General features: G+C 41.1%; 3 protein-coding genes across 3 annotated transcripts; 2 read left to right on the top strand and 1 right to left on the bottom strand.

Annotated features, from left to right (window-relative positions):
- The first annotated feature begins 18966 nt into the window (after positions 1–18966).
- MNS1 (meiosis specific nuclear structural 1) lies at positions 18967–29797 on the top strand. The gene is made up of 10 exons (XM_084293151.1): positions 18967–19050; positions 21281–21376; positions 21486–21613; positions 23047–23149; positions 24061–24290; positions 25094–25310; positions 25389–25496; positions 27385–27642; positions 28560–28685; positions 29675–29797. The coding sequence occupies exons 3-10, from the start codon at positions 21588–21590 to the stop codon at positions 29771–29773; spliced, it is 1167 nt and encodes a 388-aa protein (XP_084149277.1). The 5' UTR covers positions 18967–19050; positions 21281–21376; positions 21486–21587; the 3' UTR covers positions 29774–29797.
- A 1376-nt stretch (positions 29798–31173) lies between these two features.
- Positions 31174–51113, bottom strand: TEX9 (testis expressed 9; the record flags this gene model as incomplete). The annotated part of the gene is made up of 12 exons (XM_084293716.1): positions 31174–31251; positions 34948–35082; positions 35513–35647; positions 38319–38492; positions 40831–40913; positions 41772–41947; positions 43453–43538; positions 44563–44611; positions 48227–48297; positions 49806–49869; positions 50856–50941; positions 51057–51113. The coding sequence occupies 12 exons, from the start codon at positions 51111–51113 to the stop codon at positions 31174–31176; spliced, it is 1194 nt and encodes a 397-aa protein (XP_084149842.1).
- Positions 51114–77148: 26035 nt separating this feature from the next.
- Positions 77149–131377, top strand: RFX7 (regulatory factor X7). Its single transcript, XM_084293365.1, has 9 exons — positions 77149–77461; positions 100767–100800; positions 108738–108820; positions 109599–109721; positions 116842–116958; positions 119101–119185; positions 119877–120084; positions 122943–123238; positions 124194–131377. The coding sequence occupies exons 1-9, from the start codon at positions 77316–77318 to the stop codon at positions 127497–127499; spliced, it is 4398 nt and encodes a 1465-aa protein (XP_084149491.1). The 5' UTR covers positions 77149–77315; the 3' UTR covers positions 127500–131377.
- Positions 131378–133585: the final 2208 nt, after the last annotated feature.

The raw sequence follows: 133585 nt of genomic DNA, 5'->3' as shown, positions 1-133585 counted from the left end.
TTTAGTGGTTGATTATGGGGTCATCCATATACATCTTCTAAATTGATGTGGGTAATCCAGATAACGCTTGTTTACAGACCACTGGATAAGCATCTCCGCCCATGATTGGTTTTGTGGGTTACAGCTGCTTATAGAACACGCTAAAAAAGCTACATCTCTCTTATGTATTTCTTTTGCTTCTTTTAATTTCCTCTATTTTGTTACTATTCCAGTATTTGTCCTTGTATGTGTACAGTAGGAGCATAGAGGAGTTGTACTGGAAGGACACTGAATATTCTGTGTGGCAGTAGAACTGCTCATCGGTTGTCCTGGGATTATGATCTATTGAAGACAATAGACAAGGCCTGTCATAGGCTGCTGTGTCCTAGGGTTTTCTGTTATCTTTAATATCTTCATTTAGGTAGTGATGACTAGATATGTACTTTGATTCTTGATTCTTGTTGTGGAGGACAAGAAAGCCCCCACTCACCCTGAGCTTTGAGTGATGAGTGGGTATGTGAACACGTACATAGTAAGCAATTAAAATGCAACTATATACTACACTACATTATTCTTACGATGTTTTTGTGTAGTATAGGGATAGACAATGACAAATAATGTGTGTATACATGGCTGGTGTTTTGTAATCTTTCTGTACAGCCTGGTTTGCTTAATTTTATAACTTGATTGTTGTTTTGTCTCTTTCAGTGGTAAAACATTGTATTTTGAAGAAGGGTTACTGAGGTATGAGATCATTTACATTTATTCTAGACTTCCTTGTGCTTGAGTGCTTTGCAGAGGGAGCTGTGTGTGCCTGCCAGCCTGCCTCTCAGACCTTTCTCTTTCACCTCTTGTGTAGCCAGGACAGCCAATGGAAGGAGCAACTCCAGGCCAATCCTACTGCAGATGTCTTTGTTTCATTTCTAGTAATCTTAGCATAAAGACTGCTCCTTTCATAGTAGTGGGGATAATTTCTATAAACAAGGTGAATATGTGGTTCTCTACAAGGGCTTCCTTTTTTTGTAATTAACAAACAAACAAAAAAGCTGATTCAATAGATTTCATACATTTTATTATGAACCTAACTAACCCTTCTAGTTCGATAACTAGAAATAAATGGACAGCAAGCTGCCAGTGTATATGGCTACTTCAAATCTCTTACAGTTTAAGTCCTGCTTGTGCTACATTTAAGAGTGAGATGACTTCTAGTCCTCTGGCTGCATCTGTTGGTCTGAATACTCAAAAGGCTGAAATACTACATCTTACTCTGCTTCTACAAAAGAGAGATTTCTCAGAGTGAATGACAGAAATTTATTCTGCATGATGAAAATGAGAATTGCCAGAATACAAAATTATCCTAAACTCATTGGCTGAGATTAAAACTTGCTTCATTATTTTCAGCCCTCTGTGGATGCACAGGCCAAACATCAGTAACCTGCAAGATTTGTTAAAGGCTTTAATATTCTAATTCCCACTGGGGTATTTTAATGACAGCTGTTAAAATTCTCAGACTGGAGCTTCACATCCGTATTCCCTTCCTCACAGACACCTGTAATGGGTTTCATCTGTTTTCTTTGTTATTCCCTCTGCTCATTTAAATGTAATGTGCATTTCTCATCACACCACTGGATTAACTTTTATATAAATTACTGAAATGCACAGATACACACACACACATGCTTATCCCAGACGAGCAGAGGATAGGATTTTAGGCTTGAGTATTAAGCTGGCTAAAGAAAAATACTGTAGTAAAATCCTCATGCCTTTCTTTAAAACAAAAGAAAATTTGTATTATGTAGCCAGTAAGGTGAGGCCTTTTGAAGCTTCTCCTGAAGTTATCTTCCCTGTCCCCTCAGAAATGAATGCCAGGAATGAAGAAACTCACTCCCTTTATACTTCTGCCGTGTTACTACCAGTCACATGGTCTTTCTACCTCTTCCCTCCAGTCCCTCTTTCTCATTTATATTGGGTAGAATCATGGCTTTGCTATCTTTTTCTTGGGATGAGTTGGCCAGATATTGGGAAGGTGTTGTATTGCCTCAAGGATTATTCATTTCTAGGACCTTTATTCTGCAAATGATGTATTAATGGGATGTACTAATAGGTGTTTTAACCTGATACCTGATAGAAATTCCGATTGAACCTGCCTTGGTTTATCTGTGACATAGCAAGTCAGGGTGCCAGCCTTGCATTTGCACCTGAGTTAACTCAAAGATAGCTTGTGTACAGTGGTTGTCAAAGCAGAGGCGGGGTTGCTGAACAGTCTGAGACAGAGACGTTAAACTATAAGCTTTCTGCTGCCACAACTGTTCTTTGCAACGCCTCACTCAGCACTTTGAAGTCATGTGGGTGAGTCTCCACTACTGGAGTCCCAACAGGGATCACAGAATAGATACAGCTCATGAATTAAAGGTACGAGATCAGCTGAGATGTAGTCATTAAGAATCTAATCTGCAGAAGGTGCATGCTGCAATGCTGGTCAAATTCAGTTTTAGTAGGAGGCCAGGCTTGAATGCATCTTATTTAATTCCCTTACTGAATGAGCAGGGAGCAAAAAAAAAACACTTAATCTAGATGAGTCAGTGTTATCTACCTCTTTGCAAACACTCTTCCCAAACGAGCAGTGTTGCCCACTTAGCTGGAAGAAAGGCCTGCTGTGATGCCTCTGCTATCGTACTCCCTTTTACAAACTGTATATGAGGCTGGCAGGCTGTTCTTCAGTCAGGCATTGCTCTTGGGATAAAGTAATATTATGGACGTGGATGAAGATGTGGTCCTTGTTGCTGTTGACAAGGATGGGAATTACATGAGACTGGTAAATGGTGTAGTGGTCTTGGGAGGAAAAATGCTAGTGCAAAAATGTGAATTAGTTTGTTTGAACAAAACCAGTTCTCCTTTGCCCTGATTTTTTGGTTTTAGACTTAAGGAACTAGAAATAAAATCCTGCTATTATAACTATGCAACTTTGGCATTTTAACTCCCAACAGTTACTGTTGTTGTTCATTTGCACTACAACTGCATGCAGAGGCCCAACCCAGGTTTATAGTTATTTTATATGCCTAGCTAACAACAACAACAACAAAAAATCCTGTCAGAAGTTTGCAGTGGGAGGTTGGAGAAATATTTTAAAGGAACAAAATCAGAAACATGGAGAGCAAGCAACCTCCTAAAATTCATCCCCAATGAAAATCAGATGAAGTCAAGCTTACATGGTACTTCTAGCAGAGCTTTTATTTGGATGTTGTAAAATTCAATCATATGTGCATATTTAAGGAGGAAAAAAATGGTATCTTATAGAAGGTCTTTATCTGTCATACCTTAAAAGCAAAGAGAAGAGTATCTAATAATAAAAAATGCTATTTTTAATAGACAGACTACTATAAAGTTGTTACCTGTGCGTAAAGCATAAAGAATGCATGTAATGCTATCTTGTTATAATGTGTCAAAATAGTCTTTAATGAGGAAAGGTATATAAAATGCACAGAGCAGGGTACAACAGCTACTAATACCTTCATTATTGTCTGTCAAAAAATGACAGTGCTATCAGTAAATGAATGAGCTCGAAGGAATAAACAGACAGCTTGTAGAAATTGCTTTCGCAGTGATCTCTAAACACAGAAGATGCAGTTTAAGCCTTCAAATTTCAGCGTGGTCATTTTGGCAATAGCAACGTATGAGTATGTTAGGTGTCAAAAATGTTTTTCTCTGTTTTCTGTAGTTAGCGACTTGGAGTGTTTTTTTTTGGATTTAAATAATGTTCATGAAATATAAGTACATTCTGCCCACTAAAAAATGGCTTAACCACTAGCATTATTCTGGACTGCAGAATTCAACCGACTAATTACACTTTAAACAAGTACACTTGTGGGGTTTTGTCCTTTCAGAATTAATGGAGCTCTTTGTCTTGCTTGAGGCATATCAGAGCAATACCATGAACAAACTGCTAATCTGACCCTTGGTTCCAGGACATGGTTCTGGGGCTTCAGCATAATATTTTTGAGGCTCGTTTCAATAATAAATTACAGTTTTAATATGGTTCTGCTAACATATGGCAAATATAAAACACTTTCAATAGTTTAAGCAACATAGCTTCCATTAAACCTTTGCAGGGACTGAAGAACAGTAAATTAACAGCCCAATTATTCATTCGTTGTTCCTTGCTGAATTATTTAACACCTTTCTCTTTCCCACTTTAGTGAATAATCTATGTTAGAAATACTATTACTAATCCAGTTACCAAATCTTCAACTATATTTACTGCTCCATTTATTTTACATCTGTACGTGATGTTTACCTGAGAAGCAATGAAGGCGGACTCAATTTCTTATAAATTTTTTCAAGCGCCTGCCCAAACTGATGTTTAAACCAGGACAATTTAAAAAGATGAAGTAAGAAACTCATGAAAATTTCTATAGAGGAGTAGTTTTTTTTCTGACTTCTAACAACCTAATTATTTATGAATTTAAAAGTAAAGTTTACTTACTGCCAATACTTCTTCTTGAGTTTAATGTTCTTGGCTGTGCTTCAGATCTTGTGGTTAGCTTGTGCTCTTAAGAGAAGACTCACTGCTGTACAGAGCACAGCAAAGGCTGAAAGCATGACAACTCTGGTAACAAGGATATGTATCTGTAGTATCCCTTGGTAGTAAGACTCTGGCTAAAGTATCTGATTTTTCTGTACACACTTTGAAAGACAAAATCTTTGCTTAATGGTTAAAGATTGAAGTCTGAGACATGGGGGAAGAGAGAGCAGGGGAAAGGTGACAGTTTATTTTAAAAAGGCACATTCCAACCTTTACTTAGTTTATGTCTATTTTATACAGTTTAAACTAGCTAAATTTTGGTACGTTTGTTTTAATGTACTTATCCAAGCCATCTGTCAGTTACCTAGTAGTGTTTATTTACAGATTGAATTCTGGTGCCATCATCTGTTGAGAACGTATAATTGCAACATGGGCAGACTGGGATCCTAAAACACCTAGATTACATTTATATTGCTTGTTTCACATCTAACTTCAATTCTTGTACTTGCAGAAGGACATTCCATATGCTATTTAAAAAAAAAAAAAAAGTTGCCTATGCAATGGAGCAGCCATTTTCTGTTGGGTTGGATATCATGTGTGAATACTAGTAACGACAAAGCAGAAGTTTTGCAAGGAGATGAACTACACAATGTGAACTTCATAAGTGTGTGTGTAAAGTCGACTTCACGGAGCCACTTTGTCAAAAACTACTGTCCCTGAAATTTTACAGCAAGAGTATGTGTTGCAGTTATTCTGTTTGGAAACTGTTACTCTTTGGAATATTTTTTGGAAACTGTTTTGTTTTGGTAAAGAGTTTCTGACCTGCAAGAACAAAGCTATTTGAAAGTAGTAAAAACTGCTTGAATTCTGCGGCTCTAGATACTGGAGCTCAAGCCCTCATTCTCTTTCCTGGGAATAAACTATCCCAGCAGTATTCTGTGTTTTCTCCAATACCAGCATCTGCAGAATGGAGTGTGACTGGTTTATTTGCTTTAGCAAAAAGTGTGTATTTAAATTCAGAAGATCATCCAGTGGCAAGAAGATTCAACGGGTCTTACTTGCTGGTAATAGATGCCTGCAGTGTATCAGACATCTCTAGTTGTGAGGTGTGGTCGTAGGAAGGTTCCTTTCTACATTTGTGGCTTATTGCCACTGAATGGTAAATTTTTCTTTATTCATAGGTTCAGTCTCAGGCTCAGTTTACCAAGTTAATGTTTATCAGAGTGCAGCAAAAGAAATGAGTATGCAAATGGTGGAGAGATGTCTGGGGTCACATGTATTAGAACAAAGACCAACACGTGGTTATACCTCAGGCCTAAGTGCCTGAGGTTTGTGGGTGAAAGTCACCTGTCCAAAGATGCCTGCATCTGTGCTGAGCCTTTTCTGGTAACAGCCAGTGAAGAGAGGTGCTGCCATGCCCTCACCCTCCGGTAGACATAGCAGGCAGGTGGATCTGCTGCTCTGTCATGGCAGGAGCAGGAGCTCTGACAGCTTCAGCCGGAGATGCTGCCTTAATGGTCTGAACTTTGCTAGAAACGTATCCCATATAATACATCCATGCTGTTGCCAGATTGCTGCTGTAGAGAAAGAAACTCCATGATGAATATCCACAAAATCCTTAGCAACAAAATATTTATGTATCAGTTATAATTCAGTGAAAGATGTGTGCTGCACTTTAAGCTACCCAGGTGTACTCAAAACTTGTCGCTGATTTTTGCAGTCTCTTAATCTTCCTGTTTATTCCGTGCTTCATTAAAGTCAATCTCTGCTGGACAAACTGTCACTCAGGCTAGGCCTGTCCTGCTGTCTGCAGTCTCTGGAGAGCACCCTTCATCCTGATAAATGGTCTATTAGGAGAGCACGTCAAAGAGAAACCCTCCTTGAAGCTAAATAGATTACAGCCTCTTCCTTCTGAACAATCTCAGCGGAATGGGGTAGGCACAATCATTAAAGAGGATTTAGAATAAGACACTTTTTCTTCAGGATGGGAAATTGCTCTGAATTTACAAAGATACAGATTAATTCTAGTAAATGTATAAAGGGGAAATTCACAGCATTAAGCTCTTGCCACCGGAATGGGCGGAGTGTGTTGTCCCAGAAACTGCTGAACTTGACTTGTTCTTGTTTTTTTTCATGGAGTCAGGGAAATGTTAGGGAGAGGAGGATCAGCTCAGTTATCTTCCTCTGAGATGAGCGGACTTGTAGCAGAGGTTGGCTCAGCTCTCTTTCAGGTCCTTGGAAGCAATCCCAAGCTCTTGAGGCTGGTCCTGGCCTCCAGGCACTGTGTTGCAGAGATTGAGTGTAGAGCCCAGGGTCCCTACACATGCATGCACCGAGGCTCTGACTGGGTAAGCAGAGATTTAGTTGAGCCCCAGGATCCAAAGTGTTGTGTGCCTTGTAAACTTAATTAAAAAGATGTTAGGTGCAAAAGCTTGGCTGAGGGGGAGATTTACTGTGTACATGTATTTATGAAAGTATGGAAAGCTTGGTTCACTGTAAGCCTTAGCTGGTGGTGGTGTTTTTCCATAATAGACTGCTGTTCCTGTAACCCATGTTTTTGTTTTTTTCCTCTCACTTTCTTTTCTGCTGGTGCCTGGGGGAGGGCTGGCCAGGTGCTGAGCAGCCAAATGTTACCAGTGACCAAAAGTCAGTCCCTGCAGGTGGGCATTTGAAAAGTATGCACTGCTCAAAAATGCCTTTTTACTGTTCCTAAACGCTCTTAGAGTCTCTCTCCTTTCCTTTTGTAGGGTTCTTGAGTCTTTTTTTTTTTGTAAGAGCTATTTAAAAAAGAGAGAGCATTTATATTCATACATATGTATTTTTTTTTGGTTCACTGGGAATCGGGATGCCCTCAATGATTTTACAATACTGGCTCAGATTTTTCTTCTAGTACACACAAAAATGATGCTTTTGGTCAAAAAAATATTCCTTTTGTTAGGGTAAGCTTAGCCTGACCTCTCAAATTTTAAATATTAATAATTTTACTACCACATCCCTTTCTCTGTATTACTGAGTAGGGATGAGGAGGAAAACCATTCAGAACTTTTCCCCGCGTATATTTGTGTCCTGAACATCCTTTTCTGTTGGCAGCACAAGTCTGCATTTATCTGGTCTTGAGATTATTCACTGTTCTGTGGGTGTTTGATATGTTGCAAGGGTGTGCACGGGAAAGGAAGAAGCCTGTGTGAAGAGGAGGCAGAGGAGATCACGGTGCTTTGGTTTTGGTCCTTGTAGGAATTAATGTTCCGAAGTTCTGATTTTCACCCCTGCTGGACCCAAGAGAAGTCCAACAAAACTGTCCCACTTCTGTCAGCACCGAAGAGGGTGGCAAGTCCTTCTTGGTGGTGCTTGTGCGAAAATGGGGCTGAGGGGGATTCTGCCAGACTCTTGAGAGGCGAGTGGCTATTTTCCTGAGAGAAGATAGAAAAGGATTATTCTGAGTGATGTTAATTTTAAACAAATTAAATGCATATCAGTTTGCTTTTTTCTGGTAGAGCATCTTCATGAAAGAAGGAAAATAATAAAATAACAAAAAAGCAGTAAACAGCAAATGCAACATTACTTTTAGTGAAAGGCTAAGCAAATATAATAGATTTTTTTATAAGAGTAATAAAAAAGCATGTTGAAAACTCGTGTAATCGCACGATGTTATTGTTTCTGAATTGCATCTTGTTTCTTGCAGCATTAATGTATGCTCTGTCTGCCTGGGAATATTTGGCAGACAATGACTGCAATGATAGTACAAAAGTTGAAAGAGGTAACACAAGGGAAAGGGTGTTCTGGAAGACTCTTTTCAACTCTTTCTTTTGTTGTTATTTATTTAAATGCAAATCTTTCAGGAAAAAAAAAAAGGCCCCAAATCTGATAAATATTCAGTAGCTTTGGTGGATTCATGAATGTGAAGCTGTATGGAAACCGCGAGTCACACAGGAAGTCGTCCAGGAAAACAGATCACTTTTCCTATTTTTAAATTAAAGGAGGAGCAGCCTTATGAAATAAGCCAAGGCCTATAGCATATTTTTAGAATCTTTTAAGAATAAATTGTGTGGGAAAAAAATCCCTTTGGTTATCTTCAGGCAGACCTAAGCGGTACTGAAGCCAGACAGCTATAATTAGTGCAGCCTTCTGCTTTGAGATCTGTGAGTGACAAGGGCCTGGTATCTTATTGTTAAAAAGCGGGTTGTTGTGAGGTCTGGGACCAGGTCATCACGCACAACTGAAGTGGTGAGCATGGTGTCTAGCACAGCCATTCTGCTGTGAATGTACGATTTCACGTTCAGTGGAAATAGCCCTCTCTTGGCTGAGATCATCTCCCAGTACTGGACGTGGTCTGATGCAAATAGGTGGAAAAGCTCATCTTCCCTTTCTGTCCCTCGGTAAGACAGTGCTTGTACAGGGTGGCTTTCACTCCCCAAGCAAAGCACAGTAAAGTTGTGGCTTCTCCAAGTGACTCGTGAAAAAGGAATTAAAACTTCCTGCAGTGCTGGGGTCCTCAGGAGTCTCTCAACTTTCCTGTATTGGTCATGAACAGGGTATGAGACTCAGCTCCTTCACCTGAACAACATGATGGCATGCTCTAAATATGGTGATTCTTTAATACATTAAGGTTAAAACTTACTCAACCTATTTAAAATTGTCACTGTTTCCAAGGTATCAACAACAAAAATATTTCATGAAAGAGACCTACAGAAAAGCTTGGATGCATTTTTGCTGCAAGTGTCATGAATGTCATGTTATTTCACAGCTTTATTTTTAAGCATCTTAATTACTGCTTCTACTTACACTTAGAAGATTACCAACTAGCAAGGATTCTAAACTTTGTTCAAGTGAAATTGACATAGCATAAAAAGAACTCACAGAAAACATCTTTGGGATGTAGATATAACAAAAATATGTGCTTAAGCATTTATTGTGTCTTGGTATTTTTATCTTTTTTTCATGTTTCTACCCTATCTCATTATGAGTTTATTACAAGGGTTTTGCATACTCACAGTACACTACAAGTAACTTTGTTTAACATTATTGTTATTATATAACTTGTAAGTTCTGCTTATTTTATTATTAGATTATAAATTTTGAGCAATATTTTTTAGAAAAAGTGTTGACAAATGCCAAGGATTTTTTACGTTTTTACTCACATTAGTTTTCTGTATACTATCTTAACAGTCATTATATAGCACAGACTAGACTGGCCAGAAAATTTGTACTAAAGGAAGGAAGTATTCGTGCCATTTTGGTATGAAATACATCTTATTTTTTCACTACTGCTATAGGAAAAAGAAACGAATTCTCTGATGCAGCTGAGGGCAGAGAAGGTAGATTTTCTACATTTAGGACAGATGGGTATTGGATTTATTTAAGATCATGTACTGTTTATGACATCTAACTTTATAGTCTCAACTCTCATATCCCATTTTGAAAGCACGTTTTGAGTATTGTTGTTTGTTTTCCTGCTTACAGTTGGGGACAAACCGCTGCAAAGCTCCTTGACATTATGCCCAAGCTCAAGGTGTCCAGAGGAGGACTTGTACAGGCATCTCCTGTGTTATGTACACCTTGCACCTGGACTGGCTTGGACACCATTCTCTTCTGACTGTGCGCAGAGTAACAGGGTCCTCTCCCATGACTCACTAATCCAGCTTGGGAGCCAAGCAAGGTGGGTATTTGCTTGACAAGCTGCCTGGAGGGCTAAGATAGTCTAATTTTTATTTTATTTATTGGGGGGAGGAAGGGAAGATCCATATTTTCAAATACTGACATTTGTAAGAAGATCTTTCTTCTTTCTTTCTTTCTCCTTCCCTAAACTAGGTAAAAAAAATATACAGATTTATAGTCCTTCAGGAAACTGGCACATTGCATAACAAGTAGACGAGAATGAATTGTTCATTTAAAGTTAGTTTTAAAAAAGGAAGAAAGGACTTTTTAAAAAAGAGTGAATATTGCAGTCTAGGTAACAGCAATTTTGTTTTATGCAGCTGTTAGGGAGGAGTCTGATGTCAAAATGCACTGGTACGTATAAGTAGAAATCAATAAATATGAATTATTTAGGAGACAGGATAAAAATGGGTAAGTATTAAAACAGAATCAATTCACTCTATAAGCACTGAGGAACGTGTTTGAATTCCTAGCAATTTTGCAGCAAATCCATTTAGAAGCTCAATTTATGTGCATACAACCGGCGTGTAAGTGAATATTTCATTATCTAAATGTAAATGAATTATCTATAAATTTCAACTAAACTGCATGAACTAATTGTTAAAGATCGAGTATCTTAAGTTAGAATACCTCTGGTGTATAAACGCAGAAGTATCTAGCCAGAAGGTGTGAGAATAAGGAGCAGCTGTATTTCAAATAACAAGCATGTACAAACTGTGTGGGGTCAGTCAAGGAGCAGAGGGATTTGACTGACTAACAAAGTTTAAAACTACCTGGGAGGAAGAGGTGAGACAGTTTAGGAGTGACAGCTTTCCCTGTGCAACTGGTAGAAGGTTTTAACATTGCTTCAAGGTGGAAAAAAAAAAATCTTTAGTAGAAATGGTAGCAAACAAGACAGACTGAGTCAGGCAATTTACTCTGCTAGACACCAAATGCTTTTCTGAAGCCGTTCCAACCCAAGCCATTCTCTGATATGATTCCGTGATTTCAAAAATGATCTCAGAACAAGCGCCAATGGCCAAAGAAAACCAGAAGAAAGTTTCTGTGTTGGTGGGGCAAAGAGAAGGTCCCGTTTAACTGAATTGAATTGCCTAAACTGCTTTTAGGGAGGATGCTTATATACATATATACAGCTTATAGACAGCCAGAGACACGACTAAGGCTTCTGCCTTGCAGCACAGCACTCTGGCTGGGAGCATGGTGTCTCCTCCCTCTGCTCGGGGTATCCCTAAGAGCCCAGACTGCCCTGGGGCCCTCCAAGAAAAATGGCCCATCATCTTAGAAAGGTTATGGCAGTCAGACCATGAGAACAGAACTGCTTGGTGATAAGCAGAGAGGCAGATGAGAATAATGGCAATTAGGTACCTGGGGAGGTGTGTTCAGTGATAGCCTTTAGGAGGTGGTGGTGTACCCATTCAAGTGCAGTACAGGTATAAACACACTAATCTGCCTGATGTTCCTGCTGTCCAAGTATAACAAGCATTGGAGCAAAGCAGTAAGGTAAAATAGCTTTCTGAATGCCATGCAGCAAATTACAGACAAAGCCAGAATTTAGGCACACCTAATCCTTAGTCTGTCCAATTCTACTAATTGCTCAAAGTCTGTGTTGTTGTCACATACAAAAGGTAATTACATATCTGAAAATGTTCCCTGCTAGTTGCTTGGAGAGCTATTAAAGAACCCACATGTGAGGGATGAACGAGACTAAATTTTTCCATTGTTCAGCAGAAATGCAGGATGGGCAAACTGTGTACAGAAATAGTGCTCTGAATAGCAGAAGAAAGATTTTAGAACCAGCTTTTACAGTGGAATTGACAAATGTGAGGATTATTAGTCCACAGAATGTAAGAAAATGACTGTGGATGTTCCAGGCCTTCAGGTGTTTAAAATCTCCATTATTTTTGGAGTCTGCAGTATTAGCCCCTGGTTTGCAAAGGAAAAGCCTTACCTGCTAGGCTTTCAAGGAACGTTCCTCTTTGAAGAAATAATTCAAACCATCAGTTCATTCTAGAGCGTTATTAGAGACCTTCATCACTGTGCTGCAGATATTGGTTTCCTTGTGCATGGAGTGAATTAGTGCTATGTTTCAGCTGGATTTCATGACCGTATTATCCAGTCAGTATTAAAATCCATTCATGCCAATCCTTTGAAATACCAACCTGTTGTGAATGCAATGTCATGCTTCTTGGGAGCTAGTTACATTATGAAAGAAACAAAATGTTTGTACGGTAGGCTGCTTAGCTCTTCTTTGAAATGCTATACCCCTAGATGAGCAGGAGGGGGTAAAAAGGAAAGAAAATCTGAAAATCTCTGGGTAGGTTAAGTAGCAAATTACTGATTTCTTAGCCATATTATTCCCTCAAAGATGAAAACATCCTGTCTTCATTCTGCTGATGGAGTTGATCAATTTAACAAAGCTGTCCAAGCAAAGAATTAAAACTACTGTATGACTCTCACCACTGGGCACTGAGAATTGTGCAGGCAAAGAATGCATATTTCTGCCTCTTCTGCCTGTCTGGTTCTTGCCCTGATTCACCACAGCCTTGTGCTCATATGTACATGTTCTGCAGCATCATCAAAGTATGTACTTATTATCATTTTCTAGCTCCACTAAAGTTTAAATTCAAAATCTCAAAGTTCCTTCTCCTGCTATTTCCTTTGCTTCCTCTCTTGTGATACAGTTAAAACATCTCTTGTCCTATAATCACAGGTAAACGAAGCACATTGACACTGCTTCCAGACACATGTGCTATCTAAAAGGCAAGCCTATGTGAAATATTTTTCAAGTAAACTTGGTTAAAATTTCAGAAGTATAGATGTATGTGAGATGGGGATTTCCTGTATATCCAACAATAGCAGAAAAGTAGAAACTGTAATTACATACCCTATAAAATTCTTTGGGTCATCAACTTCAGGTGACGCGCCCTTATTAAAGCACCAAAATGTTTCTGGACTCATTGCAGTGAAAACAAAGTTGTCAACAGCAGTGTTCATCTACTAGGACAGCAACCTGATCACCAATTCCTACATGAGTAACAGAAAGGTTAAGAAAAAGGTTTCAACAGGAGGACTTTTTTTTAGTCACAAGGGACAAAGGAGGAGAAAAAAAGACTAAAGAAAGTTATATACAGAGAAGCCATTTAATGCAGATTTACCATAAGGCAAGATAACCATGCTTGAATGTTATGGACTGTAGAAACTCTGTGAACGCATTGTATTTTAAGCACTTAATCTGTTTTACAAACTATGTACATTCTTCTGCTAAATAAGATGAATTGGGATTCAAGAAGCAGCACATCCTGACAAATCTCCTCCTAAAGGCATCCATTAATATAAATCAACAGTAGCAATTTTGTTTGATCATTTATTTGCGAGAATCATTAAGGTTTATTAGCATAATTATTCCCTGTGGGACTTCATGCCACATAAATGAGAAATGGCATTATCAATATTTAAAAGATAAGTGTGTAATGTTCAGAGTACTTAAACAGTACTCTGCAGGTGGTGTCCAGCTGTAGCAAATTAGAATAGGTTTGATTTTTAAATTGTAGAAATACAATTTCAACTTAACCATTCATTTCAGAAAGTACTAAGTTTGCATATTGTACAAACCATAAATGCACAACCAAACTGTAGTTACTGCTTACATCAAGTGTGTGTACATTGTCTGCTGATGTCAAGTGGCCAACTTGTCTTAATACACCAAATGGGAAGCAAACATCTCTTACTGGTTGAAGTCCTTTTGTTATTTTCTTTTTTCCTTTTTACAGTTCTATGTGATAACCTTTCTCAGTGAAGGAAGAGAAGAACTTGCTGCCTCATCCTCCTATCTCCTTCCAAACCAAAGAGCAGTTATGGCACTGTCATATCTCCTCATCCCTACAGACAGCGCAGGGCCCTGCGTTCCTGCCGTAGCTTTGTGACCAAACCCAGCTGGTGCCTCTGCACAGCTCTGTGATCATCTCAGTACTAGGAAAGAGATGGTTTATGTGAGCATTTTTTGAGGCAGACAGAAGGGACTGACTGCTCAGCGAAGCCGCTTGGGTGAGATTGTCCCAGTCCTGCCCCTGAGCCGACTGCTGCCTGAGGCATGGCGTGGGCTCCAAGCTCACAGCCTGTGGGGCAGGTGCTTTCAGGCTTTTGAAGGATGTCAGGATGAAGGAGGTCAGAGTCAAGAAAAGACTATGTGGGAATAACAGTCAGATTTGAGAGAGGTCAGATGAGTGAACTGACTCCTTGTGATCTGATCAGGGGGAAAACTGTGTCTTTTGTTCCTCTTGCTGCTGCTAGAGCAAGTGCCAAACAGCAGGCACAAGCCTAGAGTGCCTGTTGCTTTCAGGAAGAGTTGCCAAAGGTTCCTGCACAGACCAGCTACCATCTCGGTTCTGTTCCGTGTGAGATCTGTGCCCTGAGGGAAGGGACAGCTCAGAGACCAAAAGTGGGTTGGGAAAGGACAGCTTTTGGGGCTGGGTGAGCCCCACGTTTTGTGGCATACCTTCAGGGTGTGAGGTGGGGAGCGTGGCACTGAGCTGCAGCCACCTAAGGAGGCCTCTCAGGCCCTCTCCATGGCTGCAGGCAGTGCCGCAGTCCCCCCAGCTATGCAGCCACCAGCACCAGTGTGTTCCTTCCAGGGACCCAGCAATCGAGTCGGGCTGCGAGGCAGAGGGCTGGGGACACCTGGCAGCCAGGCCTCTGGGGCTTCGTGTGGTCCATAGCAGCACGGAGCGATTCACCAGTTCACTGGTGATTTATTTTTTTCTTTGAGCACAAAGTTGCTGTTTTATCAGCAGTGAGATGTGTCATTAACTATTGTGCCCTCTTCTTTTCTCTGGAGGCTTTTGAATAAAACATCAGGGAGCCTACTAAAGATGCCCCAGGACTCCTGCAGACGTCCCCACACGGGGCAAGGAAGGCAGAGCCTTCACCAGCCCAGGGCTTTTTACAGAACTCTGCTGAGCTGACTGGCAGGATGAAATGCCAGAGCAGGAGATGGACACAGGCTTTCACATTGCTCTCAGCCCTTTCTGGTGTTGTTTTTTGTTTTCTGTTCATAGCCCTTCGGTTGCCCTTCCCATTGTTTTAGTGATGTTGTGGCTTAGGGTTACAGTTACAGACTAGCTTGTTAAATACTTTGTTAGATGCTGAATTTTGAAAATGTCAGTTTTCTCCTGTTTTCCCCTCTCTGCTAAACTCCCCTTTAGAGTTCCTCAGCTTTTAATTATACACAAATGTTAAAATGAACTCTTTGGAATTACTGTGTTTGGTGTGTCTTGCAGGAAGGAGGGGGGTTCTGCTTTCTTCTAAGCACTTTTCTTGGTGCTCTTTTGCACGCAAATTAGAAATATATACAAACACCTGGGCTTGGTGCTTCCAAGGAATTAGGCAGTCCAGGGAGCATGTGCCATCCCACCCTTTTACTGGGTACACACTTTACTATTGGGGCTAATACAGGGAGGATGGGGAAGAGTAAAGCTCAGCATTTGACAGATTTTTCTCAATATTGTTTTCAGTCATGAAAAGGATAAATATTCCTTCCAGAGATGTGCTTTCTGATGGTAGTGCATTAAAAATGCTGGAAATGGAAAACATGACCAGGTAGAGTGCTTAAGAGGCAGGCAGAAGCTGAAGTGCAGGATGATGGCTGGGTTGAAGGCAATGACTGGTTTTCCTCTGCCAGTCCCTTTCCCCATCTTGGCAGATGAGCTGGTTGCAGGATGGTCACTCAAATGTTTCTTCTGAACCCCATGCAGAAAAGACAATGAAGGATAAGAAAATGTAGCATAAATGCAAGTTTGTTACTTAATCTCTGTTTCCAAATTAAATGCTACAAAAAATGGATCTTGTTATCCTGAAGGGCACTTCTTAACAGATAAACAGATCAAAGCGCTCACATAGAAGTCTGAGTAAGCTTCATAAAACTTTCTTGATGAGCTTTTGTAAGCAGAATTGTCATACCATAAACATTTAGATTCTCAACTAAACATCACTGCTCATTGTCATTAAAAAGAAATTGGTCCTTTTGCTTGAACTCGTGATCTCAATTCTTTTTCAGTTTAACTGGGGGAACAAAAGTTTGAATTGAAGTGGATAAAGCTCTTGCTGCACAAACAAGAATGTCATAGTGGTTTTATGATCATCTTGACACAGAACTCTGTTCTGCCTAGGACATTTGCTTAAAAAAAAATATGATTACAGGTAAAGCAGAAAGCCTGGAAATTGCATCTTGTATTTTCCCCTGCGTTTGCTAGTTGGATTAAAAAGAGCGTGGTGGACATGGCTTTCAAATTATTTTTTAATCACTGAATGCTAGGAAAGTTGTGCCAAATACACTTGAGAAATTCTCTGCTCCATAACCTCAGCAGATCTACTAGCCAGGCAGCCAGTTGGCAGGAAAGTTCAGACTGTTGTGTGCTGTAAAAGCTCATTTCCCAGCTCACTGAATGGAACACAATCCTGTTGGCTGTTGTACAAAACTTGGCTGATGTTGATGGTATAGGTAACCTGAAAAAAGACAGCTACTATAAGAAGCAGTTGAACTCTGTAGTATAGATTAAAATAATAAGAAACTATAGAATATATAGGACACTTATAAAAGTACTAAGCAATGTAAATAATGTTGGTTGAATGAAGGGTTGCAGAAAGCCACAAACTTAGTTTGGTAGGAGTAATAGAAATAGGACAGAAACTGCAAAGACAGAGGCACCCAGAGAAGGTACAAAAGAAAACAGCCAGTGAGTCTAAGGCAGCCTCCCATCGTAACCCTGAACAAAGCCTGACGGGTTGAATGAAGTTTGGAAAGAGACTTGAAACTTAGTGAAGAAATAGTGTCTTGATTCCCTGCTTTTGTTCACAGTGTCCAAATGAGTTTGGTCTGCATGTTTCAAGAAGCACTTGCTTATTATGGCACTGCTGATGTGGAAACAAAGAATTGACAAGGATATTATGGAGGTAAGACACCGTGGGATGAAGAATGGTTTTGTCAACATGTAAGCCTGGAAGGGACTATCTGATCATCTACCTGCGTGAAAGCAGGATCAAGTGTCGTTGCACTACCTTACTGGTTTTATTTTTAAAGGTCCTCTCTACAAAATAGCTAATGACTCTGTTTTAATGTAAGTCTGCCCTTTTAATTAAAATAATAATTATTTTGTGTCCAACCAGCAAAAATCCCCTTTATAAGAAACATTGGAGTGTAATGTTATCACTGTGGAGTAAAATTCATCTGTAGTCTTCGGAATTTATGTATTCAGTTTTTTAGAAACTCTGTGCTTCCTCAGAAGAGCGGGTGGGTGCTTTAAGAACTTAAATAAGCCAGTAATAAATATTAATAGGAAATATTAAGAACTCCGAGTTTACTTGGCAATATATGCTGTGTATGATGCTGTGGATATACATTCTAATTGGCTTTGCTACATCAGCCTTTAGATGCTCGCAACATTTACTTTTGACTAGTACAGCTGAGCAGAGATGGAAACCTGAAACTGAAGCAAAGAGCATACTGCCCCTGTAAGACTAATTGCTGTTCATGTCCTTTTCACAAACATCCTTTCTGGCCTGAGACTCCGTTTATTCTCTTTATTCTTTGAAAATTATATAGCTAAATATTTATTAAAACCACATTTTCTCATCAGGAGCAGCTGTATTTTTGCTGAACGAATTTGAAGCACAGAATATTTTTGTTCCTTGTAATATTTTTGTTTACAATCTATAATGTCATAAGTAAAAGATCACTTCTGCCTGCTGCTGCCCTGGGACATATTTTCCCTTCTACTGCAGAATAATCCTCCCCCCCCAAAAAAAAATAATAATAATAAAAAAAAAAAAAATGTAGTATTAGTGCTCAGATTTTCGTGACAGTGATAGCCCCTTAGCTGCTAAATCTGCTATCCCATCCATCACTAACATCAAGGAGAGCAAGCATTAGTTTCTCTGTGACTTATCTAGGTCTTTAGTAGATCAATACCACTGCTCAGATGTTTCAGACTCTTCCCTGTTAATTCACATTTATCTTTTCATCTGAAGAAGGTAAATTGTCTCACAGAGACACCATGTTATCCCCAGTAGTGGCTTATACTGTTGCAAAGTCAGCATGACCCACATATCTTATCTCAGCTGGAATGCATTTGTCACTGTCACATGGTATGATCATCTGGTAAAATGCCCTAGAAAAGAGGTAAACCTGCAAAATGGCATCACTTTTTTCATTTAATGACCTTATCTGCTTTGTGCTCCTGCATAACCTTTGATTTAAACCCCTAAAGTAAAGGAAACCTTCTCTTTCCCTTTAATGCTCCATTTTGTCATTTTTATCATGAGCAAAATTGTTGTTCCTCCGCAGTCTTCCTTTCTGCAGTGGTAGGTTGATCAGTAGGTGGTGATACTGAGGCTGAGAACTGAATGGTTTATTAATATGCTCTGTTAACCCTGAGAAAGGGCTGCTGAATTTAACGCTTCACTTGTACAGTTGGCTGCTGGTTTACCTGATGCTTTTCAGGCCCTGGGAGTTTTTAGTGGTGTTAGGGAAAAGGAATGAGAAGCAGGTTGCTGACCAGTAAGCTATAAACAGACTACTGCAAGAAGAAGTGCTGTATGAAACAAGGGTTTGATGGTAATTACACAGCTGGGACTCCTTCCTTTCCAAACTGTAGTGAAGTAGACATTTCACTATCTGTTATTCTAAAAACTTGGTAATTTATATTATGGAAAGAAAACGTAAGTATAAACACACTTGACAGTAAGGAGTCTGATGTAGCCGGCTGCAAAATGACTATGTTTTCACTCTGTTCTTTCAGATGTGTTGAGCAACTCTGTCCAAGACTACCAGTGTGGCCTTTAACTGAGAAATTAGCTGGTGCCATCCATCAAGGAGGGCTGCTTTTTGACATAAGGAAAAGGTAGGTCCACTTTAAACACAGGGCTAGACTTGTTTGCAAATAAGAATCTACCACAGAGGCCTCTGCTAGGAGCAGTGACCTGCTGTGACCGCACAGCTGGGAGGAGCAGCAAAAGCAGATGCTTCCCGCAGGTGGAAATGGATCATCCAACGGAGACAACCTTCCTGGGGAGAAGGGGAAGTGCTAGGGCAGAGGAGAGAAGTGCTTGCTCAGATGCAGGTGTGCTACCCACATGCCTGCATGGCCAGCAAGTTTGTAGATTACCACAATGAGGGGTGCAGTCAGTTCTTTGGTTGGGGGGGGACAAGACGACTGAGCAGCAGCCTCCCAGAAGCTACAGGGAACGTATAGTGGGAGACTGAGACACTAATGAAAGAAGGGGAAGTTCTGGATATAAAGGGGGAAAAAAAAAAAAAAACAACACAGACAACCAAGCTTTAGGACAGGAGCCTAAGTATTCTCTAAGTATTTAATTTAATAAAAGGAGTAGGGTAAGGGTTGTTTTTGTGAGGCTTCTAGAGTATTTTCCTCTCAATAATACACTGGGTGATTGTAATGGCTGAAAGGTTACTTTCTGTTTGGAGATCTGTGCACACAGTATGTTTCTTGAACTTCACCATGCTTAAGTTATGTTGGAGAAAACTATGATGGCATTAAAGGTAAGAGTTTCTGAACACAAGCTGCCATAAGATTTGAGGATAAAAGAATTCTCTGGTTGGATTTTTTTTTTCTTTACATTATAAAGTCACTGGAGCAAGTCTAAAATGTATGGGAAATCAAAGAAAAATGAGGCACTGAGGACTGTAAACCTTCAAGTATTTTCCATACTGGATGTTAGTGCTGTGGTCTGTCCCTTCTGTGAAAGAAACACTGCTCATGAATACTGTTGATACACAAATGCAAGCCACCTCTTAATTTTAAGAAGGACTCTGTGAACTGACTTGCTGGTTTCTTGTATGTTTTTCAAACACTTTCAATCCCAGTTTTCTCTCCGAATGCCTTGCTCTCCTGGAGACTGAACCTAGGTATACTTAATGTGCTTTTCTTTAGTGTTGCTGTTCCAAATTAAGGACATGTGTGCAAAAATTAAATTTTACATCTGAAGGCTATTTACTGTTGTTTCCAGAAGTAAGGTGAGGGGAGCTGGTTTTATTTTCTTTGGCAAGAAAGAAAATTCCATTTAACTGAGGCATATAGCTGTTCACTCAGGGAGCAGCAGCGAATGCTCATGGTGTTTCTTGCTGCCCCAGCTCAAGCCCCTGCTCGCAGCAGTTCGGTTCAAGGTGGCCTATAGCTTTTGGGGCAGCTTGTTCTTCTCAAGCGTTGTGGGAGAACGTTTTTCTCTTGAAAGTGTGAAGAATACCCATAGCTTCAGAACGTATTACACTAATCTTGGGCATTCTAATAAAATATTGGAAATTGATTTAAAATAATGAGCATTCCCATCCCACGTATATACAGATTGAAGCATACCTAGTACAGAGTCAATAGAAACAGGCAAACTTTTTGTTTTACCTGTTTCTGAAAGGTTTTTGTCTTAAGGTTAATTGTTTTAATTATCAAATAGGTGACAATGAATTTTAAATACTATTTTAAATGAGCTTAAATGCCTTTAATCTCTCACTCTGTAGAAAGGAGAATAAAGATGAGAGAAGTGGCAAGAGGTAGTTAAGTAGAGTCTGCGTTGATTTCCCTCCAGCAGCAAAGCCATTCGGGAGAAATTCACGGAGTGAGCAGCTGTGTGCTGCATAAGGTGTCTGTGGAGGAGTTAGGGTCAGATTCTCCTTCCTTTTTGCCTGTCGGGTTGGAGCGAGGCGCACTGAGGAGCCTTGCCGGGACTCCCCTCTTGTGGCGAGGGCCATGGCTAACGCTCCGCCACTGCTTCCCCTTGGGCAATCGCCACGAAGGACAGAAATTCCTAATTAAGTGCTGCCATCTAGTTCGTGTGCCTAGAGATGCGTGAAGCGAAGTGGTGCTTCAAGTAACACTTCGGGGGGGAATCGCTCTGGGAGCCCTTCTGGAAGCCCCCTCCCGGCCACCATTTTCCCGAGGCCGCCCCGGAAGGCGAGGCCGGTGCCGCCGGTTGCCATGGCGGCGCGGGCGGCCGCGGGCGGGCCCGGCGGGAGGGATGGTGAGCGGGGATGGCGGGCGGCCGGCGGGCTCCGTCAGGGCGGTGTCAGGGCTGTGTCGGGACGGCCCGGCGCCACCGCCTGTCTCTTGTCGCCCGCAGGACGCGGCGGCGGAGGAGCGCGGCGGGCGGCGGCGGGCGGCCCGGCTGTGGGCTGCGGTGGAGCAGGAGCGGCGGCTGGACGAGGCCGTGCGGAGGGTGAGGCCGCGGGGCCGGGGCGGGCGGGAAGCGGGTGTCGCCTGAGGTGGCTGTGGCAGCGCGCCCCGAGGGGGGGGACGAGGTGTGACGGGAGCTCTGCCCCGGCCAGGGCGAGGAGAGGCAGCAGCAGAGGGAGCGGCAGCTGCAGCAGGAGGAGCGGCTGGCGGCTGAGCTGGCCCGGCTCAAGCACGAGAAGCTGAAGGACGAAAAGATGCGGCAGCAAGTGCGGGAGAACAGGTAAACGGGAGAACAACAGGTAACGCCGCCTGGGAAACCCCCACCTATCAGCTGTGCCTGTAAATCAGCCCCAGCCTTGATAACGGTACTGTAGCGTTCAGCCTGTTGCATCTCTCAGGTTTGTTTTTCCTCCTTTAAGTTTGGACTGAGCCTCAGATGCAGCAGGGTTACACTGTGGGATGGTTTCTAGCAATGGAGAGGAGCTCTCAGTATGTTCAAATCCAATACACACAATTTACTATTTTAGAACAGGCTTTAGCTTTTTGAACTTCAAAACTTTTCTTTTTCTGGTCTCATATTTGACCAATTTTTTTTTTAATCTAAAGTCAGGCTTTTCCCCTGAGAAATAAAACAAATGTTTTGTTATATATTCCTTTTATTGTTTGTATCACTGGCTTTCCATGTTCTGTATCTGTTAAATTCCCGGTGTATCCTTGTAATATTACTGAAAAAACAGTAAATACAGTATCGTGCTCAGATTTCTTATTTGTACAGATGTCATGGGTGAAAATGTTTATGAAGATAAAAGAAAACCTAAACAAAACTAAAACCATTTTCCTTTTCTGTAATACATTCTAAAGAAACTTTCCCAAGGAATTACTTATTTAAGTTTATTTTAAAAGGTATTACCTTGACTTGTTTCAGAATAGTTAGGAGTCTAAGGTAATCCTTGAATGTATCAGTGGAAGAAAGAAGTTCTGTGACTCTTGCAGTGATTACTCTGGGTTATGGGCAGGTTATATATTCCATTAAAATGTTTTGGGAACATTCTGGTAACAGTCCTTGTGTCTTTCCTGACTATTGTAGCTTTTGTCTCTGGGCTCTGCAGATTTCAGCTTCCTGAGTTGCTGCACGTGCAGACACCGATGCTCTCCAGTGGTTTGGCTGGCTGGTTCATGTCAACACTCATTTTAACTTTGTTTTCTGTTACTGTGGGCTGAGACTTCACACAAGAAATTTTGTTCTTGACCTCAACGGGATGAGAGATTTAGCATGTATATTTAGAAATCTTTCATGAAAATCCTTCTTTTTCCTTCCCTTTGTTGTACATATGCATGATATGCAATAACATATCTCTAATTTATTTGCACAGCTGAAGAGCATTATCTAATTTCTAGTGAGCTGTTGTGTTACTTAACCTTTATTGTGGATACCATAACAATGATCTACAGTATGAAACAATAATATTCAGTAGCAAATGTTCATCAGTTTATAATTCTTGTTGTAGTATTATTTCAAACCAGTTGGTATTTGTGGTTTAGTTTTATTGCCTGTTCAGTGGTTGTCTCATTGTTTCTTTCTGTTTGACAATTTGCGTCATTTCAACTCCTGTAAAGAGATTTGATCTCTCACTATGCTTTCAGTGGTGGAAATTTCTTTTTTTTTCCTATAGATACCTTGTAATAGGATAAACTTCTTTTTTTTCCCCCTAGTCTTGAACTTCGAGAGTTAGAAAAAAAACTGAAATCTGCTTATATGAATAAGGAGCGAGCTGCACAGATTGCTGAAAAAGAAGCTATACAGTATGAGAAAATGGTAATTAGTTTCAGTGTATCCTAGCATGTGGTTTTCAACCAAGTCCTATTTTGTTCTCAGAAGCCACCAGAGTGCTTTAACTTTTTGTGTACATTGTATTAAAAATTCTCTTTGAGACTGGCCTTTTTATCTAGGTTATTGCTAAGTTTAAGAATTCAGTGTATACTGAAATCTGTTTTTTGCTGTGGAGAACTAACTAGCCATAGGCTAGTTAGGCTTGCTAGTTAGGCTTGCATACTAGGCTTGCTTTGCCACGACAGCTGAAGTAGTAGTGAATTAAGCTGTGTGAAGGGATATAGTTTTCATTTCACTGTTTTTGTAATGTTTACTGAAGTTGAAACTATTATACACAGTTTTGTGGTGAATCCTTATCTCAGAAGCAGATGGTTGAAAATGCTTTTTACTATTATTAAACATAAACACGTCTGAGTAACTTCAAAAAAGAACTGTGAGCTTTTATATACATACAGGGTAATGCTGGTGGTCAGGCAGGTGATTCTAATTAAATTTTGCATCAAACATTAATGTAAGTAAATTGAGTAATTAAGTAAATCCTCACTTTATTGAGGATGTTCTGCATAGTTCTATTACATGCTGGTCAATATGCCATTGTGAGCTAGTTTCACTCATTGTGAACGCTCTACTTGGTCTTAGTAAAATATATGGCTTCCTTGAAGTATTGTTAGTTCTTCTCAAGTTGTTTCAATAATGGGGATTCACTTCAAGGGTTCTACTTAAGGCATGAAGCATGTTAAGGCACTATATGTGTTTGTGTAGAGGGAGAGAGAAAGATTAAGGTGGAAAACATTCTATATCTGTAATGCAATATAATTCTTTTTATATGCGATGTAATTTTGCACTGCAAGTGGAAGCAAAAATGAATCTTAATTGCTTTTTTTTTCCCCTTGTAGAAACGTGATGCTGAAATAGCCCAAAAGATGAAGGAAGAGTATGAAAGGGTAGCAAAAGAAGAAAGTTCTGCAGAACTGAGGCGAAACAAGGAGAAAATAATGTATCAGCAAGAACTGGAGAAACAGCTTGAGGAACAAGAGAGGAAGAGGCAGGATGATTATGAAGAGTTTCTAAAAGAGAAACTCATGATTGATGAAATCGTAAGGAAGATCTATGAGGAAGACCAAATGTTAGTTACTTTGAATTTTTATTATTTTTTAATTTAAACTTAAAACTGTGTATAATTCTATGTAGAAAAATTAACTTGTATATGCCTATTTCACAGGCCAAGGGCCACTTCAACAAATTACTCCTATTCAAGAAAGATTCTCTTGGTCCCACTTTAGTAACAAGAGAGACACTTGCATAGATTTTGCGATTTTGCTGTGTAAGATTCTTGTCATTTCAGTCAATCTTGTCTTGTTCCCCAGATACAAAATATTTTTTTTTTTTTTTTTTTTTTCAAGGAGCGCTTCCATTAGGGCTGTCATGCTGGAAATGGCTGCGTATCACAGATTTCTACCTTGCCTTGTGTCCTGACCTTTTCGTGATACCTGTTAAAAATGAAATATGTTGTGTGCCATGTCTTAGGGCCATGGATAAGAAAGGAGTTTTCTGAGGGCATGATGGTAGTGGGGTGAGAGTTTAGTATAAATGAATAAAAAGGTTCAGGGCTTCTGAGGCATTTGGGCTATTGGGCTTCCTTCTCTCTGTTGTTTGGATGGAGCATGTATAAAATAAAGTAGTAGTGAGCACCTGTGTGTTCAGTCTGTCCTGAAGGAAAGGTATTAAACATGAAATTCCCTTTCCGGGGTAGTTCATTAATTAGCATTTATAATTCAGGCATCTGATTTCCTGCTGAATGGGTGAGGAGAGTCATCTAAATCTTCATCTCTGGAATATATTGTTAATGATGAGCATACGGTGTGTTTAATGTCACTGCGGTATGTTAGATGGCTATTTATGCACTCTTACTTTTTTTACCTTATACAGGGAAAAACAACTAAAATTAGAAAAAATGAGAGCAACTCAGATGTATATCGATGAATTTAAAAAAGAACAAGCTATCTGGAGGCAGAGGAAACGGGAAGAAATGGAAGAAGAAAATAAGAAAATCATGGAGTTTGCCAACCGTCAGCAACAAAGAGAAGAAGATCGGATGGCTAAAGTTCGAGACATGGAGGAGAAAAAGCAAAGACTTCAAGCCATGGTATTGAAATTTGATATCATAAAAGAGTACTTTGTATATTCTTGTCTTCTGTTGAGAAGTCCTTCCTTCTTGTAATAGATTGCCCAGAATCTACAGAGAGAACAACAGAAGCGTGAAGAACTGGAACAACTACGACAAGAGCTGTATATGGAAGAACAAGCCGAGACAGAGAGGAAGAAGGAGATGGTAAGTGTTGGCAGGTAGCTGCAGTAGTACCTCTGTACTGCGTGGGGGGAGATTCGCTTTGCCTGGACTTCTGCAGATACTCGTATGGATGTTTTGGCACTTGGCAGGTAACACTTTTTTACATGTAGTACATGTCCTCTGTGCATAAACTGTTTAAGGGAGAATGCAAGTGGAGAGGAGTACTGCAACTTTGCCGTTATTCCTGTAGAAGATTCAGGTTAGTAGAGCTGGTCTGGATGAAACTTCAATAAAATAAAAGTGTATATGCAGAAAAGTGTAATATGCAGAAGTGTATATGCAGATATAAAGTGTATATGCAGAAGTGTATATGCAGAAAAATATAAAATGTATGTATTACTTACGGGTAAACTAACCTGATTTAAACAGACAGGATATGGAAATTTTAAGAGAAAGTAAAACCACTCAAATTGCTGATCTGAAAAATAAGTAATAAGGTGAAAGCTGGGGGACAGTATTTTACCCAGTATTCCTCTGTCTGTTCATTTCTGATGTCTGTGTGATGGAGCAGCTCTCCTTTAGTCTCCACGAATTGTCACTACAGCCACAACGCTTACAGAAACATTTTTGTGAAAGTATATCCCATATGCAGTTCCTTCTGCATCTGAGGATGCTCTTCAAAGGCCAAGTAACTCCTGTTTCCAAAATTTTTCTTCTAACAATGCTGGCAGGGTAATTCATGGATTTTTTTTTACTTTTTTTTTTTTACACTTTGGATTTTCATCGTGACTTTGGGATGGTTTTGAGGGACTTCCTTAGGCCCATTTTAGTATGTGAGCTGCCTCAAAGCAAAAGCTCAGTTCTGACAGGTTTATTAAATTAACTGAATTTTATAGAATCATAGAATGCTTTGGGTTGGAAGAGACCTTAAGGATCATCCGGTACCACCTCCCTGCCATGGACAGGGACATCTCCCACCAAACCAGGCTGCTCAAAGCCTGTCCAGCCTGGTTTGGGGCACTGCCAGGGTTGGGGCAGCCACAGCTCCTCTGGGCAGCCTGTGCCAGTGCCTCACCACCCTCACAGGAAAGAGTTTCTTCCTTATAGCTAATCTAAATCTCCCCTCTTTTAGTTTAGGGCTGCCACCCCTTGTCCTGTCACTACACCTCCTGACAGAGTCCCCCTGCAGCCCCCTGTAGGTACTTGCAGGCTGCGGTAAGGTCTCCCCAGAGCCTTCTCTTCTCCAGGCTGAATGACCCCAGCTCTCATTCTGTTGTTTCTTCTTTCTGTTCTGGCACAAAGTGTTTCTTTCCAGCAGACTGTATTTCCTAAATGTACTGTGCCAGACAAGCAGTTTGTATGTAAACTCTAGTTTTTGGAGGAAAAATTCCATCTTTTGAATTTCCTTTGCCATCCCTAAGGTATTTGTTTTTCTTTGAACCAGGAAGACAACTGAAGGTTTAGGATACTCTCATGGTCCCCTTTATACATTGATTTTATCTTAAGAAGAAGCATGACAGTAACTTGCAAGTTCAGGTTTAAGCAAAGCAGTTTAACTGCTTGCTTTTTGCACATCTGTTTGCTTTTTCCTGCCTACTCTGACTCTCATCAGATTTTAGATAAAATCCAACACAGATAATACGTGACGCTGTTATTCCCAGGGAGCTTGCAGGAGGAATGTCTTGTTGACCCACTTCATGCTTGTGGAAATTTTTTTTTTTTTTGACTTAATTTTGACAGTCTTAAGACACTTGCCAAATTGGTTAATACTGGAGACCACTGTTAAATATGGAATGCTTGCTCCACTCACGTATGCTAGAAGGTAGCAGCTACAGTAATTTTTATCTGAGACAAATCAGGTAGATTGGCTGAAGTTTAAATTTTCCAAAGTATTTTCAATAAAAAGCATTTTATTGAATTTCCTTTATAGGCAGAAATTGAAAAGAAAATAAGGCAACGTCTAGACTTAAAGCAAACATATGAAGAGCAATTTGCTTTAAAGAAGATAGCGCGACAAGCTATGCAAGAAGAGGAAGAAGCCTTCAGACAACAGATGTTGGCCAAGCTTGCAGAGGATGATCGCATTGAACAGATGAATGCTCAGAAACGAAGAATGAAACAGCTTGAACACAAAAGGGCTGTGGAAAAACTTATTGAAGACCGTCGCAGGCAATTTATTGCAGATAAAGTAAGTGAAATGTTCAGTTTTGCTCTTGGTCTGAGCCAAAACATTTTAATATGAGAATACTTTCTCTATCCTATCTTTCTCTATCCTTAACAAGGCTGTTGTTAAGGGAAAGGTGACAAGGGAATTACAGAGAAATGGCTGAGGGCAGAAGGTGGAAAGCAGGCCTTTGTTTTAGTTTGCTGACAAGAAAGAAGTCTTTAGAGACAACTTATTACAGCTGAAAAGGTTAAAGCCTTTAACAGCTGTAGATCCTGGTGTACTTGACATGCTCTGCAAATAGCTCTTCAAGAGCCATATGATCAGTGACACAACTGTTGCCCATTTCAGCCTCCTTCATCAGGCAGTACTGCTCATGATATGTAAGAAGGGGAAAACTCAGCCTTGATTTCAGATTAAGTATTTCCAGGTAGCATCTGAGGAAGAAAAAGCTTGGCATAAACTAAAAACCACGCATGGAATGCTACGCTGTAGTTTTCAGACTGCACGCACAATATGAACTGCAATTTCTAGTCATCGGCATAAGAACACAGGCCTGGTTTTCCTTTTCCTGGACTAGAGCAGTGAGACAGGAACGGACTAAATCAGCTGAGAGTCCACAAGGAACCAGACCTTGCCTTACCAAACTTTTTCAAAGGACTTTTAAATAATTTAATTATAGCCCAAATCTTGGTATTCACTCTTCTATTTTGTCTGAGACTTTTCTTGTAGTTATCACTTATTGTTTAAATAGTCCCTTTTTACGTATGCTTTTTCATCACTTTCAAACTAGTTTTCCCATGATCAGGAGTTAAAATTAATTAAAAGAACTAAATTTACTTCATAAAAAAAGTCTCCATAAGTATAGTATATATTGGTGGGAAATAAATGTTGACAGAGCTGACACTCAGTGGTTAAGAAAATTTACTGCTTTATTGTAGGAACGTGAACTCGAAGAAAGGCAGTTAGAGGAGAAAAGACAAGAAAACATTCGTCTAATTGTTGAAGAAGAGAGACAGAAACTCTTGAAAGAGCACGCATCTAAATTACTGGGTTATCTTCCTAGAGTAAGTAAACTGTATCTGAAACGCTTTAAATGATTTTTTTCTATAAATCACTTTTCTCTGGGCTAGTTCAAGGTAAGGTTGTACAACTGTATAAATTACCTGGAGTCAGTGGGTGTCCTTCTTGTGTCAGCTCTCACGTGTTCACCTTTTCTGAATTAGGCAGCAATGAAAAATACTCCTTATTGCCATATCACTGCTTGCCATATTGATGCATACGGAGTTTGTTGAAAGCTTCCCCAGCCCTTTTTGCACATACAAAGCTTTTTTTGGGATATGGAATGTAAGTTTTTAAGTAGGGCTCTTCCAGCTAGAAACGTGTCCACTGTATCTAAAAGCTGGTATGATTCAAAATGCCCGTTTCACTCAAAATGGATAAACACCGAAGTTCTGCCTCATTTTGAAGCCTCTGATACAGCTGTAATTTGTAATGTTTTTTGAAATACTGCAAGATACATTCTGTGGGTCATGTGCATTTTGAGAAAAGGAAAAAGCTGCTTTTTTAGAAAAAAACAATTTTATCAAAAACTTCAATAAGATTTAATTAATGTTTCATGTATTGGTGTTAACTTTTTTTCTTCAGTATGACCACTAGAATTAGGGTTAGAGATTTTAATTTCTGGGTTCCAGTCCTTCCCTTCCCCAAAACACACTTAGTCTTCCAAAGTATAATTCCTGTTCAAGTTGTTCAAGTATCACCTGATTTCCGAAATAATTTCTTTGTGTAGGCTAATTTCAACACAACGCGATAAAGACACATCTTACCCAGTGCCTCTTTTCAATGTAGTTGCTCGGCAGCTCCAGGTTAGCACCGAGTGCAGCAATTAGAAACTCATCCAGTGAAGTTTGTTGATGGTTTTCAGAGCTGTTTGTTTTTAAAGAGAGTGCTGGCACTATGGATAGATAAAAGCTTTACAACTTACACAAAAAGATTCATAATCATCTTTTTAATTTGTTTATCTTCTACGTGTGTTTCTTTCCCCTTATTGCAGGGAATACTCCAAGGTGAAGATGACATTAACATGCTTGGTGAGGAATTCAGGCTGGCTTACCAAAAGAGAAGAGATAATGCATTTTCTGAAGAGGGATGAAATTTCCACCATCTCCTCTCCTGGTTTGCCACTAGATGTCATCTGACTTCTAATGAAAATTTCTGTTGATGTTAACAGTGAGGAGCTCCTTTTTATTGTCAAAAAGCCTCCATTTTAAGACTGGAAGATCTGAGGGACAGCGACTTTCATTTAAATGTGTATTGTACTTGCATTTTTCACCAATAAACTGTTAGGAAGTTGAGTTATTATTTGTCAGTTACATTGGACAATTGAGTTTGGGGGTGAAGCAATGTTTAAAGATGTTTTCTCTAGCAACTGAACAGAAACTTAAGACCCTGTAAATTCAGATGGATATTTCATAATAGACTATAACATCCTGATGCACTATTTTTGGCTTTAATTTAAATATTTATCTATATTGGCATATAACACTATTAAAACACTACTCTAAATGTTTCTCCTTAGAAATGGTACATCTGAATTACGTGTTCAGTGCTAGCTCATGTTATTTTACTAGTACAACCTAAGGAGAGAGAAGTCTCATCGTGAGGTCAGAATCACCTTATACTATTACTTGTGCACATAAATTTACTGTTTGTTTGTTGTGTTCCTATTAGGTTGCTGTGTAGGAGGAATACATTGAAATAGCTGAGATTTGACAAAGATTCATGCAGCCAGGACTGACCTTTATTACTCCCATTCATTAAGGCACACAGCTCATCTACACTCACATTTTTATCTAGTTCTTGATTATAACGATGACATAATAAAATCTTCAAGGAGATAATGCCAGTAGGGCGCCTGTGAGTATGGAGCCATCACTCCTGACAGTATCCATAAGCAGCAGCTGATGGCCAGGGAAAGAGGCAAGTTTTTTTACTTTGACTAAATCAAGTAGAAATTTTGAGCAATACAATTCTTTCAGATCTATAGAATCACTCTGGACATTGAGGGGCAATTCTCAGGTATGTTTTTGCCACTCAGGCTGTAAGATGAACAACTAAAACAAGTTATGAATGTTTTCACAGAAGAGCTGTGAATGCTTGAAAAGGATGTGACAGTTTTGTTAACTTGTTTCTATTGCAATAAGGAATTTTCTAAGACTAAACGCTGACTTCTCTTTGGACTGAGCATTACCTTATCTAACAAACATTTCTGAATACTAAAACAAACAAAAATGATAACAGTTCCCTTGTTGGAATCTTGCTTGCATTCTCAGTGCCTCTGCTCACCACAGAATGGACAGTTTGACTTGAAGCTTAGCAATTTGTATTTCAAGTGATACTGCAACATAAGCTAGCAGGCTTCTAAGAGTTAAATAATTTCAACATAAGCAGAATCAACAAAAAACAAATCACTGTGATTTATTAACAAACATTTTTAGTGCCAAAAGGTTGTCTCATCTGACTTGTATTTCAAACTTTTTTTTTTTTATTGAATCAGTAATTTCCCCACTCAAGAGCTTTCATGAATTCCTCTTCAGTAAAAGAAAGCATCTTAGCAGCTTCAATGTGCATCTCGAAAGAAATAAAAGAAATCAGGATCAGAAGACATGCTAGTGCGAATGACAAATATAAAGTCCTGTGTAACTGAGATAGCTGAAAGGGGCTTCAAATTTGTTCATATTTCCTGCAAAATTCTCAGTTTTTAGTGTAAGGATATTGCGGTTAATTTTATGCTAAATAATGCAACCTCACCTCTAGTCAAGTGGGATCAGTAGTTTTTCTTAGTTCTTTGTATTACTTTAAAAATACGTTTTAACAGGGCATGGAAATTACCAGAAAATTGACACCTCCCGTGACCCCCAAAAAAACATCTGAGAAACTGTGTATTCATTCTTTCAAGCTGATCAATATTCAGCTAACTTTAAAGCTAAACACGTCATTGATTCATTCACAGTACTAATGCTTCTACTAATGCTTCTAAAATGCATGATTTAATGTTGAGTATTTTAGCAAAGGAATACAGTACCAGTAACAAAGAGCATAATCAGCATAAAACAAAGCATAACATTAATACACCTTGAGAGGTATCTGGAGCAGACTACTCTGTTATATTGCCCTGTATCTGGGGTTCATTATGGCATGTCTATATAGGATATAGCATATTATATAGGATACTTTAAACAGAACCTTGAGTGGAACAAACTGAACTTTAAAACTTATTACAACGCTATTTTCTGTTTAAAAAAAAAATGTAATTGCTTGGAAGAACATCATCCAGGTGATTGCGGAGAGAACAAGTACTCAATGGCTCGCACATTTGCACAGAGCTGCCAATCAGAAAGGCACAGCAGCCAGGAAGCCCTGCAAGCTCACTGGGTTGCAGCTGCTGTCAGCATCTAGCACAAATATGCCACATCCCCACACTGCAACAGCCTCTCTTTACTTACCAACACTGCAAGTGGCAAGGACCATGTCCTATCTAAGCAGTTCTCATTCAGAATGCCCTTTTTAATAGAATGGCTATGTTCTAAAGAACAGGAAACAGGTCTGGGCTACAAGGTATCTGATTTTTTTCTCACTATACAGACACATGGTCAGTTCCAAACAACAACAAAGAAGCCTAAGCAATTCCCACTGATAGTGTAGCGCCCTCCAGCTCTGTAAAACCTAGACGAACTCCCTAATTTCCTTTTAAAACTAGGATTTTCTATGAGTTTCTCTCTTTCAAGGCAAGCAGAGAATGGTCTAAAGAGTCCAGTTTGGACACCAACACCTCCTTGCTGCCAGCTGCAACTCATCCTACTACTTTGTGTAGTTTTTCCTTTATTTTTCTTCATGTGGTAGCAGCATATCGTAGCATATCCTCACCTCCAGACTATCTGTACCTGCTTTGTGCATCTCACTACACATGAATACTACACCAATGACCCAAACTAGGTTTTCCTCATTAATTCAACAAGAGGTTGATGTAAAATCAACCTGAAGGTCTTCTGGTGATTATGCATATCGGCCTCAGGTGAGTGTTAGTGCACTTCCCAGCTCCTTCTGCTGCCAGGTATAAAAGGCAGTGTCAGCACCATTTTCATTCAGGTTTTTCTACTTGTTGCCTGTTCAGAAAGGTCAACAATTAACAACATCCTTTTTCTGTGAGTACATAATGTTTTTAATAACAGAAGATAAGTTGCTTTCTCTACTATCTGCAGTTCTCTTATGGTATTCATATTTTTTTAAAAATGTGTTAAGTTTTGTTTCTTAAGTATTTTAAACTATTTTTTTTAAATGTATGGTTTATCTGATACTATGTTTCTGGCTCAGTCAAACAGAAACACTGTCCCTGGACACATGTTTCCGTGAGACATGCATTTCATGTTCCAGAGGACAGTGAGCTAGCTCATGGAAATGATCTTTTGAGTGAATGCTACATTTTGTTGTTGTTGTTCTCAAAATAACATTAAAGAGCTAGAGAGGCCAGACAAGGCTAAGCTAGTAGTATTTCTGTTAGATGAACTCCCAAGATTTCCTCTTAATTCTGCCAGAAAAACTCTTCTACTGGAAGTACATGAGCAGTCCCAGTTGTTCTTATTCCAACTCTCTGTTCTCCTTTGTCCCGTGTTGGAGATGTATTCCAAATTCAAGGGTGTATTTCCCCACTGCAGTTCTCCGTTCTTGGGATAAGTATGTGCCTGTTGTTTTATGAAGTTGCCACTTCATACAGGGCTGTTCTTTCTCTCTGGAGGCTCAACAACTTCACAAGTGTTTACGAAGTGTCTGGTGATCACTGCAGCACTCTGAAGGGCACATGTTCTACTTTCTTACTGTAAAGGCTAGTCCTTCTAAGATCCTTCTGCTCAACAAGTCGCCATTACTTGCTTTCTTTAGCTGACAGCTGTGGTTTGAGTGCAAAAAGCAGAGCCTTAACTCTATCACTGATACTTTCTTCCTACTACACTCTGCAGTTACTGGGATTGATAAAGATTCAGCAGTGAGCAGGAGTGAACCGCTCTACCAGGTTAAGAGCCTATCTAGAGAACTCTGAAGTACAGAGCTCTGCAAACCTTCCATGCAACATCAGAAGGAAAACCGATACAAGTAACAGCACGTGAACGTAACGCAGTCCTTTGAGGGAGAAGTGTGAACTCTGAGACCTACATGCATTGACAGTAAGGGGAGAGACTTTCTGATTTGGGCAACATCTCTTAATGTATCTTCCTTTCCCTGTAATTTGCTTTCATGAAAACCTACAGGTTCTTTCAATTTGCTCCATGAAAGCTCATTTGATAGATGTATGCTGAAAATGTATTTGGTATTTGGACACTGCAGAGTAGGTAAACGCATTTTTCAAAGTGTTTCAGGAACAGTCTTTACCAGTGATTCCATTCAAAATGAATTTTTAGCAAGTATTTTACTACCTACTCTATATTCAATTTCAGCTTCACATACTAAAGAAAGCTGAAAGCAGAAGCCCCTGTCCTTCTTTCTATGCCCTCAGAGAGGAAGTGAAGGAGATATTAAACGAATATACAAACAAATGACTTTCAAAATAAGGCTAGGTGCCAGTGCCATGTAGATAGGGAACCCACACGGCCATGTAGATGTCATTGTGACTCCAAGAATGCATGACATTCCAGGAGTTAGAAAAGGACGTAGATCAACTCCCATCCTTGACTCTAGTAAATTCACACCTAGGCTAAATACTCTTCCCCTCACCCACTCTTTTTTTTTCCATGACACACAGGGAGATCTGCACTTAGGCAGATTTGTACATGTGTACAAAGAAGCAGGATTAATTGCAAAGGATGCACTTTGAGAATCCAGGAACAATGCGAGTCTGAAATGTAATGCCTTAATCCTGGGAGGGTGCTATATTATAGCTGATGAGATACAAGTAATATGCTGGAGGAAAAAACAAAACAAAAAAAACCTCACATGCTAAAATGGATTCTATTGATACAGCACTGCAGGGAGCTGCTGTTACAACCTGAACAATATTTATTCTTGAACATATATTCTTTGTCTCGAAGCTCGTCAGTAGTAATCTTTTACCATAACAGGATATGTTCCAAATTAGGAATGGAGTCAATTCAAAAGAGGAGCAGCTTTTACTTTAAAGAAAAACGTTAGCAACATGTGCTAATAAAAGCTGCTGTTCCTTTGTATTCCAACTTCCTGGTCTTGGGGCTCTAGCTTACATGTATGTGAGTACGTAACTTGACAACAGACAAATTCAGTTAAGAGTTATCTGAAATACAACAGCATTTGTGTCCTTACCTTTTGTCTCTTTAAAATATCAATTAACTTGAGCTGCTTTTTGAAACCTGCAATTAGCTCTCCTTTTTCTTTCTGCAGTTTCTTGTTTTCTGTTTTTAATTCTTCAATTGCTTTGAGTTCTTGGTTAACTACATCCTACCATGGGAAAAAAATGAGAAATAGATTAGTCAAGTGAAGCTTTAAACAGAGAAACTTGGCATAACATAACAAAATGACAAATAGTAGCCACAAATGACATTTCAGACAAGCAAATGGATGCATCAAAATTAATAATGTGGTTTGCCTGTGTTTTTATTAGTTGTGTATGTGTACTTTCCCCCCTTTCTAGGGACATCTATTATCCAAAAAAAAAAAAAAAGGCAAAAAAAATGAGAGGCTATCATTTTCTTCTATGCATTTCTTCCTAAGGCACTATCATCAGAGATAAGTTATCAAGCCCCTTGATGACTTGCTGTTAGTAACTTCTGGGACAGTCTGTAAAGGACACCGTACTTCCAAAGCTATTTGTCTCACGTCAGCAATATTGAGTAATCACAAATTGAAACTTTCTTCTGAACCACTGTACCTTGTTACTTTGCTTCAGTTTATTAAGCTCCACTTTATACCTTTCTGCTTCTTCCAAGGCCCTATTTAAGCGAACCTCTGTTGCACTCTGACTGGTTGCAGCCTGCTTTTGTACACGCTTTAAATGCTCTAGTTCCTATGTAGGAAGAAAAGGTTAAAAACAAACGTTATGAATCATGGTACTTTAATGAATACCATACAACCAAGACATTTGCAGCAATGCTCATCCCTGAGAACTTAACAGACTTCTGTGGCCTGTGAATAGAATCCAAGACCATTAATACCACTGTTATCCCCTTTTTCCCTCCTCCTTTTAAATCCTGAAAAGTCTTTCTAAGCTCTCTTTTAGCATTCTCTTAGAGTATTGTGGAGCTGATCATGGAAGTCCACAGGACTGATACAGAAGACCACTGCTATGCCCAGTCTGAAAAATGGGGAAAAGTGCTGCCATGTTCAGGCTGTGGCAGACTTCAGAGCAGTGGCTAGTATTCGCAACTGCTTCTTTACCTCTTTTTCTCACAGCTTATCACATGTAATTACAAACTAGAAGTTAAAACAACCTACCCTAATGCCTCAGGGTAGTAACTATTTCATCTAGCAGAAAATAGTTCATCCAGTGTTTATGGCAACAATCAAAACAGTTCCCTCTTATCTCTGATGAGGGTATTTCATAGTGCTGTAAGTGGGGAAATAAGAAAAAGAGACCAAGCTGAGAAACAGAGTAATGAGATTAAAGATCAGAGCATACAGATAAAAGACAAAGTAGAAGAAATAAACAATTCTGGCAGAAAGAGCACATCTTGTCATTTGTGAAAAAGAAATAGACTTTTTTTAAAAAAAAAAAAAAAGTATCAAATTTTGTGTACAGAAAGATTATTTTAAACAAACTGAGGTTGGGGGAGCATCTTATTTTTAACCCTTTACTCTTAGGCTCTCATGTTCTGAGCAGTTGTTCCATTTCCTTAATTCCACACAAGCTCTTGTGGTGGTTACTTTAAGTAACCATCAGTTATCCAAGAAATACACTTTAGTATGCTTATATCGCACCCAGGTACACATCTAATTGACAAGTATAACCAAAAAAAAAAAAAAAAAAAAAGGTAAATTATGACTGGACTGGGTCTTTCTGGGAAGCTGGAAATCTTCTCCAAAATGGATGAAGAGGAGAGCAAGCTGCATCTCACTAACTCTTCAAAATGGTATTGGTGAATCTACCTCCCCAGCAGCTGGCAAAGATGTTGCTTCAACTTTTTTTTTTTTTTGGTGCTACCCCCATCCCCCATAAAACACTTGAGAGAAGATGTTTAACATTGATTTTCTTCAAGACAAGCCATAAAATCCCTGCACAAAGTCTTGAAAGGATTAAGAGCAAAAGTTTGATGTTTCCCTAAACTTTATATGACATTATAACTAATTTGAGTTAACAAGTGGGAGAGAACATAGAGGAAATAATATTCTTCCAACCAGGCAGCAAACAGAAAATGGTGATAACGCTTATTAGATCACCTAGATGAGGGCAGATGCTTAGAAGAAGATAAGAGTCAGGGAGACCAAAAAGCAGAAGAATGAAACATAGAAATAAATTAATTACGATGTTTCAGGTAAATTGCGAAAACTTGGTGAAACTCTTTGCCTAGGTGCGTACAAAAAAAGCAACTGGGAGATTAATGAAGTTGCTTAAATTGCTGAGAATCTAAGTAAACTTGGAATAGAGACCATATTTTGGATATGGTAGCCGTACAGCAGATGTGAATCAAATTTTAATTGCAATGGATGCATCTTAAATGGTGGGATAAATTTTCTAATTGTGAATATGCAAGAACCAACATACATTTTCCTGACAGAATCAACAATCAAGGTACGTACCTGAGTGAACTCAAAATCTCCAAGTATCCGCGCAGAAACTACACACAAACTTAGCACATTTTAGTTTTAAAATGCCAGGACTTCGTAACACTAAGATGAAAGAACACCTATACAGTTGCATAGTACAATACAGTGGAGGTATAATGAGGCTTTGTTAAGCTACAGGTTGCGTTCTGCTTTCCCCACATTCCTGACTAACATTCCTGGTTACATTACATCCATTATACACTACTATATGTAGTGCAGGATTTTGATGTCAACCTCTCTAGCTCTCAGTAATTAAAGAAAAACACATGCTGCTCTTCGATGAAGTTCCAAACAAACAAAGCTGGGTATAGAGGCCATCTGCTGTAACTAGGCACGTATACAATTCTGCACATGCGGCCTGCAGGAGGAGCCAGGTTAATTTTGATACATCCAAATTGGAGTGGCTGATTTTCAGATAGTCCATTTCAAAGAATAAAGAGACATCCTTTCCTCTACCTGCAGAGGATACTAAAATGACCTGCAGTTTTGTTGTTGTTTTTTTTTATTTATTTTTTAAAAACTTCCACCAGGTTCTGCAATTTACCACAAAAGCATCATTAATTTTTAGCAACTACAATTAAAACCAGAAAAATACAATTTCCCTGTATTTTCAAGATTTCTTTATGGCTTTGACAGCAGTCACAAAAGGTGGCTTTGTCTCCTGCAGATCTTTCACACAATTTTAAAATACAGAATATACGATAGTAGAAACAGAAGAAAAACAATTAACAAAATGTCATTTCTTCTTTCTACAAAGTGATTAGACCATATTAAGATACATTTTCTAAGACTGTTACCAAAGATTGAAATGCTAATGAGATCGTTGGATACTAATCTGCAAAACCAGCCTGAAGAGGGTGATTTGATGCTTTTTTCCCCTTTCATGAGATAAATTAGACTAATATTTGCAATACCTTTCCTAGTGCAATGACCTCTTGTTGTAATCCTTCACTTTTTTTGTTTGCTTCTTGTGACAACATTTTGTACTTTTCATTCTGTGACTGTTGCACACTGATTGTTCGTTGCAGCCTAGTCTTTTCTTCCTCAGTATCCTTAAGCCGAGACTTTAAACTCTGATTTTCATCATCCTGTTTGACAGCAATTAGCAAAAACAAAAAACAAATTAAAATGTTGCAAGGAAGCAGTAGAATATTGTGATAGTAATATTTCGTAAATAAAACTACAAGTCTATATATTGTAGATATAATCATTTTTTAAATGCTGTTATTTTAAAATTTTTAGATGGTGATAGATTTCACAATGCTTTGTAGACAAACTAAAGAAACAGATCATGAGTTTACCAGAGCAGTACTTCAAAAAATATTTTTCTGCTCATCTAATTTTCTGCAGTCTTTAAGTTGGGACTGCCTTGTAGTAATACCTAAAACATGTGGTTTCCTGTAACACAAAGGCTGTGAGAACCATCAGAATGTTACGGAATTATACAAATAACAATGGCACATAGATATTTCATGACATTTTTCTGAGAATAGCTAAATGCACACAATTAGGAAAAAAATCTAGCAAAAAGAAGGGCATATAATTACTGATAATCCATCCTTTATGTTTTAAAGGATTACCTGGTTTTGACTTAAAAGCAAGCTAATGTTCCAGGATGCATCAAGTATTCAAATCCAGGTTTCTCTCAACATAAAGTGAATCCTGTACTAGCTTCATGACCTACTGGCAATTATATCCCACATTAAGCCTTATAATTTAAAGGCATTTTACATTTATAACCTTTTAAACACTGCTTGTGAATACTAACGTAGGTTATTTCAGAGCTACATTATGCCCTTCACTTCTTTATCAAAAACATAAGAAGGCATGCACAGAAAGTGGAGTTTCTATTAAAAAAAAAAAAAAAAACAAAAAAACAAAAAAAAAAACACAACAGGAGTCTCTCCTACCCTCCCAGCCCACAGCAATACATGCTTCTCACATAGGAAATGGGTTCTTAATATTGAGTGCTTGGTGACCATATGCACCTCAGATATTCCCATTCTTTATATTTAAAACAGGTTTCCTTATAATAATTGTACTGTGAATTGAAGCAAAACTCACAGTCTGTCTCGAGGCTTTGCAAGTATGTTCTTCCTGAGGCCTTCAGAATGTAATAAAGCTATTTTCACACCACAGAAACTACATACAGAGTCGTATGGAAGCAGAAGTAGGTACGAGGTTTTCTCCTGTCATCTGCTAGAGTAACTGAACTCCATAGTATTTTTGTCATGGAATGCTGAAGTTCTATAGCTACTGACAAAATGGTGTTTAATCTGAAAGTGAAAGTGTCTTGAAAAGCTGATGTTACAGCCTTTTTCTGATCACAGCATAGATATATAGAAATGCAGAAGTAACCACATTGATAAATATTAAATACGGTCTCAAGTACAGATATAAAATATCAAAATCTAATTCCTTCTACAGATTTTCTCTAGGTACCTATCTCCAAAACAATTTTAATATCGTCCTGCTTCTTAACTCTCAATCAAAACTTTGAGAGAAAAAAACATGGGTGGTTTAGCATATGTTCTGAATGTCATCATAAATTTGGGCCTGGGGAAAAGGAGGAAAAAAAAACATTCTGAAGTTAAGAGACCACAGTCAACAATAACGTAATTATAAAAAAAAAAAAAAGGCAGTTCAAAATCCTTGCTTGGTTCCAAATGCATGAAAAAGTGATCCCTCTGGCAGACAGACAAGAACTATTTCAGGTTTTACCTTTCTAGAGGTGTTCTGAGCATCACCTGAAAGTATACTGCCAGACAGTATAGATCAAAAAACTCTTTCGTAGTACACTGTAGCAGAAAGATACCAGTATAGTCTCCCCTTTCCTTAAATTCATAACGTGACTCACTAAACATGTAGTCCCAAAACCTTCACAGCAAGAATGGTGTCCTGAGAATGGGAAAGCCTGATTTCCATTTTGATTACAATATTCCACTGAAAGTGGATCACAAATGAGCTGTTTCCACTTTTTTTTTTTCCTACCAAGGACCCCCAGAGTACCTGACTAAATTTCACAAACTTGATTTACTTCTCATTCCATCCCTCTCCTTCTATTACCCATCTCTGGGTACTACTCATCTTCCCTCTGTATGTATCATGGGTCTGTATTTTGACTCCTCCTCACTGCAGCACCACAGTGTCCCTACAGCTGGGGCACATCTTCAGTACTAATCATTCATTTCTGTCTCAAATTCTTTTTCATGAAGTATGCTTTAAAAGCTTATAGTTTAAGATTATGTTTATACAGAAATTACTATTCTTGATTTTTTTTTTTTAATAGAACCTTAGTTCTTTACTAACTGAAGAGAAAAAAAAGGAAAAATAGAAAGCCTAATTAAAGATAAAGGGATTCTATTCTGATTATTTGTAAAAGGGGGATATACTCTATTTCTACAGATAAGAAAACTCAGATCTTACCTTTTTCCTGCATTCACTCGCTAACCTGTCCAGCTCTTCCTGCATAACATGTAGCTTGGCCTTAAGAAACCTGATTTGAGCTTCTGTGAACATAAAAATTTATTATTTAATACCCACAAGTACTCATGACTCAATGCAGAGAAGAGGCAAGACCAACACAAGAACAATTCAGTTTCATCATCTTGTTTTCAAAAACACACAATATTGACTGTTTATTAAGAGAAATAGGCAAGATAAAAGTAAGGTTTATAGATAAATGTTTCAAGTTTCTCATTCTTAGAGTTGCTTTAGATAGATTTTTCTTTTTTAATGACTGAACACAGCATATTCAAACTGCAAGAGGCTCTTCTCAAAACAGAAAATTACTGGAAGCTCTTGTCATACTGTACATTATAGTATGTTTTGAGTTTAAAATCAAGGAAACTATATTGCAGGGCATGCCTACATTGCAATCAATCTGTAGCTGTAATTTGTGTAGTTACACAAAAAGTAATTTCATGCTGCTCACAACAAGGAATTACATGTAGACTGCACAACCCTCCTAATAGATTAATACCACTCCTACGCACTAGTGCACTTTCTGTGTACACATAAACACAAGTTTAGCATCATAGGATCATGCATTTTCATTTCCTGAGTGAAATGAATCAAGTTGTATCCACAAATCAACATATGTAAACATTCAAATGTCAACTCAGAAAGGAGGAGATGAGGATAAAAAAAAAATAAATCAGTTTTTCCCGTGGTTATTCCTATGTGATCTCATCTTTCTTTAGGACTGTATGAGAAAACAAACCTTTTTGTTTTACCATAATATAAATTAAGGACTTCAGAACTTTCCCTGTAATGTCTACTTCCCCACCCCACCCCACCCCCTAAAGAAACCATTACTAACAGTCAGGAAGTAAGAATAAAGTATGAAACCATATGAAGAAACCTACCTGCTCCGATTTCGTTTCCAATGTTTGGAATAATGTCATCATCTAGACAATCTGGCAAGCATCCTTTATCTAGTTTTTCTTCAATTTCACTTATTGTTTTTGCTAAAGAAAAATCTATGCAATCCTCCAGTACTGCAACATGATCAGCATTTTGTGCTTCCAGACTTATTTCTGCACTAAAAAAATAAATAAATAAATAAATAAATACACAAGCCCTAGATGTTAAATTTATAATTAAAAAAATACAAAAATATAGTATTTGCTATACCTAAAGCAACTTTGTTGCCATTGATGCATCTTAATATGAAAGAAAGCAACTTGCCATTTTCATTATGTAAAATACCTTTGTTGTATTCCACATAATAACATCAGTTCATGTATTAGACCATGGGGGGCAGAGAAACAATACCACTTTCTGCTAAGCTTTTAGTATGGTGTTTTTCTCATCTGACAATTTCAAAACTAAATCAGAGTAAGAGAAATAAACAGAAGAATGTTCTTTTGGTCTAAACTGCTATCTTCAGCCTTAAATTTGACTATATCTTCTCCATGCTGTTAAACTTCTCCAACTTGGTTCTCTCTACCTACATTCCCACCTTACTGCCACAACTCATGTATCATTATGCCTGGGTAGGAAACTTCGTTAATCCTTACAGTTGGATTTACAGTTGGATCCAGAGCCTGTAATGACATTGATGAACACAACATACATGACAGCTGCTACAGAGGCCATCTCCTCAGCTTTCTTTTATAAAACAATGACATTAGTTCCCACATCATCTGAAGCTCCTAAATCTTACTCAAATGTATCCTTATTACAACGCAGCCTCAAAACCCATGCCAGTTCACTTCTCCCACAACTTTGCGTTCATCTTAAAGGTTCTCCCTGCACAGCTCTGTTTCTAAACCTCATGAGATGGTGCCATCACGACAGCCTCACCTGAGCCAAAGAGGAACAAACGATCCACAAGTGACTTCTAAATCCTAAAAGATAATACTGGCCTGTGCTAATTTCACATTGTGCCATCTTGTAGACAGTTTCCATCCTATTTTCTAAGTCTGTATGTTCTCTTGTAGCCGCTTTCATTTGCCCCCAAGATTTCTGTCATGACTTTTCTACTCTTCTTTTGTCCAGATCTCGAATTTTTGGTTATATGACCTCAAATTTGCTGTCTACAGAGCTGAAGCTTTTCAGCACTCGGTGAAAAACCCTGAAAGCTGTGATACTATTACCAACTCTTGTCCCGTAAGCCCATGATTCACAAAAATAGCAGGGACCCTAGATAGCATCACGTATCTGATCACTAATCAGCCTGCAGCACCAAAGTGTGCTCTCTCTCTAGTTGCCCCAGATCTATCTCCCACAAGCATGCTCATTAGGCATGCATTCACTGAAGGAGTTAGCAGCTTAACTGTTAGCCTTGAGAAGTGCTTGGGCAGAAAGCAACAGTTCAATTGTCATAATCAGCTGTTTGGGAATGATTTCAGGTGCTCCATGCAAGTAAACAGAGACAGCTACACGGTGGAGCTGACTACAGAGGAAACAGTTTGGTGCCTCTGTGTGATAAACCTATACACAGCAGCATATATGAATAAAAATAACCTGCAAGACAAAAACAGCAATTAAATATTTTATTATAAGCAAAAAAAAAAAAAAAAAAAAAAGAGATACATAATATACCTTGAAGTTGTTCTGTTCCCCTTACTTCCAGAATATGGTCTCTTGTGAGCCATGGGCGCGGAAGCACATTTCTTCTTGTTTAGTGGCTACAAAATTTTCCAGAAAGCAGTGATTTTAATCAGAAATTACTACTTGCTAGTATGTTTTTGTTTGTTTTCCCCTCCTTTTTCATATAGAAAAGTATCCCTGAATTTGAGTAAGAACGATTTTCAAAGCCTCACAATCTCAGGAGAGCACCAAATCTCTTCAGTTTTATTTGTACGAGTGCTTATCTTGCATGTTTTATGTCCATATGCCCAAATTATAACACGTCCAATAGTTACTTGCCTGTGGGACCTCTTTCAGACATACTCATAATCAATGAATGCATAAGCAAGGCTTTCAGATATTATTGAAACATTATTTGTCAACAGACTGCATTTCTTTGGACAGTGCTTATTATGGTTTCAATTTTTTTTTAGAAGTATTATTTTAATGTTATAAATTCCCTGTAGAAAAAAAAACAAACAAAAAAACCCAACACAATATTTTCTTACTTTCGTCCAAGCAACTAATCTTCCAAAATTAGTTTTCTCTACTGTATTCTGATAAATGACGGAAAACAACGTTTTGGAAACTTTAGCTCACCTCCTAAAAGACTCAATGTAAATTGGAGGCTTTTGAGTTTTTACAGTTTGTTCCTAATCTCAATCCCCTTTTTCCACTTTATTTCCCTTGCTTTAAGTTATTTTGACTATTAGTTTATTAGTACAACTAGAAAACTGCAGCACTGCCTCTAATACTATCCTGAGCAAGGAAGACATGAAATTAGGTTCTGATATTTTGCACTTAGAATTGTTAAATTGATGTTCAAAGCACTGAACACTTCCATGAAGTGACAGATATGCTTTACAGAAGAGAAACTTAAAGAAATTAAATGTGATAGAAGTCCACCTAGCTACAAGTGGCACTGCAGAAAAAAATATTGGTCCATCTGTCCCTGCAGCACTCAGGTTTGAACACCATTTTTCTTCGGCTTCCCACCCATTTAAGTCCCCTGTGTTGCACAATCTCAAAAACATAACTGATACGTGGAAGAGAAATTAACCAGGATAATTTTGACATTGATACCTTGGTATGTGAGTGTGTAAGACATGAAACTTCAGGAAAGAGTGGATCTCTGCAGGAACAAAAAAAGGAAATACACTGAATGCGTATATAAAACCATTTTAGGATAAAACTCCACCACCACCTGAATGAGGAGAGTAATGTTTTATATACCTACAATCAGCAATACGTAGGAACATCTACCAAGTTCAATCATCAGCTCACTTGCGTTCTGTCATTCCATTCTGTCTCACTTGCCACGTAAATCACCTGGCGAGCCTGAGATGTTTATTCCAGTATGGTCTCCAACATAAGAGTTTATTTATGTACTGCAATCTGAATCTCATCTCTTGCCATTCAGGTGACTGCAGCAAACACCGGGTTGTTTGATCCATGATTCCCTGCACCAGGGAGTACTTTGCCAGCTTGTGGAGCGTTAACAGCTTCAACAGCTGGACTGACAAACCATTATCAAAGATCACCAACAGTTCAGTGACTCACACACTTACCTGACATTCAAGCTTCTGAATTAAAGCAAAGAAAATGATGATATAAATCAGTGTCCTCTACATCCTAGGAGAGAGTGCCATAGTATGCTTAGATTGACTGTTGTTAAGTCAATGGACAGCAACTGTCAAGTGAATACGAGATGGGAGTAATTTATACCAAAAAAAAAAAAAAAAAAAGCCTCAGAATTTTGTCTGAAATGCATATTACAAATACTGTATCCATTTTACAGATAAAAACCAGGAATGAAAGAGCAGCTTTCTTATCTGCTTATTTGGCTGGAAACCATACTTCTTAGCAACTAAACTTCAGGTTAAATGATTATTTTAAAATCTCTTGGAAGCAAGAAGAAAGTATTAGCATGCTATATGCTATTAACTTCAAGTTTCTTGTCATACATATAATTTATTTTTAGCATCTGAGTTCTGTAGATCTGTATTAATGTACTGAAAGATGACTTTTTAACCACCTTTTACAACTTCTAGCTATTCATTTAACATGCAAGCTTATAAAAATATAAATAAAAATATATGTAACAAAACTTAAAATCTAGGCACATCAGGTCACCTCAATGATTTGGCTCAGCAGATTTGAGCAAATATTTACGTCTTGTCTTTACAAATTTTAGACACCCATCAGTCATCAGCAAGAATTATCTGCACAAAGCTCCAGATTAATCAAAAAATCATCTGTGCGGTTGGCAACAGACTTCAAGAATAGGCTGATTAGTTTTTGTCTGTTTACCCTATTTTCCTCATGCCTCCCTCCTATTGGCTAGTTTCAGGAGCGTGTGGAAGGTGAGGATTTTCTGCCACAGAAATAAGTTGCATCTTATTCTGAAAAATATGAAAATCCAGCACTTGACGCTGAGGCAAACAATATTCTTCTTTCCATCCATAGACTAATTTGATCCTACCATTTCTGCTGTCTCACGGCTGCCTTCACAAGACAAAAATGTAAAACAAAAGCCTCATTGTTCACTGAATTGCTCAAACTCATTTAATATTTTTTTTTCTTTTTGCACACAGATGACAATACATTTTTAAAGCCTTGTAATACATTTCTATAGTTGGTAAGTGAAATTAATGTTTAAAACCTGAAAAGATATACTAGTAAACAGCCGGGCGATTGTGGTGACACTGAAACAGAAGCTAATGGTTAACAATTCCATCTCGGCATGTAAATACGAGGTGCATGTGCATGAGCAAACCCTTTGTTTGCTAATCCTATTCCAAGCCTATAGCGTGCCTGCCCATGCGCATACAGATCCCAGCGCCATGAGCCTGGCAATGCGCTGAAGAGTGAAAGTGTAAACAAGAGCTGATTTCAATGCAGTGTCACTGGAGCGGCTTTGTCTCCATGTTATTCGAGTTTCTCTGCAAAAATTAAGCTATAAAATCCTGAATGACTTATTTTTAAAACACATGCTGACTTAGAGAGTGGCTTAAATATTTTTACCTTTTCTTTTTAACTTTTCTTACTATTTTTTTTTTGCACTTAACCTGTCTTTTTTTTTTTCCTGATTCTATTTCCTTCTTTGCTTCAACGTTTGCCCCTCTTTCCAGTTGCTTTATCATTCATTCTCCATAAAGCAAACAATGAAAATGGTTTCAAAATCATCTTAAGTGCTTCCTTTAGATTTGTGGCATATTTGCTTGCATAATTTTGGAAAAAAATATATTAAATACTTGGAGCTAATCTAATTGAATGGCCTCAATGTTCACTCATGGATGATCAGCGTGCTCAATTCTTTGCACACATTTCTTTTTTTTTTTTTTTTTCCCCCACTACACCATGGGATTTCAATTCTTCTCTTACAAAAATGTTTACTAGAACACAGACTGTGGTTGTTTTAAGACCTATTAATTTACGTAAGTAATTGGTAGATTAGCTGCTACTCTGATGTGCTAATTGCCAACATTTTCCTAATTATTTCAGCACTTCCATTTATTTCAAATGCATACAATCATAGCTGTTAGCTCTCTTTGTCAGGCTGATTCCTCTGATCACATTACCTTGTAAAACAGCCCTATAACCAAACTCTGGTTTGAAGTTCCTAAAAATCTTCTGTCTAGTAGTCAAAATCCATCCAGCAGAACACAAAACTAAAGAAAGATCTAGAGTAAATTCGCAAAGCACAGCTCTACTGATAATACATGTGGTTTTTGTTTTCTTCCTCACCTCCACAGCTGACGCACACAGCCTCAAAACGGCTCAGGAATAATCATAATTACAGCAGTGAAGTTTTTTGCTGGTGTAGTCAGGCTTCCATCACAGACTTGTAGTCATTCATTTTTTGCGTACTGAAAAGCTTTTTTATGGTCATTGAAAACTTTTTTTCACTTTTACTTTGCACAAAAGTAATTACTTGATCATCTCTAGAAGACTTTCATATATACTACTTCAAAACCATTTCCCAACTGCAGCTTAACATTTGAAACAGCTTGTAGTCTGACCCTTGTATCTTTTTAGGAATCTGCCAGCTCAGATCTTTGATTAAACTGCATATTAGTGTATCTCAAATCCACCCACTTTGTGTGTTATCAATATACAGTCCCTTGAACAACTGAGTAAATAATAATGCCCCTGAACATCTAAGTAAATATTGTCAGGTATCCAGTCTAGAGGTAACAAATTTGAACATACAGGCCAAAACCTCCAGCTGTGCCCAATTCCGACAGACCAAAGGCATGTGGGCCTCAGAAGTGTAATGATAACCAAATACCAGAGGGTGGCAGCTGAAGGTTTGTCTATCTTCATTTTTTGTGTTGTTTTTTATCACACACTTCCTGTCCCACAAGCATTTAAGCCAAGTTAAATTAGAACGAAGAGAACCAGCATTTCTTTGTTTTATCAGCTGAACTGGTTACAAAATATCTACTGCTCAGTGTCTACTGGTTTGTATTGTAAAGAAAACTGCTACTTTTGCTCCTACTTTTACAGATGTCAGAGCTACTTAGCCTCCTAGATAGAGTATTTCAGCAAAATTAAGACTTCCTTGAAAACACAACAAATAGTTGTTTAGTATCAATTATTTCAAATAGCATAAAATCCAGACTCCAATAATACAGTATGCTGCAAAAATAAGACAAAACTGGAGCACAAATAGGGCAAGTCAAGGTGTGCAGATCATGGCCAAAGATTCGCCATGAATTATACAAAGCAATTGTAAAGCACATACCTCTGTCTGTCATCTTCATGTAACTGAGTTTGTACTGAAATTGGTCTAGATAGTGTCTCCTGTTGGCTTTTCTTTATTAAAAAGAAAAAAAAAAAAGACAGTATAAATCATTAAAGATTAAATATATATTCTTAAATCACAGATCACAACTATAGTCTATGGAAAAAAGGGAAACTTTAATCTACCATAGAAACGAATTTTTCAAACATAGGAAAAGATAGCTAGAAATTAAAATACCGCTGATACCCCCAAGCATTTATTTCTGTTCCACAACATGTAATTACCGCCTTTTTACCATAAAACTTTTGCCCAACTTATCATCTGAGATGCTGTTACCCTTTCTTATTTTTTTCTGAAATGGAAAAGCAAATGCAGAGCAGGTGAAACAAATTTTCAATTTTATTTATTTTAGAGTAACCCTTAAAAATAAATCTTTGTTTTATTTTATGCAATACAGCCATAATTTGGACACTGATATGCTTTATGTACTTAAGGAAACAATTTAGTCTATCTAACACTGCACATTCAGCTAGCTTATGTTTCTAAGTTACAGTTAGAAAACATAACTAAATGCAGTTGTCCTGTTTAGTTTTTCTTTTTTAAACTTAGACTTGTTTTTCTTTTGTTGTTATATCTGTGCAGTCGGGCAGTGCTATGTGGTATATTAAGTGTCCCAAGAATATCTGATCTGCTGCTGCATTTAGAGGAGGGGAAAAAAGTGGTTTTGTTGTTGCTGTTTTTCTAAATGGAAGAAACTAGATGCTATTTTGGATGTTTCACCTGCTTCTGCTCAAATGCCAAGCAGTTAACCTCAGTTTATCAGAACTCAAGAGGGCAACATGTTTTCATAGGACACAAAAACGAAGTTTCAACAGTAGACAAACTACATGTACCTTTCCAGAATATTTAAGGATTTGGGTTCTAGGCCTTTTCTGAAGTGTGACATTATAATAAATATTTCTAATATTCAGAGCACCTTCTCTGAACTGTTTTGGGTATAAACCAGACCACCCCTGCTCCCTTTTTCATAGTTTGCACAATTTTAATATAAAAATTGGTATACAGCCAAAACAATTTTAAAAGATACTACCAACAAACAGGAAATTTTTCTGTTTTAAGAAAGCTTCCTTTTAACTAACTACATATTTTCTCTTTGTTATTCTTTATATTCCTTTCAGCTTGAACAATGTAGATCTTATTTCACTAGGATTATTGTAGAAGTATCTGGTTTTCAAATACTAAAATAACATTTTATTTAAGACATGGAAACATCTGCAGACACTTTACTTAAACTTCATAAAATGTTTTTATGTGATTTTATGTATAAATCTGCGCAAGTGCTCTATGCATCTGTGAACATCTACCTACCTGATGAACTTACACAGAAATTATTCCTGCATGTGTCTTTAGTAGACGTTCACAATTTTGAAGGAAGAAGAGAATAGGAAGTAAAGTATAGACTGAATTTGAAACCAAAATACCTTTAGTTGTCATGGTCTAAATAATTTCTTTTGAAACTTGAACCTGTGTGCATGTGAACCAAGGCTACGTTATGTAACAGTCTGCATAGCGTACTCACCATTACTTCTTCAGCCTGACGCACAAGTTTTTCTGTTTTTGCTTCTAATTCTGCATTCAGTCGCCTGAAAGTACAAATGCTTGTCAATGACTTTCTGAAAGATTTGAGATATAAATGTAATTATGACAGTATCCGTCTTAACTAAATGAAATTGTAATAACTCCTACAAATGAACTACCAAATATACTTCAGGATATTATTAAAATTGATTCAGTTTCCTGGGTTTCTGTCAAATCTATAATAAAATACCATATACATATTTAACAGTAAGGTTTAGACTATGATTCTGAGAGGGAGAGGGAGCCCCTTACTTTCTGTTATGTCATTGCTTAATACACATTTAGGTCTTAAATTCCTCAACACTTTTGTTTTTACTTATAATGCTTATCTTACATGTACTTAGCAGCAGGGGTTGGGTCAGGATTCACATACCTTTTAATTATATATTCATTTAATTGTATCACCATACATATACACAGATTAAAATATGCTCATGTTTTTGCATGTGTCATTTTATGGCTTTTCACGTAGTGTAACGGGACATTGGATCACCTCCCTGCTTACAGGAGCTGGGAACTGAGAGGAAGGAGTGTGTGTGTTTTTACACCAGGGCAGCAAGGTGTTTACTGGTCTCTAATTGGGGCTGCCTTTCGGGATCCTTGCGTCTCTCTGAAGCTTCAGAACTTTTAAGCCTTTTTTAAAACAGTCTTAAGCACTTAGATCTTCCTAACTTAAAAGTAATACCTCTTTTATTATTATTTTTAAGCAGAAAAATCTAATGCCCATGAGTGATTTAAGGCCTAGCGCAGCACGCAGTCAACCCCGATGCTCCTGTGCAAAACGGCGGTAGGAAGGCTGCACTGCAGCAGCAGGAGGAAAAAAAAAAAAAAAAAAAGTTCCAACCCCACTTTTAGTACTCTCATCCGTGCATTTGGTAAAAGCGGTTGAGAGATCCCGACGCCGGGGATGAACCGCAAGCCCTGCTGAGCGAGCGGGGTCCGGCGAGGCGCTGAGGGACCGCCGCCCCCCCGCCGCCCCCCGCCTCCTTACTTGTACTCCGCCTCCTTGGCCAGCAGCGCGCCGCTCAGCACGCTGCTCCCAGCGGGCGGCGAGGGGCCGCCGGGCGCTCTCCGCACCTGCAGCGAGGATGAGTCAGAAAACGGGACGGGACGGGACGGGGCCCAGCTGAGGCCGCCTGCCCCTCGCCGTGCCCGCCGCCCCGCGCCCGAGCCCGAGCCGCCGCCGCCTCACCCCGGGCATGCCGCTGCCGCTGCCCCGCCGGACCCCGCTCTTGCCGCCCGCCGCCATTTTGTTCGCGCGGCGGCTGCTGCGCGGCGTCGCCCTCGCCCGGGCAACCGGCGGGCGCCGCTCCTTCTCCGGCCCCGCCGCCGGTGTTTTTGTCGGGCCGTAGGCCTTGGCGAGTCTCTTCTGGCGCCGCTGGGTCCCGGGGGCGGGGGCAGTGCCCGTTGCGGCACGTTAGGGCCACTGCTGCGGGCGCGGGCAGCCACGTTTCGGCCCCGGCTGCCAGGCGGCTGGGAGCGCTTGGTCGGCCGTTTCCTCACACACACCGTGTCCGGAGCCCCCTGACAGAGCCTGCGGCCTAAGGGGGGCCGGCTCCCTGAGCAGAGGACAGGGATCAAGCGGCTCCCAGCATCGCTGGGCTGCCAAGAGTTTGGGTGAGGGAGAAGCGATGAGGTCTGAGGTGGCATTACACCCGTCGTTGCACTAAATAGTTATTAGAACTCTCCCCTTAAGCCTTTTGGCTTCACGTATCATCCGTCATCACCTTTTCAATATGGCAATTGTTCCACTCCTACCCCATTTACTGCACTCGTGCTCTCTCATCTGTGCATTTTCTGTTCTTAGTTTTCTGTGATTGTTGTCTCTTTTTAGCCTTGTCCTCTGCTATGTTTTTGAATCTTTCCATTATTTTTGTCCCTCACACCCACGCTGTTTGATTTTGATGCATTTCTCCCTCCCAGTCAGCTACTGGCTCGTTCCCCTTTTCACACGTGGTTTGTACTCCCACTCACCTGCTCATTCAGCTGTTTTCCTTTCACATGTTTCTAGATGATGATGCCCTACTGTTGATTTCCCTCCCTGGCAGTTTCTGAACCCTGCACCTTTGAGGAAGGATCAGAAAAGCAACAGTCTGAGCTGCATTGAGCCTAAGGGTCAGAGATCTGGATCTGGATGGCCTTGATGGGGTTAGTTCATTAACATTTCTGTCTCTGCAACACATGTACAGTCACATATGTATACCTGGATGTCTATACAGTAACAATAGTATACCCTGAATTATATAGACTATGCTTTTAATGAAGAGATATGCACAGAAGAAATCACAGGGACTTAACTGACTAAACACAGAGGGTCCATATAGTTGAAGAATACTTCTGATTTCTGATATATAATACTTCTGAATACTTCTGATTTCTGCAGAAGTATTAGTTGCAAAACAGAAGAAATGCTTGGAGATTAACTTTGAGCACCAAGACATGAATTGTAATGGGATAAATGGCGATGAAATGAAAGACGGGACAAATGTGATTAGCGGAAGGCAAAAAATACAAATATCAATATAGAAAATGAAAGTACTTAATGTTAACATTGGTATTGATACAAAGGGGAAAGGGATGAGCCTATGAAAAAGAAATTACAGAGCTTTTGGAAAAAACAATCAGACAAGAATTCAGTCCGTTACAGGCTTTTTTTTTTTTTTTTTTTGGTCAGTGAGAATGGCAAGAGGTTAATGGGTGGTGGCCTTTGAAAAACAAGATGCAGAGTTTAACTCTAATGGTTAGGCTTTTGATTTGGAGAAACAAGGAAGAGAGTGGTCAGTAGACGAAACTGGAGCTACACCAAGGGAAAGACAGGTTTTGTTAAGTAATAAATTGTCTATTCCAAGAGAGATTAAAGCATCATAACCAAAATGAGGTTTTGGGGGACTTTAAGAGAAACAGAAAAGCTAGAGAATACCAACAAGGTGAAAGCTATAATGCCGGTATGAAAGCTATAAGGTTGAACATGCTTGTTCCAAATGGTAATTTTTTTTTTTTTTTTCAAAAGAAAAGTATTTTTTATTCTTTTTGCAGACAAATATTTTGGTAATATACCCACTGTTTTTGAAGTTTTCATCCAATATAACTGTAAAAGATCATGACGTTAAAAATGGCATAAACATTAGCTAGAGGATCTCTGCTAGTTAGGTATGCAGGCAACAAGACCACTGGTTGAGATTAGAGAGATTAGAGCCACTTTTTTTAGCCAGCTTTTAGCTAACTTGATAAACAAAAGTGGGGTAATTTATTGTATCATAAATGATTAAATATGTTAACAAACACAGCAACACAGTTCTTTTTGTGTAGAGCCCTCTGGGAATGATAACATACATACGTATTAGGATTGCAGATTTGCACATTTCTCTATGATCCACAACATGATTTATTTAATATGATTTATTTTATTGAAATATTTAAATCCAGTTGTACTGGATTTAAAATTCAACTACCTACATTTAAAATAATATGAAAAGATGAATATGTTTAGATAAGTATTTCTTGGTGAACTTTAAAGTATTTCTCCAGAGATGCAGAAAACAGAAATAAAGAGATTGTTATATTCTTTATCCCTTACTCCATTAAGGTTTTACCACTTTGATGTTGACTTGATGTGACCTTAACAGTTGTGGTTAATTCTATAATACTTAGTTGGTAACTGGGTAGAGAATAGGCTTGTATTAGAAGGGACAACCAATAGCGAGATACTTACAGAGCTAGCAGAATTTATTTAATTTATCTGAAAAAAGCACTTGAAAACAAAACATTGGTATGGTCTGAGATTTATCTGACATTATTTGTTAGCAGATTCCCAGTTTCCCTTTAATCATTTCTAAAACGTTAACCTAAAAATCATGATTATAATACCACGTTTTTGTCATTTTGAAACAGAGTGCAGATTTCAAATGGATCAATATTTGTGATCATTTTGAGCAATAGTTGAGATCTATTGCTAGTATCCCTCCATGATTAGTGGTTGTAAATCTTCATTCTTCTGTAGCTTCCAAGTACTGCATTATTTTTAATTTTATAAGGTTTCTTCAGGATGATGTTGTTCTCATAACCCAATGGCTCTAACAAAAATGCATGCATTCCAAGTTAAGTGGTTCACTGCATTGCCATTGTTGATCTTTCAGCAAAGGAGGAGGCAGATCATAGAACAAAAGAGCTCGATCAGTATAGCTGGTAGGAGTGGTTCAGGACAGAAGGGTATGTGTTGCTGATATGCTGTTAGAATAGTTTATTGCAGAAGACAGCTGAGGATCAATATACAGTGTTTGCTTTTGATTAGATCAAAGAACATGCATTATTTGTTACCTATGGCCCTCTTCTTTCTGCAGGCACAAGTGTGGACTACTTTCCTTTTCAAAATAAAAATATAAAAACTTGAGTTTTATATATTAACCTGTTCTTTTTACAAGTTTAGATTTATTTTTTTTTTCCTCCTAGTATATTCTTATTGGCTTAGTGTCTTCAACATTCATTATATAGAATTTTCCATGCCTCTCATAAAAGTTGTGACATTTAGTAGAAACTTGAATACCATCCATAGCTAACAGTGTAGGAAAGCACAGGATTTCCATGCATGTGCATACTACTTGTCAGAAACAGAGGAACAATAGTGTTTAGGAGAAGATGTTCCTCCATAAAAATCCTTGCAAATACATCAGGTCAAAGAGACAGCAACTGATACCATTGCTGAGGATGTGTTTTGTTTATTTTTAGGCCCGTGATAAACAAATAGCCTAAATAGCATCACATATATGCAAAAGGCTTACCATTTTTAGATCAACAATCATATTAAGGGTTGTATATTGTCCTTGGTAATGTGGTAGAGCTAAATTCAATTAAACTCGCATATATGAGAGAGGCCTGTGATAAAATATTACCTGAGTACAACTCTAGAAGGAAATGGCTTTTACAGGACTTACTGCAGCCTGTTGAACCCTCCATACTAGGAAAGAGGGATGCTTTACAGAGGCAAACTGTGTCATTCTTACATGTACGCAAGTTTCTTTGACCAGTACAGTCTGTACTGCTTAGATTACCCAGCTCTGGGTTGAGCAGTCATGAATAGACTGTTTACTGCACTATGTTTACATTCTCAGCTCTGAATACTGGTACTTTTCACAGAATCACAGAATCACAGAATTTCTAGGTTGGAAGAGACCTCAAGGTCATCGAGTCCAACCTCCAACCTAACGCTAACAGCCCTCCACTAAACCATATCCCTAAGCTCTACATCTAAACGTCTTTTGAAGACTTCTAGGGATGGTGACTCCACCACTTCCCTGGGCAGCCTGTTCCAGTGCCTCACAACCCTTTCAGTGAAGAAGTTCTTCCTAACATCTAACCTAAAACTCCCCTGGCTCAACTTAAGCCCATTCCCCCTCGTCCTGTCACCAGGCACATGGGAGAACAGGCCAACCCCCACCTCGCTACAGCCTCCCTTGAGGTACCTAAAAAGAGCGATAACACCCACGTTTTTAGGCAAGTGAATCCAAAGCAATCCAATCCACTCTCAAAGGAGGTCTGTGTTACTGGGGCTGCCTCTGTTGCAGCAGTGTGCCACACAACGCTGCCATATCTCGTGGTCCACGTGACATAAGCTGCCGTTCACACCATGCCTCTTATCTGCTTGCTTCACAAGCAGGGCATGCACAGGGAGCCTCACACAGAACAAAAACCACAGCCTGTGCAGGCTGAACCAAGCAACGAGGAAGTAAACTAGAGACAGGCTGACTGTAGCACATGCAGACAGGCAAGGAATGTAAAGCTAACAGGCAATGTTCGTTCATCCATCTATCTATCTATCTATCTATCTATCTATCTATCTATCTATCTATCTATCTATCTATCATTCTATCCTAAACGTACCACAGAGGATGTCAAACTTGCATCCAATCACATCATTGTAACATAAGCCACTGCAACACTTGCACCCACCCACTTCACACTAGAATAGTTTCCCTACCTTAAATTTTTGTTTCATTTTTTCTAGTTCCAATTTCCTGGAGGGGCAAGGAGGAAGAGCAGAATTTTGGAATGAATTGTATGTGAAATTTCATATTTAGCAGTTTTCTGAAAAGTCAGGGGGGTTGGCTGCACTGACCCATCTTAGTTTTTACTTTAAAAGATAGAATTGGTATTTTGTACATACTGTGTGGAGTACTTTAGGAGTAGTAACAGCCAATCTCATCCCCAAATCAGGCTAATTTTAATAAAATACATAATTTTGTGCAATTACAGAGAAAATAGTGCAAACTTGTTTACCAACAATCATTTTCAAACATTAGTGGAGTGGTAGGATCTAGACAACGTTAAGCTATTTAATCAATAATCCAGACACTGAGGGAATTCCCAGACAGCTGTTGGATTTTTCTCCCAAAATCAGTAACAATAATCCAGTGGTGTTTGAAATGGCGTGATTGCATATTGTACTGTATTAAAATACCTTTTGTAATGTATAAAAATACATGCTGATATTTCCTCGTGGCTCTCTAATTCCTCCACAAGTATTATTAATAGCCACGTATTTCTTATGGAAAAGCTGCTAACTGCTTGGGCATAGGAAGTCTGCAAAAAAATCTTTTGATTTTACCAGCAAATACCCTAAAACGGCTTACTGTCAGTATAGACTGTTATCACATGTTTTTTAGTGTACTGACACTGATGGATGTTAGTTGTTATGCATCAAGTTTGTGTGGCAGAAGCAGAGGAGGTGTGCGTGAACCGACCACATGGATTTCGAGGGACAACAGGCCTGGGGGATGGGCAAGCTGACCTAGTAAGTCTTTTCCATATCCAGTGCCTCCAGTTCTGCTTTCATACGGGTTTCGGTTTGATGGAAATACTTGTCTTGTTTCCAGTAGCTACGTAGACACATACAACATCTAGTTGCTATGTTGTTCTAGATGATGATTATATAGCTGTAACTAGCTTGCTTAGGGTGTTCAGAATGCTGTTTACAAATACAAACATTTTTCTTCTTCTCTGCTTTGCTATTGGAGCTTACGTATTTCTGTGTCATCCTTTCTAACCTAATCCAAACAATAACCTTGGCTCAACAATTTAAACATATTGAATCCCCAAACAGAGTAGTTTTTCCTAGTAATACTCTGATTACAGCAGCTTTTATGTCTGAACAGGAAAGGACCTTAAACACTAAATCTCATCAGAACTGTAAAAAATAAGTGGTGAGCATCAGTCACATTTTCTTGAAATACCACAAGTCTTTCTTGAGGCCTAATCCTTTAATCTCTGGATTTTGGGCACTTCTGTTCTGATTACTAGGGATCAAAAGGTTTGGCAAATACTCTTCAGACCGTTCTTCAAAGTGGCCACTGTAATGTTACCAGGTTATGACAAGTTTATGATTTTTTTGTTGTAGTAGTAGCTGGTGGATTTTTTTTTTTTTTTGGGGGGGGGGGGGGCAAAAACAAGCAAACCAAAGCCAAGAAAAACAAGATAATCAGTCTGTCTCACTGAAAATTAATAATAATTAAAAAGCACGTGGTCCTCCAGTGTGGTGGTTCAGAAGATTCCAGAAGACAGCAACATTAAAGTAAGAGAACTATCTTTCACTGATGATGGAAATTCCTCCTATTGCGTAAGACATAACATTTTCTAGTTGATGGTACCCCTAAAGAGCTGCCAGGATGTATACAAACATTTTTCCTAGCTTGTTCCCAAAGCAACAATTCATTTTACTTAAATTAGAAATCTTACACTATTTCCTATCTGAAATGCTGTCATGTGTGAAGTTGCATTTAAAAAAAAGTGTTTTGCAACCTTAGACCGCAATCAGTCCCTTAGACCTGGCCCTTAGATAATTCTGTCGAATGTTCTCTGGAAAAGTACACCTTTTTTTTTTTTTTTCTCTCCAAATCAGGTTATTTCTTCATCCTATTTCAAACAAAGGCTACATAAGTTGAAATAAATCAGTGATTCCTTCTTCCAAAATTTAATTTTCATTATAGAAAACCAGAAGTAACATAGGGCTAAATATTTTCCCAAATATTTCTTACTTAATCATTGGAACTAAGACTGCCAGTTTATATGTTAGTTTCTCTGTCTAAAGAACACAATTCCATCTCCCTTAATTTTAAGGGAGGCAACAAGCTGCTATGAAGCAGAAATCACCTTTCAAAAGAACGGCATGCTACTGACATGGTAAACTTTGAAAAAGAAACCATCTTGTCACCCAGTGCAGAGCCCTGCAGTCACTACAGGAGCAAATGCAAATCTGGCCATGCTGTTCTTGCTGATCCCATTCATCATCATTAACCTGCATTTATTTTACTGTCCATGCTGTTGTCAGTGAGAAATATAATCATGTATTTAGTACCAACAACCATATAATCTGAAAGAGCCAAATACTCTTCTGTTCTTTTAATGCATATTTTATTTGCATAGGTGTGTTGTGACTTGTATCCAATTCTTTTCCACTTGGAAGTGTATGTTCTGCGCATGCTATGCGGCATAAAAGTTATTTAGAAAACACATTTTTTTATCGTTGCTTTTATGAGACTTGCCACGTTGTATATTTGAGTGTGCATATCAAGGATGAATGCAGATGAAGTCTTAAAATCGCTATGCCATGTTGACAACAGCAAACCAGGTCTGCCTTTTACTACTAACTTGCGTATTTTTATTAACTTTTCATTCGGTGCAGAGTAAGATGTAATCTAAAATATTTGGTGACTATAGTGTGGCATCACCGAGCAAATTAGTATTATCTAACAAGTACAAACAAGTTCTAACGTTTTAAAAGTGTCAGTGTTAGCATTCACAAATAATATATTCTCAGTGTAGCCTTAAACTAGAATAACACGTTTTGGTATTTGCTCATTCTACGTTGCTCGATAAAAGAAATGCTAATTCAGTCTGCATTGTCAGTTCAGCCCTTGGCTCCTCTGTTAATTCCCTCTCTGCGATAGAAAACCCATAACAGTGTAATAAAATGAAGTGAAAGTCCACCTGCATGCTCCTGTGTAAAACTGCCAGTGTGAATGCATGTGACTCGTTAGTGCATTAAACTGCTTTGGGAAATTATTTCAGCTTAGGTGAGGCACAAACGTTTTCACTGAATATAACTATATGTATAGTTCAGTGTGGGGCAGAGCAGAGAATATTCGTTTGTTATTTTTTTTACCTGTTTTCATAAACAAATGCCAACAGTGATTGTTATTATTTGCAGAGCCAGCAAAAATTCATTTGATTTTTTTCTTCTTCTGCCACACAAAAAAGAGATGTTATTTTAACAACACAGTGTTTGATAGCTTTTAAAAATACATGGCCTAATTTTTAGGCATGCTGAGCACCCACAATTGCAATTGAAGTCAGCTCTAGCTGAAGATGCCCCACAGCACTCTGAGGCAGTCCCTCCGATTTGAGATCCAAGTACAACATTAATGAACGTCTCTGATGTGAGGGTAGCTTCCAGGAAAAGCACGAGGGGGTTTGTTTTCAGTTCATGGACTAAACTTCGGCTGAGTCTTTTGAGAAATACATATATTGAGCACGTCCAAAAGCTTGGCCAAGGTATCATCGCAGCAATCTAACTTAGCAGTAATTTGTAAGTTAGCTTAAACTGAATCAGGACTTCAGTAATGGGAATTACTTTGTGAGGGGAAATGCATAGATCAGGATCTGGACATCTACCGTGGGACAGTAAGGCACAGCTAAGCATCTGTCTTTCAAAGAAACTACCTTGCCATGGCAAAAATAACCTTGGACTGAATACTGTACTGAATTTGCAGGCTAGGACCATTTGGCAGGGATTTAAAGGTTTTTGTTGTATAGTCACCACTTTTTTTTTCCTTAGAGCAGCTACGATTTTCCCAGGATTCATGCTTCAGCAGGCAACAGCAGATAACTGGGAAGGCCTCCCAGAAAAATAAATGACACAAAAAAATTCAAATCCCTGACAAAAACAAATACATAAATACAAACTTTCCTAGATGTAAATGCAACAAAGTGGAAAAACGTCCTTGCTTCTGTCTCATCACTCCTTACAGTCCTCTTTTCCAAGCGGAGTTGAATCCCTGCTGTCATTTAGGTATTGTACATGTATTGAGTGCCACAGGACAGATGTACAAGCAGTATAGTGGCAAGTGAAAGGCTGTACGTTCCTTTAAAATTTATTGTCAAATAACTTATTAGCATTATTAAATGAACTGCTGTGTTCACATGCTCTGAACTTTTGGTTAACAGAGTAGTGGGAGAGGAGAAAAACTGGCTAACGTTAATTTTGAATGAATCAGCTTTTATGCCTTTGGCTGTCCTGAGTAAAAAGAGCACTCCAAAGGCATTTAAGTTCAAAGGCTGCATTGTGGGTTCTTTTCCCTAAAACCTGATCAAAAGAAAAAGATCCATTGGAACAGCTATTTTGTTTACTTAGATTTAAACAATCTTCTCCAGTGTTTGCAACTCAGATTTTGCAAGATCGTGCCACTGCATAAGGAACACAAAGGGGAATGTAGAGATGAAAGCAATTGTTATCAAAGAAAAGTTGAATCCTCACTGTAAACATATAGCTCGAATAGTGAAAATATTCATTGTAAAATTATTTCTGGTTTCAATAAATTAAGCAGTTCACACTTAAACATTAGGTGTAAAGTTAAACTTAATCCATTTTAAATGATATAAATCAACATATTAAGTGTCTGTGGTTATAACCATGTAGTGCTGCCTTTCACTTACATTGAGTCTTAAAATGTATTTAAATAGAATTAAAAGTCAAAATAATAAAATTCTGCTCTGAGATGGACATAAGCTTTTGTCATACCTCCCGCATGGTGACCTCACTTCTGTGAAGATCACTTGCCTGTCATTGCTTAAACAGAACTAACAGCTGTATTGTAAATGATAGTTTTAGAACAAAAAGAAAGTCCAAAATTGCACTAAGCCAAAATAACGGATACTGTTCACCATGAAAACTTTCTGTATTCATTGTGAAAACACTGTTTGTAGAGGAGGCCATTATCACTGGCATGAGCTTTAATGTATTCCGTCACAAATGTATTTGAGATTCCTCACTTAGGGACGCTCTCATTAAAAGTAATGTGTCACGCTGGTCATGTAAAGTTGCTGAGGTCTCTTTATTAATCTTTCAAACCTCAGAAGAGAACTTTATAGTTTAAATTTGAAATCTTATTAAGAAGATATTGAATACAGTAAAATCATCTTAATAGTTTTTAATAAACTAACTCTTGTCAGAGGATTTGAGCAAACCCCCAAATAACCAGGTGTTTGCTCTCGTACAACATTGCATGTGAAAGAGAAAAAAAGCAGCTTATGACAATGAAAAATAAGTTCTTTTTTCCTTTATCTTTGAAGTCAGTACAGCATGAACAATCATGGGTCCTTTCCCTGTGTTGCTGTGGCGCCATGACTAAGTGTTGGCCTCCATAAAGGTTGTGCTTTATTTTCCATGCAGCTTTTCCAACGGTGTTGACATTAGCAGTAAAGCTGCAAATGATGTTATTCCATGCCATGGGTAGCTGTGTTCCTTATGCAGTCAGCAGACCAATAGGAAACGAACATAAACTGCCCCTTTCCTGGGTCGTGTTGAACAACCATGAGATAACTGCTGGCCTCTTGTGTCTGCGCATTGAGCGCTTTGTGGAGGAGTGTCCAGGTTTGTGCCAGCGGAATTCTACAAAGCTACCTATGTGACAATGATGGTTGGTGCTCTGCTAGAGCTACAGGAGGCTCTGCTCAGGGAACAACTGAAAACCTATTCTTCCCTACCTGCCTACCATTTTTGTAGATCTCCTCTGAAAAGATCTGAGTTTTGTTGGAGATTTATGTCAAACTGGAATACTTTTTCAGGAAAGTGGTTAAGCTCATATATAGTGTTAAGCATGTGAGCTGTTATCTAACTGCAGTACTGAATCAGATTTCTAAATTTGTTTCATCTCCTTTTGAATGGAAATTGATCCATCTTTTTAAATATTGCTCATGCTAACCAAAACATATCTTTGTTTCCAGAAAGACATGCTAGTTGAGTTAATATTTGCCTTTAAAGTTTGGTTTGTCTAACCAAACTTTGGGGAATAGTTTAAATTATGTCTGGGTTACAGTAGAACAAATTTCATAATGAATACATAAGAAATGGGGAGAACCAAATCTAGCATTCCTGCAAGAAATATGAAGTGCCCTATTTTATTGTTTGATCTATAGTTGTGCAGTGCTGTTTGAGATTAATAAATTTACTTCTTTCACTTCAAATCTTTTCTTAATGTTTTAATCCCACAAAGTATTTATTCTTTAAATTAGTAATATAGTATGAAACCCAAATGTCTCTTTCCAAATTCTTTTAGAATTTAATTTCATATGTTTAGCTCATTTTTAAGACGTCACGTAAGCCCTTTGCAACCTGTACTCTTGCATTTGCTGCATCTGTTTTTCACGTTTTTCTATCCTGTATGTTATCTTTATGGCAGAGACCACCTTTCGTACTGATCCTGTGCAGACTGGAGTCTTTGCAATGTGTTTTGCAGGAGTTGTAGACACAGAGTAGACCCGAGCTCATTACCTCAGCTTTCCACCCTTGCAGTGATACTTGTGGCTAGGTGGCTTTAACCTTAATCTGAAAATACCTCGGTGTTACTGCTGCTGGTTCAGCTCCCTGAGACCCCTACTCTGGAGACAGTTCATGTGAAAGCTTTTGTGTTTTAGGTCAGCTAGTACCCAGACATTCATCACAAAAGCAGGTAGAGTAGTGGGAGAAATTGTAAGAAATGACTCCTTTGGTTGAGGGAGAACAGCTGAAGAGCAGAACCCACGTTTCCTTGTCAAACACCAAAGAAGGCTGACAATGCAAATCTGTTCCCACATAAGCACTGTTTGAGAGTAACAGCTATCATGCCCAAATGTCAATGGCATATATTCAGGATAGCCTCTCCTCAGCAGAAAAGCAACATTTTGATGCTCTTTCTAAATTTGATACCTGCTGCAAATGTTGGATCTTAAAAGCCGGATGTGGCTGAACTCTCTGGCTAAGGCCTATTCTTTTATTTGTTCGTACTTTGACCAAAGGATTACACTGACAGTTTCACAGGATCCAAAATTGCATTTAATCTGTTTACAGAGCTACATACCTGATTTGAATGTGAAAGAAGGAAATAAAAGTGACTATTTCTATGTCATCTGATATCTGTTCACAGGGAGCAGAAATTACTGTCTAGCCTTCTTCCCCAGGAAAGCCTACCCGACTGTGCCGTGTAACTGTGTGGTGCTCGAACATGCAGTATAGCCACACAAAATACCGAAAAAAGCACTAGCGAGCAGTAAAAGGACTAATGCACACAAGTAGAGTTACAGGAATTAGAATAATCCCTGCATGACCATAACTGAAGGTAATTTCACTTGCAGTTGTCAAACTGAGCTAAACTGGCAACCAAAGGAATGTGTATTTGTAATCCCTAGCGGTGCACTTGCAGTAAAAGAGACTCAGGCATGGCACACTCAGACAATATCACCTCTTCCAAATTCACTCAGCCTGTGCAGTACCCTGCACTTTTTCTCTTTGCTTTTTTTGGTCGCAGCTCACACATCTGTGAATCATTCAAGGGGAAATTTTGAGAGATGCTATGTGTCAGGTCAATCCAGGTTCATTCACTGTATGTCCTTAGAAAGCCAGAAATTCTGGTGTGTAAACAACGGGGGAGGGGAGGGGAAGGTTTAATAAGACAGCCAGAGTTGATTTTTTCTCTAAATATTGCGTATAATTTGGTTTTCTGATTATGCACTAAACTACAGTTGTATTTTCTTTAATTCAGTTATACAAATGCAGAAGTCAATTAATATTCCTGCACTGTGTGTTATGAAGAATGCACAGAGAAAACCTTTGTTATTTTTCTGCTGCTAAAGGAGCTGTTCAAGTTAAACCATATTCCTCTACACAGCAACAGCAAAGTAAATGACAGCATTAATTCAATCCAGAGTGCTTGATAAATTGAGAGGGGTTGTTTACCTAGTGTATTAAAAAGTCTCTTGGGATGGATTTTATTGTGATCTGCATAGTCATCCATCTTCCTATACTGTCTGTGCTCATGTTTGTGAGTAAAACATATACAGTAATTTAGCATGCAGATAATCCCACAGCTATAATCCAGACAGAGTTAGCTCAAATTTTTCCAGGATTTCTATTATCTAGATTTAGCAGCGTGGTGTTGACTGGATATTTTAAATTGCCGCAAATGCTTTTTTCTGCAATAAACAACATATTTTGATGATCTCATAATTGAAGCTGTGGATTCTTCCTGGCATTAACCACATGAGAAAAAAAAAAAAAAAAAAAAAGGTATCTTTGTGAGGACTGTGATTGCACAGCTGGAGCATGGTTTTAATGGATTCCAGCTATTTGACTACATACTATATAAGATCATACAATGTTTATGCGAAAATCAATGTAAAATGTTCTTTCCCTGTAGTAGTGCAGGTAATCTGAAGAATGTTCATCTCCACAGATCATCTATTTGAAAATGAACTCAACTGCTTCAATTTTAATAATGTTTTGCTACACTATATTTTACAACATAATAATACAGAGCCTGGCTCTTTTATAGCACTTTCAATAAACAGATTGGAGAGCTTTTATTGTTTTCAGTTTCCTCAGACAGAACTTCTACTTTTTCTCATTCAGCAGTTCCTAGGAAACAAGGGAGTCCAGGAGGAGGGAAAGCATCATTATCTGAATGAAATAAGGGTATATTGAAGTCCAAGTGCACTGGATACCTTTCGCAGTAGACCACCCTTTGTAGTAGGTTCCTCTGATTAATTGCAAATGTATTCAAGGGAGCAGAGCAGACATTGTTGAGAGAGTCCAAATATGCTTGTACCAAAAATGCCAGACCTCCCACACTTGCTAGCATTGGTGGAGCTGCAGGAGTAAGAATGCTTTCTTATGTGGGAGATTTTGGGGAGGGAAGTGTACTGTGGAGAAAATTTTAACGCTGCTGTTTTTACCAGAGTAGAGCATCTGAACTGAGCAGGACAGGGCAGTGCATGCAGTGTGCTGTGCCTAGCAATTCTGTTGTAAATGTGAAAAGTACATTATTAACCCTAAGGACAGATCTTTTGGGAAGCGGCTTGTGCGCACCTGGCAATACTTTGATGCTAAGATTGTCTATAAGTGTCTGAGAAATTCAAAAAAAGCAAACTATATGAAACCCTTTGTGAGATTTGGGATGCCCTGAGTCATACTATTGCTCCCCAGACTGGAGGATTCAGATGCAAGTTCACTGGGTAAATTCAGGTATGCTCCTCCTGAAACCATTGTGCTGTGTTTCAGATACCTTCTCTGACCATACACTATTGCCAGTCCTAAAAACTTTAAAAATCTTAAAAGGGGTTTTAAATGTGAAAAGAGAGAGAGGATGCTCATGTAATTGCTTGTGATAAAGCTGTTGAAGATACAATACTTTGCTTAGTCCCCAGACTTCAGGTTTGCCAAAACTATGGAAAAAAAAGAAAAAAAAAAAAAAAGAGAGAGAGAGAGAAATACACCACATATATGTGGCAATACTTTTGGTTTCGTACTTGCTGTGAGTTATTCTTTGCTGTAAATGCTATAGTAATTGGGTTTCAGATGCAGCAGTGCTTACGTACTTGCAACGAAAAAGAAACTAACAGACCATTCACTCGCCTCACCCATCTGCTGCCCCTGGTAAAGCAGTGGGACTTCTGCTGTTGCGCTAAAGAGAAAGCCCCGACTTCTGGTGAGAGAAATATTTATGCTCAAATATCTATCGATATCCAAGTTGCATCCCCAGTAAGTCAGAACTATGAAACTGTAAAGCCGGTAAGATGGAAAAGCAACCCGATAGCTCTTAAACTGCTCTTTCTTCCTGGCAGTGCCTGGGACACCAGTTGTTGTCCCGGTTGAAACAGTGGTTGGGAGTTTTCAAGCCCCAATTCTTTCCTGAAAATAATTTCCTTAGACCCCTAAAAAGTGGTGTCAAAACCATAGATGAGCAGATTTAAAAATAGCTCTGATATTCTTATGTCATAACTGCATCTTGATTTGAACAGAAATTCAAAACGATCTTAAATTTTACAATCAGAGTCTAAGGAAGTTGCAGATGTACCCACAGGCCTTCTTGTTGCTACACATAGGGGATTTTTTTTCTACCCTATTATATCCTGATCCCTCTTTCAGCAATTACTTTGAACCATGCTAAGGACACTTTTTCTTACTCCATTTAGATTCTCACTTGCTAACGCAAATGCATCTTAAAATATCATCTTCCCAAGTTATTAGATCCAGAGCTTGATGCTGCATACTGGACTAAGTTGAAGCATCAGACTAGCAAAGAAAGACCAAGACATGAAAGAACATCATGTAAATATTGACATATTGTTTTTATGACTAACCTATGATTATTCTTTAACTTGCCTATGCTTTCAGAACTAAAGGGAGGAAATTTGTATAGCAGAGCAATATTTTTCTACAAATAGTGACTAAATACTATGAGTATAAAACTTTCTGTTCAAGCAATCCTTCAAAAAAAAAGTTTAGAACAACAACAAAAAAATCTTACAGTGGGGTGGATCTGCTATGTTTAAATGTCACATCACTATTTTCTGTCTGCATATGCCATTTGAGATTAAGTACATTGTGAACAAAATTTAAAACATCGTATTTTCTAACTATCTACCAAGCCTTTTACAGTATTTTGTTTCCTTTTTAACAGATTGGTAGTAACGAAGCTCTGTATCTCTGTTTTGATGGTGTTTGTCCTCAGAGATGGTTGTGCCACTATATCATACGCTATAAGCTGCAGCAGCACAAATAGGGCAGAATTTGGGCCTGTAGCATCTAGTTAATTGCTCTGCATGCCTTCAGCTGAACTGATACCGTTCTGCCCCCTCCCCTGCCTCAGTGCCGGAAGAATAAAGCAACTCAAAGTCAAACTAGTCAGTTGCTGTAATTCTGGAAAGATTTTTTGTGCAAGAAGTTGCCAATTGCACAATCATCCATTTTCTCATCAAGTTGCAAACAGCCAGAAGGTACCAAGCCCCTCTCCCTGCATTGCAGAGTGAGGAATCTCAAACATCGCTTTGGTAGCTGTGCCCTGCTGTTTTAACCCATTGAGGTATTTTCTAAAGATGCTCTTATTTCCATGTGCTTGGCTGGTGTTATGGTGACCATGAGTGCATAGATCAAGTTACTGGTATGGGAGCAGCCTTGCCAGGAAGCCAGAGGGCATATTCAGTGCAAACTGTTTTTAGAAGCCTAAATAGGCACAGCTCTAAGTTGGGTGCCTGCTATGTTAATAAAAGGACTAGACATTATTTCTGGCCAACCTACCTCCTGAATGTGGATAAAACACAGCCTGTATTTGGGAAAAGGATTGGTCCTGGGCTGATATCACATTTAGCTATCTGGCCCTCACAGGACTGTGTAAATGGCAGTATCTTAAACTTGGCTTAAACGGTTGGATTCCTCAGCTTGAGTTCTGCCAGAATTCAGGGAGAGGACTTTGTTAAAACCTGAAAGGAGAAGTAAACAAACCTCAACCAAACAAAACTGCCTAACATGGGAAATTTTAATTAACAGAATGTGATCAACTCACTCTACAGGTTAAAGTGAAAATGAAGAGCAGAGGGAAAGCTGCCCCTGATCCCTCTCTTACTGATGTTGAAAGAGATCTCTATTCCTTACTTCCTAAAGGAAAGAAAATGATCTGCTGCAGGAAAATGAAGTTAGCAAGGTGACCTGATTTATTTATTTTCTCGTTCTTGTTTGTAATGGTAGTGGTAATAAAACACCCAGATCTGAAATGCGCTGGTTTGTAAACTGAGCTGCTCCCGTAGAGCTTATTCAGATTAAAACTGCTGAAAATCTCTGAGTGCTATCCCAAAGAGTAAAATCCATGATTTTATCCATTTTAATCCCCACACTTTGCTCCTATGCTCAAATTATATCAGTTGTAAACTGGGAGCTTTTATCTGAATTTCTATAATTTCACACATAACGTTAATTAAAAAGCTATTTAAATATATCAGCCGTCTCTTGGGTTCACTTTAAAAATAACAGAGGACATGAAGTCCTCTCTCATATTGATGTTTATACTTTGGTCTATTTTTCTTTTGAATTGTTAGAGAAATGTTAGAAGCCTGAGAGTCTGAGAACGGCTGTTTCTTGGCTGTATGTGGTATTGATTTGTAAGAGCAGTGACATTGTAACTGTTAAACTAATTAGAAGTTTTGGCAATAAACTGTTAAGACATTGATAAAGCATCTTGATAAAGGATGCCATTCTTCTCCTATCTAAACTGATTTGCTATTGATTTTTTTGCTAGGTTGAGGATCCAACCCAAACACATTGGTTACGACTGCAAAGATTGTTGTGAGTACCGAGAAGTCTGTGACCACCGCTGCTGACTCATTCACTGCCACACTCATCTGACATGGGAGCCCATGCCTCCCCTCCCACCTCCATTCACAAATTATCTGCTCATGGACTGGGTTCCCTCAAAAGCTATCTGGCTTCATCCCCATCTCAGTGGTACCTTTCTGATACCTTGATTTTGACTCTGAGCTAAACCCATTGCCTAGGAAGGATAAGTGTGAGTTCAGCCAGATGAATTATGAGCAACATTTTCTTTTCAATTTTCTTGTCTCCAATCCCACAGAAGATCATTTTAGTCCAACAGAATACGATCCTGTCCTTCAGGTAGATGAGCCAGTCATTTTACATCAGCATGCAGTGTAATTATCCTGTGTGTTCCCTATAACAGGTATTCTACTCAGAGTTTTTTTCCACCTGAAATCTGGATGTGCTGCTGACTTCAGGATCACATAGTGTGAACTTTCTGCAAAAGTAGGTGAAGGCATTAAGAATCTAGACCTCTGTATAATGTCATAAACAGAATTAAACAGTCTCTCATTTCTTACATTGCACCCTGATAAGAAAAAATAATGTGCATGCTCCATTGAGCTCTATGCTGGGAGGAGAACTCCGTGTGAAGTTTATAAACACATTCAATCCAAGTAGATAACATGACTATTTTTTCCCAACTTGATTCAGATTATTAGTCCCCAAGTCCTCACTGAGTAATACGGCATTTTTAATTTATGCTGAGGAAGACTTTTCAGTGGGATTATTTGCAAAATAAGACTTTGTCAGCTATTAGAGATGGGATCATTGCAGAGTTACTAACGTTTTGTTGCTACTTACCACAGGCAGCACAAATCTGCCTAGCATCTCTGCTAATTATTTAGATTGTAGCAGACAGAAAGTTAATAGAATTGCTATTGGAAGAATTTGTTGTCTATTATGTAGTGAAAGTGATTTTGATCTATGAGCAGTGTTGGAAGGAATCATCAGTGCAAAAACTCAACCCGGATCTGTGTGCACAATATTCTTGTCTTGCAGGAAGTAGTGGGAGTTCACATGTGAAAAAGAACTGTTCACAAATCAGTATCCCTGGGAGCTCTCTGAATGACTTTCCCTGCACTTTGTGGTATTCTGCAAAGAGAAATATCCCCTTTCTTCTTCATGTGCCTTTTTACGGCACAAACCATTCACAGAAAGCCACATGTGTAGCAGTTCACACTGGTTCGTCTGCAGAGGATGCAGATTAGGATCAGGTACAAAACAAAGGTTCTAGTCCATAGCGGTGACTACAACTACTATCCTTAAAGCAAAGGTATTCTCAAAACAGTCTTCATTGTTAAGTGATAGGACATGAGGAAATGGTCTCAAGTTGTGCCAAGGGAGTTTTAGATCAAGAAGAATTGTTCACAGAGAGGGTGATCAAGTGTTGGAACAGTCTGCCTAGGAAAGTGGTGAAATCCCCATCCTTGGAGATGTTTAAGAGGTGTGTGGACATGGCACTAAGTGACATGGTTAGCATTGAGACTTAGTAGGTCAGGCTAATGGTTGGACTTAAAGATCTTGAAGGTCTTTTCCAACCTAAATGGTTCTATGATTCTATGATTAAAGTCTTTCCAAATTATAGTGTGATGAATGCTTGGGAAGCTTTTGCCTTGCCTTTAATCACAGCTTAACTGGAATCATGAACAGTTTTCATAATGAAGTCCACAGCTTGCAAAAGATTTGTATACCAAGTGTATGTGTAGACCTTGTTGTTCCAGATAGTACTTCTTCCTTGAAGCATGCAGTGACAAGCTCTTCAGTATGTTTATTACTGTACAACACCGTGAGCCAACTAGTGTTTATTACGGGCTGTGCATTGGGTCAGTGCAGAGTTTCACCACAAGAAGGTACATTCTAGATGGATTGTGCCTGAAGGGCACTATCCCTTATGGATCAACCCAGTGGGGCGAAGAACCTCTATCTTAATAACGATGCACCGAGCTCCCACCTCTGCCTCAGGGGAGAGTAGGTAGAGTGACAAGTCCTGTCTGTGTACTTCCCAAGCACAACCAGTCTTGATTTGTACTTGGTCTTTTTCCAGAGCTCTGGGATGGAGAAAATCCTACTCATGTCATGTCTTACTCCATATGGCTGCGCTAAAGCCAACTTCAATTACTGCTGTGAGTATTACGTTGAGTAATTAAGTCTATGTAATGCCATTATATATGCGTGCATTGTACCTATGTTCCCAGAGCAAAGGTGCATCCATAAATATAGGTACCAGACTGCTACATACGTAGAAGAGAAATGGTATTTATTCTACATTAATTAATGTTGCATGCAGAATTTCCCACCTTTTTAAACATCTTGAATGCCCATTTTTAGACTCTAAATGTACACATTGCTTTGACAACTGACCATTGTAATCTATCTTCTTTCAACATATGTAGCCATACTTTGTTAATGTAAGTACTATCTTGTGCATCCTCAATCTAAGTGCCATTATTGTATTTCTGTTTCTACTTAAATAAAAATAATCAATTGATTTAATCAATTTCAATATGGAAAGCAAGTAGTGGTACTCCCAGGACTCCAGGGAGTTAATAGGTCAAGTTTGACAGGAGTCAGGTGTGCAGGTGTTGGCTTTATTGGTCATCGCCTTCATTTATAGTTTGTTTTTTCTTAGCTGCTTGTTTCAGATTAACATTACACATTAAGGATAAAATGTGGCCACTGCTGGGATTTTACTGTTCAGAGTAACTTGTTCAGAAACATTGCCTGAGATACGCAGTCTTTGCCATTGTATTCTTCCGCTTGAACATTTCTGCCTTAAGACTACAGTTATACACAGACATAGCTAAAAACAAAAATGCAATGGCACTATCATGGATATTAAACCCTGTTGCTTTAAGGGGCACCCTCAACAAAACTAGGCCAAAAACTTGACCTATTTTAAAATACATGGCAATCTGTTCTTTTAAAAAATCATTCACACTTCATTGAGTCCTTCTCTCTCTCTTATGCCATGAAAAATACCATACAGTAGCAACATTCAGAACTCTTCTGTCTGTACAGTTTCCCAAACATGTATTGCAAGCTTAATTCTCCAGTTTGACAATTTAATTTTTCTCCATCACTGATCTTGAGAAAGAAACCATCTTAAATACTAGCAAATGCGTAAATTGAACTAATTAGCCGAGCAAAATGGCTACATCAGTACACTCTCTCCCTGTTATTTACTGTGATGAACCCATTTGGCAACCAAGGTCTTAGGATCCATACAAGATTTTTGCTTCTAGGGGCTTCCATGTCTTGAATTTGAAAACTGGGAGCAGCGAGCCATATTTCTCAGTTATTTTGTAGTTTGAAATCTGGCTGTGAAACTCTATTTACTTTGTGTTGGACTCCTGCCAGAGGAGGCCTGGTTTTAGCAGATGGTCGTGGAGTGGATGCCAGACGTTTCCTGCTGCATCCTGACCAGGCACCGACAGCAACGCTCCTGGGCCCAGGCAGTGCTGCCTTCAGCAGCCACCGATGCTGAAGTTACAGTGACTGCTGGCACAAATGCTGTGAAGAGTTGCATGATGCAGGCCTTCGGGCTAAAGGCTGTGTGGAGGAGAGGGTCCTGACAGCTTGGAGTGTGCGCACGAATAGACATGGTGCTTGGAGGTGGTGGAGCTGTGCGCCAGAAGACAAGCAGGAGGAGAGCTGAAGTTTTGACCAAAAAGAACCGAAGTGTTAAAAACAGATGGACAAGAACCAGTAGCGATGAGATGGGTACTTAGATCTTAGGCAAGACACATTACTGTCTTGTTGGGAACTTGAAGAAGAAAGAGATGAGATGAAACACGAGGCTATGGCATCACAGCGATGTGTGAGGTTATCTGTCTGCTCTGTGAGCACAATGTGCAGGTAGTAGTTTCCTTTCCCTTAGTTTCTGGGGAGCAACTTCTCTGAGAACAAAAATCTTGAATGTGTCCTCAGGCTGGTGTTTGATCTTTGAAGACACTTCCTGCTCACCAGATGGGGAATCAAAGGACAACTGTTGTAATCACAAGCACTTGGGTTTCGCTGGATCACTGTCTTGTCCATTTACATACAGGAGAAAATGCAAACAAATTTCTCAGGAGGCTGTAGGACTTGGAAATCCTCCAGAATTCCTTCAGGCAGCAATTAAGGACATCCATCGTTTATTTATTATTGCAGCTCTTGGCCCAACATAACTGAAATTGATGGTTTCTTGGGCTAGGGCCTGTGCCACATGGCTCTGAGTCTGGGGATTTGGTGCTCTCCCATCCTCTCCTATCCCGTCTGGAATTACTGTATTACCATGTTATGCAGTGAGCTTCTCTGGGTCACATTTCTGTGCAGGTGGCCACCACTGCATGCAGCAAGGCAATTCGCAGGAGGTGCTGAGCCCCCGCAGACAGGGGCCAACCCAGTCCTTGCGGTCAAGCCATTTCAGGCAGGCAACATTTACTATTGAATCCTCCTGCCTTTCCAGGTTACTACTGAATCTCAAGAGGAAAAGAATTAAAGACTGAGGTGTTGTTTGCTTTGTTGCATGAAACTTGCATGCATTTCTCTCTCCTTGTCTTTGATTTTGTTAGTCTCCCTAAAACTGAGCTTCTGGGTCAGCATGAAAGACAGCTGACAAGACTGTCACCCCCCCATCTGCATAGGGGTCTGACTAAAAATATTTTCACCCCTAACTTTTACCAGCAAGGTTATCAAATATTCAACATAACTGAAAATGGAAAGATGTCAGTGCAGAACCTGATTCAGTTAAGTATCAAACTCTGGTATTTCTGTCAGTGACAACCTCCCTTCCTACTTATCAGCCTTGCTGTAAAGGACAGTCCGAATCATTACTTTCATGACCCACTGTCCCTTTTTAAGTAGTTTTCTTAGGCTGCAGTAGTTAGTGCCTATTTCTTCTTTATTGATGCCTCGCAGCCTGAAGACAGCTATGCGATACATAGGAACACCATACTCATAACTTTCTCAAACTCAGCACCTGATCCCATTTGAAATTAAATTGAGACAAAGATTTGCCCCAGAAAACTTTACAGATGAGGCAGTCTATGGAAACAAAAAGTTTCAAACTGTCTGTATCACTGAAGAACTTGGACGGACCTTGGGAATTTCATCAGGTTATCGTGACTTCCAGGATGTGAGTGATCTGTATGGTATCCCAGCAAGACACCACACTCCTTGTCTGGCCTGTCATGGTAAGCTATAGCCAGGCCTGTGTGAACCTAGACCCTCGGTATCTTGCTTCTGATGATCATCTTAATCTGCATGGAGTAAGGGCTGCACAACCGTTCCATTAACATCTTACACACACTGCTCAGATGCTGCAAGAACCAGGACAGTTTGGCAAACTCCTGGCCAAGCGGGCTATCCTTCAAATTCAGATAGCCCCTTTGTCACGGTGAGGTTTGAGCGCAGCCCAGTTTCTCCTGTCAGTTGATGTGACAAGAGTTTGAAGATTTTCTAGGTAAATTAGATTTTTTAAAATAATTGAAAACATAAAAGCTAAATTACAGATGAAAATTGGTTAGGTGAACTATTAGTTATTGCACTCTCATTTTACTAGTGCTACACATGAATAGAGATAAGAAAACAGTCAGAACCGGGGGGAGATGTCTTGGGCATAGCTCAGGAGACCTGGAGACAGACAACTTTAGAGAGGAAGAGTTGCAAAGAAGGCATCAAAATGGGGTTCAGTTGAACCAGTGTTTAAAGCTTTTAGGAAGTGCCTTTTTTTAGCAAGGTTTTAAAGGCAGTTATCCTCACAGAATTTGTTTTATGCTTGTCTTGAGGATGAAGATAGCAATATTCAGTTATTTATCTGCCTCTTACCCTCAGTGTAGTCTCTGAATGTGCAGGCCTCTCCTTGGCCCTGCGTTGGACACAAGATGGCAGATCTGTCGCTATTGACAGGAAAAAGGGAAGAGCACTCGCCCCTTGGTGCTGGCTGCTCAGCAAGGGCAGCAAGACGTTACTCCTTGAGAGCACGAGACAGTACATTCCCCAGCTGGCAGAGACAATAGGCTCCAGCACTTCTGAGTTAGAAAAGACAGGAATTTTAGCACTAATACAAAAACATCCCTTTCTAGTTGAGCAAAAACTGTCTGCAGAAAGGGAATGTCTGGAAACAGAGGCACAAGACCAGAAATCCTACCTTGTCTGAGTTCAGCTGCTGCACTCCTTGAAAGACATTTGGGAAATGGGAAAGTAAAAGTAAGATTCCAGTCCTGCAAATACTGGTCAGGTTTCTGACATGCTTAAACTTAACCACGTGCTTTTGTTTACAATAAAGGGACCTAAAATTAACCTCTTTATGTTTTTATTATTATTTATTTTTGTTTTTTATTGTACTGACCAGGAGCCTCAATCTACATGTCCAACAAAACTATTCAAAGCCAGAAAGTACAAGGGCTGCAGTAGAGGGTTGCAGTGGTCCTAGGTGGATATTCCTGGAAGGTCTTCAGTGCTCTGTCAGCTCATCTGAGAACAGGTTAGTCTCTTAGCAGTTAAATAATCCTCCTCGGTGTCTTCAAGTTAATTGTGTCAGCACAAGCTCCTCTTTGTTTAAACAATTATTCTGGATCTATTTCTTCTTTGTTTTAGTTGTATATTACCATGTAAACTGCATATAAGAAGCTGCCATTTTTCTTTCATGCATTTTGCAGAGGTACAAAGGCCGTATGAAATACAAGGCAAGTTCAGCTGGTTGTGCAGGAGCCAGCTAAGTGGCCTCCATTTATTGGCCTACCTAATACATAAAGGGAAGAAGCCCTCATCCAGGGTTAATACAGGTGTATAAAAAACCTGGGGCAAACCTTGTGCTTTATGGGAATGTGAGAAAAACACTGCAGTAGAGTTATTCCTAACATAAAAAAAAGCTTTTGAAGAGCAGAGCACAGCCCTCTGTGCCGATGCTATTCTATTCTATAACAGACCTCTCTGGATTTTGTCCTTTAAATCTTTAGCAGCAGTAACTCCCATCGGCTGAATCAGTCATGGGGGAGGCTCCAAGCAGGCCAAACAACCTGAAAGATAGTTTATGCTCAGGTAGCACAGGGGGCAGTTTGGTGTGGCCGTGTGCCCCGGGCAGCTCTCTGGGGCACCTCTCCTACCCAATGTGTGCTGTGCAGTCCCTCTGGTCATGCCACCAGCCACCGGTGACCTTGCTGGAGCTGGAGCATGCCCCCTTTCTTTCAAGATCTGGCTGAAAAAAACTGTTACATTTTTCTTTACTGCTAGGTCTAAAAAGGAAGTATTTTCTTTACACCCAATTTTATTTGGGGCCTCTGCGTGTTCCATCAGAACTACTCAAACCCAGCAAGCAACAGAAATGGACTTATAGCTGAAAGGCTTCACATCAAAAAAGCACAGGAAAAAGTATTTAAAAAAAAGGTGAACTGATGGTGAGATATGGGAGTACAGAAGTAGCTTTTGAAGCCTAGTGACCAGTTCCACCACAAAAATGCAAGCTGGGAGTCTGGCCCACTTAATTAATTTGGTGCCAATTTAATCACATTCTGCCCTAAAACACCAGGTGTGATTACAGGGTGGCAGTGGTGGTGCTGTGGTGCCTGTGTGTGTCCAGCACAGCAGATTTTACAGAGTAGATGTGACTAATTTCTTTTTTGGTCATCTGACGCCAATACAGCTATAAATAAGTATGATCACAATTTGACGTTGCTGGGAACTAAATTCTCAAGGAACTAAATAATAAATATGTCTTCCAACTGTTGTTTTAGGCTGAAAGCAACACTGAAATTACATATATTTTTTTCAGTTTATTGTAATAGTCTCTGGTCCTGCAACCATGATGCACATCTGTTGAACCTTATTCTGACGTGTGGGCCCATCGATTTCAATTAAGGGGAGATATGCATTTGCTCGAATCTTTTTAGGGCTGGGATCCAAGTAGGTTAAGCTCCGGCTCAGATTTCACGGGGTCAAACAAAAGATCTCAACAGAGGCAACCCCGACCCTGTTGATACAATTTGTATTAAGTGGAAACCAAACTAGAAAACATCACCAGGAACACCTTTGTTTCATTTTACCAGCTTACAAGTGTGTTGCTGTAGTTTTCCTTGCAAAAAGCATAATAGGTAGGGATTTTGAATCGATTGCCTTTTTGTTTACTTCTGATTACAATTTTTTATCTTTCTTCTCTTCTTGGATGCCCTTCAGAAATTTCCAATTAAAGTTTAAAAAAAAAAAAAATGCTTTTAGTAGAAGGGAGGAACAAGAGAAAGTCGTTTTCGTAATTCTGAGGAGAGGTTTTACGAGGAGCAGAAAATCGCCATCCTTGGCACAGCCGCTGATGACCTTACTTCGCAGCAGTGGGAATGGGAGCGGAGATGCACTTTTTGAAACACTTGCTTTGGGTGGTGACACCGGCATTTTCCAATACCGGCCTCCTAAATCGCACAATGCCGTGTGTAGGTAGCGCTTTACCAGCTGCGTTCAGGCCTGCATTTTCTGGGACCGGCGTGAGCCGGGCAGTCACCCGCTCACCCTCAGGGGCAGGGAGCGCGAGCACCCATCCCTCAGCCCCGGGCCGAGCACCCGCACCCGTCCGGCGCTCCCTGGGGACGGCACCGGGGCTGGGGCTCCCCTGGGGCCCCCCCGAGCCCCGTCCCCGTCCCCGTCCCAGCCCCCCCCGGCCGCGGCCCGCCCGCTGAGGCAGCGCCGAGCCTGCGCACTGCGCGCCCGGCCGGGCAGGGCGGCCGCGGGGCGAGGAGCGGCGGCGGCGGCGGCGCGGGGCGGGCCGGGCCAGGTGCTGCGGGGCGGGGGAAGCGCCCGGGCGCCCTGCGCCGAGCGGCAGCGGGAGGAGGAACGGCAGCAGGAGGAGGAGGAGGAGGAGGAGGAGGAGGCCGGGCCGCCATGCGCCGTGCCGCGGGCCGGGCTCGCCATCCTGCGGCGTAGCGGCGGGACGCGGCTCGGCTCCCCGCCCGTGATGTCCCCCGGGCGGCGGGGGAAGGCGACTGACGCGAGGGCTGCGGCAGAGGCCTAGTGCCCGCAGCGGGCAGCGCCGCGCCGCCACCCCGCCCGCCCGGCCCGGCCCCCCCCGGCCCCCGCCGCCGCCTCGCCCCCATGGCGGAGGAGCAGCAGGCGGAGGGGCAGCCCCCGCGGCGGCCGCCCGGCACCCCCGCGCCCCCCGGGGCCCTGCCGGCCCTGGTGCCCGGGCTGCAGGGCGGCGAGGCCAGCGCGCTGCAGCACAAGATCCGCAGCTCCATCTGGTAAGGGAAGGGCCGGGGGGCGCCGCGATGGGGGCGAGGGGAGGGGAAGGGAAGGGAGGGGGGGGGGGGGCGCGGCCGCTTTGTGCTCCCCCCCCCCAAAACACAGGTGTGCCCCTGCCCGGCTGCCAGCCCCGCGCCTCGTCACGTTTTGGTGGTGTTTATTTCTTTGATTTCTGCCCCCCCACCCCCCACGGACGGCCCCGTGCACTGAGGGGCTGCCGGGCTCTGGGCTCACCTGCTGAAGGCGTTTCGCTGAGGCGGCGCCTGGCGCAGCCCCTGTGCTCGCACGGCCACCGCTCGCTTTGGGGCTCGCCCCCCGGCGCGGCGCGGTGCTGCATTGCTCGCTGCAGAGCCTTGCAGCACGAGGGCATTTTTCCAGCCTCCTCGTGCACCCCTGCTCGCTGAGTTTTTCCAGGCTGGCGATCAAAATGCAGTTTTGGCCGAAACTTGTCACGATGGCTCGCACGTTACTGCCCGGTAACCCGTCCCTCCCACCCCCCAATTAAATAAAAACTCACAGAAAACCAGCGTTTCGCTTAAAAATATTAATTCTGCATGCGTTTGGGGTGAAGAGATGAATTGAGTTTAACTTGCTCTGCAGAGGAAATATTTTGTCATTCTCCCCCCAGCCCCAATCCACAAGAGGCTACCACCTGCAGTATTTACATTTTCTGTATGCTTTTAAAAGCTGCTTTTGGCTGAGGGGGCTGATACAGTATTGTGAAACTGGGGAATTGTAAATATAGGTTACTCATCATAGATCATACTTTCCATATATACGCACCGTGTATATAATATGGCTAAATACGTGTGTTCATCCTAATAAAAACATACTGATGTAGCGTGCATCTCAATTGATACTATAGTTAGCTTTTATGTTTTGAATCTGTGTGTCTGTCAAAGAAAAAAAATCCAAATATAATTTTCCCTTCAGGTTATTTTACTGAATGGCATACTGAAATTGTGTCTATTGTTTGGTGGTTGGTTTTTTTTTAGAATTGAAACAGTAAGCGATAATTCACCCGTCCTTAATCAACACTTGCTACCTTTTGTTTTGTTTTGTTTTTTTTCTGCAACATGACCTAGAGAAGAAATACACACTGCAGAATTTCCTGTCTGTTTAGATCATGAAATCTTCACGCTGTCCTAATTTATTACGGTATTTTGTGACGTCCTTTTTAGATTTTCTTCTCTTTCCATGAACGTGCTGTTTGGAAATGAGCCTTAGAGAGCATGTTTACATTACATTCAGATTAGGTATCATGTCCAAGTTGAAGACAAAATGGCTACTAAGCAAAACCTCCCCTTTTATTCTGGGCTTTCTTTTCAAGGAAAAAGAGCGCATACGTTAGCATTTTAAATGAAGATTGCTTATTTGATTCAGGTACACTTGATGAATGGCCTGCCTGCCTGTTCGGTACAAAGGAATGCAGAGTTTTACCCGATGTGAGTGGCTCGCCTGGTGCCAAGTGCCTGTGACCAGCAGAGGTTTTGCCAGCACCTTGCAGCCCTGTCTCCTGGGGTAGTTTCACAGACATTCCTCCCATGAGCGTGACCTTTCCTCCCTGGCTACCTGACAGCTCTCTGCATGGGGCTGGAACTTCCCTGCCACTTTCAGACAGAGTCAGTTCCTCGCAGGTTTTGCTGCGGAAATGCAGTATTTGGAGATCAGGTCATTTCTGCAACACAACCTGTTCTCTGGCATCTCCAGAGCTTTTGTCTGTGACTGCTCCGAGTTGTGTGTGTTTCCCTATTTCTGTATTGTTGTCAGCCAGACCTCGTTTGGAGCTCGAGTTCTGTGTCAATTCGCGCTGTAGTGTAGATGCAGTTGTTGTTTTTGAGGAGCAAGGCTGAGGAGCATTGCCAGGGACGTCGTGCATCCTGCACCCAGAGAAAAGAGTGGCAAGTCGCCTCTCCTGCAGTTGCAGTCCAGGATCTGTTGTCCTGTTCGGTAGGAGCCATGTGCTGGTAATGAATACACAGTGTGAGAGACTGTGGGGAGGGCTTGTGAAAATGGCAGAGCTCTGCTGCTACCAGAGCTAGGTGCAACGTGCAGAAGAGCTTCCTCTTTTCTGCTTTCCCTTCTCTTCCTCCCCTCCTCCTGTGCCTTGCCAGTTGTGTGTGCTGGCCAGTTGGCATGCCGGAGTCCTCGTTTCCTTCCCCAAGGATTTAGCACACCTAGATAAGCACTCGTCTGGATTTATTTTTGCCTCTTTTCTCACAGGCGTTTGTGTGCACCGAAGGGATATTTTTAGTTTTGTTTTGTTTCTTTAAAAAAAGGTTTTAGTCTTCAAAATGTATTGTCAATGAAAATAGTGGAGCAAAATATAGCAGCTACTGAGCTACTGGACTTGAGGCTCACAAACAAGTCTGTGCATGTCCTTCCACCGTACAGACAAATATAAATATAGTATGTGATGTAGGCCTCAAGGGGGACAATGAGTTATTCAGCATTTCAACTCATACTTAATTTATTCTGTTTATTAGATTAAAATGGAGTTTGACAAAAGTAGCTCCAGTAATTGTGAACATGCAAAGTCCCTTAAAATCAAACAATAGGTTAAGTCCTGCTGGTTAAAACTGAAGGCCCAGTCAGCATATGTGCTGAAGATTTTAAAATGTGCTTGGTAGGAGTCCAGTCTGGGCTTTGTTTTGTTTTCCCTTCTATATAAAGCGACTATGAGTGTGGACTGAGGAAGGGGAGAGAAGGAGTGTCTTAGCTGTGCATAAGAACAGATCGGGAAGCATTTGTTCACGTTACAGCACCGTGCGCAGATGAGAGCGGGTGTGCTGCACGCTTGCCGCCGATGAATTATTTGTAGCCAAACCCAAGTGAAAAGTTCATCGCTGCCTCGCTGTGTTTTTCCTAGCTGCCCCACTCGAGCACATCCAACCCCGCCGTGTCTGTTTTTGTTCGCGTTAAGCGTGTGACTTGCTCAGACAGTCGGACGTGTTCTTACGGTGTCGATGAAAAGGACAGAAATAATATTAGATGTCTTTTCCCACTGACGGATTAGAAGTCTAGACTAAGAAGAATACGTCTTTGCGGAGCCCAGACGACCTGATTAATGTCAGTTTGGGCGGGTTCGTGAGTTGCCCTGGTCTTCCCTGGACACTGGGCCTTAATCTGCCTGTTTGTATTTCCCTTAGATTCATTTTCGAGCTTTTATATTTATTAATAGCGTTTTGTGCAGACGTTGGAGCCCGAGGCGGGAGAACCTCCCCAGTCAGCTGTCTGAGCATATAGACTAATGGGGTTTCAATTATTTTCTTGGGGTGAGGGTACTGTATTTACAAACATGTGATGTTTGTATGGGATATTTCTGTACCCAGACAGATGCTGGTGAAGACCGAGTCTACTCCTTATCACATTAAGGTGCCAAAAAACATCCTGTAGCTGAAGGCAGCTGGTAACGTACCTAAAGGAGCGTGGCACGAGGACTGGGACAAGGAGATCCCCGGGGAGAAAGGTGGTGGCTGAGGTTCTCTGCTCCTGCTGGGGGGCATGAAAAGGACCAACAGCTTCAGGCAATTTCATCCTTTTGCTCACTGCATTAATCACAAATTCAGTCCATAGCTACGAGAACGGAAGAAATGGATGGGTTTGTTTTCTTGATCACCATTGCAAATAACTGGTGATGGCTCTTAAATGAGTACTTGTTTACTGGTGTACATAGTAATCTGGTGCTTGTGTCTGTGTGCAAGCTGGTCCCGCTTGCTTTCACTTAGCCAGGATCTCAGCTCTTTGTCCTAAAGGCATCTGTTGGGATTTGAGTGTCGTAATTCTGCCCCAGAGATTAATTTCTCACCTCCCCGTCCCCAATATCTCCTGTGTGAACCGTGCTGAGGACTGGGCAGCAGAGTCGCAAACTCCAAGCATTGCTTTTCTGGACTTTTGAACTGGATGTGGGTGTAGGCTTCAGATCTGTAATTTTTGTCTTCAAATCCCTCCCCTAGCTAGAAGTTGTACTGGAAAACCACGTGAGCTGGGCCACATAGTGCTAAATTACGTGGGTCTAAGGCCCAGTTTGTCTCCTGTTGAAGGGGCAGGAGGAGGGAAATTGTGCCTCGGTGAGTTCTGGGCTTTTTGTATTGAGCTGGAAAACCAGGTTGGCTGAATTGAATATCACTATTTTCTAATCTTTGGAAAGTGCCATTCTTTGTCATGACTTAGGTCACTCCTGCTCCCGCAGTTGCATCTCTCACTCCTCGTTAGTTCTTGTCGGCAAGGGTACGTCGCCACTGAGGCTGCTGGCTTAGTAAATGCTCCCCAGTTTGGGAAATGCCATTGAGGGTTTTCGTAATAGGAATTACTACTTATTTGTGTGGTTGGGTGAGTGGAAAAAATGATTGACAGTCTTAATATTTTTAACAAGATACCTGACAATGAAGAGGGAAGCTGAGAGGGTGTTCCAGGCTTTGAGAAAATGTGGCTGCAAACACCTTTTTGGTAGTTTTCTTCTACAGTTGAATTTCCCATATAACCCCTTATGTATATTTTTTAAGATTTTTCTTTTTTTGAGCCAGGTTGGATTCATCTATAGACTAATCCATCTGCTTGTACAATTTTTCAGTTTTCTGTAGCTTGAGAGAGGAAGACGGGGAATAAAAGCAAAAGCAAAAAAAAAAAAAAAAGCCTCTACATTTTGTTGAACGGTCTATTGAAATTGTGTGGAGAGCTGGAGTTCCTGTAAGTGATTACAGGCTCTTCCTGGTTATTCTGTGCCCCCAGCCCAGAGAGCACCAAGCCCTCCTTCCTTCTGGCCAGTTCATTGCTGAGGATGTAAAACAAAGTTTTTATAAGTCTTTAATAATAAAAAAATCTTTAATAAAAGGTTATTGGTGAGTTTGAGGAAGAGCTAAAATAGTTGTTGACAAATGTACAGGCTACGCTTACTCCAGTAAGTCTAAGTAACATCAGAGGTGTGTTTAGCCCCTTGGAAAAAGTAATTCCAGCTCCTCAACTGAGAGGTGTTGTGAAACTCCAAATATTTCTTGTCACTAACTCAGTTTTCCCTGTCCTTATGGTCTGTTGTTTGCAGGTGATTGTGAGACTTCCCTGTCCTGAATGTATTTCCCAACGTAGTATATAAGCAGTGAAATACACAGGCAAAAACTGAGCTATGGACCCATATTTTAGAGTAGTTCATGGTGATTTCAGGAGAGGTTGGCCTTCGTGGACAGAGCACCTAGCAGCATCTCATTCTTCTTCATGCTCTGCTTCCTCAAATGGGGAGGGACGGGCTGCGGGGTTTGTTACACTCGACTCCTGTTTCCATGTGCATTGCTCGAGGTCGCTCCCGTGTTGCTGTTGCAGAGAAAACCACGCTTGGAAGGTGAGAGCCATCTCCTAGGGACGCTGTTGCCATAAACCCATTTGTCTGATCATTTTCTGGGCCTGTTTCTCTTCGACCATAAGCAAATCCTGAACAGTGCCAGCGCGTAACCATCTGTGGTGCAGATCTCTTGAGGTGGGCTAAATAAAACCTGCACCTTTTGGGGGGAAACCTTCCTTTTGGGGGAAGCTCTGCTGGAAGAATCCCTTCTCCCTGCAGGGGCTTGAAGGAAGAGTTGCCCTCTGCTGCAACGCTCCCCTTGCTGTGGAGAAACCCTTCCTCCCTCCCCAGCCCGCCGGGCACGCGGCGCTCGGTGCCAGGGCGCTGTGGGAGGAGCAGCAGCTTGCCAGAACGGGGCACGGCCACCATGCTGCTGGAGTTTCTAGGTCAGCAGGTGTGGAAGCCAATTTGGTCTGCAGGCATTTTTACAAGGTTAGAAAATAAACCCGAATAAAATGAATGCTGACCTTTCGGTAACCTTTGGAGAATGGAGTTGAGGTTTTATTGAATATCCTGGCTCTGAGTTGGGTGGAACGGCTTTGCGGAGAGACGAGCTCTGTAAAGCTGCCTTTAGGAAGAGTGGGGTTTTCACCCTTGTTCGTGGGCTTTGTTTTTCTTTGTTCCTTGAAACAATAGGATCTAATAAAGTATGTGGGGAGAAAAGCAGTATTCAAATAGTAAGACTCGGCTAAGTTCTACTGCTGTTCATTTAAAATGCATAGGAGCACGTGAAATTGTTGACTTCACAGGACCAAACATACGCAATTCCTTGTTTCAGCAGCGTTTTCCTTACCACCACAGGATGTCTCGCTGTTGAAGCAAGTCAGACAGTGTGACATTGTGGTTTTCAGGGTGGCATTTCTAATGAGTTCTTAATAAGCACAGAGTTGCAGGTCTGTTACCTCAGGCCTCTGCAGGTGGGTTGATTGCAGTTTGAAGCAATTGTGTGTGATTTGCACGTGTGTACACCATGGCAGGTAGGAATCCACACTCAGAGCCATACCCCAAGTTTTCTGAATGCTCTTTAAAGGAAAAATAAAAATTAAAACAATACAACTGGTTAAGATGTCAGTATTTCTCAGGTTTGGGTGATCAGATTCATACTGAAGCTCTGATTAATCTTTTTATTAATTGGGGCTTGGGGTGTTTTGTGTGTGTATGTGGTTGAGCACAGGGGTTGAGCTTAATGTTTTTATACAGATCCCATAACTTATGTATGTTGCCTTCTCTTGTTACTCCACTCTGCAGCTTGCCAAACAGAAGTATTTGGAGAAGGGCCAGAGCTGCAAAATTCAGATCACGATCCAAATTTGGATTTTTGGTTCAAGCCTTTCTAATATCTAATATTGCAAAGCTTCATATATAAAGAAGAATCTCATTATTTCAAAATTCAAAGTAGGAAATGGATGTCACTTCATAGCATTCCTCTAGAGCAGTCCAGATAGAGTGCTGGACTGCATGTTTGAAAGATTATTGTTGGATGATTTAAAAGGTAAATTAAGTAGATAAAATTGCAATGATCTGTCATCCAGAAAGAGCCCAGACAGAAGGCTGGCACAAATCGGTTCTTTCAAGCCAGTGAGAAAAATCCCCTAAATACATCTAAAAATTCCAGAGTTGTTGGAATGCTGTCTTGTGCTCCTCAGATCTATGGGAATTTTAAGATTTGGTTTTGTTTTGAGTGGAGTTAGCCAGTATCTCAATTTTAATGCTTTCTTGATTTAATGGAAAAAGGATTATCTGTCATCAGGTAGGGCGCTTGTTATCGGTTGCTGTACCATCAACAGGCTCTCAGTAAGCTGCCAAGTATTTTCTGGTTTTGAATATTTAATCATTAAGACAGTGGAAGAACATTCAAAACTTCCTGAATATTTTCCCTGTTGCTTGTTTTTAATTGCTCCTGGTTGATGCGGTGACATTGTAGCAGTGGAAGGGCAGGGAGGCTCAGCTTTCTTGCAGCCCTGGTAGCTGGGGGTGGTCTCTGCTGGTGACCCCCGCTGCAGGAAGCCAGGCAGAGGGGACCTGAGTGGGTGAGAGACGTGCGCAGCTCTCCTTGTACAGCCGCTTGGGATCACACCTAGTGAGTGGTGCAGGTTTTCAGCTGAGAGCAGGAGGGATAGGCTTAGGGTACACAACCTATTTGTAGTGTAAAATGAATTGCATGTGGTGTTTAACAGCCTTACAATACCCAAGTCTTGCTTGCTGCGTAACATGTAGTATTAGTTGGAGTTGGGTTAGTTGGCGGGGCTGGGGGGCTGTTGCTGTATGTCATTCAGTAAGAGCTGGAAATGACCCTGAAGACAGGGTGGATTCTGGTGGATTTCTCCTGAGGCTCCCCACCCCCAAAGTGGCCATTTAGAGAGGGATAATTTTAAGTCTGTTCTTCAGTACAGAAATTCAATATAATGTGCTCTCAGCGCTGTAGGAGCAGGTGAGGATGGGAACCTTTTGCCTGTATTGCTTTAAATATTTTTTCTTTCCCTTTCCCAATTCCTAAAAATTCCCAAGTCACTTAGGAAACAAACAATCCCTAGTAGCTGGGATTAGGTTTAAAAATCTGCCTGAATAACTAGCTTACTTTTTTTTTCATACGAACCAAGTTCTCTTTTTTAACATAAACAGGTATATTTCTGTGCTTCATCGCCTGCATTAGTTCTAGAAAATTGAGGTGTTTTGGTTCCACCTGTCAACATCAGACTGTGGCTTGGGGCTGCGTATGGGCTGGCTGAGTGCTTACGGTGGGCTGTAGATGTATTAACGTGAGCTGGAGCGCCCGTGCCACCTTCATCATCTTGGGTAACAGCACATTTTAAGCACATCTTCTGTATTTAATGATCCTCCAGTACAGCTGCAGGAGAAGGAGCTTTTTATTTTGGTTTTAGTTGAACCCTGTATGGTAGCTATGGTCAGGAGCAACTTCCTGCTTGCTGAGAGTGCGTCGGCTGCCTGCTCGCTGAGCTGAGGCCGTCACGAAATTCAGCTCGGGGATGAACTTGGGGTACTTTTGGTGTGTTGAGAGTGACAGTCTCCTGGTGTGGCTTCTGTGTAAAGGAGGTTGACGCAGTGGACACTGTCCAGGGTTTACAACGTGGCATCCTTTCAGGTTTTTATCTTGTCCTTACATATTGCTGAGGTTGCATCAGCTGTTACCTTTTTCTAGCAGCAGCCTGTAAGCGTATTGCGTGGTGAAAGGCGGGGCTGTTGCAGAGTGGGGGGATGCATCTAAGGAGGTGTGTTTCTCAGGATGCACCCGTGCTCCTCCAGAACGACAGATCCTGCAAAGCTTTTCCCCGGAGCTGGACGTGGACGGTGTCGCCTACTGCTTGTCAGGTACTTCAAGTCTGGGAAGAAAATCTTGTTACTGGGGAGAACTCGTTTATTGAGGCATCTTTGTATCTCCCCTTAGAGGAAATTTGTGGTTTAATGTCAACGTCCGTAATGTATGGCTGTCCTTTTTGATGGATAGTCTCACGGGCATGGAGGCAATCCATATTTTGTAGTCAAAAATTCCTAAGTGCCAGTAAAAAGGTTGTTGGGACTTTTGCCAGTGGAAAAGTTGGATTGCATTGGACAGGAGGAATTCCAGTTCATTACTTTGGTTGCCTATAAAAGAGTGAATTAACTTATTTTTAAAGCTGTCAGCAATACAGACAAACTGTTGGAACTTTTTTCTTAATATGAGGTTGCCTGCAAGTGTCTGCCTCAAGAACATCTCTTAGACAAAAAAGAATTAGCTTGTGACTGAGGTGTGCTGGATTATAGGATGGGCAATTTGTTCTGCATTTTCCTCTGCAGCTTCTTGCCCTTGCTTGGAAGTCACCTGGAAACACTTGGAGTATATAATAGTCTTTGTGACTTCTGTGTGCTTTCTCCATTCCTCTCCAGAAACATTGCCACACGGAAATACAGAAGGCAGTTTTTCAGTACCAGAAGTTAACAAGTTTTAAGGTATATTTAATGCAGTGTTTCTGTGGATGGAATTTTAACTCCTGTTTTGAAAAACAGTGAATCCCCCCGCCTCTAGTACCACGTGCTGTTTTTATTGCCAATTCCATCAAGCAGCTTGGGCGTGCATTAAGGTTGTGGGAGAGCTGGGCACAGTGCTGCTGGCTGGATGCTGACGAGCAGGGCCTGAGGTGTGTGGAGGCAATCTGAAAGTGGGACTTGAGGTTTCAGCTTCAGGGTCAGACAGACGGCCATTACACGGGACCTTTTGATCTTTGGTGACATCGATGTGCAGGGTGTAGTTCCTCTGGCAGAGCATGCAGGCATCTGGTGCTGCCCCGTGAGAGGCCCCCCTGCAGGACGGGTACCTAGCTGAAGCAACCTGTCTTGATTCTGACCCAGCATCATCATCCACCTACTCCTGCAGTCTCCTACGCTGTGGATTTTGTTGTTTCATCCTTCTGGCAGTGTTTCTCAACAAAAGGTAAACAACCACTCTGCAATTCTGGGGCTGGGTTATAGGAAAGCCCATAGCTGCGGGTAGGGCCCTGTGACGTCTCCTGCTTCCCGTGTATGGAAGCTGCAGCTCTTTCTACTGAGATGAGAGGGTCTGAAACAAAGGCCAAAAATCATTTAACCTTGTATCCAAGCTCTGAAATACATCCTTCCTTTTATAAAGGATACATAAAAAGCTTGCCTGTTTCCTTTGTTTTTATTTATTTTTATTAAGTCTGCATTTTAAATGAGAAGCTGTGTTAGGGACTACAGTTGCTATTAGTAGTCATGTAAACTTATTAGGTGGTTGATATTTAAGAGTCAAATTAACTTGCTGTCAGTAATTGCTAGCAGCACACCTGGCACCCCAGCGTGCTTAAGCATTGGGGCAGCTTTTGGCTCCAGGAGCCTGTTCGGCAAAGGTACATTTGTTATGCTTGACTCTGATGGTCCTGTTCAGTGATGAACTTGTGAAAAGTTGAGAAATTAATTGGCAGCTGAGAGAAGAGTGTTTGTCTCTTCCATTCAACAGGTGAGTGAAGTGGGATTGTCACATCTAGTTCCAAACACGTGAATAGGGATATTCTGAGCAGAAACCATTAATTGAATTCAACAACTAGAGAGAGCTTACTGACTGAGTCAAACTGGGAAAAAAAAAAAAGGTATCAACAAATGTGCTTAAGGCATAAGAAGAAAGACTTTCTTTTTACAGCAATTTGGAAATGTTGGCTTCTGTGTGCTACATTGGGCAAAAGTTTGTCTAAATGCACTTTATAGTGAATTATCAATTAAAAAAACCTATCTTGTAAATTATCATTTTCTTATGCAAAAAGTGCTAGAAGCTGACCGTGAAGATTTATTAACCTATGTAATTAAGTTCCTGATCCATGAATATATTCAGACAGCTATCTCTGTACACTATAAATAGTCAGTTTTCCTGGTTAATGAAGGCAAAAAAAAACTGTTGTACCATTTACAAGAAAAATGAAATCCACAATTTTTTGTTCTTCTATTCAGTGCCATTGAGTTTAAGCTGTCCCTCTCCAGCTTTCATTGCACATATTCCCACGGACTGCATCTCTCTTTTCCATTCTTTAAGCTTACTTCTCTTGGAGGGATTAAGAACAAGGTCCCTGTACCATCGTGGTTGTACTTGTTGAAGTTGGTGAAACTTGCAGCTAAAATAAACTAAGAAGTTCAATTGCTTGAACAAGTGGAAGCCCTGTTGCTGTAATCCCAGACACATGCCTATGGACTTGGATCTTGCCTGGCAGTAGCTCCAGATGTTCAGGGTGAAAATATTTACCGCGGGGAAGTGTTTTCAGTGCAGAATCTAGTAATTGTTATTTGTCAATTCAGAGTGATTCTTGGCACTTCAGAGAATTTCATAGTTACCACTGAATACTTTAAATACCAGTAGCTCTGTGTCAAATTTGGCTCAAGGTAGGAGCAGGAGATAGCTCAAGTGCATTCTTCTGGAAGACATGGGCCTACCTAAATTTGTCAAACTCAGGTGAGGTTGTCTCGATTAGTTCAGCTACTCAGTAAAGGAGTGGAAAAGCAGCAAATAGCTTGCCTTAAAAATTGAAGTCAAACTGCTAATGATTGGGAAAAGACGTTTTCATTCCTTTAGTGCAGACATCTGCTCTCCTGCTGGCATGTTTACACATTGTGGCTCACAGGAATGAAAATCCAGACCAATGAATTCTGTAGTGTTGTTAGACCACGTCTTTCTGGAGGGATCCATCAGACAAGACATGGTGGTTCACATTAGTGTGGGAACAAACGTAGCTCAGCAGGTTGTTAGATGCTCAGAGGTGTTAGCCAGTTGTGTGCTGCAGCCTACAGGTGAATTTCAACAGTGCGGTTGTCTCAGTGAGTATTGCTTCAGTAACTTTCTATATCCAACCTACGCTTAATTTTCTGGTGCACTGATTTGGGGAAATTCAGAAACTTAATGTAGTTTTTCTTAAATCTGTAAATCTGCTTCAGATTTAATCGAGGACAACCTTTTTTTCTTTCTGACTAAATAAGCTGTGGTATAACTGTGCAGGTCTTTGGGACGTTTGGCATGGCCGTATTGTGAGTAATGACTCCATGGAACTGTTCTGCATTCACAACATCTGCAGTTGTCCTAGGAGGGTGCTGAACTCAGTTTCTGACCTGCAAGGCTGCGGTTTCAGTACTTCAAACAAGGGCAGGTCACATGCCCTCTGTTTTTAAAAGAAAAATATAACAAAACGAGAAATTTTAAAATAGATACCAGAGTGCTTATGGAGCAACAAGCCCCAACGGGGAATACTGAGTTCTGGTTAGTTGCCTGCTGTCCATGCTACCCATTTAGAAGTTACGTGCTAGAAGAAATAAATCATCTGATAAACTTGTTTGTTCATTCATTGCAGTTGCAGTGAAGGAGGCTGTGGGTGGAGTGAGGGTGACTTGAATGAATGATGCCCGCCTGCCCTGCGCTTGCAGTCTGAGCCAGTGCAGCTGTCCAGGCTGAGCTCTGTAGGTACAAATTGAAATAGATGTGTGCAGGTATGAACTTACATGGCTTTAGCTTAATTAAATTTTGTGCAGCTTTAATTTTAATCAAGTGCAGCTTGCAGGTTTAGACAAGCTCTTGAGTCTGCAAGTAAACTAAAGTTCACCTGGGCTGCAGGCTAAGGGAGCTCAAACTTTCCAAACCAAACCCTTGAGATGTGGAGTAGCCTGTGTTTGTTACTCTTCTTAAGATCTTGGTTTTGGAATTAAATAGTAGGGTGGAAAGCTTACAGGATGTACTGCTGTGGTGTTCAGTGAAATGACGTTTGAGGTAGGCAAGAGACTTCTGGCTGCTTGTGACTTTTTGTACCACGCAGTTCCTGTGTCTGGAGTGCGCTGAAGCCTGGAAGTGGAGGTGAGAGAAACACCCCCGGGTGCAAGTGTGAGGCTGAAGGATGGAGGCTGGAAGGAACCCGTGGCTCTTGAACAGCAACGAGGAACTGAGAGGGGTGTATGGCTGCTGCTGCAGGCAGTGGTGCTGTGGTAATCCTGCATGTAGTCAGTTTTTAAATTTTGACCCCTACAAAAACGCCAGGGGTAGGAGCAGGGTTACAGGATGTGCCAGCAAACGGCGTGGCCCACGGCAGGGAGAGGCCTTGCTTTTCCCATGGTCGAGCACCCATGCCCACCTAGCCCGAAAGAAGTGTAGGCAGATGCGTGGAGAACACTCCCTATATCCTGGGGCAGTCAGGACTCCTTCCCAGGTGGGTGACGGGAAGCCTGCAGTTGTTGATCCTGCTGGGTTTGGAGTGGGGACGGGTGTGTGGGGCACCCGAGCTCTGTGGGATCCATCCAGTGGCGGTGGCGGTGCCCAGCGCTGGGGCTCGCTCAGGATAGAGCTGGGGTACAGCACTGCTCAGCAGGTGGTAACCATCCTGGCTGCCAAATTAATAGGATAAAGAAGAGGTACAACCAGGAGCCAACCTGTCTGATACCAACAAGCAGCTAGGGTGGCTGCAGGTTGTGGAAACGTCTAAAGGAACTATGAGAAATGAACAAAAACTCAGCTGTTACCAGCAGGCGTAGATACGCTGTCCTGTGCCAGCACTGGAAAACGTGTGCTCCCAGTCTGGAGCCCTTGTGGTAGCACTGGTAACGCTGGGGGCTTGGATGTGTTTGTGTAACTCTGCACAATAACCATAACCCTGTACACACTCACACGTTTCTGGTTGTGCGTTAGGTGTAAGCAGTGTGCACCATTCCCTGTTTCTCGTGTGTGTATGCACACCACGGCACCTTGTCACCAGCCTTTTGTGGCCGTGCTTTGTGGAGGAGAAGGTGGGGAGGCAGGGCTGCATCCTGCGTTACGCTGCGCCCTGTCCTGGTGCTCCGCAGGCAGGTGATGTGCTTTTGTCTTTCTCAAGCTGATGGTACGGAGGGGTCTGTGCACCTCTGTTTTGTGGCTGCGTTTCCTTGTTTCTGTTCTTTCAAGTGCTGCCACCCCTTCGGTTTCCCTAGGCATCCTTTCGTGGAGCCATGTGGGAGAAAGGCTTGAGACAAACCTCGTAGTGCTTCCTAGCATCTCCCAGTCAGGCCCTTTAGAAATACAAGCCCTGAGGAATCAAGTTGTACCTGGATTGGGCTCCTGCTGACCGGGGCTGGAACTGCAGCAGCAGATCTCACAGCTATCTATGACTGAATTCAGGAACAACAATGGTTGGTTGGTTTCTCATTAGTTTTAAAGGCAGTTTTCATTGTGAAATCTGTGACCCGTTGTGATAGGTGATTTGCCATTTAGCCACAAACCTTTCTGCTTTTAGCAGGACATGCTGCAGACACAAAGACTTGATTCATGTAGTTTTCAGGAGGACTTGGTTCATGTAGTTTTATGTAGATCACCCTGTGCTTTCTGTGTTGGGGCTTTCCAGGCAATTGATCCACGCAGACTGATCTTGGAATACCCTGCAGTGCCTCATATGGGTTGTCAGCAATAAATACAGGATGCAGCTCCTCTGAAGGCGTTATCATCTGCCCACATAATGTGCAGAGGGCATCACAGCTTTGGTACAGAGTCCTGCCTGAAAGTAACAATATACACTGACTTTAATTTAGATCAGTGCTGAAAAAAACAGAGGTGAGAAACGTATAAGACCATTTTCTTGTTTCTTCTAAGAGTTCATTCAAGTAGTTTGTAGCCAAAAAGTGTATTTTAGTAATTTAAAAGAGAAATACAAAACAGGAACTTCAGTGACTGTTGTGTTGCTGGAATAGAGCACCTGGCATGCTGTGGCTGTGGCAGGCTTTTCCCAGTTATTTTAAGAATTGTGGAAATGAGTCTTCAGCATTTGCATAGAGCTAGAGTTCCTCGGAAAGCTAAAAGAGATATTAATATATTTAATTTTCAGGCCCAGGTATTCTCATGTCTGCCAACTGATTATTTCTCAGCAGTTCTTACTTGGCAGTTCATTGTAAGGGGCTACATGGCAGATGGGTATTTCATTAGCAGCCTTACCTTCCTTCTTTGTTCAGCTGTTTGCATCGTTGGCATTATTAAATAATGTATAAAATAATCATAGTCTCAGGAATTAGTAGGGATTAAATAATTTTTATCCTATATGCAATATTTTTCTTGCATTTATATTAGTAACAAGTGTTGAAGTCATGTGTTTGACTAATTTTAACCTGCAGTAACTTAAAATGTAGTGGCATGCTGATCTAGTGGTTTTTTCAGCTGCGTGGTCCAGTGTTGCCCCTTTTTGTGTCTAATTTAAACCCGACCTTGGGTTTTCTCTTCTGCAAGTGGAAGGACGTAGATTAGGTTACATGGAAGATCAGTTGGTCGCAGCTCGGCTTGGCCCACTCTTTTATCAGTTTGGTGTTTCTCTTGCTTCCTTATATTGCAAAGAAGAGTGTTTTGGCTTGGATTAAAGGAGTCTGCCTTCAAGCTGAAGAGCCAATATTTACAAATTGGTGGCAGCTTTCTGTATTTACTTTTTTGAGGCCTTAGTTAGATACTTTGGTACATTTCCAGCGGACAGAACTCTGGCTATTTTTACATGTATGCTTTAGGGAAATAACAATACTTCATGTGCTTCCAAGACAGAGTTACAGTCCCTGTACCTTCTATCTGAAATGAGAATATACTTGCTTTTGAGTACTGGGAGATTTAATTTGTCTCGTATTAAATGTTTTGGTTGTGTTGGCTTGTGTTTGTGCTAGGTTCAAGTAGTTTAATTGAATAGATTGAGGTACGTTCGCTGTTACTGGCAGTTCTCTTGTTTACAGATCTGGGTCTGTTCACGTCCAAATCTGTCTTCCTTTGTGACAGTTTCATGATACGACAGCGCAAATTGGCATTTGAGAAGTCAGCTGTGCGAGCTTAAAGGTGAAATGCGTGGCAGGGGACAAGGTACAACCAGATTTGATAGAAGACTGCTATTGCACATAAGGTACATTTGTAGGATTCATTTCAAGATTAACATCCTTATTGAAGAAAATCTTTCCAAAAAGTTGTTGAGAGAACCTGGGAGAGAACATAAAATAGGATAATGGCATCTTTCCTGCAAATAAGTCGAGCTCTGTGCCTGGAAAGACTTGTCACTTGTCTGATGGAGATCGTAATTCCCTGTTTTAAAGGAGTCTTCAAATACAGGCAGAAGAGTTAAGTCCCTGTCTTCAAAACTTGTCATCTGAATCTCACTGCTCAGTTGCTGTTTTTTGTTGTTGGTGGTTTTAAGTGTTTGAAATAGTGTCAGACCTAATCACTGTCTCCTCTGATAGCTCGCTGTGGCATCACTAGGAGGGTACTGGGATGTTACGCTGCCAACGAGCTGGTTGTGAGCCATCGCCGAAATGCTGGAACCTGCAGCTCTGCGGGCTCTGCCTCCCGTTGGATCCCGGGGTTGTGGGATGAGCTGCTTCAGTTAATTGATTCGGTGGGAAGCTCGTCTGCATTAATGAGATGATAAATTTTCTGTTGGATCAGCAAACGGATCCGACTCAATGAAATCCAGCTCAGCTCAGGCTGTACAATTTGCATGGTCTGACATAAAGGCACTGGCACAGAAAGGAAAATGAACTGGTCAGCTGAGAAACAGCTTGCAGTTCAGCTGGGTGCTGCTGCTTGAAATGGCCTCTACAGGTGAACACGGAGGCTGTGACTTCATCTTTATACTGCCGTGGGCTGTTTTTCCCAGGGCTTTGGTCCCTCGGTTGCTTTTTTAAGTAGGCACTTGGAAAAGCTCAGCTTTTGTGGTGGGTTCAGCCCTCCCATGGCACACTGTCACCTAAGGCACTGAGAGCTGCAGGATTTTACAGGTCCCCAAAACAGCCCGTAGTATTTTGTACTTTGCCTTTAAGACATCAAGTTGAATTATCTGCAGGAGAGAAAGTGCAGGCAGGGAGAGAGCCCCTAGGTGGCATCAGAAGCCCTGCTTTTTGGCTCTTCCATGCCTCACTGTGAGAGGTGAGGGTGGGAGGGGATGCAGTGACGGTGATGCCAAGGTTGCCTTGTGGAAATGCCCTGCTTGGGTGTGCTTTCCTTTCACAAGAGCTGTTCCGTACTGGCCTGTGCTAGCGAAAGCTCTGCCTCCGTTAGCTAAGCGGTGTAGTCATCAGTGCAGTAATTGAAACAGATTTCAGCCTTCTGCAGCTCTGCTTTCTAAATATTTAGTTGAAATGCTTTTACAACCATTTTACTTCTTTATCAATATGAGCCAAGCCAGACAACGTAACATGGCATATGTTAAGATGTTAATTGAGTAGCAACAGACATAGGCGGCTGTTTTCATAATTTTCTCCTTAGATGATCCTTGGCTCCAGTTTAACATTTCTTTGTGCTTCTGAATGGAAGGTTCTATAAAGATATTTTTAGAGCTGTTACTCGAAGAGAAGCATTAATTCAGTCAGCCTAAGAATTAAGGGCCGAATCCCGCAGGCAGGCAGTGTGATGATAATACCTCTCTGAGGGTGCCACTTGCTGTCGTGTGGTTGGTGGGCCTGTTGCTGGGTGCTTCCTCGCAGCATTCAAAATAAATGGACTTCTGTGAAATGTCGTCTGATGTCCCCAGCGTCCTGGAAGAGAGATCTGAGTCTTTTGGAAAGGGTGGGTGTTCAGTTTTTAATAATTACTTTAATTAATTAATTTAATAATTATGTGTTTTGACATGGCTTTCAGAAAAATGACTTGCCCTGAATTGGCACGGTTGGTATTTAGTAACGGAGGCTGACTTGTCCTTGGGAAGTAACGAGGTTTTTGGAAGAGGCAAAGAGGCAGCAGGAAACTGAACAGGAAGAACTCTGGGTTGCTGCCAACGCTGAAATACCTGTGCCTGGGAGACAGCAAGAGGGGCTGCTGCTCGCTTGGTGCTGTTCCTCCACAGAAGGAACAAGACTACCTGCAGACCCTGTCGTTGAGTAGTTTGGCAGACAACCCTTGAAGATGGTACAAGGGAAGGCTTGGTGCAGTGAGAAATGGAGACTTTGCGTAGCCGGATAATTTGTAAGGGGCCATGTGACCAAAATAACTCTTCCTTGGCAGCCAGCTCTCTTACCTAGGTACCTTCCACTTTCACACAGAAGGCTTATTTTCAGGTATCTGCCTAAAAATATTGGGGTAGCAGCATGTTGCCGTACACGTGGGCTACAGGTGACTTTCTGGGAGATCTCCTGGTGGCTGCTGAGCAGCCTCTGGAGCTGCACCACGTTGGTGCTGGTTTTGTGCTGAGCTCTCCAGAGAAAAAGCTTGTGGTCATCCCCCCACTTCTCCAAAGGAAGCTTATTTTAGAGCTTTATAAACCTCCCTCTTGGCATAATTTGTCTGAACTGGTAACTGCTTTATCATCTCTGATGGTAACTAATTAGCAGTGCTGGGAGGTACCTGCACGCTGGGGTTTTGGTTTTCTAGTCGCAACTTTTCTTCCTGCATCCCCATGTCAGGTAATGATGGATCTCAGCGTGTGTGCTCTGGGAGCTCTGCAGTGGGAAATCCTTCTGCCTGCTCAGGAGTTGTGTCCCGTCTCTGTAAGGTGCGGCATAGCTCTGGGCACTGATGGCAAGTTGTTCCTTGTCAAAACCTGCAGTAGGGTTAGGCAGAAATAATGTTTTTCCTGGGCTGTCCAAAACGCACCAAGCACGTGAAGCAGAGCTCTGGAGCCCGTTCTCAGGAGGCTGTTGCAGTCTGTGCAGGTGTTTGCAGGACTGTGCTGAAGAGGATACAGAGATTTGTTTCAATCTCACTGCTGGAGTTAAAGCCATAATGAAGAAGGGGCTCCAGGCTTCCTGAGGCACCTTACTCAAACCATTACAGGATTTTGCACTGCAAATCCTGGCTGCACTTGTCTCCCGAACTCTGTGAGGCTGGGCTTCTGTTGCAGTTGTATACAACTTCCTCCATCTGAGGATTAAGTCTGCAGCTAGTGCCTGAATGATGGGAGCCACGTCCTGTGCGGCTTTTGAGGCTGGGATGTCCTTTGCTGGGGTAAAGGGCAGTGTCATGGAGGTGCTGCTGTCCTGCTCCTGCCCGGCACAGGACCGAGAGCCCCTTTGCTGGTGTCCTTTGTGCACGGTGGCTCCCCGAAGAGGAGCTGCGCTGCAGCGGCCGGGCGCTCACGGGGCGTTTGCAGCACGTGCATAGATGTTCCTCCAGCATTCACTGCGCTGATACTAAACCAATAACTCACTGTTGGGAAGCTGGTGTTAGTTCCAGTGGTTGTGCTGACTTGGAGAAGGTTTATGGAGTTAACTGAGCAGCAGCTAGCAAGTTGGAGGGCTTTGCTTTACCCCTCCCAGCTGCCTTCCTCTTTCTGATCTCACAGGCATAAGGCTTCTCATATCCCCTGTGATGATACGGCCTCTACTCTACAGCACTGAGGAAATAGTAAATGTGCTCAGAGCAACTGAGGTCTGCCATATCTTACAGTAAGATACTCCCATACTGCTCAGAGTGCATCAGCTATGTGTCCCTGTACCCAGGGTGTTGCTTAGAGCAACGTTTCAGGAGGTTGCCAGCAGGGCTGCAGCGTTCAGGAGCTTCAGTTGCTGCAACATTGAACAGTGAGTGTGCAGGAACTGTCACAGGGCTTGGGCCCAACGACTGAGTCAGGAGCCGAGTCCATGAAAACTGCTGAGAGGCTTTCCAGTAGGGCTTTGGTCTGCGACATGAGAGCTGCCCGTGTATTCCTGGGGAAGGTGTAGGGCTGGGGGGCTCTGTGAAAGACAGAGGCTTTGCAGGGAGCTGCTGCTCCACTTCTGTAAAGCACAGGCTGAATAATCCCCCTTTGCCTTGCTCTTCAGCTCATTAGAAGAAGCTGGGCTCTTGGTTTTGAGTGTTCCAGCTGACGGCTAAGGGTAGTTCTTCAGAGGGGAACTGTTTCAGACTGGTGTTTTGGGCAGAGCTGGTGTTTTTGAGAGGCATTTCTGTAGGCAGTGGGGCTGAAACACATCTTCCTGGAGTAGCTGCGTGTATCTGAACTGTCAGCCTGCTTCGCAGCATCCACTGAGTAAATACTTCACTGATTGCAGTAGGGTCACTTCGTCTGTTTTGCAAAGGTTGTAGCTTTGCTCCCAGGTTCTCGTGGAGGATCAGGACCTCACGCAAGCTGGTGACTGAAGGCAGCTGTCAAAAACAAGCGCCTTTGTTATCGCCCCTACGGGACAGCTGTCCCCTCAGTCAGAGGAGCTGCTGCTTTCCCTGGATTCAACTGCTTGGAGCAGCCTGCATGAAGTTGTAGATGGGGTAAGGGAACTTGTTGGACTCGAGGGAGACTTTCAGCATAGGGAGCTGCAGAAGAACGGGTGCCGTAACTGTGCCGCGCGCTGCGGGCACTCGCTGGCACGGAGGGTGGAGCAGCTGCCCAGGAGGAGCAGCACTAGCAGCGTGGCCTCTGAAAACTAAAATGAGGTGGATGTAGGTCACTAATAGATGCAAATGGTTATTTTCCTTAGCGAGAACATCTGTCACTTTGGGTGCTCTTCCACAGCTGGTACTGGACACCTAGCAAAGTGCATGGGTAACAGCCCCAAAATCCAAGTGTTAGGCGTAGGTCTGTGGGCAGGGTCTGAGGCTGCCTTGCTGTTGTGATTGCGGGTGGGAGAGCGACCAAATGAACTTTTGCCAGAAGTCTCCCAAGATAGTTGACCAAATTAAATTTTTGTGCCTGTAAAGCTGAGCCCGACTGGTGCAGTTACTGCCATTAAAGTAGTTATTAGGTAATGGATGCATTTGGCAGAGACAGAATCAGGCTTATTTATTGAGAATTTGAAAACTGTCAGCTTTCAAAACACATCTGTCTTGTAAGCTAGCGAAGGAAGAAGTGGCGTAAAATAAATAACATTGTCAAATACATCTTAACTGGGGTGGCTGTTACTTCACCACATTTGTCACTTGTCCTTTTATCTCCTGGTAAGATGGAGATGCTTCATCTTGTAATTTCACCAGAAGGAGCTTTTTTGTGCAGTGCTCAGGACCATGCAAAGATCGCTGTCCCAGCACGTTCCCGGCCAAAGGGCTGGTTCTGCAGAGGGCTGTTGTTGCTGTACTTTGACGTGGACCAACTCCCCTGCAAGGTAAATAAGAAGTGTTTCTCATCAGGCACAGGCTTTATGAAGTCAGCCTGTGTGAACCTGGGATATGGTTAGGGTAAAAGAAGCCTCAGTTTACCAGTGACAAATTAGAATAACGTCCTTCTAGAATACCAAGGAGCACACAGCGGGAGGTGAAAAAATGTCTGTTAAAATAGACATCGTGCTTACTCCTGCTTGAGCCCTGGGACCTTTGCCTTGTAAAATGTCACAACATCTGTGTGGGGATTAGAGGACATGAACTTGACTATCCTTTTTGTGCCACCAGTTGACAAAAAGAGAACAGAGAAACTGCACTCACTGGTCTAATTATTGCTCTTTTGCTGTTGCTTCTAGACAGTGTTGATCAGTGCTGTCGGAGCAGGGGTCACAACTGGAAGAGTCTGAACGGAATTTGAGAATTTACATTTACTGACTCAGCCTGATCTTTGGAGATAAAAGGACAACTCCAGGGATCTCCTGCCCAGCTGCCTCCTGGCAGTTTGCCTCTTTCTTTTTGCAAGAAGACAATATTAATGCAAATGGGCATGCTTATGGGCAGTTTGGCAGAATCTGCCCGGGCTGTCAACTGTGCTGGCAGAAGCACATCCTTCTGAAAAACCCAGCACAAAACATTGTGAGCGAGTCTGCAGAGAAAAGGCGGTGTTTGGACTAAGTTTGGTCTGCCTGTCCCCTGCGTCCCCTTATCCTCTGTGTTGCTTTCCTGCATTAAGCTCTCACGTGAAGCCATGGAAAGGCTTCGGTGCAAAAGTAGGCACGTGTTGTCTGCTGCTTTATGAAAGAGGCTGCGGATCCGTAGCAGAAGCAGCATTGTGAAACCCTGCTAGGGGCAGGAGGCAGTGGGGCAAGGTGGAGTCCAGGGCGAGAGCTGTGCTCTGGGAGCAGCCCTGAGCTTCAGTACTGCTTGGCTCAGCTTTGAGTCGGATGCAGGGAGACCTCTTAGCAGCAGCAGGTTTCCACGCTTGGTATCCATTGACTTTCTGGTAAGATGGTGGTTTTTGAAGAGCGAGATGGCATCTGGATGCCCTTCTCCGATTGTTCCAGTAGGTGGGAGCCCCTTCATCTAGGCAGGGAGAAACTTCCACTTCACTGCCTTTAGCTCTCGGTGTTTGCACAGATCCCCAGCCGCTCAGCTTCGCTCCTGCCTTAGCATTCCCAGGCATCTTCCCAGCTGCTTGTCCTAACAGCAGGCCAGCAGCAGCAGGCACGGCTGTTGGATCTCCATCGGTGGCCTTGCTAGCCAGTTTTGTCTGTTGATGCTTGTTGTTGTATTGCCATTATTGCCATATCTGCTGCTTGTACGGGAAGGGGGGTGGAGGGAATCAGTAACAGCAGCTCCTGCAGGACATACTTTAGACCTTCTGGTTTCAAAATGCGATGCTGTAATAACCAGGACAGCCAGGCTCCTGCCTCTTGGAACATTGGACGTAACATAGGAGCTAGAGCTACTGGTTCAGCACCTATTTCCACCGGGCACTAGAGCTGTTTGGCTTGTTTTAGCTGTGATTTTAGTATGTCCATTGGATACCTTACTTGGCCTTTCTTTTGGATGTGGTAGCACCTGTACAAAAGTAAAACAACTGGAAGTTCTCTGTTTAGTTCTGCTAACAGGATGTTTCATTATGTTCTATCCTACCAGCAGCGAAGTGTTTCCTAAACTCACACTGGTTGTTCAGTGCTTGTTCAGTAAGTGTTCAGCAGTAAAGACTATTTATTTCCACATGTTAAAGCTCATTCTCGTGTTCAGAGGGATGATTAAATGCCTTCAACTGACCCGCAGTCCAGCCGAGCACACAGCATACAGTACTCTTCAAGAAACACAAAAGCTGCTTATGGGTGTGTTTATGTGAAGTCTAATAAGTTCCATACCGTACCTTGGCACATCTACTGAGGTCATTTATGGCAATTTTTATTTCAGTCCCCACCCTGTCTCTTCTTAATAAGCCAGCTGGGAGGTAGTGAGACTAGAGGGGAAAACCTCTAAGTAAGTTGTCAGTGGGATACAGATTGTCTGCTTTGTAGCAGCTCTTTGGAAAACTGGTAATAAATGCATTGAAGTGGTGGGATTTAGTGAAGTGTGGGGAAAAGGGGGGGGGTGTTAATTGTGTTTACAGATGAACAAATAAAATGCATCTGAATTGTGGAAGAGTTAACAATAAAAGTAGTGAGATCCATCCTGGCTGCTTTGCAGCTTGGGATAATAGTTCCCAGTTGCAATGATATTTCATTTTAAATACACTTCTTATATAAAAGGGTAAAACAGCAAAAATTCTAACAAATAGCTTTGTTTGCAATGACTTTCTACCAAAAACGTTGCAGATGAAGTATACTTCCATAGGCTGTCATTGCATTTTGTAGCAGGAGATTAAGCCTATAGTGATAGCACTTCTAATATGTAATATTTTTGTTGTTACTGCTTAGATTAATTCAAGATTTCTATTCTCTCTTTCTTCCCTCACGTCTAGCAAAACTGTACAATCTAAAGTGGACTGCATTTTGGTAAGTACAACTCCAGAATGCTTTTTAATATTTGATAGAACTGTAAGACCAAAATAGACAGCTCTGGAGACCGAGAGTTGTTATCATGTCGCTCCTTGGCAATACTTTAAGGTACTACCTCTAAATCTGTTCAAAAGTAGTTCACGTTGCCCACCCCCCAAAACAATGCATGGTGTAGGTTTGGTACTCATTTTCCAGGGAAGCGTTGCCCTCTTTCTAGCAACAGCAAATGATTTCCCTTTGCAGAGGCTATCAGTACAGATATGACTTAGAAAGATGCCTTACTGCTTTTGTCCACATGTTTTTGTTAAAAGAGGTGTTATGGATTGCACAGATCAGAATCTGCAAGAAGCTAATTGTGCCTTCAGGTTCCATTGCTCTTTAGGTTGCTAATGACAATGATTATTGCTCTTGTTGTTTCCTTGAATAGTTAATTCATGGCCAGTGCCACATTTTAAGGAAGGAACTAGATTGAACTGCATGTTTGCACAAAGCCTGTCAGACGAATGCCCTGGTCCGTGAAAGTCTTGCTCATGTCATAATTGTCAGATTATTTGTTTATTTTAAATCTTGCCAGCCCCTGAAGTTGTGCACTATCTTGACTACCTTCCCAGAAGTGAGCAATGCTGCAGGTCCTGTTAGTTCAGCTGTACGTTAAACAGATGCTTCATTCCTTGAAGAAAGGAAAGCCCTTGAAATACATCAAGATCACATTCCTTTGTGCAATAAAATAACAGAATCCTAGCCAGTGAGTAGAGGTAATTTCTGGGAAGCAAATATCTAGGACAAACTGAGAGGATTTGTTTGTATTTAATAGTGAGCAATAGGTTTCAAGTTTCTTTAAATCAGAGTCTGAGTTCATAAGTATTAAGACTGGAAGGGACTGCTTATTCTGACTTCCTACCTTTGGCATTTCATCCAGAAGTACCAGCGGGTAAGATAAAAACATGACATAGACAACCATCTGGATACTATCAAATAGAATCTGTTCCGCTATATGGCTGAGCTAAATCAGAATATTCCTTGAAGTCGTGTTGTCAAAGGCTAATTCAGATGGCACTGAATTCTGTTTCCTTTAAATGTTACCTTAATTTGTCATGGTGAGAGATTTCAAGGAAGCTTTATTGTTGTTTTGCAAGCAGACTTTGGACCTGGTTTTACCTATGCTTAAAAGAATTCCTAGATGCATCCAACTACACGTGATGCATAATGTCATTTTTGTCCTATTTATTCCCCAGTGGTGTCTGCGGATACAAAGCAGGTGAATATAAGATCTTTCGTACATGAGCCTTCATTTGCAAGAGGGCAAACTGCACCTGTAAAATTCTTAACACCAGCTTTTTCTGCAGTGAAATAAAAGTCTGGTAGGAGTTCTTAAGTAGCATCAGAGAGTGAATAAACAAGCAGCAGTTAACTTGTCACCTGCTCTTGGAAACCTGTTTTAAGAAAACGGAATTTACAGTAGGACTGTTCTTGCATTAAATTCTGCAGATTCATGAATCTAGGATAGTTAAGTAGAGATTCACAGTCGGTGTGAGCCAGTGTTACCATTCATCTGCACGAGTCGATGGTGACCACCCACCAGGTGTTTTTCTGAACAGTGCTCTTGCACGCAAAGCAATCTCCATAGCTTGGCTTGGGACAGAGCAGGGATTTCATCATGGCCCGATTTTCTGTTCCAGTTGCTTTCTTGTCTGTCCTGCTGATGAGTTCAGAGGAGTCCTCTCAACAGTGGAAAGGTGACTGTAGGGCAGCAAAGGTAGATCAAATGCTGTTCAGGTAGTTTGAAAAAGCAAAATCTAAGACCAGAATAGTTTCAAGAAACAAAAATGAAGCTGAATCATGTCAAAACAGTTTCTGCATTTTACATGCTTTTGGAAAGCTGTAAGCTGCAAGACAGAAAGTAGAAGTATGTTAAGCTAAAAGGCTGTGACCATACACCTGGAGATGAATTGTTTGGAGCTTCCTTGCAGACCTATCCTGTGTTGGCCTGTAGAAGGCAGGATGAGGAGGTTTCCTCGCTGTTGGACTGTGTATGGGTTTGTCCAAACGGTCTGTGACTGCAGTGTTTGGACCTGACCAGTACCAGCTGCTTGCTGCCCAAGGTTACAGGCAGGTCAGAATGCTCCCTTCAAGTGCACTTCCTTAGATTTGCGTCAGATAGCAACGATCTCAGGGCCCCTGAATCAGTCTCATGAGGTATAAAGGGCCAATGCTCATCCCTTGCATCTTTTACTGTAAAGGGGAGATCTGTGACTGGCTTTCAGTTATGTTGAGAGGTACTGGTAATGGCTTAGAGCATTTAAACTTTACCAGTTTGCTAGTAATTGTAAAAAAGAAATACATAAAAAAATAAATAACAAAGCTCAGACTCTGCTTGTTGCCATTTGTGTTTGGTAGCCGCAGCCGCGATGTGCAGAGCAGCACATGGATGCCCTTTAGAACATCAGCTGCCTAACACAGGATAGGAAGAAAAAGGGACAAGAAACAAAGGTGATGGCAGTTGTCTCTGCAGCGGGGAGCTAGCATCAGAGGACTGCAGAAAACAGCTAGTGTAAGGGCACTAGGACTGTAATTTTTATTTATACAAGAGACGAAAGTTATCTGCCTCTTACTTGTTACATTGCACCATTTACAGCTGACATACTGTCAGTTTCTGGAAGATCATAAGAATATTGTATGTGGTGCAATCCAAAAAAAAGGTAATTAGCAAGAATTGTGGTGTAAACAGCCATTAAAAATTCATTATAACATCTTTTTAACTGTAGTAAACATGTCTGGAAGTCTCCTATGACTTTGCTTGTTATATTTCTTGCCACATACTAACTGAACTCTTGAACCTGCTGTAACGAAGTGTACGCTCCATGTAGTTGCTTAGCAAGAAGGCTAAGGCTGCTTTCCTTAGTCCTCTGAAAAGAGCTGGGTGCTGGTGAGAGGTGGCTGGATCCATGGCTGCGCAAACCAAAGCTGCCAGTGGCCGGAGCAGTGGCAGTGTGGGCAGCAGCAGTGAGTGCGCTGTGCTGGTGAAGCAACCTGCCTCCGTCCTGCTGCGCTCAAGGTGGGGGCTTGGCGCTTTTTGGCCCTACAGGAACCAGGCAGAAGCTCTGGGTAGCTTTGGCTGCTGGCAGCTGTACTTGGACCCTGTCGGTGCTGAGCTGCCATGTATTTTTAGGGCTTGTTTTGGAATATTTAGCACCTGAAATACGTTTCTGCTTCTGTTCATCTCAAGCCTACGAAATATGTTTATGAGCATCTCTTTAGAATAATAGGTTCTGTTTCAATTTAGCTATCTGCTTTCTGGAGCATTGTTCCAACAAACCATCTGACCTTGAGCAAATTATTTAACCTTTGCTTCTTGTTTCTCTCTTCACACAGTGGGGAGATGATTGCTTGACTACTCCGCTATTCTTAGTCTGGTTGTTAAATAATAGATGTTTGTTCTTTTGAAATATGACAGGTTTTAGAACCAGTCTGCCAGTATGTGCAAGTTACATTGCCATTGGCATAGCCTTTTTTACTTAGATTAGAATATAGTTATATATAAATAGTCAAAATGTGGAGAGAAATACTAAGATCAGTCCATGCTCTCTAAAATAGTAGTATTGCAAAATGCTTGCAGCGGTGCCCCTGGCCTTCAGCTCATTTTCACCAGAACCTTAGGACAGAAATAACCTGTAATTCTACCTTCATTGTAGAAGTGTAAAATAAGTCAAAGTTAAATTCAGCATTCAAGAAACTGTAATTCTGGTAATTGTTGCTTAGTGTTTTTTCCCTCTATCTCATTTTAAGTTGGGCCTGACTTAATGTTTTCTTAAAAAACAAAAAACAAAACAAAACTATTCCTTGGAGTTTTCCATGGTAATCCATTCTGGCAACAATAAGATGAAATTTGAGTAACACTTGTGACCTGCCAGTGGATCAGCAGTTGGAGAAAAACAGATAGAAAGATTCAATCCATCAAAGTCAGGAAACTTCAAGTGATATTATGTGAATCTGGAGACTCAAGTTGAAATCTGGCTTCTCCAAGCAGGACCGTGAGTCTGTTGTTTCCTGCTTAAAGATGAATTCCTTAGCTACGTTCTGCGTTGAACTGATCTTTTGTCTCTTTGTGTCGTGAAAAATTTTGTGTCTAGCTAGTGTCAGTATGGAACCAGATGTCAAAAACTATTTTTGATTAAAAAAAAAAAGTTGCTATTACTTTACAGCTGCTTATTTGCTCAAAGAAAATGCCTGTTGGAATTAAAAAGAAACTTGCTTGTGTTCCTAAGAGGTCCTTGTTCTGTATTGTTCGTAGTCAGTAAAAGGACAGAATCATTTGGACCAGATCTATATTGTTTGTATGCACAAATGGATTTCTGGTTTAATTTATTTGCTCCATATTTTGTTCATTTCTTTGGTGAACTTGGGTGACTACCAAAATGAAGAAAAATGCCAGAGACTTCTTTATATATTACCGTAAGGCTTTCCTTGTCTGTGACTTGAGATTTCTAGTTCTTCGTCCTGTTTTTCTCTGTAAAATTACTAAAATATTTTGAATACTTGATGTGTTTTTTTTGGTTAAATTGAAGCCAAATTGTAAGAAATAAGTAGCTCCTTGCTCCCCATCTTCACAGTATCTTCCTTTGTTTGATGTGGTTCCAATTACAGGAGATAAATATAATGTGTGAAGACCCAGAATAGCAGAGTGGGGCTTTGTGATGGCTTTACACCTCAGCCATACAACCAGTTTAGCGCTCTCATGCGTCTTTCTAATGCAGCTTCAAGAAGTAAGGTTTATAAATAACCTTTGGAGAATTAAACATTCTTCAGCTGATTTGATAGAAACAGTTAAGGTCTGTTAAATTCAAGCAAAAAATGTACTTAGGTCCTTTTAAGTAGTGAGGAAAGATTCCCCAGACATTTTACATTCTGCGTGGATGTTAAAACTACTGTAGCATAAACTTTAAGTGGCTACACAAAGGGGAATTTGTCCAAGATGATGCCAGCATTGCAGTTTTCCTTTTGATGCTCTGACTCTTTTCCCCTCTGTTCCACGTTTAGATTTCTGCCAAACATGATATTGACCTATTTTCTTAGTGGGAAATATGAAGAAAATTGGTAGTATGTTTTGAGTTGTGCTTTCTTTTCATTCATTTTCATATGTATCCAACTTAAGACAAAGTGAAATTCAGGATGCATTAATTTTATTTTTTTTTTTTAATTTGGTCAGAGATCTGTTGTGAGTAGGCCAGCTGAAATGTTCCTCTGCTTTCCCAAATGCTTTTCTGATTGCATTAAGAATTAGAAAGTTTTGATACTTGGAGCAGTCACAGTAACAGAGAGACTACTGAATGCACTGGAGCCTTACCACTGAGAGCTGGTAGATAAGGGCTAAGGTTCAGTAAGAAGTTGTACTTAATGAGGCTGTAAATAAAGTTTTGAGAGTTTTAGGAACATTTCAGAGAAAACAGCCTAGGCAAAACACAACGTTCAGAATTTTTTAAGCAAAACATTGTTCCCTGAATCTATTAGCAGCGCCACATTCAATGCCTTTGGTGCAACTTCTTCAGCTTTGAGATGTTTTTGTCTAAATAGATTCAGTCTCATTTAATAAGCTTAGCTTTATCTAATTATCACCCACGTAGGATTACCTCCAGGAACTTGCTCTGCATCCTGGCTGCGTGTTTTCTCTCCCGTTTGATGGCAGGGCCTGCCTCCCCTGGAGCTCTGCACAGCCATCGCTGCAAGCTGGGGGAGCTGTGCAGGAAGTGCAGCCTGTGGAGAAGAGTGGGTTTTCAGTGAAAGCAGAGGGAAAATGCTACTGTCTGGCCTCTGCTGAGGACATGAGAGCCCTAATCCTCAGCTGCCTTAGCTCCATGGATAGAGTTGCGCTGGTGAGAGTCGTTGGTTCACTGGCAACTTCTGAAAAAGGTTCTGCTAACATAATCCCATCAGATTTCTTCTCTACACGTAAATCAGGTTTTGTTTGAACGAATGCTTGTCAGAGGGGACCTGCATAGCAGCGTCTGCAGCACGGGCAGGGCCTTCGTGTGCAGCCCTTTCCTTCAGCTGGGAGACAGCAGAAGTTGCTCCAGCTGCAGTGGGCGCTGAGGCTGCTTCAGCATTTTCTGATGAAAGTCTAAAACCAGCCCTTACGCTGCAAAGTAGCACGTTAGATTTGGAAACAAGAGGTTGTTTTCCACTTCGATATCAGGATCATTAGGGCTTTTTTGTTTGTTTTGCAGAGGATCTCACCTGACCCATGTCTTTTGGTGATCTTTAAAATCCCTCCCAGCCCATGCTGTGATTCTCTTGATTCTAAGCACATGGAAAACAAGGAAGTCTAATAAACAAGTGGGAATTTTCTTGCAGCTGTTTCATTCCTACCTTTTCATAAATGTTTATTTTCTCTAAAATGTTTCTTTGGAGAATGATCTCGGTAGTGTTTTTTAATAAAACCATTAAACCATTATTGATGGTGGAAGGACCACCATTGCAAATGCCATCATGTGTGCGGGGAAGGAAGAACAGAGAGAACTTTACGAAACACACCTGTTCAGAAATACCTCTTTGGATCTTTGGTGGTCTGTGCACCATTGCTGTGTAAGCTGTTATAGATGACAGACATCAGCGTCAGCACATCTCAGGAGTGTGTGTGGGGGTGAGGTTAAACAAAAACCTAATGTTGTGGCTTGCTGAAGCTTACACAAATAAAAGCAACAATACAGTGCCTGTTCCCTGGCTGCTGTTGGCAATGTTTCTGTGAGCTCTGAGAGTATCTGTCCTACTGCTCTGCTTATTTTATTGCAAGACCAGCAAGGAGGAGGGGGGAGCTCACCTCTGGCTAGTTCTCTTGTAAAATTTGTGCCAGTGGAAGTGAGATACTCCTTGACTGGAATGGGTAGGGACCCCAGTTGGAAATGAAGTTCAGGATTTATTTTCCCCACTCTGTTTGTTGTTGAAATAAACAGACAGGCTTCACTGGCTGCCGGTCCCATTCTCTTCCTTTTGGAAAAGGTTATGTTGACAGTAAGACAGCAGTAAAGGAAAATAGAATGAACTGTAATCAAAAAGCTATATTCTGAATTAAAAAGAGATTGTGGTATTCTTAGCCTCTGTACTGGCAGTGCACCTCTCACATGGGTTCTGCAGCATCTTCCAGAAAGAATCTGTACTCGTTGCTGCGTGGCTTTGCTCTGGCTGCTGCTGAGCAGGCTGGAATACCTTACCTCAGCTGATGCTGCTGGTATGTCGGAGTCGATGTGGGAGATCTGGAATGACCCCAAAGTGGCTCATACCTAGCATTCACTGTTTGCATACAGCAGGTAAAACTCCCTCTTGTGTCTGCTGCTCTGCTGGTATCTTCTGGAGTAGGACTCAGGCATCGTAGGGATTCATGGTAACGGAATGGCTTATTTTCAGTAGGTGTACAATAATTCTGATTCAAAGGAAGCAAATACATCATGTATTTAAACGACATCGAGGTCTGTGACACAACTATTGCTGTGGTGGTGTGGGTTACAGGATCGGGACTGACATTCTACATAGTTACAGCCTAGCTGTATTTTGATGCTTTGTTCTCAGAGGTGCTTCAAATGAGCTCTGAGAATATAATGGAGGTTTTCATGTTACATGTCCGGTTACAAAAGTGTCCTCTTACTGTCATTTCTCCAGATCCTGCTTTTATTGTGTATGAATTTTGTAATGGTATTGTGGAGCTGGCATTGTGGACAAGTGTTTTCTAGTGTGTAGTGGTGTACAAACAGAAAATCATAGTTCTAGGCCCAGAGTACTCACAGTAGCATTCTTTCACATAAGTATTTTTCTGTTTGAAAGTATATTATTTTGGAATACAATGTTGGATGACAATTTTAGCTGTCAAGCTCAACTCTTACTGTTTGCTCTTTCTACCCCCACCCCCTTCTTTTGTTTTTAACCAAAACACCTTTGTTATCTAGCAAGAAGTTGAGAAGTTTACAGACCTAGAGAAACTCTACCTCTACCTTCAGCTGCCTTCGGGTCCCAACAATGGAGACAAAAGGTATGTGTGTGGTAAAGGTAAGCAGCTGGTGCTGAAAACACAGCTTCCTGTGGCACTCACTCACTGAGCATGCATTTACGTGACGTGTTTGGTAGCAGAAGCTGTCTTCAAATATTAAGAACTTATTTTTTGGTGAAGATTGTTTTTAATATTTGAACTTTATTGCTCAAATACCTTGTAAATATAAACCTCCTAAAATGCATGGCTCATCAAAGAATATCTTTTGCAGCCTAAGTGCAATCGTTCTTTCACATTTTACATAGGAAGTGATAATATAGCAACATAAATGTGATGCTGGGGGAAAGAAAGAACTAACGGTATTTCTGGTAGCATTTGTTTGATTAAAGGAAGCTCTAGAAAAACAACCTGAAGATCACAACATCATGAAATTAGCATCTGTTCCCAGCAGGCTGCCTACAGGAAGCACTCTGAGCACTTGCTGAGAAAGTTGAGTATTTGCAAAGGGCAGTTGGCAGACGGAATGGGCAGAAGCTTAAGAATGGTCAGCAAAAATAAATAAATCAATCAGGAGGCAGGCACACTGTAGCCCATCACTCTGTGTGTGGCTGTGTATCAGGCAAGAACCAGAGTATGGAGTCTCTGTTGAATTGTGTACAAAAAAGGGAGATAATGCTTCCTTAGCCTTAAAGAATAGCTGCATGTTTGAGGTACCGGCCTTTGTTGGCTGTCATCTTTCTGCCTGTGCAAATACAAAAACTAGAACTGAGGAGGAACTATGGAGTGAAGTCCTCATCAGAACTGTTTCTTCTTTCACTAGTGATCAGATCTCCATGTCATCCAGCCGTGCACAGCAGATGCATGCCTTCTCTTGGATACGGAATACCTTGGAAGAGCACCCTGAGACATCCCTTCCCAAACAGGAGGTTTATGATGAATACAAGTGAGTGCTTCGGGTAGTGCTTTTGCATAGTGCTTACAAAGTTGTAAGTAGTTCTGTGACACGGGCTCTACAAGTGCTCCGTTGACATACATACACAAGTGCACGTGGAAGAACAAGGCCTTCTGTGCTTGGGTGCTAACCTAACTGAGGCCAACTCTATTCAGTAGCTGTGCCACTGAAGATAGGACTGTGCTGGTTGAGTGGTGCATTACGTATGCTGAAGTAAACGTGCAAGTATTTCTTAGCAAGGAAATATCAGTATGAATATTGTTTTTATTTTTTGGACAGAGCGGCACAAATTAAAAGTGCCACTTGCTGTCTTAGAGTGCTTTTTGTTCTAATTATATATACGTGCACATGTAAATGACTGTCTTAACAAGGATGAAGGGCTGAATTGTTCCTCCTGGAAAGGCAGGTATTTGGCACATAAGGTCTAGACAATGGTACCTTTCTCTCCAGAATAATACATAAGTATTGGGCTTTCCTGCAGCAAACCTGATTTCTACAAAGGCACAGTATACCTGAATATGCATGAAACCAGTAACCAAGGCCACTGAGAGTCTGTTTTGTCAAGTCTCGAAGCTATCATGTAATGAGAGCAATTAGAAGCAAGGGAGGGCGAGCTGTCTGGCAAAAGTTGGATTTGGATTCATTTACAAAATGTTCCCCATAGGGGAAAAAAAAAAAAAAAAAAGGCCCAGATGCCTGAAGATGAATAACAGATTCCTGACCTAGTATGAATATTTCCATAATCTGAATGATTGCAATAATTTGCAGGGAGTTGAGTGCCTTCACCTCACAAATGCCTACAGGATTCAGCCCTTGGTAGTTGTTGCAGCGCTGCATTATGTGAATGCCTCCTTTTAATTAACTCTCTCTGGCAGAGTTGTTTTGCTCTGACTGAGCTGCAGCATGATGGCATTCGCTTGCCTGGGGTTGATAAACACGCAGACACCTATTTCTGAAGTCTCCCCATTGAGCTGAGCGGTGACGCAGCCTGGAAGCGGGGCCAATAGCACAGACGTGCCAGGGCAGCCAATCCCCGAGCAGGAGCTGCTCCCGCAGACACAGCAACAGCGGCAGCTGCTGTGCGGGAGAGAAATGGAAGCGTTATTCTGAAATATATTTCTTATTTAATAATTTATGGCCTGCTTCAGCAACAAATCTGCTTGGCTTCCATGCTGTGCCAAGCTGCAGATGCCCAGAAAAATCATCATCTACAGATTGTTGAGTGTGAAATTTGGATGGCTTTTGGATGTAGCTGCATCAAGTATTTGTGTATTGTATTTTTTTGCCTAACAAAATAAGGGTGGAAAGCAAATATTCAGGAAAATATCAAATGTTTGGAATCTGTTCTCTTTTGAAAGCATCTGTTCTGTTTTTAAAACATGTAGTTTCTGTGAGTGTATTTATGAGCTATTCTTGCACACCAAAGGAAGAATAGCTTTGGAGTGGGAGGTGGGGAAGAGGCGTATAAATAGATGAGTTAGTTTTGATAAGTCATTTTTCTTTACCTAGGGGCGTTAAGTCCTCTCAAATCTCACTTCTTTCTTATTTACAAGTTATAATTTCTCTCCTCTGTGTGCAAAGATAAATGTTGCATGAGCTCATAGTGAGGAAACTTGTGCACTCTGCACATAATAAATCGAAGTTAAAAGGCTTCAGAAGAGTGCTGCATCATAGCAGCGTTTCAATGCCTGCTGTAAATTTTGGTCGAAATTTTTTTTTTTATATATATAAAAATACTGTTCTTCTGTATCACCTTTGTGTTTTTCTTTTTTCTATTGAGAGAAAAAAGAAGCTTACAGTGCACACCGATCCAGCACTGGCAAACGTTGATAGCATTTCCAGCTCCTTCACATTTCAGTAGCCTTGCATCCCTCATCTAAGTTAACACAATGATGCTTCTTTTTGGTTTCTTACTCTTTTTAATTGTAAATTCACATCTCTAGCTAGGTAAAAGTGAATGAGTATATCACTTATTTTACCCCCTTCAAAAGGGAGATAAATGCATCGTAATGTGAGCCAGTAGCACTTGGGACGGTTGAGAGCTTGCAGCTGAATTTCAGAAAGGAGGTAAATGAGAGCTATTTCACCTCTCTTGTTGGCACCGCAATACCACTTGCACTGACAGAATATGCTGTGCTGTAAGAAGCTGTGTTCCAGTGCACGTGGTGCTTCTGCCAGCTTCCTTTGGAAGTTATAGGGGAATACAGTCTGGAATATATTATTAGGACTCATGGTGAGCTGCCTAATCTCTTCTGTAGCCTGAAGAGAATAGTTGCTGCTTCCCATCAAATAAATCCTTTCAGTGTTTTCTCGTCAGTCAGTTTTACTTACATGTCTTTGCTTTATTAGTAAACACCCTTCTGGAGGCTGCCAGGTGTAGATTAAGCTGAGTTTAGAGAATTAAGATTTCAAGTCTGGCAGTACTTACACAGAAAAAAAATCCTTGTTTGTCCACAAAATGATTTTTGAGCCTTCAGTAAGCACTTTGGTCCTCTTGCTGCTACTGCAATGATGCAAGAAAAGGAAGTTATGTTGTTCATATTTATGCTTGGTGCCCTGAAGATTCACTTAATACACTTTAATGTAGGTTAGGAGGTCTTTGAGTGAGCTTGTATCTCTTATCTGGTCTGTAAATCATTAATCCTTGATTTACTGGCTGCTGGGCCACTTGATGCATAGGTTGTGTGTGTTAGTGTTAAAGATGTTAACTAGCAAGTGGAAGAAGACTATTGAGAAGCTGGAACAGAAGAGGGCAGTAGGTACAGGACTACCATGGACATTAAACAAATTAAAGATGTGAGATTCATGCTAATCTTGTTTGATAGCTTTTAACCAGTGTTTTACTTAAAAACTCCCTGATAGGAACTGCATGGGACCTGTTGTGTTGTCAAGTCTTCTGTTGTAACTGAGTAACTATGTATTTCTTTTAAAAGCTGATCAAACTCCCATCTAAAGCAACTGTTTCCTAGCTTTATTACTAGTCCTAAGAATCTGATACAGAATTCCATTTCTTTGATGGTTTTCAGACATCTCTATTCCATCCTATGTGATTTCTAGGACTTCTTTGCCAGCATTGTTTGTTAGCTTAAGGAGAGCCTGCCTCTTCCTAAGGTTTCTTCTAACCCGTTTTTTAGAAATCAGTTACTTCGGGTGGATTGGATAAGCCAAGATCTTTGTTCCGTTTCATGCAATAGGTTCTTTCCTACTATTCATAGTGGTTCTTTCTGCACCCATCTTGTGTTGAGTTCAGCTTTCTTGAACAGGGTGTGCAGAATATGTACCATGTTCTCTGTGGGATTTAGCCTGTACGTACAGTGACAGAAAAATTCTCAAGTAATGCTGCTGGTTTACTCTAAGATTGTATCCACCTTGTTATCAGCTGCTATGGATATATCATAATTAACAACAGGATGACTAACATATCCATTTTATCTTCCGCTGCATTCAGTCGATGAGTGCCTACTTCACAGCAGCAGCACTTGTTAATTCTTGTGCATTAGTTTGAATCTCAAGCTATTTAATTCCATCTTTTTTTCTATTCTTGTCTTTTCAGTTTTTGCATGTAACACCCCAGTCATTTTGTTTCAGTGATGCCTCCAGAATCAGATGGTTTTGCCACATTTTTTTCTGACAATTTAATACAATATTAAGTGAGGAGGATAGATTTTGAGGAACTGTGCGTAGCTTTCCTCTGAGCCTTCTGTCTCAGTGTAATCCATTACCTCCATTTTATCCAGTTCTTTGCCCGGGAAGCTAGTTAAGCTGGGCTGTGTAGCCTGACCATCCTTGTTGGCTTGTAGTTGGTTAATCTTTTTTGTGGTCTAATTCAAGCACACTCCTGTTGTATTTTCTGTCTTGAGTACATGTAATTTGAAAATGGACTTCCCTTGCCAAATTTACTGTGTAGGTGCGCTCTGTACAAAGGAACATAAGTAGTGATGCACCCATTGTCACTCCTGTCTCTTTGTAGACCTTCCCTCCCCCATCTGTTTCCCACCCACCCTTCAAATAAGCAAAAGAGCTCCTGGGCTCAGCGATGTACCAAGAGTGCAAGTAGCAGAGAGAAGAGCTTCAGGGAAGAGACTCCTGGTATGTCTTGTCAAGTCAATGAGAGATTGCAGATGGACATGTAGGATTCTCGGCCAAGCCAGGAGGAGGAGGGGCCATATGGAAGGATCTGTCTGAAAACTGAAATTACAGGATGATAATAAGAGCTCGGAAATCACAAGCTTGCAGGAGCTGCCAGTATGGATTCAGGGGGACCATATAACTGGACACTTGGTGCTGCTAGCAAGTAATTGTCTTGAAACAGATGTGCTTGACTCGAGGAACTGATTTTTTTTCTTTATTCTTTTTTTTTTTTTTTTTTTTGGAGAGGGAATAATTTTATCTTTGAAGTTGATTGATTGATAGGTTCCTAATTGTGTTGTTTTGCTATTTTAGGTTTTTTGTTTTGTTTTGCTGACATTGTTGAGTTTCAGTCAAAAATACTGCTGACTGCAGCAGAGAAATTCGGAGAGCCCCCCTTTACATGGTGGTTGAGACTTCAAGCCCTGTAATCAGCCTTAGAAAGATACAAAGACCCACCTTTTAGGATTTTTCAGAGGGAAGTTAAAATCCAATGGAGTCTGGTAAGACTTGAGATAAAAAAGCACAGAGACGTGTCTAGAACAGCATTATGCATGAAGCAGCCTCTGATTCCTAAGAGGGTGCAGCAAGGCTGGAGCAGCATTCCTTTGTATCAACTTCAAAGGGACAAATCCAGAATCCAGAGAGTGTGACTGACATGCAGTGAAATGAATTTTGTTGGTATATAAATCAGGTAAAAATTTTCCTGATGTCTGATACAGAAACATCAAGTAGTTGGAGGGAACCTCTGGAGGTTGCCAGGTCCAACTCCTCACTCAGAGCAGGGCCAGCTTTTGACGTTTTGTGATGTTGCCTTATCCCAGACCATTTATGAATGAGGGAAATCAAGGACTGGAATGGGAGCCCAAAGAGGGTGTGAAATCTTTCTGCCTGTTTTTAGGACCTGACTGAGCAAAGCCGAGCAGCCTGGTTTTGACCTCAAAGCTGAGCCTCTTGTGGGCTGGTGTTTAGACTGAAGTCTAAAAGGGTGCTACCAAGCGCCATTCCCACTCTAATCCGTGATGCTGTGCCTCCAAACGTGGAGCTTCCAGTATCTAGCAGCTCCTGTTCCTGTGGTCTGTCCACTTTCATTGGGAATGTGTTGGGGGCGTTGTGTCCCATCCCCTCACTTCCTTCTAAATAAAGAAGAAAAAAGTGAGAGTTCTCACGAGAATGGGCTGAAAGTTTTGGTAAGACTGGCTCCTCTGCACTACACTGCATTTCCTTCTTCATTTTGGAAGGAGAAACAAAGGTCTTTTATTTCTGTCCCATGGGTAACAGCAGTCTACGCAAGTTTGCAGACAGAGCCGGGGAAAGTAAGGGCACACAAGCTCTATGGAAGAATGGTAGAACCAAATAGAAAAACCTTGCTGTTTATCATCAAAATCATAACGTTTGTGGCAGTGCTTTGCAAATGGAGGATACCTACATACAGCCAAGGTAAAAGCAGCATATACCTGCTCTGTAATAACTGATGTTTTTACAGAGAAAATAAATGCAGTGGAAATATCTCAAAAATATCTCTCTGTGTAGCTACAGTTTTCAGAGAAGGCTGTTTGTCTGGACTCCTTGGATGCAAGTGCCATTGCTGATTGTGACTGGTTTTACCACGTGATGCTGGGAATTAAACCTCTGTTTCAGGAGTGATGCTTTTTGTTTTCTTCCTTGATGAACAGAGATTTGTTTGCCTGCATGTACCCAAGTTAGAGTAGTGAGCAATGCAGTGTGTGAAGTGATTGTCTTGATGCTCTCTGCTATGATGCCCACACAGAGCTGTGTACAGTCACCTCTTCTGTTCAGAGACAGCTTGGTTCTGTGTATTGCTGGTGGGCTTCCCACAGGAAAGGAGCTATTGCTGTGGTGCTGACTCTGTGACCATAGGAAGTCTGAAAGAGAACGCTTTACCGGTGTGCTTTTGGGCCTGAGCATGTCAACAGCTGTGAAATACTACGGTGCTCTTGAACAAAAGGCAATCAATATGTAGTAGTGTTGGTATCTTTGTGCAGCCTCAAGCACTTGCTGCGTAGCTGAGCGTTCCAGAGCAGGTTGTTTTTCTCCTTTGCTTTCACGTGATTGTGATTTCTCAGAATGTTCACACTTGGCAGTGTAATCAACAATTCTTGCTCTCTGCCTTAAGGAGATATTTTTCTGAATACCTCAGGTGTTGAAACAAAATTCCTTCTGGTGTTCTTGAGAACTGAAGACAGATAATGGTACCCATTTTACTAGAAAGTAAATTTAGCAAAATGAATAGCTTCTGTTGCTTTTTTTCCTGTGTCATCAACTTGTTTACTCAGTGTGCGAAGATTAGCAGATCCGCATTTGTAGAGGCAGTAGAAATCTGTGAATTTAGGGCTGGTAATTCATGTAAGGATATCTATAATTAAGCAGATCTTATAGTTCAGTGTAGGCAAACAGTTGCTAGGAGGACTAGGTCCTCAATACCTGTTTTTTGTGTTACACCTGTAAAGGTGAAGCTGGTTCCATGGGAAGCTACGCCTCATGAAAATCTGTGCGCTAAGTTGTCTCAAGTTGCAGCTGTGCAGGCAGACAAATCTCGGACCTGCTGCTTTTCAAATACTCCAATAGGACTTCAGGCCTTCCCACACACTCAAGCCATACCTCTGGCTAGAGCATGTCACTGCTAAGTCCTACAGTAAGTGAATTGAAACATAATAGCTTCAAACTAAGTTGTGGAGAGAATCTTAACTGTGCTCTAGTTAATGCCACTACTTGTTAAATCTCCACATGACTTGTCTTTGAACTCAGTAGAGAACAAGGCAAAACCGATGGTATTAATAGCTCTGTGTATACATTTTTTATGTATTCAGTTCGTTGTGGATAGCTTCATTAATGTTATATGTGGTTCTAAATATGGATGGGTTTGAGTGTTTTCTTTTTGAAAACCTTTGGAGTCTAGCATGCAGGCTGGCCTTTTGTATTAACTTTGATTCCATTCACGTTTTATTTCTCTTTGTTGCAGGAGCTATTGTGACAATCTTGGCTATCACCCATTAAGTGCTGCTGACTTCGGAAAGATCATGAAAAATGTCTTTCCGAATATGAAGGCCCGTCGTCTAGGCACAAGAGGCAAATCAAAATATCCTTTGCTAGAACACTTCTCAGTAACTTCTTCTGCAATTGCCTGGAGAACATCTGCTGTTACAGCTCAACTACCAGCTAAATTTAGAAGTAATGTTAAATAAAATATGCAGACACTTTCCCAAAAATCTTTAAAGATTATTAAATGCTATAGTGTTAAGTTGCAAGATACCACTTAAGAAACAAGATAGTAAATTTAGGTTACACTGTCTTTCTGGGAAGCTTAGTTGTCACAACAGTGAGGAACCAAAAAAGCCTTATCACATAGTGTGAAGAGGAATATTGAAGTAGAGGAACTTGCCTCACGTACATACAATAGTATTTTATTAGCAGTTCAGAATTATCAAAACATTTCTTGCTTCATTATATACTTGTGCACACCAGTACTTTAAAAGTTAGTTGTAAAGCCACAGATCCTTCTTAAGAGGTGCTACAAATCTCTCATAAAACTGCAGCTCCTCAATCCACTCTTTCGATTGTTTGAAAGAGAAAAGGGGATTACTGGGAAGCAGTCAAAAAGCTGATTATAGACTTGGAAGTCACTTATTGATGGCATGTCCTGCAGGGGTGAGGGGAACAGGCTGCTTCCTTCGTTGCATGGTGCATACTTCCTGAGACAGAAAAGACAATTCAGAGCAAGTGCTAGGATGAGAAGCGATGTCTCTTTCCACTGACTGTGGTCTCATTCCCTGTGCCCACAACTGGAGTCCACTTCTTTCCCTTCTTGCCTGTGGTAGAGAAATTCACTCTCCCGAAGGGTATGCAAAAATACTATCCTGTTCAGCTGTAACTTAAAGCAGAGCCTGAAGTATACAGCAAATTGGTGTTGTCATAGTGTAGGTAAAGATAGTGTTACAGGCATAAGTATGCACAGTTAAATGTTGAGACAGAGTAGTTCATCAGCTAACAGGCAGCCGCTATGAACAAGTCAGGGCAAGTACTATGGAAAAGAGTCAGCTTATATCACTGGTGGTTCTGCTGTTTCAGTTTAGGGACAAGAAGCACTGCTGGGAAAGAAGTGCAGTAATCAAATCAAAAGGCTACAAGGATGTAAATTTTTCTCAGGCTTTTCTGAGATGAAGCTATGGTTTGTGTTTATTGCACAGGTAACTGCTTCTGTCTAGTCTTTAGCAAGCTGAGGTATTCCATTAAAAAACAGAAACTGTTACTGATTTTCCAAGTAAGTAGTTTCATCCGCAAGAATTTAGTCTTTTCCAAGTTGAGAATTGCACTTTCCCTTGAGAATCTTTGGAAACTGCCATGAAGCAACCTGCTGCCTGCTGTGTCCCACAGGGCCAGCTCTTGCTCCATCAGTATGTTGCTCTGATGCAGTGGATAGATTGAGCTACTGCAGGAAGTGAGGATGGGTTTCAAAGGGTGAAAGACCTCAAGGAGGTTGTACATTCTAATTAAAAAACAATCAAAAGAACTACCTGTAATGGACTCACTGTAATACTGTCTTTTGCCAAGGTTTTACTCTAAGCATGGTAAGCAAAGAGAATTAATGCTAGCGGACAGCCCAGGATTATTTGTCGTCTTCAGAGGGGACCAAAAAAAACCCACACATAATTGTACATGAAGAAATTATGTCCATTATTTTTTTCATTAAGTACAGTGTTGGACTATCTAGTAATGGAGTTCGAAACTTTATAGCAGCATTCTGAATGGAGCTAGACAAATTTTAAGGAAGAAATTATATGATGTAATTATAGCTTGACAGGATTGTCTTTCAGTTCTGTTTCCTAAGTTTCTAATTCAGAGTGATTAAAATATGACTTTATTTCACACTTGCCTTAATGCCTAACCACCCTACATTTAATTTACTGTAGTTATGCTCTGTCCACATTAGTGTAAGAAAATGTAAACTCTGTGGTCTAGGGAAGAGAAATACACATTTAGAGAAAATGAAAAATCGGTGATTTTGACAAGGATTTGCTCATCATAGAGAAGAGACACTGTATGTGAACTTTTAGGCTGTGGATTCTGGGCTGTTGTGAGGTTATGTTTAATGACACTGAATTTGAGAGCTGTGGCTGAGTTTGGGTATAAAGTTTATGAGAGGTATAGGAGGAATTACTGCCCGTCCTCCCTACATGCCACCTAACAAGCAGAGATGATGTGGACCTTAATTCTTGATCACATATTGCTACAGTGGACTGAGGAAGAAGGCTTTTGTTCATATGCCAACACTGCCCAACCTTGACTTTCATAAAACTGGAGATGGGGTACGTTATATACTTCTACGTATTTGTGCAAATTAACATTTATTATGTTACTTTTACTGTCTTAAGTTTTTCTTACTATCTTAAGTTTTCCAAGCAAATTGAAGAGCTGTGTAGTTTTTAATAATTTCTTTATGATGCTCAGCTTCTAAATCATTGTTTGTTTGTTTGTTTGTTTTCTATAAAAATCTAGAAAGAATTGTAGTACTAGTATAAAAAAAAAAAATACATCAGAGGTGAAGCAGAATTCCATAGTACTGCTACCTACAAGGTGTGTTTATATATGTATTTAACTCTGATCCCGTTTTGGCTTTACTGTATATTGATAATAATAATTCAACGTTAGAGGAGAATCCCCTGGAAAAGAAGCAGTTCCTGGGGAACAACGGCTGCTGCGGTGACAAGACTCTGGTTGCAAGGAGGATCAACTGTAGGTGGTCTGAATGTTGGGATTCCTGCTTTGATTTTCTTCCAGAAGCAGCAATTCCACATGGTCCCTTTGGAAACAAGCAGCAGCATATAATGTTTAGTAGCATGGATGTTGTGGTCTCATTCTCCCAATTTCATGAGAAACTGTGAACATCCGCATTCAGCTTGCTGTGTGCTTTCAATCATCGTTTGCTCTGTGTTCTTGTGTTCACTCCTTAGTGGCCTTTAATAACGAAAGTAACCATTCCTTCTTTGTTTGTTGTAGTTGGATGGGACAGAGCCGTCTGGGCAGCTACAAAGTGCCGATGAGGAAGTTGTCTCTGCGGCCTGCCGGCTTGTTTGCGAATGGGCCCAGAAAGTGCTAAGCCAGCCTTTTGATACAGTCCTGGAATTGGCTCGTTTCCTTGTAAAAAGTCACTACATCGGCACCAAGTCAATGGCAGCTTTAACAGTAATGGCAGGGGCACCAGCAGGTAATGAGTTAACTTCATTCTGAATCGATGAAATGGGGGGTGTTTTTTCTGAGAGTAAGGCATTTTAAATCAGAGGGATTTCTTTTAATCTTAATCTGGGGTGACCAGGAGGAGTTGAGGTGTCTGGACAGCTCTGGACCTTTAGGGATCGATTGGGTTTGTCTCCCCTGCTTTGAGTAGGAACGTGTCCCACTTCAGACCTTGGCATTTTAGTCCTCTCCAACAGATGTTAGCTGAACCAGACTGATTTCAGTCTGCATTGCTTTAAATTATTTTCTTGAAAGTAGTCTGGGTAGGAAGATTTGAAAATAAGCAGTGGCTTCAGGTTTAGTTCGTGATGGTAACCTTTTGCTTGCCTGACAACTTCTTGCTGCAGTAGATTTGTGTTAATGGTCGCGTAAGGACTGGGTATAAAAATGTCTGGTAAAATAGAGTCGTGCTTCTTGAGAACTGCTTGCTGCCTGAGGGAAAGGTAAAGGGAAGGGAAGTGGGGGAAGAGAAACCTCAGTTGGTCTTAAAGCTACTACGTAATCACAGTCAGTGTGAAGTGTGGGGCTGGTCACTGAGCAGACTTCAGCAATTTCTCTAGAAGTCCTTACAGTTGAGTAAACAGTTCAGCAACAGAAATTGAAGCAAGAAATTCTCTGTCAAGGAAATTACTAATGATACAATTTGAGTGGTCTTGTTCAAGCTGGTTTCCTAGCTCATATTCTCTGAGGTAATGAAAGGTAGGCGTTCATGCATGGTGGGAAGCAGTCAGGATGTGGGGCTTCCAGTCCATCTTGGCCGTTCAGGTCAAAAACCCCTGCACGGAAGGCAGGGATGTGTGCGTGGTGCTGTCATGAGCTGACTGGTGATTCCTGGGACACGGCCTGCAGTGATTGCCTGTGGCACTTGGATGGACACCTGTCTCCCCAGACTCTTTCCAAGGTCTTCTCCAGTTCCTCTGATGAGGACCCTGGTCTTACGAAGCACTCAAAGGCAGGGTTAACTTGAGTTAACCCTGCATGCGAGTAATTGTACCGAGCTGTACTATCCTAGATCAGGATTTGGGTGCCCTGACAGTGGGGGTTTGTAGGCACGCTGCTGGTGTAGCTGTGTTTGTTTGATGACTTGTCCTCATTTGGAAACAATTGTCCATCTTAATTTTCTCTCCCGAGCAGATTTTCTTACAGGCATTTCTGGTATGTCAGATGCAAATTTTCCTGAGATGTTTGATCTGTGTCAGGTAGTAAAAGTGTGTCAGCTGTTGTTTGTATAGATTGTACTAGAGATAATGGTTTGAGGGGCACTGAGAGGGACAGGAGAGCCCCCTCCAGAGGCAGTTTGTGTAACTGGGATTCCAGCACTTGATGTCAGATCTTTGTTAAGGATCAAGGTAAAGAGGAAAGTTACTTTGTATTTCACGACATCTCAGAGAAATGGATTTCAAATTCACGCATTTCAAATCGAAACTGGTGGTCAAGGCTGAAGACAGGGGTGATCCCCTTCTGGATCCCCTTACTTCCTTGAGGAGAAGGTGGTGTTTCAAGGAAAAAGGTGGTTATTTCCAATGCATGCCTGTGGAGCTCAGGTACTCATTTCAGGAGAGGTTCTATGGTCTGGCATGGTAAATAAGATATTCATTCCCATTCCTCTTTATCATGAGGAACTATAGTGTTTCTGTGTACTAACTGGTAGGGAAAAAAATAAAGCTTTTTTTTTTTAAGGTAAAATTGTGGTGTTATTTTCCTGACAAACATTACTTGCTTTCAGTATTCAGACCACATATTTTCCAGTAATAGCAATATATTTGGGTGTTTCACTGCTCTGTGAAGAGGGAATTGAACACTTAACGTGGAGACGTGTTGTAGAGTTCAGGCTCTTGTGGTCCATGCAGGCTGCTGCTCAAAGGATGGGCTCCCAGAAGAAGGTGTTTGAGCTTGTACTGGGGATCTAAACCCAAATTACTGCCCTTAAATGGTGATGAGTGATTTATAATCGAGTTCTTTTAAAGTAACGGAGAAGCCTATGGAAATATAAATGAAACTGGTAAAGCATATTTAGAAGGGCAATTCAAGAGAATTGGGCCATTCTTGAGAGAGTGTGCTTATCCTCTTAATGTTAATGAATGAAAGATCATAGATGCGACGTGATTTTGTAACAGGAATTGGTACCAGCTGCACAGACAAGACCAACTCCATAGTGTTCTCCTTGGAAGCACCATTGCTTGCTTGTGATTAGCAAAGGCATTGTCTCCAGAAAATAAATAAATAAATAATTCTAATTTCCCTCATTTTTCACCTTTTTCCTTCTTTTGTTTTCTTTTCCTCCCTTGTCACTACTCTTCTTGCCCTTCTTTCACCGCTGTCCATGATCACGTGCTGGTTGCAGTCCATTCTGACATTACATGTAGGTAGTATCTGTTCAGAGCTGCTCCTCTGTGACACAGACCCACAGCTTTCTGGAAAGATTTTTCATTTTTAAAACTGCTTTCAAGATAGGTAACAACAAAAACATGGTAGATGATGGATTTTAAAGATTCCTCTGAAATATATCCACTGCCCTCTACTGTCAGTTAAATTAATTGCATTGTTTTTAGATGTAATTCAAAATACGTAGCTTGGGGTTACTAGAAAAAAGATGCCAATACATAAAATTTATCAGCTAGTGGCCAGCTTGCCTAACAGATAGGAGTTTAGACACAGATACGGAAAGAAACTGAAACACTGAATAGATTCGAGCATGCACAAATAGATGAGGTGTTCCCTGAATGGTTGTGGAGATGCCTGCTATGTATCTGCAGTTGGATACAGAAGTGGCACTACAACAGACTGCGTATGTGTTGTTATAATTCATTCTTCTTCTTCTGTGTTCAGGAATAAAAGGGATCCCCCAGCCCTCAGCTTTTATGCCTACTGCTGAAAGCAATTCCTTCCAACCACAAGTGAAAACTCTGTCATCTCCTGTTGATGCCAAGCAGCAGCTGCAGCGTAAGATCCAGAAGAAGCAGCAAGAACAGAAACTGCAGTCTCCTTTGCCAGGAGAGTCCCCAGCAAAGAAAACGGAAGGCACTGCAACCAATGGTGTGACGAGTATATCGAATGGAAGCCCTGCAATCCTGTCTCCTCAGCCCATTGGTATTGTTGTGGCAGCTGTCCCCAGCCCGATACCGGTAATCTTCTCCAGCAATTCTAGAGAAACCCCCTTATGAAAGTAGTTAAGTAGATATGTCAGTGGGAGGGAGGAATGTTGGTTTTCGTTCAGACTTGGGTCCCTCGATGCTGTTCTGTCCCAGTGACTGTTACACCACGAGTGGTGTAACGATGTGACTGAGTTTGGGTGAGATAAGGAGGCAGCAGCATTCTGATCATATCACACAGGTCTTGTTCATCTTTGAAATCATTGATAGTGGGATTTCAGCTACCAATATTGGTTATATGTGGGCATAATGACCCTTGGGATGAAGCTCAACCAGATGGGAGAGCCAGCACAGGTCATGTGGCTCACTGAGCCCCTCATTTGGAATCCAGATTGACTTGCATTGGCCCAGCATACTTAGGTGACACCAGCAATTTTGTTTTTGCATGAAACTGAAAATATGGAGCTTCTTTGTCTTTCAGACAAAAAAAAAAAAAGAAAAAAAAAGGGGGGGGGGTTGGGAGGAAGGTTATTTGTTTTTAGGTTTTTATTTTTTATTAGCTGTGCTGTTTATTTCAATAGATAAGGGAGTTTTTCTGCCTGATACTCAGCTTAGATTTGATTTGCTTTTGAAATCTTGAAAATGAGCAGTTTTGAATGCATCTTTTTCTCTTTGTCTTTTGTATTTCTGTCTTTTGTTCTATTTGGTGAAGGACTGTATGATAATAATCCTTTCTTAAGCCTAATGTGTAGGCCAGTGCCTTGTCCCTTAAAAACTGAGGCCATGTGTCTGCCCACCAATCCTAGGCAGACAGATACCAATTGCCTGGTATACAGTTGAAGAGCTTGCTTTGTTTTGAAGTCACTAGCTTTGCTGTGTTGAGCTGCGTTGTCCTTCACCTTTTGAAATGCGTGGGGATGAAGTAGTCTGTGGGCCTGGAGGACTTTCTTGCTTCATCACCACACCGTGTCTCTTCCTCTTTGAACAGGTGCCAAGGACCAGGCAGTTGGTGACATCTCCAAGTCCTATGGGATCGTCAGACAGCAAGGTCCTGCCGCTCAACGTTCAGGTGGTCACTCAGCACATGCAATCAGTCAAGCAGTCACCAAAGACTCCCCAGAATGTTCCTGCCAGCCCCGTTGGTGACCGCTCTGCCCGACATCGCTACCCGCAGATCTTACCGAAGCCAGCAAATACCAGTGCTCTCACCATCCGCTCTCCCACAACGGTGCTTTTTACCAGTAGCCCAATCAAGACTGTTGTGCCAGCTCCACATGTGAATTCCTTAAATGTGGTAAAAATGACAGCAATATCTCTCGCCCCAAGCAGCGGTAGTGTGCCTGTCAAACAGACACCTTCAGTTAATAGCACTGCAGGAGCAGTGGAAGAGGGGAGAGCTGCTCCACAGATGAAAAATGGATCTCTTGTCTCGCTTCAGTCCCCAGGATCCAAACCTAGCACTGTTGTAGCTGCATCTGCAGTTGAGATCAAAATGGAACCAGAAGCACTGCTGGATGAGAACCCAGTACAGGGCCAAGAGAGCTCTGATGTATCTAAATCTATAAAGGCAGCCCCTGGCCTGCCTCCTGCTCAACAAATAAATTTTGAGGTCACAACCTTGAAGGTTTCAGCTGATGGTGTCGTGGAGGCAAAAACAGTTAAGGGCTGCGATCAGGGAGCTGAAGAAGCAGGGACCAAATATAAAACCCAGTCTAATGAGACGACACCGGTTTCTTCAGCAGGCAATAATCAAAGCACTCAAAAGCTCTCAGTTGCCAGTCACTTGTCCAGCACCAGCATTGGTTCACCTCCTACTGGTGAGTCTACGATTAAAGACAAAGTATGCACTAAAAGTCCAAGAAAGCGACAACCTTCTACACTTCAAGATTCCCAGGTACCACCTGTAAAGAAACCACTGGTGGGGCAGCTTTCAGCTGGTAATGCTGTGGAGGGTCAAAAAGCAAACAGCGTTAAGAAGGCCCCAAAGGTTGTATCGTTAGCTAGCGGTGACAATACTGCAACACTTGCTCAAGTTCCCAGCAAGGTACCTGTAAATGTACCCGTACCTTCCACAGCTCCAGCAAACGTAGCGACAGACTGTTCCTTGAGCACCAATTTAAATACCAGTGATCCTACTCTAGGACAGCAGCTTGCATCAGCATCATCTCCAGATATAAAAGTGAAATTGGAAGGAAACATGTTTATCATAGAAAATGATTCAAAATCTGATGGCAGCTTTAACCCGAATGCGTGGCACCATATCACCAAAACCTCTGACTTTGCATCTGTGAATTGTGACCAGCAGCAGGATATCAGTGTTATGACTATCGCAGGACATTCTGGCTCTAGTGACTTACAGGAGTCTGCGTGGGAGCCGGTGCACTGTGAGGGCATGCAGCAGGATGTGTACAACCAGCAGCTACAGAGCCAGCTCCAGGACTCCTCCTTGGGTCAAATACAAGCACAGTCTTCGAATCAGTTACCTCTGCAGTCCGAGCTGAAAGAGTTTGAACATACAGTCCCCCAGTCAAATGAGAACTTCTTCTCATTTGATGATGACCTTACCCAGGACAGCATTGTGGAGGAGCTGGTGCTCATGGAGGAGCAGATGTCAATGAATAATCCTCATCCTTACGGGGGTTGTCTAGGAATGGCACTTCAGAGCCAGACAGCAGCTCAAGGAGCTCCTGTGTCATCTCATCCCAGCAGCACACACTTCTACCATTCAATCCATAACAACAGCACTCCGATCCACACTCCTACTCCTACCCCCACCCCAACTCCCACTCCCACCCCGACTCCGACCCCCACCTCAGAAATGATCTCTGGATCTCAGAACGTGTCACGAGAGAGCCCTTGCTCCAGGCTGGCTCAGACGACTCCCGTAGACAGCGCCCTGGGAAGCAGCCGGCACACGCCCATAGGCACGCCGCATTCCAACTGCAGCAGCAGCGTCCCTCCGAGTCCTGTGGAGTGCCGAAACCCGTTTGCGTTTACTCCCATAAGCTCCAGCATGGCTTACCACGATGCCAGCATTGTTTCCAGTAGCCCCGTGAAGCCAATGCAGCGGCCTATGGCTACCCACCCGGACAAAACCAAACTCGAGTGGATGAATAACGGGTACGGTGGCGTCACCAATTCATCAGTTGCAAACCACGGCATCCTTACGAGCTACCAGGAGCTGGTGGAGGATCGCTTCAGGAAACCTCACGCGTTTGCAGTTCCTGGCCAGTCGTACCAGTCTCAGCCACGCCACCACGATACTCACTTTGGTCGCGTGACTCCTGTTTCACCTGTGCAGCACCAGGCAGCCCCTGTAAGTAACACTACCAAGCAAGAGGGTTTTGCTGTTCCCGCTCCTCTGGACAACAAAGGAGCCAGTTCCACTCTCAATAACAGTCTGAGATGCCGGAGCGTGAGCCCCGCTGTCCATCGCCAGCGTAATCTCAGTGGAAGCACTGTTTACCCTGTTTCAAATATACCGCGCTCCAACGTGACGCCTTTTGGGAGCCCGGTGACTCCAGAAGTTCACAATGTCTTTACGAATATCCATGCAGACACCAGTGCCAATAACATAGCGCAGAGAAGCCAGTCGGTCCCGTTGACTGTAATGATGCAGACAGCCTTCCCGTCTCTTCAGAAACAAACAAACACTAAAAAAATAACCAACGTGTTGTTAAGCAAACTTGATTCTGATAGCGATGATGCAGTGAGAGGTTTGGGAATGAACAACATGCCCTCAAATTACACGGCCAGGATGAATCTCACTCAGATTTTAGAGACATCCACTGCTTTTCCTAGTGCCAACCCGCAAAATATGATTAATTCCAGCACTTCAGTTTATGAATTCCAAACACCAAATTACCTCACAAAAAACAGCAGCACCGATCAGATCAGTTTCTCTTCTGGAGATAACCAAGCACAATCAGACATCGGAGAGCAGCAATTAGATTTTAGCAGCACTGTAAAAGACCTTTTAGGGGAGGACAGTCTGCCAACAAACCAGCAGCTGGTGAATCAGGTGGCATCAGATCTGAACGTTACATCTGTCTTTTCCAGCGACATCAGGTTGTCTTCCGAACTCTCAGGCAGCATTAACGATCTGAACACTTTAGACACAAATCTACTGTTCGATCCAGGTCGTCAGCAGGGACAAGATGATGATGCTACACTGGAGGAATTAAAAAATGACCCCTTGTTTCAACAAATCTGCAATGAATCCATTAACTCAATGACTTCAGGTTTTGAGTGGATGGAGAGCAAGGATCATCCTGCTGTTGAAATGTTGGGTTAATCTTGTTTTATAATATGTATGTAGCACACTGTATCTGAAAGACAGACGTATTGTATTTGTCTTAATGGAAGTGCCTCCTGCAGCAGAAACACTTGCTATGTTTTGTGGCATTTAAAAAAAAAGTTTGCTGTAACAGTTGCTCATACTTGAGCAATGAAAAGGCAGTCTTACCAATTTTAAACAAATCTCTGAAGGTGATGGGCTATCGAAGAGCCAGTATTAAAATTTGAATTTTATAGTGTTTCCCATTCAACATTTATTATTGTAGTAAATAAAGAAGTGGTGAATAGCCAGCCAGCAGTGACAGCAATGGTTGAGGCTTTGGGTGGGTGTTAAGTCGAGCTTGTTAGCAGGCTTTCCATACTCCACACTGCTTGTTACTTCTAGAAGATGATCCTTACTGACCTCTGTTGGTGAGGGCTGAAGGGCAGGGTGCCTGCAGCTGTGTAGGTGATGGGGAGTGGGTAGAGGTGGAGCAGGTGACGTGCAGGTGCCTGACCGTTGTGTAGCCATCTTGAGTACTGCTCAGTGGTGAGCTGTGGAAAATCTCCGTAGCACTGGTGCCATTTACATCTCTAGTAAGATGCAGAGACAGGAAAACTAACAGGAATGATCAAGGAAAAAAGAAAGATGCACTAAACTTTTTATTTAAGAGATACAGATCTATGTAGTTATTTTATCCATTAATGTTCCTGACGTTATACTTGGTATTTTAGTGTTCATTTCAGTGTTTTTATACTAGGTAAAATTCATGGGAAAAGATTTTGAGCACTGAGATGTAATCTAGGAGTAACACCCTATTTTAAAATGATAGGTACTATTTGATTATTTATCAGAGCTAAAGAAGTAATGTGATGTTTTTCCCTCTTTTTAAAAACAAAAGAGCTGTTGGAGCTCATTAAAATACTATTTTTAAAGATTCGATTTTAAATTTGCTCTTTTTTAACATAGTGGAGGGTGTAGGAAGATGTTATTTTCTCTATGTTTCAGTAGGTTGAGCCTTTCTGTCTTTCTGTTTTAAACAAAATACAACTAAAATATTAGAAAATGTGGTTGATCTAAAAAGACTTCATATAGAGCCATAATACTGCCAGGCACTTTACAGATACACAGTCAGATGTGATCTTTCTTTGGGTAAAACTTTTTAAAGTGCTTACTGTTTTAGAAGGCTGAATTCCATTTTCATTGAATGATTTGGGAGGACAGATGAATCTCATTTTTGCTAATACTCCTTAGCTAGAGAATGGGATTTAGACTTCTACCTTACTAGTTCCCTTAACGAAACAAAAAAGACCTGTTGTTTTATCAGCATGAGATGGTTTTCCCTAATGATGAAAAGAGAGTTTCTTAACTAGCCCGTGACCCTGTTGTTAGAAAGAGGACTTGCAGGGGCAAGCTTTTACAAAAGAACTGTACTAAGGATGCTACAGTACCATCCCTTACGCTTAGTATAGAATCGATTATTTATCTTGTGAACTGGTATGTACAAAACTGAAAGTAGAACTGAAAACATCTTCCTCTCTTGCATTCCTTCTTTGAATGAGCTGTCATGAATTTATGAATAGGAAGGCACAGTAAGCCCTCCTAGATTTATTGAGGAAGAGATGCTCACATTTTTAGGTGACTTTTTTTCCCCTCCTTCTTGAGATTCTGGTAATGTCTTGATCTCAGGACTGGATTTTTTTATTTTTTGGCTGTGCTTGATTCAAATTGTGATGTTGCATTGGCACTCCAGGTGTACCATGGCTTCTTTTGCTCTTGCTCTGATTGACACCCAGTCTGTGGCCTCTTCTTCAGGGATGAGCAGTTGCGATAAGCTATAGCACCTTACATGTGGCCTGATTTCACTGTGCTTGCATCAGAAGTTTTGACGCTTCATTAGGAACAGACTTGGAGAGTTTGGATCCTTCCTTAAAACGCAGATGTGCGATGGTGCGGTTTACTTTCAGACCAAGTGACACTTTTAATTTTTTTTAAGGAAGTGGGACTCCAAAAGCCGCAGTGTAGAGTTCTGTTAGTTGTCTGTCAGTAAGGCTGGAACCATTTTTCCTTTAGACAGAAGTTGCTGAAGGCAGGGCTTGAATTCTCTACCTGCCTGTGGCCTTTAGCCAGAAAGGTGCTGACCATCCTCTTGTTGACTTCACTGGATCTGAGACACATCCAGCACCTCTCTTTTCTGACCCTGTGCAAAGTGCTGTGAATACGTAAACCCTACCTGCCAGGGGAGAGTGGTGGGCAGGACAGGACGTCTGTGCTGCAGCCATCTGCGTCTGCGTGCCGTGCTGGCCTCACCTCCGCGGCGCTGGCACTGAGACCGACGTGGGCTTGGTGTAAACAAGTTTTTGTCTAACTTCTGGTTCTTCAGAACATTTCTCAGTAAAGCAAGAGTAGATTTAAAAAGCTGATGCACTCTAAATTATGCAGCCGTCACCAAAGGTTTTTAAAAGTACCTTTTAAATTATTTTTAAATACAAACATTATATTGAAGCTAACACATGACTTAATTAGCAGGTATATTCTATAATCAGTGGATTTAAAGCAAATGTATATTAAATTTAAGAAACGTTCAATTCAGTAAGGATTCTTTCAAGTGAAACCCAAGGCATAGGCACAGCTTTGTACATAGGTGTGTGTTAATTTATAGGTGTTCGTATGTTGGTGTTACAACTAATATTCTGTTAGGTCCCTATACTTAGTGCTAGTTAGTTCTTTACATTGAGACAGAGCACTACTGCACACCAAAGTATGCAATACCCAAAGGAAAATTCTCTGATTTTTAACAAACGGAAGCCTGTGTCAGATACTCCAAAACTAAGAATTTGAGACAGTTCTGACCCCTTGTTTACATAATTGGCTTCCTAATAACATTAGAAATGAATTATTTTGCTAGCAATTTTTGCTAAAGTATATGAACTAGTGAATTTGTACCCTGTGTACTGTATTGCAGCAAACACTTTAAATTTGGTTGGTTAGTCCAGCAAACTTTCTGGGTTCATATATTGCACTAAAATTCTGTTGAACCTGTGGCAGGCACATTCCTTAGGATAAATGCAACAAATACAGCCCACAGATTAAAAAAATAATAATAAAATAACAAAAAACACAAAACAAAAAAAAACGCACTCAAAAAAAAATTAAAAAATAAAACAAAAAAACTTTCTAATGTGTTTCATTATTAAAAGGCAAAATGTCATTAAAAGTGACAGGTGAAATTGTCTTATGTAGCAATGTGCATTGATCTCAATGAGATGTCTATTTCTTATTCTCTTACATGAGAATATTACAGCAGGAAAAATTAAGTTTAGTTTGCTTCACCATGTTAATACATGATCACAAAATGTGCATGAGTGTTAATGACTTAATCTTGTACAGTACTAGATATATTCCTGTAACCACTTTTATTTTTTTTATTTTGCTGTATTGAAACTGGTTAACCAGTGTTAACCATGTGAGCATAGTTATTCACAAGTTATTTACTTTTTTATGTTAACTAATTCAGCTTAGTTATTGTTGAATATGTTCTTTTCTTGGATTATTTTTTATTGTTCGGGTGTTGAGAAACATTTTTGCATCATTTTATCATGATAAGAATTCATGAAGTAAATAATTTGCAAATAATTGCAATAAGCACTGACTTCTGAACTGAAAAGAAGGAAAGCATTTCTTGTGCAGTGCATCTGACGTTCATATAATAGTCTTGTACTATACTGTGCTTTATTTACTGCACCGTAAAGGAAGAAAAATCCCTGTTCCATGTTTTCATTTAATGCAGGAAATCCAGTTTTCCCCCTCTTCCCCAGTGTTTTGTTGTCTGTTGTACTGCTGAAACTACAGTAGTTGAATATTGCAGTAGCATTTCAGTTATTTTTTTTATTGAAAGTGCTCAAAAATTGTTTTTTAAATGTTTTCAAAAACAATAAAAACATTTTATATTAAAATGATTTCTGGATTTTTTTTCTTCATGTGTATGTTAAGGTGGGCCTAAGATACAGAGCATCCTAGTTTGTGTGAAGACATCACAGCTGTGTGGTTGTACTGACTGGCTGCAGGTGCTGAGCCCAGGCTTACACTTCAAGCTGTGCATGAAGGTGAATCTTCCTGCCTTGGAAACCTTGAGTAGTTTGTGCCGTCAGAGTAATCTGTTGAGAGAATTTGCAGAATTTATGTGCCAATTCTGCAGTTATCCCTTTTTAATGTGGAAATTTCTTGTGTGACAATACTATTGAATTTTGAGGGAAAAAAGAGGTTGAAACGGACAGGTCAAATACACCACCAGACGTGAAAATATTGTTGTCTGAGGCTGTACTTCAGAACATGGTGGTGATAGTTCTGCCAGCTGCCTTGTGCAGCTTCTCAGTGCTACAGGAATCTCAGTGTGGATTCGGGTTCAAGTATTAGATTTGTGTCTGGGTGGTGGATTTTGCTGCCATCCTACAACATAGCGGTGCTGCTAGAGTCATCCGCTATGGCAGTGCTTGGCTGGTTTACTTCTCTATACTGGTAAAGCAGTCTTACAAGACACTGTTATGATCCATCTTGACTCGCCGTAGTGGAAAAATATGCTGTTGTGATGTATGGAGTCCTTTACTCGTGTTATAAAAGCAAGCAATGCTGCCAGCATAGCCTACATAAATACAACAGAGAAGTACTGCCGTGGAGTAAAAGCTGGCGCTGAGAAAATGAACGTGAGGATAGATACTCAGGTTTTGATGCCCAAAAGATGGCACAGACTCCATCCTGGACTATGGAAGTAGTCACATGAGTTGGCAGGTGGCAGATTTGATGGTGGCAAAAGTAACTTAGTTCAGTCCACAACAGAGAATCGTCAGGGAGACATAAATGAAGCAGCATGAATGAAGAAGCATCAGAAAGATGAATTTTACTATAACACCAGAGGGGATACTATTAATACATCTCACTGGGTTCTAAATTAACATTCCCCCAAAAAACATTTTCCACTATTACAAACAATATGCTGACACTCTTTAACCATGTTCCACAGTCATAAAAAAATGCAAACTAAAATTTGCCAAGGAATGGAGTGGAAAATAGTGTAGGAGATACAAAAACTTTTTTTTTTTTTAATGTTTTTAAACATTAAAAAAAAAAAAAACATTTGGTAGATCATCTGAAGTTTTAATCATAAGAGCAAACAAAGCTGTGCATGGAAATGGAATAGAAATGACTAGATGTTGGTGTTTAACCAAGACCATCCAGAGTAAATTGTATAAAAAAAATAAAAACCAACACCATCACCACCAACAAAAACCACTGCTTGGAAGTATTTTCACATCTCCAGAAATACCAATCTGCATCTGTGAATGCAGCCGGTATTCTAGTAAACAGAATTTGCCCTCTAGGATGATAAGGACTGCTGCATTAGTCAGTGGTTCATGTAGTCTATACGGTGACTCTGGGATTCGGTAACATCACCTTCTCCAGAAAAAGAAGCCCTGCGTTATGAGGTGGTTGCAGAATAAACCACCTCCACAAATGCTGCTCTCCCAGACCCAGTAACTGGATGCCCAACCTTGATACAGTAGTAGATTAGAGCAGGGTCTGGGATTAGGTGACCTTCTTTTCAACCCAGCTCCATCAGTTTGTGTATCAAATTGGAGAGCTGAGGAAATCTAACTGAATCTGGCTTTGTAGCATGGCTGCTCTCAGTCAGACGAAGCTTAAGCACAATATTTGATGATCATCAATTCAATTGCCAGCAAGCTTTTAATTATTTAAGCTTCATGTGATGGATAAGACAGAAATAATCAATACTTGGATCTTGGCTGCCCTCTTCCCCCCTGTTAAAAATAAGTGAGTTAAGCTTGGATAAGGAGATGAAGCACATGATGAATGCATAGTGAGACTTAGAAATTGTGCAATAACTGAAAACCAATTTCAGACTTAAGAAATCAGCAGTGACCTGATGATGCTTAAGACGTTTCTAAACAATGCTTACACGGAAGTGCAAGGAAACTTACCGTTCTAGTGGTGTATATACTGTTGACCTGCGTGGTGTTTCCAATAGTTACCTGTAGCAATCCTGACATGAAGACTGCTGCACAACAAGGAGTTAGTGCTACACATAA

This window comes from Netta rufina (assembly GCF_964035555.1).
Source record: "Netta rufina genome assembly, chromosome: 11".
Classification (NCBI taxonomy): Eukaryota; Metazoa; Chordata; class Aves; order Anseriformes; family Anatidae; genus Netta; species Netta rufina.
Note: the sequence above shows the minus strand (reverse complement) of the source record. Positions and strands in the feature narration are given on the sequence as shown.

Coding starts and splice junctions, on each gene's coding strand:
- RFX7 (XM_084293365.1), top strand. CDS start 77,316: ATGGCGGAGGAGCAGCAGGCGGAGGGGCAGCCCCCGCGGCGGCCGCCC. Junction 100,801..108,737: donor CTAAAGTGGACTGCATTTTG/GTAAGTACAACT, acceptor TTTGTTATCTAG/CAAGAAGTTGAGAAGTTTAC. Junction 119,186..119,876: donor TTCATAAAACTGGAGATGGG/GTACGTTATATA, acceptor TGTTTGTTGTAG/TTGGATGGGACAGAGCCGTC.
- MNS1 (XM_084293151.1), top strand. CDS start 21,588: ATGCGGCAGCAAGTGCGGGAGAACAG. Junction 24,291..25,093: donor ATCTATGAGGAAGACCAAAT/GTTAGTTACTTT, acceptor TACCTTATACAG/GGAAAAACAACTAAAATTAG. Junction 25,311..25,388: donor AGCAAAGACTTCAAGCCATG/GTATTGAAATTT, acceptor TTCTTGTAATAG/ATTGCCCAGAATCTACAGAG.